This window comes from Rissa tridactyla, chromosome Z (assembly GCF_028500815.1).
Source record: "Rissa tridactyla isolate bRisTri1 chromosome Z, bRisTri1.patW.cur.20221130, whole genome shotgun sequence".
NCBI lineage: Eukaryota > Metazoa > Chordata > Aves > Charadriiformes > Laridae > Rissa > Rissa tridactyla.
This window is the reverse complement of record NC_071497.1, coordinates 20,701,346-20,835,437: the sequence shown is the minus strand read 5'-3', so window position 1 is coordinate 20,835,437 and position 134,092 is coordinate 20,701,346. Positions and strand designations below refer to the sequence as shown.

General features: G+C 40.2%; 1 protein-coding gene across 5 annotated transcripts; it reads right to left on the bottom strand.

Annotated features, from left to right (window-relative positions):
* Positions 1-35,394: 35,394 nt before the first annotated feature.
* Positions 35,395-125,696, bottom strand: SNCAIP (synuclein alpha interacting protein). 5 transcript variants are annotated; one of them, XM_054186164.1, is made up of 14 exons: positions 125,347-125,484; positions 108,065-108,190; positions 92,395-92,476; positions 88,827-88,929; positions 79,317-79,389; positions 66,292-67,154; positions 64,453-64,632; positions 61,272-61,385; positions 56,107-56,232; positions 51,974-52,143; positions 45,788-45,880; positions 42,217-43,279; positions 40,333-40,403; positions 35,395-35,958 (listed from the first exon to the last, which is right to left on the bottom strand). In XM_054186164.1, exons 4-14 carry the CDS (start codon positions 88,881-88,883, stop codon positions 35,874-35,876), a joined length of 2,895 nt encoding a protein of 964 aa, XP_054042139.1. In that variant the 5' UTR covers positions 88,884-88,929; positions 92,395-92,476; positions 108,065-108,190; positions 125,347-125,484; the 3' UTR covers positions 35,395-35,873. The 5 variants fall into 5 exon arrangements, with proteins under 5 accessions (XP_054042139.1, XP_054042137.1, XP_054042140.1 ...); XM_054186162.1 differs by lacking the exon at positions 92,395-92,476; XM_054186165.1 differs by lacking the exons at positions 92,395-92,476; positions 108,065-108,190; positions 125,347-125,484 and adding an exon at positions 125,617-125,696.
* Between the last annotated feature and the right edge of the window lie 8,396 nt (positions 125,697-134,092).

Sequence of the window (134,092 nt, the reverse complement as noted above, 5' to 3'; positions counted from 1 at the left end):
GTTTCACCCTCACTGCAAAATCAATTACCCAAGAATGGTATCAAATTTTGGGATAGTAAGTTGCTTGGATCACTTGTTTTCTCTTAGCTATAAACTGCTAATTATGAACCTGTAAAGTTGATTGTGCTATCACAGTTTTCTTATAAACTCTTACTGCCTGACTTGCGAACTTTTATGCCAGAGCTTTTACAGTTGTCGGACAGAGATTTTTTGCTCCGTTTTAAACTCACATTTAACTCAAAGAGTTAAAAATGTAACAAAGTAACAAAGAAGTTAAATGTAAATTTGAGTTTTACTTCTATCTTAGATGTGATCCTCTCATTCAATGTCCCTTTGTACTGTGTCAATACTTCCACTCTAAATTTTGTTCTTATGAATAAGGAGGAATAATAAGAAAACCCAAGATCCTCTTCAGCTTTATTGCGCAGCAGTTTCCTGCGTAAAGTGGAATGCAACTGCCAAAAGAGGTTATCTCTGCAGAGGGAAATATGACCCTCAGGTATCTAAAACAGGCAAATGTAGCGCTTTCAGTACGAAGGCAGTGATAGAACAGATTCTAGATTTAGTTACAGGCAAGCGTGGCAATATTAAGCCCCATGTGGTGATTGCAGTTTTAAAAATAAGGTTCACACTCAGTGATTACAAACCTGTGATTACTGTGCCCATTTCTGGGATTAACAGGATAGGTAGAAATGTTCTGTAGGTATAGAGGCAATCGTAGGTATTGCTTCTATAAGTATTTGTGGAACTGTAAATAACCCGTGCTGTTGCTCCAGTTAATGGTTCAAGAGAAGAAACCCTAAAAGTTAAGACAATTTAAAAAGAATGCAGAAATAACCCCAATAAAGGAAAAAGAAAAAGCCCAAACCTAGATTTATCTCAAATTTACTTGTACTGAGCCTGAACCAGACACAGCTTCCAATTATTCAGTGAGCAGCTGAGGTGGTGTTATTTACATGAAAGGTGGGTAATAGAGCTTATACCCATGCTGCCCGTGTAAAACTACAACAAAACGCAGCCGTATAGTGTCCACTCTGAAATCTAGTCTGGGAAGGCAAACCCTAGAAAACCTAAACATAATAAAGTTAAATAGCCAGTTACTTGTACAGCATAAACAAATATTTACAGGAAGAGGAGTATTCGGCTACAATATTAATGATGGATTAAAAAAAAAAAAGATATTCAGAAGCATCTATGTACAGTGAAGTACTTTTTCATCCCTCGCCTCTCTTAATCCTAAATGGGCAGCTGACTAACTTCCTACTGCTTCCTGATGAACTTTTCTTGCCCAGGAAAGCCTTCGCAGGCAGGTGTAGCTCTTCCTTGAGCTCAGGGAGAGAAATGACGCTAGCACGTAACAGCAAACAGTGCAAAGTTTTTATACGAAAAACATGACTCACAGAAGCAAAAAGCAATGACATGCAGAAAGACAACTTCAGTTATTTCTTTTTTTTTTTCCTTTTTTTTTCTCATCTGCCCACTGTCTATTCAAGTCTTGTCCAGAGCCCATTTCACTTTGCTGAGACTGTGGTTAAACCTATAATGGTGCCCAGGCAAGGTTACCTCTGCTCAGAGCAGGAGCAGGGCAAGGAAACCTCCTCTGTGTGACTGGAGAAGAGGCAGAGTGCCAGCAATGGCAAGGTAAGAAGTAGACATCTTGGGGATGGATTAAAACAACTCATAGACTCCAGGTAGTAGCAAAAGCCACCATAGCAGTGAACTTCTGGGAGAGGTTTGAAAGGGCTTCCTGGTACTAACAGTGACACAGCCAGAGTGGGAGTGGTTTACTTGAAACCTTTTCATGGTTTCAATGCACCTTTCAAAAAACAATTATAATATTAAAGAATTTAATGGTATTAAGACATTTTTGTTTCTGATTAATCATAGTCAAATGGTGTATTGCTTTAACAAAGCTGTGCAAGAGTGTTCTCAGCTTGGATGATACTTGCAAGAATTCCTGTATTCCTAACACGTGCAAAGTGTGATTTTTTAAACTTAAATCAGCACAATAATCATAAGTTTTTATACACCTGTCACTCTCAGCTTAAGGCTGTTAGCACATGAGGACTTCCCCAAATTACGTGACCCTTCTGACCTGCTTCCACAACACATCTTCTCCTCACTTATGTCCTACCCTCCTTTTCCTCCAGCACGCTACAGAAGTCCCATTTGACTGTTCTCAGAGGTAAGAGAGCACTTTTTTCCCAATTAGCCCCATATTCTATTACCAGCTCTGCTTCTGGCAACCCTGTCTGTACATTCTGCACCCACCATTGTTATGTGTCTACTGGCGTGGCCCCCGTCCTGCTGGTAATATCAAGAAAGCCGTTGGAAATGACCTTTTTTTTTTTTAATAAATGCCTACATACCAGTCGTGCTGTGGACTATTGCCCTCTGGAGTTCAAAGCTGGGATGAGCGTTTTCTCAACATAAAATGTCTTTCCTGCTCAGGCAGAAGGCTTGGCACTATTTTTCTCTTTTCCCTCCCTTCAGTGAGTTTACAACTAAGCAGGAATTTTCCTGGCTTTTGCTCAGTCTGTCTTACCTGTATATAGAGAGCACTGAGGTATTTGCTCCTTGCCATCGCATCTTTTGCTTTAGGGCCAAGTCAGCAGTGGAGCTAATCACGGTTCATTACATCACTAATGCTTATCTTGACTTTAGAACTATTTCAAAGAAGTTTAGAAGTCTATGGCATTTTTGAACACCAGTGGTTTCTTGTTCCCACACGTTGCCGTTAATTATGGAAATCAGTGGTCCGGCCCTAATAACCAGTCCCAGCTATCATGGGGAGTGGGGGCAGGGAAAGAAACTCACCTAACCTTTTGCAGCATGCTTTTTAAGGAAAAGTATAGGAAATCAAGTTGAAAACCAAAGTAACAACCCCTGAGGTTCTGTTGTATTCTGCGAGAATTTGACTGTTCAGAGCCACTGGTTCTTTGTGTTTGAAGCTGCTCATACAACTTAATTGGTAAAAACTCTGCTCTAGAAATAAAAATTCAAGAGTTAGATTTCAGTTACTGATACTTGCCAGTGAAAGAGAGGAAAAAAAAAGCCCAAAGTGGAAGGAAAGTAAAATACAGGTAGGAAAGTTTATTCCAGTGCTTGTGCACAACCCCATAGGCTTCTTCTGTGGTTTGCAGGAAATACAAGGGATCACTATCGGGCAAAGGATGAACTGCCACCCACAGTGGATGTGCCAGCAGATTCAATGGAACATCAAGTCCTGTACACATTTCTCAGCGAGGTAGGCATGTCTGCACTGTGTGCATTGTGTTAAGCAGCAGTGAAGTAATGAAATGGCACTATTTCCTGCCGTATTTTCATTGTGTGGAATTTAGTGTAAATTAAGTAGAGTACAGACACAGAAGACTGATAAGGGAAATATTTATCAAAGCAAGCTAGGTTTCTGAAAACCCTAAAGCTTTCTGCTTAAAAATACTGGCTGATGGATCCTGGTTTATCAGATTTTCCTATGGCTTACGGAATCATGCTCTGCATGTATGCATAATGTTTATCTGTGTATTCCTTTATAACAGCATTTGAACCCTTGATTACATACAGTTATGGGACATGCAGGGAGAGTGGACTGAAAGACAGTTCAACTCTTTAAGGTTTCATGAAAACAGCTGCCAAGGCAGGGCACAGAGACCTATAAATAACCTGACAGAGGAAATGCCTGCGCTAGACACTCTCTTTCTTGGTCTACTAAGTAAATCAAACAGGAGACACAAATCCCTAGGAAATCAGACTTCTGAACTTCCTGTCATCCTCAAATTACCTATTTTTAAGTAAGGGTTTTGTAGGAAAGTGCCACCTGTAGCCCCGGTTTAGGAATACGCTCAGAATATTCACAATATGCTTAACCAGAGTTAGCTGCAGGCTGCCCTCCCAGACCTGGAGACTCATTCCCTCCCCTCCCTTTCATTGAATATAGCTATCCGAACCAACCTTCATGTGTTTTTAGCTTTGGTAGAGTTGCCTGGCAGTGAAATTAGGCAACACGCAGCCTGTGCCATAAAGGGTCTGTGGGAGTGTGGGCATGAGGGAGGCAAAATATCTCATGGCGTTCCTTTGAGGGAACAATTTAGGCAGCGATCCTGCTGCCATTGGCATATACAAGAAGCTCCACTCAACTAAATGAGACCATTCACAAATAGGCAAGTCAGCGGGACGTAGATGTCTAAATGGCATTGGAAAATCCGTCCCTAAAAGTCACTGTTAAGGAATATTTCACTTGAAAAGAGCAACATAATATAATCCTTGTTTTACCGTGGCATCTGAATAAAATTGCAGGCGTCCAGTGTTGTTAGTACAGTTCCTAATGAAGATATACAGAGCTCTATTTTTGGACAGTCTATAACAGGCCTAGTGACAGCCCATAGAGATTTATACCGCAGGATGTCCTCAGATATCTACTGGTTTCCCTTCCACAACGGTATTCCACGGTCCCACAGACTTCGTTCTGATGCATCTCAGGAGAGAAGGCTGCTTATTAACTGGCCTACTGTGAAGTACTAACTGATGGCCTTGCATTATGTTTTGTCATGCATTAAGCTTTATACAGTCACTTAAAAAATCAAATCTGTGCCCATTTATTCTGAATTCTTAATAGTTATTTTAGCAATAGTAACAGGAACATTTCTTGGCTTAACGCCAAAAAAATCAGATTTTAAAGAAGCTGAGATACTAATCAATGATTCTTTAGGCTGGCTTGTTTTTTTACTATATTAAAAAAGTTCTGCAAATGCTCGAATCCCCCAAAGTCTGTTGAAAAAAATGAAATCTTCTTCTCCTAGACCACAGTGTGGTGAAATAAATTAGTATAATGATTTATGTTTACGGTTTTAGTCAATTGTGATAGAGATTATAGAGACAAAATGACAAACTGCCTTAGAGGTAAACTTAAATCATGTCAGCCAATCTTTAGTTTTTCCCTACTCTAATTGCTCCTCTTGTTCATTTATCTTCCCAGGCAATCTTTAGAAGAAATACTAGTTCAATCAGTGCATGTGCAAACCACCAGAGATAAAAAGTTTAGCCTAATTTGTCTCACTAAATTGTAATGCCTCTAGTAAACAAATCTTAGTTTGAAAGGAAACCAAGAAAATCTAAATAAACACCCTCCACAAAATGTTTCTCTCGTCTTTGCTACACATACATAGTATTGCTGATGTTTTATGGACTTTGCCCTTTGATGCAAGCAAAACAAAAACATATGCACAATATGCTTTTGCAGTTACCTGGGGTAGTTGTTTTCAACTAATCTTGATAGCTTTTAAGCAAAAGTAATTTCATATTATTATAGAAAAGTAATGCAAATAATTAAATGGCAGGATAAAATACTGTATTATGAAAGTTGTGCAATATGTAACCAAAAGAGATGAATTTTAATTTCTCTTTCTGTGATTTTGAAGCCAATACAGTTTTGCTGCTCACAGCATGCAGAATTTCTTAACCTGGTATAGCTTTATTGCTGTTAATCTTATCTTCCTCTCACTCAAGTGAACAGTTTTGCCACTCACTTTGAGAGAAGTAGGCTCAATCCATTAAGCTCCGCTTCCACAAATGTATATCCCTTTTCAGCGGAAGTGGTCGGCATGAAAAAGCATGAAAGTGTATGAAACTTTGCAGAGTAGAGGCGTAAGACAATGAATAATCACTGGATTGAAAACATCCCTGGTATAAATTAATTCAGACCATTCATTTGATTTCTGGAAAGTTAAGGTCCCTGAATGCAGACTGCATTTTCTAAAAAAAATTCCACAGCTCTAACTCTCCAACAGCATGCAGTGGCTCATTTTTAGAGGACTATTTCAATGGCTACACTTTTGTTGTCTTTCTAAAGCAAGAGTCCTATCAATGGGACAAATCTCATTGAAGGGAATTTTGCCCTTATAAGGCTTTCTGGATGCAGACTTTCTGGGCATCTCAGATTAGAATCTGATCTTGATAGCTAGGTTTTCAAAATACATGTGTATGTCATTACTTGTATAACTAATCCCAGCAACTTGAATCAGACCATATATGTGAGAAAATGAGCATGTATTTTCAAAAGCTTGCCGAATTGGGCCCTAATCCTTCTTTTTTTTGCAAATCATCAGGATCCCATCAGATTTTATGTCTAGCAATTTTTGTTATATATCACTGCATAAAGCTTGGTCCCGTGGCTCATGCTCTACAGGGAGGAGAGACATTTTTAAACAAAAAATTACAGCAGTATCTATAATAAGGTCATTGGCTGAGATACCTTGTTATTAGGCAGCATGCTTGCCAAATACATGTGCACTGGGTGGAAAATATGCTTTCTTTCTAATTAAGAAATTAGAGAGTAAAGATAAAAGTAGAGCATCTCCATTTCTGGACAACAGAGACATAACTCATGTCAGATGCTGCAATTCTTATCACTTTCTCATTATGCACATTTATCATGGTCATTCATCTACTTATCAGGTCTGCATGATGGTACAAACATCAAAAAAGCACAAACAGCCATAAGACCTCTAAAGGATCACAACTTTGGGCCTGACCTTTGAAAATGTATCAAAAATACATCATGTTCTGTCTCGTAGACAGCAAAAGATTAAAACTTTAAAGACAAGTCTGCGGTACATATAAAAAGACCTCTATTATCAACATGTTTTTAATGGTCTATGTCTCTCTTTGGCTGTCCTACATTTCTCATTGCTCTGCCTGGGGAGCCAGTCTCTGAAATGTTTTAAATTGCCACAGTTCCCTACTAAAGCTGCTTGCAGCCGTGCCAGTTTACACAAACAGAGGCTCGAGCCCATGCTCGTTTCTGAAAAAGAGTTGCTCTGGTCTGCATCCCGTTGTTTCAGGGCTTTAAAAGGGCTCTTATGTATTGTCTCTGCACCTCTGGGAACACCACAACTACACCTGGGACAAATGAGAAGCAGGTCCTCCACTCCACCTCAACACTAAGTGAAAGCACAACAAGCTTTTTTTTCTGTGTCTTGTAGAGTCTCTACACAGAGGCTCGTAGCCTGACTACATGGATGACCTGATAAAAATAAAGGTTTCTCTCTGTTAACTTTGCCAAGTGATCAGCAGGTTCAATAAATCAGAACAATATCCTCTAAGGAAACCTAACTCCACTCCCAGAGCATGTTGACAGGCTGATTTTTATAGCTCTTGTTTGTAAGGATGGCTGTCAGAAGAGCAATACATAGAGTGTAATCAGGAAATACCACTCTGAGACCTGTTGGTTTCTGCCACTGGTAGCAAGTGGTTGAGTTCCAGCAAGCTGGCATCCTTGCATCCCTCTCATACATCCTTTGACCAGCCCCCGGGGCAAATTAAAGGTGAGTGAGGGCAGCCTGCCTCCTTTCCCCATAAGGTACAGGGAAGATAGCACTGCATTGTAGAAATGACTGTAGCAGATAACTGCCCACTACTGGATGGTGGTGTTTGTGGTCCTAAAAGTAACAATGCCAGATAGGAAGAATGTGACTGGGAGCTCCAGCCTAGATTTGTGCCATTTTGATGGGGTCGCCTGAAGACGCAATGTGACACCAAACATAGAGCTGTTCTCAGCAGTTCCCTAGTACCCTCCAGTGAGGGCCATTAAAAGATATGGGATGCCTGACCCATGATGGAGAGACAAGGATGGAACAATAAATGTGAAGAAAAAAAGATGGCAGAGCTGGAGTCTTGGAAATCACCGAGGAAGGGTAGAGAAAGCCCTTTCCCATTGACCCGAGATTCACAGGATGGGACTTGTCAACATCTCCAGTCTAACAATGCTGCCCTGCAGGAACTGCCTTTATGAGAAAGGCCATATTCCACTTCTAGAGATATTAAAATGTAGGGTTTTTTTTTTCCTGAGAATGACAGCAAGTCTAAATAACAATGATCATACTTTTGCTATGGAGATGTTTGACTATTACAACCAGGACGTGACTATAATGACACGTAAAATAGGCCACCAAAGACCTACCCTAGATAAGACTATCCACGGTGAGAGAAGGCACATCACAAAAAACCTGTGTGAAAGAAAATCTGTGTTTCTTTTACTGACCCCTTGAGCTCACACAGCCCACTGTTCCTGTTTTCAGTGAACTCTTGCTGGGGCTCTACAAGGATTTACAACTTCAGCACAGGATAATCAATTTAAATACTGAAGCACAGCTCTGAAACTATCCAAACAAAACCAAACTGACAGTCACAAAGAGATAAAGTGTGTGTTTGAAAGCCATACACTGAAGTTGCCAGAGCTAGATAAAGTAGTGGCATTGTATCACCAGACAGAGTTAAAATGCATGGGCAGAAGACAGATGACTAATGCACACAGCAGAAGCAGATTAAAACTGAAAGATGACAGGCTAACCATCACTGTTCTACAGACTGAAGGCTGGGCAGATGGTTAAAGACACTGATCCTGTTATTCTGCTCCACACGTGCGTATGAAGAGCTCAAAGCCTAGCGGGGGAAAAGAAAACAGTCCTACATGGCTGAAATTATAACAGCAATAAGTTTTTCTGTTTGCCCATGTTTGTTGGGTTTTGATTATATTGCCAGAGCATATCACACTCAATCTATTGCATTTTACAGAAAACACCAAACAGCTTAACCTAAAGGTCCAATAAATTATACACAGTGTATTCTGAGGAGGTTTAATGAAGAAAAGTATGCTTTAAAGTTTAATTCACAGCAGTTTTTTAAAGCAAGACTTATGGTCCCAAATGCCTTTAAGTGGATCTTTCAAGCCCCAGAATGGAAAATGCAATGCAATATAATTGCATAATCTGACTTCAGTGTCGGTATTAAGAAGACCTGCTGGTATTAAATATGAAACCTTTTGTGAATCTCAAATCCAATTTTTGGGGATTCATTTACTACTGTATTTGCACTGCTGTAAGGCATAGGCTGCATTTCTTAGTTTTCTGCTCCTAAAAGATTTACCTGTCTGGAAGGTTAGTGCTCAGGATAACCTAACTTGTAAGTAAGAAGATAGTCTTATAAGTAATAAATTTGAAAATGAAGGAAGTGAAAACTGGCTTGTGACAGACCTGTTTCATAGATATGCAAAACAGAACAATTGAAACAAATAAACTAATTGTTCCTGCAGCTTTGCCTAGTGATTGAACTAATTGTAGAAGATGCACATGCTGAGAGAAGATTCACAATTGTTCTAGGAAGATCATTGGCAACCCTTAATCAACCAGAACAAGATCTGTTTGAGTATGAAATCTTAAACACATAGAATTAACACCCAGAGATCACTACAGGAATATACAAAACATAGAATTTAAAAATAAATGCTATCTTGGTCGGTGACAGAAGCCCTCAGTTGTTGCGGGCTGTGAAATAGCATAAGCAGTATAGACAAAGCATGATGGGGCAATAGATCACAGTAATAACATTTGCAATAAACAATAACAGAACAAGGCAGACATCTATAAAATTCCCATGAGGAATTTGCCTTATCCATAATTTTTCTTTACATTTGAGAAACTGTGTCAGGAAAGACCATTACAGCCAATGGCACCAATTAATTTCTGCAACTTTTAATGACATCTTTCTGGGTAAAAACCTCAGATAATACCCCAGGCTCATGATTGATAGAAGCCTGTGTTTGATTTGTACCAGACTCTTGATTTTTTTAGTATTTTTAAAGAGTCCCAGAGCAGCCAATCAAGCAATCAACATGAAATACTCAGATCTTCTCTTGTAAAGTACAAGAAAACAGAAAGACGATGGGACTTTCTTTGTAGTGTTGACAGAGTATCGGTGATTTTATTTCAGTAGCTCTCCAGATGACGGATTACACAAATTTTTATTCCAGAAGAAAATGATAGCCAAAAAGAAGTCTTTGATTCTCATGTCATTCTGGATATTATTTTGCTCTTAAAAGGACTGCTGAAATGCAGAAAAGATAAAAATAATTGATTCTGAGGGGTGAAACATAAGAATAAAGTGATTTCATGTTTGGTTTTCTCGTGTTCAGTTAACCAAGAGGTTTCAAGCATATGATAAAATCCAGACTGGGGTGTCTCATAGATAAATATTTGGAGAATTTGGAAAATGCAAACACAATTGTCTGTTTTTTCCAGAAGAGTTTAGCAGCTCTATTCTCTTATACTTTGAGAACAACTGTAGAATTAAACAGTACCTGAAAACAGAAGTAGTTAGCTCTTTGCTGCCTAAGTGAGCTTCCTACACTCATCAGAATAAATGTTCCTATGCACATCAGAATAAATCCTCATGTGCCCACGTCTGTAGCAGTTGAGACATATAGAACGACTGTGATATTAAAATAAATAAATGAATTCAATCTCTCAATAAAACCAGGAAAAATCAAGTATTTGTGGATTCATTCTGCAGTTTGGCTGAGCATGCGGGAACGGCGCTCACACAGGTGTCTCCCTCTGTCTGCGTGAGCGCTGGGGGGTGATGCCCGGCTATCACAGCTTTTTAGCAGGAACAAAAACACAGCGGGAGAAGTGACAGGGGGTGGTTTGCTTAGCTACCTGCTTAGTTAGCATGTGAGCGCCGTAATCGCCTTGAGCCCTTCTCATGGATAGCCAGCCAGGCCTACAAGCAGCAAAATGATACGGCGGACATTCCTGTGAACTCCGGTTTATTGCCCTGGTATAAACCGTGTCAGCCTGGTAAAGGGGCACGGGGAGAAGAAAGTCACGCAGCTGCAGATGCCATGCGCCTGTAAGGGTGCCTGTAGAAATTAGACTCCCAATGTCCGAGGCTTGGATGTGTGTCCTGCACAACTGCTCCGTCACTTTCCAGAGGGTGACCTGTCCGTATCTGTTGGTGCCTGCCTCCACATGCCTTGTTAATTGCTGTCCTCATGGAGGCTGCACCACAGGGTGATTTCTCTGAGGCTTAGCTCTCAGGACAGCCCAACAATAACTTTTCTAGTTATCAACTCAAACTAATTTCTGACATCTGTGGCTTTGACTTTTTATGATTGTTAACTGTATGTAAATAAGCAACATACACAAAACTACCTTGAAGGGTTCCAATAACATACATTTGATTGATTTATTTGGAATATTTTCTGAATGCTAGAAAGTTTTGAAATACCATAAATAAGAAGACATGTACCATCTACATTTGATCTTCTAATGAGCAGCAAAAAGCAGATCCCAGTAATGATCCTTGCTGTGTTGTATTTCTCAAGATTAATACTGTTACCTTGTGAGGTAATAGTTATTTTATTCCCCTCTCGCTGCTGATTAAGAACCTAAACTGCTGGTGCAAATGGTAATAAGCTGTTTAGCTAAGTGCTCTCACCTGGGCTGCCAGCAAGAATCGTACCAGCTCATGGAAATGGGCTAATCCTAGCCAATTTAGTGGGTAGTTCGAAACTGTAAATCCTATGAAGACAATACATCTCATTCCCACCAAGCTCTGTATACACAGTATTAAAAGTATTCCTTTCTAGAAGATCTCTATGTTACATTATACTGATTTTAATCAGTACTCAAAAGCTCTTGCAAATGAAAATACCTAATTTTATTTTACTGGGCTAGTTCATAGAGAAATCTTGTCTATCAGTCCCTCCCTGCCTTAAAAAAAAAAGTTACAGGCATCCCTCCACAAGCAAGCAAATATTTCCATATTTCCCTTGGACAAAATGATTTTCCATGACAGTTTTATAGTTAATACTTGTTTCATTACAGGAAATCTTTGTTATATTATAGGGGTCATATCTGCTATCATTCCTTACCATATAGCTATCATATAGCTATGATTGCAATAGAGGTTAAAATTTGACTCTCATAATATGCATTCTGCAAGAATCTTCAAGTTCTTCTTATCCCAGGCACTGCCCCTCTCAATTCCTTAGTGCCAACTCTTTGAAGAATAATTATCTACCATAGAAAAATAGTATCTGCTCTCGTGTATATCAGATATGACAAATTCAAAAACTAGGAGTATTAACAAATAATTACATTTACTTTTATTGGCAGACCTACTTGAAAGAATAGCTCAGTAACTGCAGTGCAGATATTAATTGCTGTGTAATGACCAGGAAAGAGATTTTGAAAAAAAAGGCCACTGGATTTTGGATACAAGCGTCCTATTTTTCTCTCCTGATGCCTTTGTGAGCTACTGGGAATACTCAAACTAAAAAGTGAAATATGCCATGGATGACTCAAGTAAGCATGCGTTTGTTTTGTGAAAAGACGTGTGTTTCATCCCAGAGCCTAATTCAGTAGATTTATCTGCTACAATTACAGCGCTTTGATCACTCCAGAATAGGTGGTGTAGTGCGGGGTGTAGCTGTCCTTTTCCAATTCACTCTCCTTATCAGGATACATGTCTGTTGATTTGTGGGAAGCTGGCTGTTTTTCGTTCCTGACAAACTCCAGTGATTAAAATGTAGTGGCTTGCTCTTGTTCCCCTGATAAAGGTGACAGCTGCAGAGTTTCCAGTGTTAGTGGATATGGTCCATGCAGATTGCTTTTTAATGAAAGCAATATATTATCTTACCTAGAGACCCTGCAGCCTTACCTTGTTAATGTATTCTGGCTTGGCACCACATTCATCTATAAATTAGTTGTATTAAACATGCTTCTTACTATTTATCCAGTCTCTAAAGAGTTAGGGTGATTTTTTAGTTTATTTTGTTTGTAACGTTGCTTCATACCTCCTCCAGCAGCAGCATCATACATACATTGAACAGCGGCGTAGATTTTTCATAAAAATATTTAGCATTAAATAATATAGTCACAGACACCTCCATACTCGATGACTTGATAATCCTTCACATTTAGCCATTAAAATATGCACTAAAGGATGTGGAATCAACAACAGTTGATTATACAACTCATATCTGCAAAGGTTTTCCCCTTCACTGCAATTTTAAAATCAAAATGATAGAAGTAATTTATAAAATAAAACAAAACCCAAGATTAAGCTAAACAAAGTTGTGCTGCAATTTTGTAGCCGTGTCTCTTTCAAATTGTCTGAAATAAGGCAGATGATTGAAAATTCCAGTTGCATTGTATCCTTTAACAAAATCTTGCAGGTCTCTGGAACACTCAAATGACAAATTTATTATCACCATGAATGGTCTGTTCTTCAGATATAAGCAGTGCCTTCACTGTCAATAATTTATATTTTTTCCAGCAGCCTTCCTCTTGGACTAAATTTCAGAAAAGGACTGGAATTTCACTTAGGGACCAACTTCTGTTCTTCTACTAGAAATATTTTTCTAGCAAAAGATAAATATTTTAACGCAATTTCTCTCATAAAATAGACATAAAAATATAGATGTTTAATTACATTCCCTTTATTTATTCCTAAATTATAATGAGAATTTAGTACATTGGTACCATTCAAAGGTGATCATTACATTATCTTTAAAAATCTCCCATATCTATCATAATAAAAAAAAAAGAAATGTTTCAATAATCCAGAAATATGTGTGTGAGAAGTGCGAGCTACTAGCTACTGTGAAAATGTTTTAGAAATCTTAAAAATTAAATGTGCTATGGTCGGTACAAAGACTTTTTCAGTGGAGGGTATTCTGCATTTTGTACTTGAAGTATCGGAATTTAACTCCTTTAGAGTGCCTGCGTGTCTCTGCTCCATTTGTATCTTTGTTAACAATGCATGTACAGTAGGAGAGATAAGTAAGGGATTAGTAAAGGATTAAAGGAAAGCCTTTGGTTTATATACTCTCTGAACACTGCCTCCGCAGTTAATTTTTTGAATTTTTACATTTTGTCAGAAAGATAACAAAATACCATACCTGTTTACTTCCTCCATCTAAACCCGTACCCTGCTTGTCTTCTCATTTTCTTTAAAAATGCTCTTTTATTGCCTAGGTTTTTTATAAAAATAAGGATACTTTTGAATTTCTCTTAGCAACAACTTTGATGCACAAGAATTTTGTTACTTTCTTTTCTGTCTTGCTTTTGTTTGTGCCGGAAATTTTAAAGTCACCTGGACCTCTGAGGTTTTCTTGTTTCAAGGGAATAGATTGTCATCTTTTGGTTAAATACCTAGCATCCATTGAGCTTGTGAAAGCAGAGATAAAGATGGAGAAAGAAAGAAAACATGTAAACCTGTAATTCTGACCAGGGCCATCCAGCCTTCTGGTCGCTTAACCCGGAAATACCAATTCGCAGCTCATGTGGGAACTGCACTTTCTCATGCTCCCTTTTCCCCAGCAAAGTTTGCTTCTAAAAATAGATTCACGTTTTCTCCCTGACAAATATGGGAGATGTATTAGAGGTATAAGCACACCTCATGCAGTATTGTGCTAAGTGTTTTAAATTCCCTCCAAAGCTCTTTGAAAGGCTCCAGCTTCCTAAGTTATTTCAGGCACATGTATTTTTGTTTTCTTTCTTTTCCTTATAACCAACTGAAGTCCTGATTATATCACGCTGACATCTGAATCCTATGTAGAGTAAACAAATGAGTTCACAATCAGTGATTTCATGCTTTAGCTGATAAATTAATATCATGGGTGAATTTGAGCCCCTGCAGAAGCCAATTTGATTTTTGCTATTGCCAGAGATGGGACCATGAATTCATACAGGCACAAAACTGAACAGCACCAATTTAACACTGTATTTATGCCCTCTGTAGTGATCGAAGAAGGCTGCCTGCATGTATTATACATCATCATTCAACTGCTTGGGACTCAAGTTGATTATCGGGTGCCTGTCTTAGCAGAATTGGTTCTAATAAAATGGAAAACACATGATATGAAATTTTCTTTTAAGCATTGGGTACTCTTTCAAGATCGTTCTCTCTACTGTGTACAATAGTATTGGCATTGCTGTCATTGCATTGCCATATTTTGTGGAGAGTTCATAGTAAACCATGTGTTGCATAGGTCTAAACTGTATTTTATTTCATGTCAGTAAATTCTTGCTTTTTGGTGGTTTTCATAAATAAAAAATTCAGTAAGTTATCAGTGAAAGAGCTCGTAATATTGTGTATTATGAAATACAAAATTTGATACTTATGTAGCAAGAGATCAAATGAAGCAACTGCATTCTCATCTTACTAAGAGATATCAAGGACCATAAGGAAATTATTTTTCTACATCTTGCCTTTGAAATGCATTCCAAGCCCTTTAAACACACAGCCTTGAATACTTCAGGGGTATTCTGTCCCTTTTTCTTTCATCAGCTGCGACTCAGGGGCAACAAAGCCACCAAATCAGACAAACACCTCTGAACCTCCCCAGCCTGCAGCAGTAGCAGGGAAAGGCAATAGCCAGGCCCTGAGCTGTGTCTGTGCTTGGTCCCAGATAAGGCTAGAGAGGTGAGGAGGAAATGTGATGCAGCAAAGACAGAGGAGATGACTCCACCATCAGGAGAGAGAGGGGAAAAATACAAAGGCTCAAAAGTAAAAAAGGAATTTTCATTTTGTCCTCATTAATCATTTAGACGACTGTAGAGATCCACAAAATATATGCAAGCGAACCCACAGAGTGCTGATTGCAGCGTTTGTTCTTTACATATAATCAACTGTTGCTTTGCAAATTGGTTCCTCCGATATATTTCCCTATAAATAATCTCTTTAAAGCAAACATTAGATACACTCTAAGGGTTGTTCTCCACTATCTTTTTTGTATATCACTGTTGCACAAAGAGATTTTGATTGACAAAATAACATGCTGGTATAAACAAGCAGAAATGCCATCTCATAAATCACAACAGAAAGAAAAGAGATTATCAAACAACTAAATAATGCAACCCACAGCAAAACATACCAGTAAATCATACAAACCAGCGTAAATTAGATAACACTGTCCATATACAATTACACTGGTTGGCTCCCACGACAGCCTTTAAATGTGACATGTTATTTGACACGTATGCAATTAGGGCTTAAAATCAATTTTTTTCTATTCCATTTAAAATAAAAAATGTACTGTTTCCAAATCAAATGCTACCTTTTTAGTTAAGATGGACAAGAAGCAGGATCAGGTTAGCAGCAGCATCTCAGCAGCATAATGCAAGCCAGTAAAGGATGGTTTTCCTGGATTCTGTGAAAGACCAGATCCCAGGTCATTACTGCACACTATTTATGCTCATGTATTATTCCAACCTTTTTTTCACAGGCACCTATTGTAAAACCACCATCCACTGAAAAGCAAAAACTCTAATGCACAATTATATTGATGACACCGTAAGTATCAGAGTGGATTTAGCTCTTTCCAGGTGGATAAGCACTGTAACAGAATGGTAGCATCTCTAGCATGCAGTCCCATGGGAAAGTGACCCTGGTACAACACTGAGCACAGAGCTGGGAGGAGGGACACTGCTGATGTGATGTTCCAAGGCTATGAGAGTCACATACCTACTCTGCCACTGTCCTTTCATCAGGAAACTCAGAGCAGCGGTGCTTCCTTACCCAACTCAGAGAAGCATTAGAAGCTTTGATTGGTTTCAGTGAAAGTTTGAGCACTAAGGTCGCTAGACATGTGATCAGTGTTACAGCATCGCTGGGTGATAATTGCCAGCCCAACTCCCAGCCTCCTTGTGCTTTTTGGCTACTCCCTGAAATGTGATCACATCAAATGGTTCCATGGCACTAAGCTGACAATGGGGTGACTTGAAGTAGCCGAAACGTCACAGAGCCACATGGGTGCAAACAAATGATCTAGATTTGTGGCTTCTCCTTACTTCCACCTGTTGTCTCTCTCCAGTCCTTCTCGCTGCCCCCAGGTTTCACAGCCTTTGGGTGCATGGCCCTCCCAAACGCACTCCTTTCCCTCTCCATGAGCTGCTCCTCCTCCTTGTGACTCTACTTCTGCTACAAGTGCCCAGACACTCTCTGCTTTGGGAGAGGATGGCAGACAAACACGCTTACAGAAGAAGGGAGCTGACAGTAGCTTGGGCAGATGAGAAACATGCAAAACCCAGGCACCTGCAAAGGCTCCTGAGCTGCAAGGGGCCACAAACCCAGTTTCAGCTCTTAATCTCTGTTTAGTTTTATGTTCCTTGTTGTGGAATTACATGAGGGCTACGCACAGCGTATATCCACACTGCCATGTGTCGCAGTAGACTGATGCTCCAGCTCGTTCTAAGCAAGTTCAGCTTGATGCCATTTTGTTGATGCCTTCCCAGAGATGGACTTGCCACACAATTCTGGAGAAGATAGGCAGCTTTCATCTCAAATTCTCGGGTGGTGAGACACTGGGACAGGTTGCCCAGAGTAGTGGTGGAGGCCCCATCCCTGGAGACATTCAAGGCCAGGCTCAATGAGGCTCTGAGCAACCTGATCTAATTAAAGATGTCCTGCTTACTGCAGGGGGCTTGGACTAGATGACCGTTAAAGGTCCCTTCCAACTCAACACATTCTGTGATTCTATGATTTGTCTTCTGTTTCACACACTTTTTCCTCCCTTTTCCTCCCTAGCAGTTATTATAAGCCAGTATTTTCCTGCTGGCTTCTCACCATTTTCCAAAGCAGGTTGTCCTGACAGAACAGACAGTGCTAACAGTTTGAGGACTCAATCTGAACCATGATTGCACACGCAACATCATTCTCTCTCCTCCATGTGTTTGGCAAAGAAACAAAACCTTGCCCCAAAAGAGTAAGATGACAAAATTAATCACAAAAGTTTTCTTAAAGAAATGTACAGATATTTCCCTTATACTTAAAAAGTAATACTTCATGAAGATCGACTGTGCAGTAACTTTGACATTTCTTGTGAATTTTCCTGTAAAGAAAAAATTGGTCAGAAATTCATGCTAATCATACCTTTTAAATAGTCAGATGACTACTTAAAAACTATGAAAAAGAAAATTCAGATTTCCTTTATGCATAAAACTCCTAAACTGGTATTAAAATAGGATTATGTAGCCTGGTGCTTTTATCCCTTCTTTCTCCTCACAGTCTATCTGTTGCTTTAAAAAAGTAATAAGGAAGTACTTTACAGTTTCTGCACCAATTATTTTCCAGGTTGTCATGAAAATTTTGGCTCATTTGAGGAATCAAACATAATGTATGACACCGCACCTGAAGACAGAACGTCCCAAGAAGTGAGACAGTTGTACAAGGTAGAATCCCAGGGAGAGGATAAACATCACAAGTAAACAAAAATAGCCATTCACTGTTCCTTTCCTTTCTGTTCCTGTCTTGTCTCTGAATTGTAGTCTGTTACATCAGGGATTGTTTGCCTTTTATGCTAAGGTATGTAGTTTTTTACTTAACAAGCACAAACAGAATAAGTGTGAATTATACATGACAACTCTTCACTCTTTTATTCTTGTAGAGAACATGAAATGTCAGGAAATAATAATTACTGAAACTCTTCTGCAGTGATAGCTGTAATCATGATTGTACTTTATGACAGGGTCTTAACAACGAGGTTTCCTCTTGAAGACCTCTGTACGCTATCCCGTGGGCATTAATGCTGTGCTGTTGAATCAGGCCCAGAGATAAGACGAGTTCTGGTGATGAGTGCTAAATCAATTCTTCACTACCTATCCTTTAACTCTATGTGTGATTTAAAAAATGCTGCCTCGTTAGTGAAAACTCATTCTGTAGTTTTTATCAGTTTAATCCAATACACTTGATATGCAAAGGACAAATATTCTGGGAGACTCTCACTTCATGTTCTTGATTCATGATGGGTGTGCTGTTCTAAATGACTTTCCTGGAAAATCAGACAGGATTGGGAGCATGACACCTTTTGTGGCTGATTTTCCTGAATATAGAGGGAGCAATTCGATCTCACTGGATTTCTCTTTTTTTGAGACCTGCCCAATTCCAAAAACATGCAAGACCAAACTGTGCCTTGGTAAAGGGAGCAAAAACATCAGATGTGCCTGCACTAGTCGCCGGGGCGGGATGGGGAAGAGCGTTTTCTCAGATTGTCCATTACAGGGAATGGGCAAAGGACACAGCAGCCCACAGCAACGCTTCTCCTGGGCTGCTAACTTTAATTTTAGTTTTGCCAGAGGCAGCACGGACAGGAGCCAGGCGAGCGCGACCTTCCGGGTCACAGAAACGTTTCAGCGGACCCTTTAACTCGGGAGCAGCGCTTGGCAAACTGGATTTCCTGCCGCCGCGTCCCTCCCTGCCCGCCGGCGGACGCCGAGACAAGGCGGAGAGCGGGGAGGACGCGGGGCCGGAGCGGGACATCGCTCTCCGCCGACGTCCGGGAGCGGGGGGCGGCAGGGTTTACACCTCCTCCTGCCCCCTCCTGCGCCTCAGGGGCCTCCGACCCCTTCCCAGCGGCCGGAGACATCTCCGCCAGCCGCCTGCCTGGGCCGGTCCCCGCCGCGCGTCGGCGGAGGAAGGGAGGAGGCAGGGGGCGGCCGTCCGCTGCCTCATGGCGGGGCAAGAGCCCCCTCTACTGCCTTCCTCGAGGAAACGAGTTTCTAGAGAAAATAAAGCTTCTTCGGTCGGCGCCGGCGCTGTTGGACACGGCGGTGTTGCGTTAGGGCGAGTTTTAAAGCCCAGCATCTCTCCTGCTGGAGGGATGCCGAAAGGAAGGTTTGGTATCTCTTCTTTCCAGCAAGGCTGTGTGGGAGGAAAGAGGTGATTAGGTCACTTCACAAGCTTTTTTCTCCAGCTGTGCCCGTTGCTACGGGCCCATGCCATGGTCTCATGTTATGTCACATGAGATAACTAGTCATTTTTCTCCCCCTTGCTGCTGCTACCAATGTTTGGATGGGTAAACGTGGTAGGGCACTCATCCCTTGTCGGCAGTCCCTTGTCTTAGCCAGTGCTGTGAAAAAGTGGGCAGATTTACAGCCTTTATTTATGATGTTAGCAGTAAGCCAATATACCATACAATCAATACACAATCAATTTTCATATCTGGAGGCAGACAGAAGGGCAAAACTCAGCAGTTGTCTTCCCAGCCCTACAGAGAAAAATGACTGTGTGGCAATTCTGCTTATAAAACACTCCTGGTGGCTCACGTAAAAGATCAGGTCATCTACTTCATGCATGAAAAGGGGCACTCATCTTACTACAGCAAGGCAATTCTTGGAAAGTCTGCCTCCTCTGTTGTGATTGCTGTTGTATTTACTTACTGGGTAACACAGCTCCTTACGGAATCTCCCTGCATTGCTGTTGTCCTCTGACAATTTTATCTACTTCCAGTCTCTGTCTGGGCATCTCGTTGCTCATCGCTCCAGTCAAGAAACCCAAAGAAAACAGTGTAAGAGCTCAGATAAGCTCTTACCATGTATTGGAAATACATCCACTTCTCACTTTTACTCTTTGATTTTACCAGCCTGATGGGTAGCTGCAGACAGCCTCTGTTGTAGGAAGGCCTGGGCTCAGAGACTGACAGGAAGCAGAGGTCTGTAATACCAAATAGCAGAAGACCAAAACCAGAGAAAATTCAAACTTGGATAAAGTGCAAATCACCACCTTACAGATTACCCTCACCTTCCTGCCTCCCCAAACCTAATTGAAATGTTCTCTGGCTTTTTGCATGTGTTTCATTTAAGCTGGATGCATTCATAAAACTACAGTAAGTGTAACCAGAGGGACAGCCTCATCTGAATAAAGGTGAGTCAAACAGGCTTGTGAAGGCTTGCAGTCAGCACAGAAGCAGTAGCAGAGCTGAAGAGCTGTTGTGAGAGAAGTTGTTACTATTCCTGTGTCTTCTTTAGTTAGCAAAGATATTTTAGATCAGATCAGCTGTAGTAAATGCTTGGGTTATCATGTGCTAATGTAAAAACCAGACTTAAGGATACCATGCTCCTCCAAGCTGATTCCTCTATCTAACAAGTAGACATGCACTGATTGTTCTGTTTAGCAGAAGAAAACAAACCAGGACAACACCTTTTGCTCTGACTGTCTAAAAAAGCCACAGTGCTGCCTGAGAGGGGAATGGTCATTTCCAAAGAGCAGGTTTTCTCTCTCTTAGGCAATAAAAACAATCTGCTCCTGCTGAGATCCTTTGTGGCTGTCATTTTGTAACAGATTTCAGTCTATATTTTAAAGTGCTCTGATAAAGGTGGCAAATTTGGATGGCGTTTGTCCCTGAAAAAGACTGAAAGCAGAAAAGCAAGTGCATTTCCAGTGGAGGCCAGTGGATATTTCAAAGTAAAACAATTTCTCAAAGCGTGTGCCAAATGCTATTTCAGAAACTTGTTTCTAGAAGCACTCTCAGCACTCACTCGCACCAGGCACAGGTATTCACATGTGGTACCCCCCCTCGGGGCCCTGTCGTTCATCATTTCCACAGGCCTCTCTGCTGATTTGTTTCTTTTCCTGCAGTTCTGCTTTGCGCTTTCTTTTCTGACACTGAGTTTTGTATTTGTCAGTGCATAAATACAACCAGGACTGTAAAAATATTCTGCTTGGCAGCCGGGCTTGGCAGTTCCAATCAATTAGGACCATTAGTCATGATGGGATGGAGAAGGCAGCCCAAGCCCAGGGCATATAAATGTTCTCAGGGCCTAAAAATTCTCTTGGCAGCTCAAGCCCCAAGCGATTCAGTCTGCTTAAACTACCGTGTTTTCCATTGTGCCTGTGCTGGTCTAGTGTGGTTTGCCTCATACTTCTGGGGTAAGTGAGACCTCAAGAATCATTTCTGTGATGCTGACAAGGCATCTACTTACCTTGGTTCCTGAGGTTGAGCAGCACAGATAGAGGAGGTTGAGAGGTCTCTGGTGAACCGTCCCTGTGGATGTGGACGGGCAGCCTGAGGCGTGTGACAGGAGAGAAGCTGCAGAAGGGCCCAGCTCCCTGCACCCAGGCTGTGGCTATGGTCAGTCTTCACGGCAGTAATGAAGGTGGCACTTCTAGCTCAGCTTCATCTGCAACCCTGCTCAGCTTCTACAGTGAAGTATGGTCCAGCCCAGTTAAGCCGTGGATGAAAGGCCCCATAGGAAATACATTAAAACAAAGAAACACTGGTGGTGGTCCAACCAACAGCTCACCCCTTCCCTTTGAATAATCACTGAACAATTCCTAGAGCTTATTTTAGGGGCGTGTAGTGTGCCAGTGCAACGCATGGTAAATTTATATTAGCTGTTCCTCAGAGTTGTGCTGACACCTACCTCACAAATGAATTACAAATCAAGCTAACTTACCTACTGTTTAGTTACATGCCTTCTACAGATTCAGCCACAAGGAGAAAAGTTGTTTTGAACAGCTATCTGTCTAACCACAGCTGGGGCAGCACGTACATGCATTGCAGCAGCGTGTTGTTAGTTCATCTCAGCTGTTACACAGAGCGCACGGAGAGATGAGGGACCAAAAATAACTACATTACCACTGTAGCTATGGATTCTGTGGTTTCACTTGGCAGCAGATGCACTTTGTGAAACATAGGTTCAATTTCTCCCACATGGGCTGCCTGACCTGATATCAGCTCTAGCACCCAGGTGTCAGAAATAGTTCTGGGTACAGCAGGCTGTGGTAGTGATTGAGGCAAGGACAGAAGAGCTCAAATTCATCAGCTGGCTCAGCACAGGGTATAGTTTCGAATTTAACATGGTCTATGGTCAACAAGAAAAAGAAAGCATTCTTTGTCCCAGCTCTGCCTGTACTGCAGTCAGTGGGTACCCGCGTGCAGCGCAGACTGTACGCTGTACACACAGGGCTGTGTGTGTTATATACACATGGTAATAGCTGATCTTTTCTATCACGTCTTAAAATGTTAGTTTAGGAAAACCATTCTGCTGGAAACGGTGCTCTGGTTCCAGCAGCAGTTGTATTTTGCTGAATTGATGATCCAGATGCTGTTCTTGTGGGCAGATTAGTCTCAAGCTGTGAGGACAGCCAGACAGGACCATATCCTGATCTGGTCATTTTAGGTGTCCCTTCTACAGTTCTCAATACTGTTCCTAGAGTTTCCATGTCCTACCAAGCCCAAAACCAAAATTATAATCACAAGATCCAGGCAACAGATTCAGATCATGTCTCAGATTAACCTAAATGGGGATCCATCCTCTTGGTTGCTATCAGCAGGCTACCTTATAAGCATCTTCAGTTAAAATTCCTAACAGACTTATTCACTGGAGTGAGGTATTTTCCCAGTTTTGGTTCTTGCCCCAGAAAAGCATGCTTTAAATGAACATTTTTTCCCTCTGGCACTGTAAGACCTATTTGTCCTAGTCTTACCTCTTTCATCCTGTCAAGGAATTCTACTTTGTGTTCCTGTACTATAAGTATTCATGTTCTTTGCTAGCCCCTGCTTAAGCTTCGCTAAACCCTGGATTGCTTACTTGCCCAACAAATGTATGGGTCTCATTTACCTTTTACAGTAACCAAAACTGAAATTATTGATTACCTGTTTCCTTCAGGACGTGTTGTTAAACTGCTTCACTTCCAAACCAGAGAAACTGCACAGAGCAGAAAATCCCCCTGAAAATGTAAAAAGGTCAATGGTGCATTTGATGACATGAGTGCTTATGAAGCCACATAATTCATCATTTGTTACTACAGAACTTGGTCCTAGGGGGATTAGCATTTGCCAATAAATATACCATATGCTGGATTCTGTATGGAGATTTTTTTAGCTACCTTACTAAGTCATTAAGGATCTCCCATGACAACTATGACTAAAATGGGCCAAACCCACCAGGGTTCCCTAGACCAGAGAAGCATGCGGGTTAAAGGATGAAGTCATGTCTCACTCGTGTACCAATTCTTCAGTGAGACATTTACAATTAAATAGTTTACTTGTGACTTGTCTTTTGCAAAGAACTATTACTCCTCTGTGAGGACATGGATTTAACCCTTCCTTCCCTCCAGAAGGAGAGGAAGGGAGAAAGAACACAAGTGAAGGTAAAGAAGAATCTGAGCAGCAATTAGTGGCCGATGCGGTTTAGATTCCAAGAAGAACCATGGAAACCGAAGAAGGGTTATTAGCAGTTTCCTATTACTATCTAACTGTAACTTATTTTTTAAATCAAAAGACCAAATGAGAGGAATAAAGCTAATTTTTGGAAGCTGGCCTCCCATAGGAAGGGCTCATGTGTTCCACTTTCATGCTGTCATTGTCTTTCTTTTGCAAAGTTGCCTGAAACTGCAGAGAGAGAAAATGGGCTTTCCAGCGACTGCAGCAGGAAGCTCTGCGAGACAGACACAGGCATGAGCTCACTCACGGGCTGTAGCAGCCTATACCAGCCAGCGGAGAAAATCTTTTTGCAGATGGTGAGAAAGCATCGAATCGCTGCTTTGGATCTCAGCTATCTTCCTGACTCCCAGGCCAAAATACTTAATATCTCTGTTGCCTCCCGACAGCCTCTCCTGTGTTACGCTCTGCTGGTAAATGAAACAATGGCTCTTTAAAACACACAACCTGTCTTTGTGCGTGTACAGACACAAGTGCTCACACAAAACCATGTCTGCTTTTGATATAAAACCATCATATATACACACTCAACACTGCGTGCGCTGAACTAAAACCTAAATCCCGTCACTGGAGACAAATTCTTTGAAGAACTAAGGATGACTGGCGGCAGGTCCGCAGCGTGTGAGAAACATGGAGGATCTCTGGAGCTGCAAGACACTACTTAATTGTAAACATAGGGAAAAATTCCCAGTATAGCTGAAAATTAATGACAAAATTCCCAAGGGATTTCATTAGAAGGAATATTTGTCTCACATGACAAAGTACAGATGGCTAAATTCTATCAAGATGAATACAGTGTAAATGACTAAATAAAAGAGGAAACAAAATGATGAAATAAAAACAAGAGTAGTGTGTATTTTCTAAAGTGATGTTATAATGGATGCCCAAAATAAATATGTTAGGCTTTGCCTTCTTGAAGTTTTTTTTTGGTCCTGTTTAAGTTTCTGTCTGCACTAAGAGACATTTCCTGAAGCAAACCATGTACACCAGCACAATAACTTCCGTATTGAGATGGACACGTGTACTACCTGTAAAAATACGTATGGCTTCTTTTCTTTATCCACTATGTACAATTAATGTGAGAACTAGCAGAAACTTGACAAATCTGAGAGGAAACAGGATAAGAGAAGAACAGTATGTGCCTGCTTACCTGTTTAAGCTTATTCTTAAATGTGAAAAACTGTCAATAAAGCCAAATCCAAAAAATTAACAAGCAGGTAATCCTGTCCTGGTTTGATTGACCTGACCGATCCAGAAACGGCATTATTTCAGTGCTACAAAAGACACAGTTCATAAAACTGGCATATGGGACACTTTTTCCAAACTAAATTTAAAACAGTTGCAATAGCCAAAATCAACGAAGGCCAGAGCCGTACATGAAGGTACTATTCTGAGCAGAACCAAATGAGCTTTCTGAGTAACACAATTTCTTTGCCTTTCCATGCTGTGGAAGCTACTGTGTCTTTCTTTTTTCTCTCCTATACTTTAAATAACTCTTCATGTCACTGTATTTGAATAGATGAAAGTTGTGGTATACCTGGTAATTTAAAATGAGTGGATTTAAAATGAGTGTAAGCAATCTGTTTCTCTTGCGGTTATGGGTGGTACACAGAAGAAGTGATAGATTTTCTGCGTGTGTTTTGGAATACAGAGTACTTGAGAGTCCACATTATCGTGACCATTACTGTGTGGTTCTGCTCTGAGACACATCAGGGAAATGACACTGAAAGGGCTTTCAGTGAAAAACGGTGTCTGACAGCCCAACTACTTGCAAATCATTAAGTTGCCAATTTTTTCTTTCCTATCAATAAGGTAAGACAGAAAGCAGAATGGAGACATTTAGTCAGTTAGATAGGCAGTTAGCAAATCCAACTTCTGGAGAGCAGAGGATGTTGATTAGCTGTGGTAGCTGTGAGAAGTCATCTCATCCAGGTAATTATGATGCCTCTGAGATCTCCAGGTCTATTGCCTGGAGCAGTACCGTGATTTTTGGCTGCCAGATTTTTTTTCCAGCAGTCATTGCTACAGCCACTGTGGACTTCTAAATCATTATTTTGGCTGGTGAAAAAAGGGAAGGCTTGAGTTCATTATCCACGGGCTGTGATCTCACTGCTCTGCAGGTGTCAGGCCCTGGCGCCCAGGCAAAGATGATCTCTGCTGTCTTTTCGGCCATGTTGTAACACAGACTAATTACAAGCAAGGCAATTATAAAAGAGCATGCACTCTCCCCCCAGTATTCTGGCCACTGAAAGGTACATTATTATTAACAACTTTTGAAACAATTAAGTATCAGTGTAGACATACCCTTTTTAACAACAACAGGTTTCCTATGATTTGAAGACGAGGCCTCAAGCAACCTTTTAGTTACCTCTCAACAAGTTTGCACACCAACAAAGCACATACGCACGCAGTTCTGTGTTGATTTGGTCAAACCATTCATGTTTGCTTAAGCATTGCATTATCTTAGAATTAAAAAAAAAAAAAAAAAAAAAAAAAGATTACTAATGAGTCCGCCTTTAGCCAGGAATATTATGTCCTCAGCTGATATGAAGTTACTCCTCTCTCTCATCGCATGCACCCCCACCTTAAGGCAAACAGAGCAAAGCAGCGAACTCTGATTATTGTGAGTGTCTATGGTTTGGATGGTTTTGCGCTCTCTTTACCCTGAGCGCTGCTTGCCGCTTTCAGAGCTACCCTGAAATGTTCCACGCTCTGTCTCCCTCTGGTGACCAACGAGGCCACACGGCAGCGAGCATCCCCGCGCTGCCGTGGTTTCCCTCTCGCCGTACCTTTCCGGCGCCCGTCTTCTACATGCAGGACACTGTTCATTTTCCACTTAAGCCCCAAATTGATTGCATGCATAAAACGCCTGCATTCTTCCCCGCAAACTTTATTTTTTAACAGGTTGGTCCCTGCAATAATCATCTTGTCAACAGTTTGCTGAAATACGTTCCTGTAATACTTTCATGCCAAAAGCTGGAGACCACATTAAAGAGCTGTGGTTTAAAACCTGGACCATGCTGGACTTGAAGTGGCACCAAAAAAAAAAAAAAGCATCTGGAACACAGAAACTAATACTCTAATGGTAGTTGCAAATTGGATGATCCCACCACTGACATGAATTTGTAGTTGCTGGGTTTCAAATATAACTTCAATGCACACAGTTTGAACTTAACTTCTAAAAAGTTTGTATGTAAAATCTTTCCAAACTTTGGTTGAATCAAGTTCTAAATATAACATTAGGAAAATTTTGGCTCTTAAAAAGGCTTTTATCTATCTGAAATATTTCTTAAACAGCCCCCTGATGCCTCACACAGCAGCTTTCACTGCTTTAAAGTTACTGTTATTCTGAACAAGCAGCGTTTGACTGACATATGTTCCGCTACATAAACGTATATGAGGAGCACAAAATGCTAGAGAAAACCTGTTAGTTTAACAGGTGGCTGCCAAGTTTTATCTTACACCTAAGTGACATCTTAAATTCTTCTGATATATATAAACATTTACATATACATGTAAAAGAATATCTATCTGTTCATCCATCCATCCATCTAGAGGACAAGGGTAGAAGTGAAAAATTGTTCTCTGCTAGAAATGGATTTCTCCTGTTTCTGGACCCCTGTCTACTCTTCGCTTTCAGAATAAATTCATTCCGTTGCAGTATCTGACTTCACAGTCCAAGAGATGGTGACTTCCAACAGCTTCACAAGGTGCAGTTACAGGAAAGGCATGAAGTGGCCTCTTGACTGCCAAGCACTTCTCTGAGAGACAGCAATGGAGATCTCCAAGTGGCTTACTTTCTTTGGTTTTAATCAACACCAAACTCTCTTCCCCTTAGTCTCTGCTGGATATGGCCTGGTCCTTGTTTTAAAGGCTATTCAGAGCAGATAACAGACTTGTTAAACACACCCAGGTTCTGGCCTAAAAAATTTATGTTGAAATACAAATGTCTCCTCTCTTTCTATTGAAAAAGGCTGGAAAGGGATGAATAACACATTCTTAAAGGTGCTTACGATTTTTCATGTGGCAAATTTCTTTACCCAAGGAAACCAGAAATTCAAGACGAGTGAGCGTCACTACTTTTCCAGTAGTGGACTTTTACAAATAAATCCTCAAAATAAATTGGAACGTACATAAGCATTTGATTGCCAGATGGATGTTTTGTCTATTTAGCACTGCCTAATGAAATATGTGCATACTTTATGTTTGTTGTAGAAGTATAATAAAAGCAAAGGAGGGGAATGCCTGGGTTTTTTTATTGCTACAGCATAAAAAGAATTTTCTCCCTGTTTCTTTAACTGTGGACTCTGCTGCAGCATTTTCTTAGCTTGTTTATACAAAGAAAGCAAGAGGTTTCAGTGTGGATAGCTACACTGGAATTTCTTTGTAAGTATTCTTTTCACTCAGTGTCTCGTAATGCTTTGAAGTACTCTTTAAAGCACTACCCTTCAGCATGGTCAGGTTTGTGAAGGCACAGCACAATTCTACTGAAAAACTGGTAAAATTTATCTCCAGCGCGGTCACTGGACACTGGATGTCATTGGATGGCAATTTTCCATCACAGAATTTGAGGTGCCCATGAGTATGGTTCACTGTTTTCTAACTACTTCATAGTAGGGAGGGAAAATAGCTTCAGAAAAGCAGCTTAGGGGAGGATGCCTGGGAACATATCAGGCAGACACTTTCCAGCCAGTGAGACATCCAAGTGACTTTTAGGTGACAACAGTCAGCACTTTGCATGCAGGACTGCTTGCATGTTGTTTAAAAGCAATGCATTTGAAGTCCTTTCTTGCAAATGGATTCCCAGGAAAAAGAAGGGATCCTGAAATTTTAGGCTATAGATTTTGAAGATATTTCTTTCTCCTGTTAAGATTTTATGAAGTCACAGTACAATTGTGAACTGTAACATCATCTATAACGGGTATTCTCATTATCAAGTGCCTCAGAAAATAATTCATGCAAATGCAGCTGCCTCAGCCACTGTTTTGGTGTGTAAATACTCACTCTAAAATAAAGTTATTGTCTCCTCTGGGAGAGCTGTCAGGCATCATGCTCCAAAAGAACTTGGCTGATTTATTTACCTAGTTGTGCCCAGATAAATAAAGAACCTAGAGGGATAGTGATGTAACCAGCATCCTACAGTGTATTACTGAATAAGACCTTCTTGAGCAACATCAGTGAACCAGCCCCGGACACCAGCAGTAAGCGGTGAGCAGTGCAGCAGGCGAGGGCTCTGCAGAGCAAGGTGCTCAAGAAAGCTAGCAGCACCTGTAGCAGATTTGCCCAATGGCACCTTACAAACATTTCCCTCTGAAAAACAGGAAAAGGCTCACCAACAGCCTGTTTTACGCATGTGTGGCTCCTATTTTTTGCACAGGCCTTGCCCCCCTTGCTGGTAAAGCAGGCAGTTGTGAGGGGACCAGCACTGCTGACCCTTTGCAGGTGTCAGGGCAATGGAAACGGTAGCGGCGACTGCTGAGTGAGAGGTGGGAGTACTTTCAGCAGCAGCTGTTGTTGAAGACAAAACTCTCCTGTCCTCTTTTCCTCCCAGAACCTGGCAGCAGCAGCAAATCTGGCTTTCAAGAGCCCTTTGCCAGTGCACCCTTCTCATGCCAAGAACTCAAGCCTTTATCACTGGAACGACGAAAGTGACTTTTTCCTGTGCTGCTGGGAGAAGCCTCATTTATCTTGTTGATATCTCTAGGGTGCTTTTTTATGCATATAACCCACAAGGAAAAGCCAGAATCCATGTTTGAGCAGCAGGGAAGGGAACTGAGGGCTAAGTACAAGACCAGCATCTCTCCCAGGATTGCCACTGTCTCAACACACGCTTGCTCTGCTGGCTTACTTGGGCAGTGGCAGCTTCTCTTCACCCAAAATGGGCACCTTAAGCTGCTGCTGAAGGCTCTTCCTTTTCAATAAACCTGGACTGATCACTGACCCTCAGTAAGTGATCTTACAGTGAAATCTGAGTCTTCTGTAAAAGAACCTTTTCCTACAGCTCAGAAACCTGGCGCCTAGTGAAAAGTGACTGGTCTTGCACTGAGCAAAAGTATTTTGTCTGGTCTCTTATTGGACCAGAAACATATTCTAGAAGCTGCCACCATTCGGGCAGACATTTCAAGGAAGCCTAAAGTTATGCCACCTATTTGATTCGTTAGCAAACCTCTATGTGGATATTGTTTGATCAACACCCTCAGATAATAAATGCCATATCATAGACCTCTGGTAGAACTGTTGTTTGTCTTGATGGTGCTATAAAAGCCCTGTGTTGTAAAGACCTCAATAGTTTCCTCTCTTAAGCTCATTCTGCCACAATTGAATCACGGACCCATTAAAAGAGAGCAGGCTGAAAGGGATCTCAGGAGGTCATCCAAGTTCAACCGCCTGCCCCATGGCATTTCTGACGATTGCTGCTGGCATGTCATTTCTGACAGTTGTTTCTCCCACCTGTTCTAAAAATCCTCCAATTACGACTCTTTCACATCTTCCTGCAGGCTATTGATTCCAGTGCTATCATTACTTGTGGAAAGTTTTGCTAACACATAACCTCCATCCCCTTTGCTACAGTTCTATATTCACTGCTTCTTGTTCTACCCAAAGTAGACAATGTGCAGAGCAACAAGGAGAGGCATTTATTCCCATCCTCCTTTTTAGTTGTGTACTGGAAGACAGTTGTCTTTGTCACTTGCCTTTTCTTTTTTCTTTTTTTTTGTTTCTTTTTTTTGGTAAGTAATTCCTTTTCACTGTTTCCTTATGGCTTTGCACTTGTGCATTTTCATGTTTCATTGTTTACTAGATTTCCAGGTTTGCTGTCCATATCCACAGCTGAGAAGAAGAATGTAAAGATTCTCTTTTACTGCACATCCATACAGATATCTGCACACATACGCAGACACATATGTGTATGGCTGGGCCACAGACTTTTGCACTGCAAAACCCCTGAATTGGTCCCTATTCTGCAGTTTTTCAAGGTTCTATAGATATCTGTACACCACCTACATGTAAGTTTATGTCTATACAGGAAGGAGGGTAAACTCCTTCCAGGCCTCTTCCCTTACAGACCCACATGATTTTGTCTTTTCTTAGAGCAGTATTGCTGACTGACAAGAGAGATAGATAGGTAAAAGCTAGCCTCTGTGCTCAAACAGCCTCAGGATTTCTTATCAGTTTCCCAAATATACCCAAAATAATTATTTTCCTTCCTCCTGTACACTGCTTGCCAGTAAGCACACTGGCAAACTACCTAGCAGTTAGAGTGGGAAAGGAAGTGGCTGTGCAGACGTCAGAGAGTAATGTTTTCTTCAGGAAACAGATGGCTTGAGCTAGTATTTATAGCTGTCCGTCTATGTTAGACAAGAGCAGTCCATATTACAAAATCTGGAGTACCCAGAAAACTGATGATGCATTATTAAATGTGTGCAAGGAGGACGGATGGTGGAAGCTGTGTAAGTAGCACCCCTTCTTTATCTGCAAGAGGTTGTGCGGCATATTAAGAACCTACCTGATTTCTCCTGGCTGCAGTCTCTGATACTAGGGTCAAAGTTACATATTCACTGGTCAATATAATGAAGAAAAGATGGGTACAAATAGTGGGCGGTATGTCTGTTGTGTGCAAGAAGGTGATACGGCACTGATATTGTGCAGAGGCAGAGGATGAACAGCAGGTTATTCAGCACTTGGGCTTTTTCACTTGGGCAATTTACAGACACACGTTTTGGTTACAAGGCGTGTGCTACACTTCTCATGCACAATTGTGTACTTACTTGCAACCTCAAAATGCATTTATAAACAGAGAAAAAAGGTTATACTGAAGCTAATTATGTACAGGCTATACTTGGGTACAGTTGATATACAGAAAGATGTTTCTGAACTTAAATAGGAAATGCGATATAATTTGAGAAATTACTCCTATTATGTCATTGAGAAACCATGCCGTGACAGACAATTAAGCCTTGCAGTTTGATGCTACAAATGCAAGGACTAAATTTTTTACAGATCTGTTAAATTTTCATCAAGTAGTTTTTTAAAAGGCCAAGAAATATTTAAGCGTACTAGGAGCTGAATCTTAGTCTAAATGCAGACAAAAGTTGTCTCACCATGAGATCCATTCACTAACCCATTAATTCATATCTAGCATATGATGTGCTAACATTTTTACTTTACTTTTGACCATGTTGCATGGCCATATTCTGACATTGCTGTAATGGTACGTGATGAAACATGCAACAAATCAGGTCTCGGAGAACACGTTTCTGAGACAGCTACCATTTTGTTATAAATAAGTGAATGCTAGAGTATTTTTTTACTGTTATGTTGTCAATCGTGTTTTGTTATGCCATTGATCTTATGTCAGCTTGATGTTACAAAAAGGTTTCTGAATGACAGTTACAGTGAAATGAATATTAAATCTAAACTGTTTGTCTAACTTGTCTCTTTCATCTCCTTCATATATCAACTATGCTATCATTATTTTATTCATTAGTAACCTAGTAAACAAATATATTTGCCCTCTAATATGAAGACTGAAAGGCAAATAAATAAAATATTACTAAAATGCGGCTCTGCTAGTGCAGGACAAAGCATATCCCACCATCCTGATGATGAAATAAAGTACCATACTTGCAGTCTTGATACTGCATGTATCCATATGCTGCTCATCTCAAATACCTGAAACAAACACATGGATCAGCCAACCATAAAAAAACAAGGCTCCTAGCAAATGGTCTTCATTCCTCAAAAGAGGAGAGCCAGAGATTACATGAAATTGGGAATTCACTCCCGCTCTCCAACACCCTATTGATCACTTTTGGTACAGAACTACAGGACAAACACAGAGGCCTTACTCTGACATCTTTGGGGGTGTCAGAATGTGAAAAGCCATTCTTTGTACCTGTGGTGTCCACAGATACGGTTTTACCAGGACACACATAGGTTCACTAGATAATTACTTCACCACCTTCTTTTGATCAGAAATTTCTGAGTGGACAGGGGAGGATCTTTTCTGCCAAGGGCTATAATCAAAAGGGGTTTGTGCTCCCGTTAAAAGCTTTGGCTAACTGATATCTTCTGAAGATGTTTGCTGGAAAATCCCTGATCAGCTCTTCTGCCTCTGGGAAACGCTTATGCTTTGCTGACAGAAGCCTGACTTAGATTCATGCCAGGAAGGATCCGCCTGGAGAATTATAAACCAAACAGAAGGAGTTATGGCACCTGGATTCTATAGCTACTAAGGACACAAATATGCAGAGCACACGCTTCAGCCAGCTGAAGATCACAGAATCAGCATTTCTCTAATAGGCATGACATCAGAATGTACCACATGTAGTTTTTGGGGCCCTAGGTAGGAAAGAAACTACACATTAGGAACAATAAAATCAGCAGTTTATACAACATGAGTTCACCTTCTCCAGAGATAAAACCCTCCGGACACTACTTTTCATACTTACATCAAGTTGGCCTCTCTTTTGCACTAGCTAGCCCTGAAACTGCATTCTGCCCCAACGTGCTCAGGAACGGTGGATAGCCAGATGAAGACCACGTGTAGCTCTCACTTGAAACACCCAGCCCTCCCCAGCTGTATTCAATTATCTGATTATCTGGGATGGGAGTCTTCGACACAACATCAATTACCTAACAGATATCTTTAACCACAGACCCTGAACATCTTCTGGCATCCCAATCCTATCTCATTTAGTAATCTCTATTGCCCTACAATACTTGCATAATTTGATTTACCGTGTGCTGCATGAGAACGTACTCTGTAGAAATTGCTACCTGCAGAGACCAGGTGACTTTTAAATCTTCAGTCTCCAGGATAGGCAATTTCTTTCTTCCAGGATTTGATAATACTTACACCTGGTCTGTTTCAAATCCTTTAACAGAAGTTCAGTCTTATCCCCTGCTTCAGCTAGATACTACAGATAACTATGGCAGACTTTACACATCTCCGGTCGACAAGATCACTCAGCAGGATTGCTGCTTCTGCCGTTCACATCACCATAGTCAACACTCTTCACACTCTCAAAAATGCAAATTGCCAATTTGTTTTAAGCCCATCTACCAGACACAGGATCTCTCCTTCTTATGCTCTCTTTCAGCACTCTGGCAATTGCAGCACATGTGTCTCTTCTCACTTTGCATTCAGGTTTTTCATATGCACACAGACGACAGGAGGCCCAGTTAGAGGTATTGCTGTTCCTGGCTGACAGATATTTTTGGAGGTTTGGTTGTTTCTTTAAACAACACAGCTCAGGTCAACTAGAGTGCTAGGTTTATTACTTTAGCTCAAAAATCAAAGTGTTGCCAAGTGACAGATAAGAACTGTGGAAAGAAACTCAGAATTTCATTTCTGTAAGTGTACACTTTTACTATTTCTATTTGTGGTTTTTTTTGCTGATCTTTCAATTGGCTCCATTTTATCCAGTAGTACTCTGTGCTTATCCAAAACCTATAAGCAGGGTGCCTGGGGCATTCAGTCATCTTGGTACATGGTGGCTGTATGGCCAAACATGACATCACTCTGAAAAGTGACCCAAAGAAATACATTTATCACACTTAATTAAAGGCATCCAAATACTAAGTAACTCTCCCAAGAGCTCTACTACTTCAGCTTCCCCTGCGGTAAGTAGGAAGGGACAGGTACTCCTGTAAATGAGATGTCTGTAACAGGTAGGATGAATCACATTCAGGAAGTCCCTCTCTGTTCTCACTGACCAGAAAGGAAGCCCCAGTGATCAAGACAAACTCAGCAAAAAACAGGCAAGAGAAACTGCACAGCAAGCAACTCCATTGTACTTAAATCCTCTTGAGTGTCCACGTTATTTACTTACTAGTTCTGCAATTGCAAGAATGTAATTTGCATAATCTCATATTTTTTTATGTCCCTGCCCACTGCAGGGAGGCTGGAACTAGATGATCTTTAAAGGTCCCTTCCAACCCAAACCACTCTATGATTCTATAATTGTCTTTGTGACAAAAAATTTCTTTGGCAAACTTCCTATGACTTCCCTCTGTTCTACTAGAACAGTCAGTAAAATAAATCCTCATGAATTTGGATCTTTGTCAGCAAACCGTAACAGTCTTCAAGTGGAAACAGATCAATATAATCAAAGTAAAGCAAATATATACATACATAAATGTATCAAGTAAAGATTGCCTAGTAGTCTGGGTTTGGATGTTGTACTGTACGACACATTTGCAGAATGTACACATAGTTTACCAGAAATAAAGTGAATTCAGTAAGAGATTGCATTTTCTCTGAAAGGTTCAAAGAACTTTCAGAAAAAAGGATCATGACAGCTTTGAAAGAATGTGGACTAGGTCTTAGCAGATTATTTGGTAACGTGAACAGAGCTGAGCATGTTGCCAGTGTTTGGCAAGTGACAATACATGGCAATTTAAAATTGCATTTATGCTTTCTTTTTATTTCTACACATTTTAAGCTGAAAAGGGAGCACTAAACATTAAAGCAATTCTTGACTCAACTGAGGGACTGAACTGAAATCCTGGTACTGGACATTGTCTCATTATGAACGCCAAAAAGGTGAATAAAACACTTAAAGCTCAAAAGATGAAACGGTGGAGTATAAGAAGGATCTGCACTCAGTGTGTCCTATTAACGCCATCTTTATTTCCTTTTTACAAAAAATAGAAATAACAACAGACAAAACATACTCAAAAAAATCAATGCTTTTGCCTTGGTCTCACTGAGGAGCCGAGCAGGCAGAGTCCTGGATGAAATTTTGACAGTATATGCCATTGACAAAGGGAAATAAAGATATATGACAATATATCCATGCAAGACACAAAGTACAAAATGTGTTCTGTGGCCCAACAAACATTTTGGAGGTTGCCTGTGTCATAACAATTTTCAGATTGTTACTTTTGCTCACTCATGCCTTTACACAGCACAGCTTACAAACAAGTTACATATACACATATATCGTAAAAAAGTTTTGTATATGGTCTAACTGCTACAAATTAAGGCATCCTAACAGCTGCTGTTTTGCTGGTGAGGGATATGTCTCATACTAGTGTTTCAAAAGGATATAGTTCACGTATTTCAAAGTGAGACATCATGAGATGTGGTTTAGAGGAAGAATTCCTGCAGCTCTGTCTCTTCGGTACTCTTTTCACTGTCAGATTTCTGGCTTTTCCTATTGATGTCATCATGCCTGGAGAGAAAAAGAAGAAAATCACTCATGGTACCACTATCAATATAGAAGGATTATCTTGAGTTTGTTTACCCTGTTTTATTCCGTTTGCAAGTATTGAACTCTGAATTAATCTTTCTCTCTGGGCTTACTTCTCTAGACATGTACTACATAAAATACTATTTAATACTGTGGGTTCTTACTGACTTTCTCATAGCTCCTATTCTGAAATCAAACTGGAAGCCAATGGGATGATGAGGAGCTTTTTAAGTCACGGCTTTAATTAGTAAACTGTCACAATGGTCTGGTAATAATGGACAGAACGTCCAAAAATTCCTCGTCCTTTAGGGAAAAGTACCATAGTGATAAAAAGATACACTACAACAAAAATTAGACGTATCCTGTTTGTTTCTGACTCTACCTGTAAGGCAATCATCTAGTTCTCATTAATAATCATCAGAGGGAAATTAAAATTTTCAGAAGGTGATTCACTGGACTGACTTTCTATGCCCACTTAAGTAGAAGATGGTGGTGATGGCCATAGGAAAAAAGGCAAACAGTAATTCTCTTTCTGACACAGGGGACGTATCTCTTTTAACATTGTAATTTAGGTAAAATCTCATTTCAAAGCATTAAGATTTTATTAGATAGACCAATAAGGATAATTTCTCTATAGCATGTCTTCACTTCCACGCTAGGTAAACTTCAATTAAAAAAAAAAAAACGAACAACTAAAAAATCTAACTATTTTGCATAAGACTCAAATGATAGCTTGCCAATTAAAATAGAAAAATTAAGCACTAAATGTTTGTAACACTCAGTTTCTTCACTTCCTCTCATATGTCCTTGCTCTGAATGCCCAGAATGTTCCTCCTCTTCAATTAACCTTCCAGCTGAAGGACTTCTGACTAAGCACCCAGGCCACAGAAATCTTCGAACGCGTTAAAAGGCTTATTTTTAGTTACTACTGCTGAAGAATTGAACTCCTACAATACAATCGTGCCTAGCTGGTTTGTTGCGGCAAAGGACAGATACTAGTGGTAGGTTAAAAAACCCACAGCAATGGGCAAGAGTATGAGTATATGAGGTTTGCCTCAAACTCACATATGTGTGAGCCTGATTCTTGAGAACTAGAATAGCTTTATTCCAGTCTACAATCACCACAAAGAACTAAAAATCCCGAGAGACTGATACTTAGGATGCTTAGATAACCTTGTGGTTACTTCAGAAGCTGACTTTCTCAGGGACCACAGTTTTGGATCCTGGTAAGAGGGCATGAGGGATTATTTTGAAATCCCCTTCATTCATCTGAATTATTGTTGCCACATACCCCGGGTAAAAGCAAAAAGATGTAGAATTGAGCTAGAGGAAGTAGAATTTGTAGGTCTGAGTTTGAGGAGATAAAAGAAGAGCACTTGACTTTTTGTCCTAATGTCTTTGGCACTTATCATCCATTGCTGTTATCAACAGCGTGTTTAGCGTTAACCATGGAGCTTTACTAAAGGATGCTTTCTAAGACTAAGATAATTTGCATCCATTAACTACTGCGTTTGCTTAGACTTGCAGTGCTGAAAGACCCTGTGGGTGAGTCCCCCAGGTAGAGGCTCACTTTTCACTCCAAAGACCCCATCTTGCAGCAATACAGTTGCACTGTGACCTTGAAGAGGATGATTTTTAGCTATTGCAGATATCACTAGGTGACAATGCTGAACAGACATGCCTTTTACAACTGTGCCTGATGACCCAAAGGAAACGTATTACCAATATTACTAATTACTTCCCAAATTCCTAATATCTCCTGGTGCCTCTGTCACCACAGAAATACTAAGCATCCCCTCATGCAACAGGCACTGATGCACAATCATAACAGTTCACAACAGAATGATTGCAAATTGTCTGGGACAAGGCCTAAATTACTTTCATATTGATTTTTTACTGTACTAGTTTGAATCGTAACTATTTTATTAGACAGACAGATAAGCATCCTTTTTCTAGAGTATATATTTGAAATTTTAATTTATCCAGCACTACGTCTGGCAGTGGGGTATCTGTTACGTTAGATCCACTTACTATTTTAGAAGCATGCCCAGTTTACTATCTGACACAAACCTGATGGTAGATTCGGCTGATCGCCCCTGACGTATGAAGCAATTTTTGCTGTTGATAGCTGCAGCTAATACAGGGTTTTGAATTGATATGGTGAGTTAGTGCTTACTTTAATGTCCTGCAGATCTCAGATGATTTAAAGTGTGGGAAAGAACCGTTCACTGGCATACATGTAAGAAGGAAAAAACTACAAGCATTCGCTTGGAGTTGTAATATGCAAGAAACTAGCCAATCCTTCCAAAAGGGGAAAAAATATCCCAACCCATCCTGCACATCCGAAATCTACTCTAGGGCCTTAAGAAAAATAGCGTGCATCAAATTTTAAAAGGACACTGGAAAATTGAATACAATCATCTACTATTAAGCTGCAACCAATTTGAAAAAGTAAACTGCAAAGTCTTGTTGTACTTGGGTATTTTGAGTGAAAAAATAAAACAAATGAACAGAAGCTGGAGAAAAAGAAGCTAGAAACTGGTGGACAGGAATGTCATCTGACTGAAGGTAGATTTTCTACAGTTACTTCAGATTTCAGAAGATGCTAATAAAATCCCCTATATAAGGGTCTAGAGGTAAAATAGGGTTGGGACTGTGTCCAGAAATATACCCTCCAATATAACAATATACAAAGGTTTAAAACACAAAAGCTGCACTGTTTTCCAGAAAGGTTCTTTTCAAAATAGCTTTGAAACGGCAATTACAGAATCTTCCCAGACCATCCAGGGAAAATTCAGACAGTGTCCAGGGGCTTGTAGTGCCCATGACAGTGATATTGAATTATTTAAATTTCAAAGGTGACAGTGCAGGATGCAAGGGACTAACTACAGGCACCCATTTTGCCATTCAAAAATCACAACACACGCTAAAAGGCATCATGATGGCTGGCTTAGAAGCTCTGAGAGCCTTCAGGTCTGCATTCTGATTTCTGAAAAGCTCAATACATCTTCCATTCTTACATGATTTTAGGAAATCTCATGCCACAGACTCTGGCACACAATTTGCCCAATTCTGTCCTAATCTGTGGGAATAACAACACCTTCCTCAAGCTGTGCCTTGCCAGGGATTTCTCACACAAGAGCATTTACACGAGGCAATACTGAATTACAACAACTGGCTACAGCTGGGAGATGGCTCCAACATAAGGATGAGATTAATGGTTTTGTATTACTCCACGGTCTGGACAGGCAGCTGGGTGTTTTGACTGGAGCCTGCCCATTGATGCTCCCTCAAACTGCTGCTGTGCAGTTAGTTTTCTGCACTGGAATTTCCCTCTGTTTTTCAGGAGAGAATGAAACCTCTTGGAAACCTTACAGTTCTGTCTCTGATTTCACATAACAGTGTGCCAATGACTTCAGAACAAGGCTCCCATTTCCATTACAGAAATAGAGTTTTTAAGGATGGGAAGGTCTAATTGATTAGACATTTAGAAAAGACTAACTTGACAGCAATTTAGGATTCCGAACTGAAGAATGACTAGTTTATAATTTTCCCAAAAATATCTTCAAATGTATAGTTTTGGTGTAAAGAGCAATCATTTCCAGGCCTAATGAAAGGATTTATATCTCAGTTTAACAGAAATAAATTATCTTCACAAGAATCTGTGAGTGTTAAGAGTTGAATAAAAATGACAGCTAATTTTTACAAAGCGTTGGTTATAAAATAAACACACATTTTGTCAAATGGTGTTTTTCCCAATATATCTTCATGGACCTTGAAGGGCTGGTCTCTATCTGCCTGAATAGTCCTGATGAAACACATCTAAATTAAGGAGTTTGAACACAGCCAAAGTTATCAGACTTTTAAAAAACAAATTTAACTTCCAAGTCTACGGGGGAGTACAAAAATGTGTGAAAATAGAAGAGCACTAAACTTAAAGTACAGCATTCTGCCTCATGTTCTCTGTACTCTCCATTTAGAGATGAACTGTGGTCTTTTTGCGTTCCTCATGAGAGGAAATTTGATTTCCATTCTCATCTGGTGCTTGACTTTCATTCAACAGACACTGAATACTCAGCCAAAGTGCGCTATACTCCCTTGTGGATTTATGAGTATGAATACTTTCTATACTTGCTTGGAACTGAAATACTGTAGCCAGTTCAATGGTGACATCAGCAGAAATCCATCATAAATTTCTGCTTTTCTAGGAATTTATATGTTCATCTGTTCATCTATTTCCCTTCTTGTGCATCAATCAATTCCAGTATTTCAGTTATCAACAATGTTAGCAAACACATGCAATTTGAGAAAACAAAGCAACAGAGATGCTAAACATCACCATGCATAAGCACATACCAAGCATAATTACACAGAAGTTCTTCATTCAACGTGCTAGAGGAAAGACTGGTGTAGCTGAAGTAAGGACCCTAAGGAAGTACAACAGCATATCAGTTAAAAACATGCACTGAGCTTAAAACATGCAAACATGGAAACCTGTAAAACATGCAGTCAAATAGCCACAATAACATTTTAAGGGACTTCTTTTTGAGTTAGTAAATGTGGCTGAGTCTGTTACCTCTTTGAGATGTGTGTTGTGGGCCTCTGGGTTGGTACGAAAATGTACTCTTTCTACAAATTCATGTTGGCAACAATGACATGCAGACATGGCCTTTTCACAGACAACGTGCGTCTTACAGTGCAAACGTCAATACTGTTAGAATTACCTCATCCAACTCTTCAAATTTCTTAGGGAACTATGAAAACTGCTCATGACCTCATAATCTATGAGAACATCTTTGAAGACAAAATGTCTTTTCCTCTGTCATAAAATTTGAATACTCTTTTGAAAAAAATTGCCATTGTGTTATGAAAATACTTCTGTGTTAAATCATCTGTTTGACTAGATGGTGCTTATCTTTAAAGGCTCAAATCAGTAGTTCATACTGTGATTCTGAGTAAATCTTAATAAATGCAGTCCCACTTCAATTTAGCCTATTAGGTCTCCTTTGAATTTTTAATTTCGTTCCACATTCTGCTACAGCACTACTCTTCTAGCAGTACCCACTAATACGGACTGCTCACTGCTTCCCAGTTCTCTCTTTCCACTGTTTCTTTTCCATACTCATTTTGCCTCCTCTATGTCTAATATTTTCCTGTGTTTTTCTCCCATTACCTTGTCATACTTTTTACAGTATATAATTCACTCCTCCTCCTCCTCCTCTTGGCCTGCTGTGTGTTCTTTTTTTTCATCTTGAAAGTATTCTTTTGCCTCATGTCTTTCCATCCAGCCCTTCGCTCCCACCCTGTTTTTCATAAAGGATTAAATCATCTGCCATTCCCTCTCACTCAACTCTTTTTTTGTGTCTCCACATGCTCGCACTCCTCTCTGCTCCACAAACACACTGCGCTAACAGTATTTCCTTTCATTCAGTACCTTTTCCTTTCTCTTGGAAGGTACATTTGTTCAAAGTATTCTCTCCTTTCTTCTGAACAAGAGAGCCAGCCTCCTAAATGAAGACACCCCTCTTGCTGTTGGGATCCCAGAAAGGGCACTCAGTTGGCTGCAGAGAGGGGATGGCCTGTATCCAGTACGTTTTGCTACAGACCAACCATATGCTCTGACACGAGCAGACTGTGCGCTGCCATAGAATGGTCCGGGTTAGAAGGGACCTTAAAGATCATCTAGCTCCAATTCCCCTGCCAGGCTGGGCAAAGAAGGCTGGGTACTGACAGCTTCACTACCTAGGGGATGGCTGTAGCTCCTGCAGAAGCAGGAAGGACCATTTCTGCTATTCTTCCTCTTTATACTCTAACACTTACTTTTACCCTGTTGGCCTCATCACTCTTGGCTATAGGAACGGACAGGGTTAGTCGTTCAGTTATTTACTCCCCAGAAATCCCATGGATTCGAGCGTGACATTCTCATTGTATGAGCTGCCACTCAGAGCAACATCAAAGATCATTTCCAGGTGAATCACATCTCTGTGGAAAGCTTTCAACACAGAGATGTGGACCATGTGCACTAAGAGCACGGACTCCATACACAAGCAATACCTGCCACTCCTTGGAAAAGCCTTCCAAAATTAAAACAGTGGGTGGGTTTTCTACAGGTCAAACACACTGAAGTATTTATGTGCATCCTTTTGCTATACAAGGGCAGGAAGAAGAAGCTGTCAAACTTATTCATTACTTAAAGAGATAAGACAAAAAAAAGGCCCTTCCTCCTTTCAGTGCACTCACTGGCTTGTTTCTTCCTTTTGTGAGAGCTGCTGGATTTCCTTTGCTGTCTGCCGTCTTCCTTCCTAATGAGGTAAAAGGCAGCGTCGATGAGGTTTTGATCAGGTTTGCTGTTTGACAGTTGTTGTTGTTATTTTGGTTGCCACTCAGCGTCTCCATTATGGACCGAAAGGTTCCAAAAGGCCTTTTCAGCTGGTCCCCTGCTGGTTCCCCAGAGCCGGGTGGAGCCCGAATGAGTCCTTTGCCCCGGTCTTTATCCTTTTCCTCGCTTAGTTCTGACTCTGCTAGCTCCACCTGCACCACAGGCTCCTCAAAAGTTACTCGGAGTTTCAAATTTTGGGAGGTTCTGCGCTTTGAAGAGGGAGACTTGAGAGCACTCTTAGGGCTGGTGGCAACCTTCTGAGCAGTGGCACTGTCCGTGCTGGACGGAGAGTTGTCTCCACAAAACTGGCTCTGAGGTACAGGACCAGACTGATACGGGGCTTCATTATCTGGATCGCTGCTCTCTGAAGTAGGGGAAGGACTGTGGCCATCCACAGACTTAGAGGCCCTGATACCAAAAGGGAAGCGGCGGCCTGCTGCAGAAGCGTGTTTCTTAATCATCAGGTGCAGACTCTCTGTGCTCTCTACACTCTCCACTATGGGCTGAGGCCTTGGTTTGTCAGTTCTTTTCACAGGGGTGTTCTTGTGGTCCTCACAATTAGCTGAGTCTGTGTCAGACTCGCTCAGTGATCTCTGCATCAGTTGCCTCAGTCTGGCTAACTTCAGCTCCCTTTTCTCTGGCAAAATCTTCTTCACGTTCTTGGAGGATGCATGAGCATCCTGAAATTCCAAAGTCAGCTTTTCCTGCATGCAGACATTTTCAGAGATTTCCTTCCCCAACAACTGGCGCAAGATTTTATCTGAGTCCTCATCTTTTATCTTGGCTCGAGCGCGACTAGAAGTTCCCAAGCTGCCAAGAATCTGAATCCCATCTTGGGTGTTGAATTTATTTTTTGGTGGAGACAATTCATCTGCTTCGGATGGTTTCCACTGGGGTTTGCCAGAAGCAGGAGATGATGGCGAGCTTAAAGAAAAAAAGAGGAGGAAATACCACAGCCAAATTAATGCACATATAAAATATGAAACCGCCATTTCCAGTGTACGTGTCTGTCTCCACTTACTGTTACTTATCCTCTTCATCGCTACTCACATGGATTTCATTACTATGATGCCACAGTGAAGATTACAGAGAAGGATGTAACCCTGCTTCCACTCCTAATTAGGATTTGAGTTTCTTCACTTTCTCTTACAAAGAAAACTTCTTAAAATGAAAACTTAGAATGGTTATTTCAGTGCCAAAGATGACTTTCTGAGGAAAACTTCAGAGAAACTACTGTTTCCTATTTGTAGGAGTTGACATGTTTTAAAAGGCGAAAAAACCCTGCAAAGCCAAATGCCTACTATCTAAGTCACATCATAATACAAATGTAGCTTATTATAAATACTGCGAAAGTACCAGCTCTCTGCATAGCAACGATTTCATAAATCTAGACTTCATCTGGTATTAATAATAGCCATATAAGACCTCATAAAAAGTCAGGGCCATTTGCACTCAAAACCTTTTCCAATATGAAATATTGAAAAGCATGAGAAAGGTGACATGAATTTAGTTCAGTACTATTAGAATAATAAACTAATTGTAGAACTCCAAATGTTACATAGTGAGGAAACAGCAATCTCAAGCAAGTCTGATTTTCAAAGAACCTAAATGAGAGACCATTTCTCTCTCTCTGACATATGCCAGAGCTCATAATACTCCACATTCTTATTTTAAACCACTTTTTCTCAGACCAAAGGTGAGATGACAAAATTAAGGTTAGTCTGAGACAGTGACTTAATAAATTTAATTTTTTTTTTCACAAGCATCTTCTACTCTGATGAATCCGTAGTTCTCACAGTGTACAAAATTCACGTGCCTGTAGTAGCCATCTCATCTTCAATTCATTTTGTGCTTTTTCTCCTGTGGCAAACCAAAAAAGACACTGAAGAATATTCATGTATCTACAGTGACATTCCTAGTAAAAGGGACAGTTCTCTTAGATCTGCTACTGGCTCCTTGGATGATGATAATATCCACAAGTGAGTTCTAGCTGGAAGGAAAAGCAGTAGCCAACTATGAAATAAAGCTTTAAATAACAGAGTATCATTTTCAGACTTGCTTACTTAACCAAAAAGATATTGAAACCTACCCTTCTACATGAATAACAAATGATGAGAGGTCTGCTCTCACCTGATCTTATCTGAAACTGAAAGTAAATCAGTCCTGGTTCTCACCATTACTCAGATGTGAGACCGCTTGGAAAGACCAGTCAGCAAAAATGACAGAAACCAAATGAGCTGGAAGACAGTGTTTGGTCCCATTGTCCCTGTTGAGCTTGCAGACAGGAAAGACAAAGACCATGATTCTACAAAAAAAAGGACAAATCAAGGCTTTCCAGTGTGGTTTTCTACTTCATCAGGAGTTTAGAGTTTACAGTCCTTTCCTAGATGGAGTTCCTTTACACAAATGCATCTTCGACCTCAATGTCTTTGTTATGTACTTCCGTAACAATTCGTACTTGTCTGAAACACTGACACATGAAATTCAGGGACATGGAACACTTTTTTGGAAAAGTGCTTAAGATTCTGTAAGAATGTAAAAAAAGCAGTCACTGATCCTACGAGTTCACACCTGATGACCCAAAGCTCTGACCATCAATGCCTGCAGAAGATTTTAGGCTGGCTTTATACTTTAACACATATGTAGTTCCCTAACAACTCTGAAACAAGGAGAAGCACTGTATATGTCTTCCAGACAGAAAACTGAATTAGAAGGTAATGATAAACCAAGTCCTATTTGCATGTGAGTTACTTAATTCATTTCAAAGTCTTCTTCAGATTGCTATCAGAGAGAAGTCATATGCTTCCTTGACTTCCATGCATCTATGCAGAAATCAGAAAGATGTGTTAGCAGACGCCAACAGACTCCAGATCCAGTCCTCTGCCTTTACTTTCCTCCTCTTTAATGTTACTCAGTTTGTTTCTATTTCTGGGACTTCTGACAGGATATGTAAACAATACATAAAATTTCTGGAGTTTTGACTTTCTATACAAGCTACTGCAGGCAAAAGATTTAATGAGTGTAAGGAGTCTTATTACTCTGAAAGCAGGTTTTTTTGGTAACTGGCTTTATGAATTACTGCTGGCAGTAATGTACGGTAGACCACCACAAGGTCAAACTTCACAACTTTCCGAGGGGTTTCTAGGATCCTCTGCTATTCATCTAATACAAAATATATTCCATTCCACTGTAAATCTGATTTTCACTGTTGGGAAACAGGGATATTAATTTTGTACTCAAAATTTCCAGTATTTATACAACATTACACACTGTCAAATTCTAGAAGCTCAGCTTCAAGCCCACGAGGTATAAAAAAACACATTTACGTTAGAGAACACATCTACTATTTAGACAGGTCACAGCTTCTCCTGATAACCGATGTACCATGAAATTGTGCAAATCCAGGCTGCAGTACAATTCCAGTCACCTTACCTTGGGGACGTGGGTAGTGCCTTGCCCTCTGACCGCTGGGCTTCTAAAAGCTGCTGGAGTTGGTTCTGTAATGTCACACGTTCCACTGTCTGCCTGCAAGAAAATGTAGGGCTGTTTACCTTGCATTGTAAAACTGTCAGCTTTAGTAAGCTACAGGATAACTGATACTACCTGTTCTACTTTGTATACAAAAAAGTCCTCATCACCTACACTTTACACAGTAAATAAAAAGAGAAATGATAAATAATAGCATAAACAGAGTTTGCACTTGTCTCTGAATCCTTGTGGACATTTTGTGATCACTGTACAAGACCAGCAAGACCAATGCTTACTTGTCAGAGAATATTTGTTATATTTCATATAAGGACAAGAGTGGGATCATAAGCAGAAGTTCAGTGGAACCAACTCACAGAAAATAATACTCCAGAAACAAAGATACAGCAGAGCAAACTTAGGGCCGCTTGGTTCTTTCTTGTTTGTGTAATGGAGGAGGAAAGGGACAGATTAAGAAGCCACTTCCTACTTTTGGTGGATGGCTTTTACTCAGCTAGATGATAGCTCAGACAACTTCTCTCTCCTTTTCTATCTGCAAATGAACTCAGAGAGGACCCTTTGCCCACTAGGAAGGGCTGGTCCAATCTTCTTCAGCCGCAGCGTGGAGCTAAGTATGTCTTCTGTGTATTCAGAGGAGTAGGAAAAAATACATCTGCTTGCTGTCCAACCTTACCAAAGGTCCTACCTGTGCTCTGCACCCACCTTATACTCAGTAGTGCTGACCTACTGCAGTCTACTGCTTTCAATGTGGTGTTGTGATCTACACTGCTTTGTAAATAGCTTTAGAGACCAATGTTTAAAAAATTTTAATAGTAGATGTAAATCATTAGTAATATGAAAGTGACAGCCATACTAGAAACTCCTTTACCATAGAACTGTAATCAACAGTCTCTGTTGTTGTCTTGCCACATACTTATTTCCATAGGAAGGATGCAGCCGAACAAGATAACCTGTAGACCTTCAAGGAAGGAAAAGATCAATTTGCCACAAAAAGTTCTTCTCCCTCTCCCTGTTCCCATCAAATTTAGACCTTCAAAACACCCCTGTAGCTTGTTGGCCACCACAGATAACATCCAATCTTGTTTTGTGACCTGTAAGTTCCAGTGCCTCTGAGCACTGCAGAGACAGAAACAAGAGACTTACAGCTTTTTGTTACTGTACATATGCTATCTTTCACCTGGAATACAATTGCTACATTTGGTTTTATTCCCTTCTCCTGGTCAAATGACCATGTGAAAATGACTTTTTATCTGCTTCTCCCAGGCTCTGCTTATGTTGCTGTAGAAGTAATATGTTTTTAGTACTTTTATGCTTATTGGATCTGCAGAACTAATACAGTTCTCTGCCAGCAAGCTGGACTCTTTCCTAGCTCGCATGCCATCAGCAGAAGGGTTAGCTGAGTTCCAAATGCAGACTTTATAACCGGCAATGTCAAAGCCAGAAAGAATCCAGATGACTTTTTAGACTAGGGGTTGTACTTGCAGGGCTGGCAGAAAACAAACGTTTTACTTTCAACGTACCACAGTGGATCTGAAAAGTGCTACAGAAATAAAGGTGGGATCTTGACACGCTGCCTTGCCATCACATTTTACAATACAACCATGCTTCATGTAGATCCTTTCTTCCTTTAATTTTCCATCATCCTTCCTCTTGCCTACACACTTCCTTAGACTATTTTAAAATTACTCCTACCATCTGTCAACATTGGCTTATATTGCAACTCCCCAGACACTCTTTTTTAAGAACCAGGGAAATTTTCATTTGAGATTAGATTGTCATGCAATTTTTCTGTTTTATTTGTCTTTTATGCTTCCTTCAATTTCTATTTCTAAATATCTAAATAATGTAGCTAACAGCTTCTTATGCTTTTAGCTTTAATGGAAATCTCTGACACTTCTTCTGTTGAGTTAATGTTCTCATTCCACTTAAACCTTTTATTGTGCTAAAAGAATTAAAGTTTCCTCCATTTTCACAGCTTAACTAGTTAGTAAGTAGCTCACAGAAACCCACGCATCTTGCCAGCACTATCCCTAAACACATACAACATACACATATAAATCTAAGATAACATTGAAAAGAAGAGATCACAACTTCTTGGAATAGCAATATTTCTACATATTAAAATCAGACTGATTTAGGAGACAATATTACTGTAGCTTCATGGGTAAGAGGGTCTACTTACTTTATGATATTTAATACCCATATTCTGAGGGTCTTAGCTTAGGCAATGTTCCCAGTAAGTAATATGTAAGGACCCTTCTGTGTCTGCTTTATTGTGGACCCCAGCTACCTCCTAATTAAATCAGGGAGCTCAGCAACTGAACAGGGAACCGGCTGAGGCACTAGGCTCTACTGGAGTATCTTTCATAGTATGATGCCCTTACTTTCCCCATTTTGTTTCAAATAAAACAAGAATGACCGCTCTACAAAGCAGAAAATAAAACAGCTTAACTAAGTAAAAAAGAGATGAACATTATTCTTAGTATACATCCATGTAACACTTACTACCCCCCAAAAAACCCCAAACAAACCATCAACTTGCACGTGGCTTACCATACCACTAAAAAATTTTTTTATTCAGCTACTTATTTACAGCTACTTCTATGAAGTTTCAGGAAAATAATGGATTTTGTTTACAGAACACAGAAAAGTGGTGGCAACAGAGGATATTCAACCACTTTGTCACCTTCACCTTTTCACTTACGGTTTGCTTTGATCTTTGCCTTGCCAGAGATGTTGGCTGATAGTATATCAAAAAGATCAACAAGTGTCTTATTCATTAATTGCTTTGGACATCCAGGTCCATAAACACAGGACAGTGCAACCCTTTGGGAATGCAGATAGAACAGTTTGTCATCAAGCGGAAATGTAAAAGAGGTCTAGGGAAGCATTAATTTTATGTCATTAGTTCTGACTTTTGGTCTCTTCAGGCCAGGAAAGCCCAAACAATACAAGCCATTACTGCTAATGTCATTAGTGCATGTATTTGTGCAGGTAGGAATTTTCTACACCAACAACTAAGGTTTTTTTAGGCAGATGAAATTAGTGAGGGAGTAACTAAGATTGTAAGACCTACGGATACCTCAGGAAGTAAAATGAAAGCCAGTATTTTGTATAGACTTTGTGAGAAACTTTTTTGACTGTCCTAAGCATTTTGCATAGTTCAGAAAGTCCTACTGGATTGACCAAGTTTTTTTAATAAGCAAGAGATGTAAACCAAAGCTTTTGGTTTGAAGCCAGTATCAGCTGTTTTTGTGAGCCACTTTCCTTTTTACCTATGGAAAGAATTGCCTGCTTCCTTCCCTTTTGGGGAAAAGTCTCAGTTAATCCTCTTGTGAAGATTTAATGGAACTTTTGTAGTTAGCACTTATGTCCTTCTTACTAATATAAAGATTTTTTTTTTTTTTTCCTGTATGGACACTTAGACCCAACTCAAAAGGATTTGCTATGCTCCTCTGTATTTGTCATCTGAGCTGCTTTGGATCAGAGAGATGAAAGATGTGCAGACTCTGTCAAAATGTGATTTTATTGTTTTGGTTTTGTGCCTTCTTTTCAGGTATGGCTCCAAAGAGTGTGACAGATTGGGATAACTTCTCTCTAGAACTGCTCTGTGTTGCCTTGATGACTGGAAGAGCTCATAAAAAGAGAATGAAAGATAGTATTTCCTTCTTTGATTTAGGACCTTTGAAGATAGGTCTTGCTATGTGTTGGTCTAAGACAGTTTCTGTGCTGCTGTTCTTCTTGCACAATACCAACCATTCCAGTCTTCCTGTGGTTGGGCACATACAGTGTTATCAGAGGGAGGCTCCCATCCCTGGCGAATAAGGCACCCAGAATAAAAGAAGATTGCTACAACAGCTGAGGGACGGCTGGGAAGCACATAAGGGCTTTCCGCGTTGATATTGACCATTCAAGTAATCCATCATGATACAATCATAAATCCTCTATTTCTAGAACGATGTCCATTAACACCAGCAGAAGTAGGTGGAGAAAATACAGGAAAGCCAGCTCAGCTGCTCAAGTTGGAGCTATTCCTATGTAACAGCAGTTTGAAGTGACTTAGACTGTAAACTGGACTTCCCTCTGTTGCCATCTGATGCTTTTAGGATCTTCAGGGGTGCTGTAGCCAATGAATTCTCCTGCTATGCTAGAGGTAAGGCCCTTTGAGAAGCTGCCCCAGGCACTTTGTACCATCCTTGAATTTTTGTGCAGGATAGGGCTGAAAAACAGGGCAAGAGTCATCTTCCATCATCCCCTCTGGCTCCTAAGCATGGGGCTCCGAACACTGCTTCTATCAGAGCCACTCGTGGCCCGAGGCTTGCAGCCCAAATAGCCATGCAGAAGCTGTTCCTTCAAGCAGAAAATAGAATATTCCACTGCCTCAGTAAACTGCAACAAGAGACTCACATCTCTCTGTAGAAGGGGACGAAAAGGCTGGTGCTGCACTTACTAGAGCTAAATCTGAAGCCTGAAAAAATAGGCTGCTGAAGGGAAGCAGATTTAGCTCCAGCTGAGACAAGCAAAGGAACCCACCAGGAGCTAGATAAGAATCATTTAAATGACTACCTATGCATGCAGTCTGCGAGATGACAGGGGGAGACTTGGAAAAGTGTTAACACTTTTGTCAGGAAAGTCGGAATTAGACTATTTCCATGGCACTAAACAGTCTGCTGACTGATATAACAAGAATTTCTTTTCCATATGAGAGGTAACACTTATATCAAGCACTGGGTGAGCACTGAAGAGAACTGAAACATGGAGAACCTGTCGTTGCCATTTCTACTTCCTGGTGTGTGCGGCTTTTTTTCTGCTGATTTATGGTGAAAATAAATTTCATTATATATTGAGATGAGTTAGATGCTAATGCAGGCTACTCAGAAAATACCCTGTGTTCTGGGTTTTTTTTTTCCTTTATATCAGCTGATTTGTACATTTTAGTATTTCTCAGCAAATGAACCAACTGCAAAACACCTGGTACTTTGAAATGTCCTGTAAACTGTGCCAGACTGTAAAATTATGAAAACTGTAAAAATTATAATAATCCTTAGTTCACTGTTTGTATATATGGGAGTATAAATGTAATAGAAGACTGAAGATATCACGAAGAGAAAATACCTTTATAATATAGAACTTAGAGGTACAAACACAACAATAAGCATACTTCAAATGCAAGAAGGTATTCTGTAATGACAGAGAGGACGGCTACTGTCAGAAACAGACAGAGAGGAATGGGTCAGTTGCGGAACCACTTGTGTCAGGCAAAGGGCAGACCCTCCCCTGTTCTCATAGAAGCCACCCCTGCAGCTCCCCTGCTAATGGAGTCTTGTAATTTATACCCAGTACAATTACCCACATGCTGCTTGCATAAAATGATATGGTCTCCTCTAAACATGGGATTGTCAGAAGACATTTTATGGCTTGTGGTAGCTGACAAGCTCTTGGTCATGCATCTAAGTTGGAACAATGTTAGGTTAGTGCTGACAGTTTCTAAGAGTCTTAGGACCCAACTGACATGCTAAGTCACAGCAACTGCACCTACAATAAAATGCAAGCAATTGCATAAATTTGTGTTTCAAAATAACAGGCTCTTTACAGAACGTTTCTTAAAAAACATACTAAAATATTAAAACCAGCTCCAATGAAGAAAAAACAGAACATAAGATATTTCCTGAGTAGCCACTGCAGGCTTTGGTGACCTTCCAAGTCCAAAAAAACCCCTCCACCACTATTTCCATTATTCTTCCCAACATCAACACCCAGCACTGTAACTGGGAAGAGCCATTCACTGTATATTAAAGCCTGCTATGCAAACAGAAATTATGATCAGCAATGATGTGATCCCAAGGTATGCAAAGGGAAAAAGGACCAGATTGCTTCATACATACCCTTCTCCACTCCCACTCCCTTCATCTATGTTCAAAGCAAACTGCCACAAGGAGAACAGCTGCGAAGCTGAGCTGCTAAAGGTGAAGGGGCAAATGCTTGGGAGCAGGAAAGCGTGGAGAAAGACGGTAGAAATAGAACTTGAAAATATCATATGTAAGAAGCAGAAAACAGATACTGCTAATAAACTGAAGAGAAAGTAGGGTATTGTTTTAAGAACGATCCCTCTGCTAACAATGAAACACTTACTCCTTCAGCTGCTTAGTTAGCTTGACAACCTGAGAGGCCAATGACATACATGTCTCCACAACTACTAAGTAGCGGGAACACATGGTGTGCCCGTGTCGCTCAGCACTTTGTGAGGGTTTCTCTCCCACATGGTTTTGCATGGTGACATTTGCTCCATATTCAACCAATGTCTGTGAAAACACAAAAAGAAACATTGACACCTGTAAGTGTAAGTCTCTCCTGCAACTTCTGGTCAACCACAAGAACAGCTGGATGCAAAGCACTCCTGAATAAAATGCTTGAAAATGTTGGTCTAAGCCAATAATTTTTAAAAATCAGTCACTAACAAGTCTGTATGCAGCCTGAACTCAAAACACATACCACTAAAATCTATCACTTAGATGTAAGCATATCATGCAACTGTGAGCTATGGTTCAGAAGAACTATAAAGACTATATTCTTCCTTCCTCTTCCCTTGCAGTTCTACTCAATTAATTTGTTTTCTGTTCATTTGTCTGTACAGTATAGCATGACTTCTAGCATTCATACAGTGAGTGGGATCACCAAATGAAAACAGAGAACTTACATATAGGCACCTATTGATTCTCTGCTGAGCCACAGAAATAAACTTTTTCAGATGTCTCTGTACACACACTACTGAGCATTGTGCTAACTTTGCACATGGTAGACCTAGAAAAGAAGACACAGGCGAGTGCAATTCAAAGGACATCTGTGCTAGATAACATCAGGGTCCAGGGCAGCGTGAACACATTGCTAGCCAGTTTTACAGAGGGTGGTGATGAGCTGCAATGGCTCACCAGATATCGTACCTCTGTTCTTGAGATCTCCGCACTGCAAGGCATTGCAGCACACCCTTAGAATTTCATTTTAGGAATGTCTTTGCTACAATATGTGCTGACTCCTTTTGTGGTTTAGCTCTCAATTTCCTACCACAGCAGAATCCCTGAATTTAAAACACTCAATGCCTCAATGTCCTGATTCCTTAGCCAAGTGATGTTTGGATACGAAAGGTATGGCAGATACTTTCCAACAACTCCTTTAAGTCAGACAGGCACAAATTTCTTTTTGCAGAAAGAAATCTGTACAATGCCTTTTTCAATCTGGTTGGGGTTTTTTGGTTGTTTGGTTTTTTTTTTTTAATACTGAAAGAAGTCTCATTGCTTTGCACTTGCTTGGTTACTCCCCATTTTCTTTTAAAGAGATAATCAAATATGTGTTAGCTTTTAATCTTTAAGAAAAATAATGGCTTATACTCTGATGTACAACCCTATGTTACACTACTAGCAGAGAACCCTAGCTTGTTGCTGGAGAGTTGTCCAGGTTGTGAGCACAACATTTGAGTTACCCCTGGGACTTGAATTCAGAGCGCTGTAAAGGCAAAATAACATCTGTCAGGTTGACCTCAGGACACCCAATAACTGAAGCATGAATTGAGGCCAACCCTTGAGTCTTTCTGATCTGTTTGTAATAATCAGTGTTATGCACTATTCGCTTTAACGGAGAGCCTAGAACAGGACCTAAATGTTCTCAGCAATGTTCAGGCACACATTGCTCATAGCACGTTGGAAAAAATTCTGAAAAAATCATAATGCATCCAAAAACTATGGCATCATTAACATTACACATACACATGCCGAAGAGGAATTGTGTAGCTGGGCTCTTGGTTGACTTATGCAAGCAGAGCTGGTAAACCAATGAGCACTGGAGTAGCCCTGTTGATGCAGAACAGCAGGCACAGAGACCTCTATGTCCACTGACTGAAAAGAGGAACGGTGGTCTGCCTGGCCTGCTAAATCTATTCAGAAAGGAAACTTAACAAACAGTCTTGCACTGCATCTCATGTCAATAAATTTGGTTTAATTTGCCAATAAAGAAAATGAAGAAGGGAGAGTTATGGCCCTGCAGAAAGCAATCTTATCGATTGGAACATGATAGGAGTGTCAGCTGCTCACAAATGCAGTGAATGAGCGAGCCAGGGAATCACTGACAGCCTGTGACCCTCCATCTTTTGTACTGCTACTCATAATCTCCCTGCCTCCTGTACAGCTTCTTTCTTTTTACCAGATCACTCACTGTACATTGTTTTAAATTAGACTATAAGCTCACTGGGCAGAGGGTTTTTTTTATTTCACAACACAACAAAATGTCAATGACATTTAAGACTGTGAGGTGTTAATGAAGTGACATTACTAATTTTGTATATTTTTGTTGTCATTAGGTATTTTCATGATTTCTTTCTCATGGCTTGACTTTAACACAAAACACTTGTTGATTTGTATATATATATCAAAACCAAAATAATCTTGAGAATTCTAAGTCATTTATTAAGTTCATTCTTCATGGGGAAAGCAGGGATCTTCTCTTTTCACTTTAGTTTTATCCATGAAAACAGCCTGCAGATGTCACCACTCTGTTCAAAATCATCTACTCTCATTTCTCCTTCAAATGCATTGTACATCTTGATAAAGCACTGTTGAGTTAGGAACCCTAAGCACACACCCTACCACAACAGTGCTTCCCACTAGTAAATCATAAACATTTTTTCTGTCCACTTTTTTCCAACTGATCATAGCAATTGTCTACAATATGGTAATAAAACCACTAGATTTAGCACAGATGTGATGATTTGTTTATTTTATTCTGATAAGAGTTTGTACAGGATCCATTCCTGACATCCTAAAAAGAAAGACATGTCTGATCAATGACAAAATGCAGAGATGGTCATGTCCTTCAAATCTATTTGACTGTGTTCTTTTCAAGTCCATTCATTCATCTCAACCATTACCTGTTGTTTTTATTTTTTTTTATTGTGTGAGAGTCTCAAACTGGCTTTTATAGAGTTATGTCTTCTCTGTGTCCAGATTGCTATAATAATAACAAGCAGTTATGCATCTGTAGATTCAACATAACAATGTGCACAAATATATTTACCTCTCTGAAGAGGTTAGCTAATGAGAATTCACTAGCTGTTATTTCTTTTACAGTTGAACTAATACAAACCTTCTGTATTTGCAGTGGTCCAGGAGGCGCTGTGGATCAGTTCACGTGTGGTAACATGTTTACTGATACATACCTGAGTCCTTAGACTCTGAGAATTACTCCTTCTTCTTAGACGTGTTTTTCTCTCCTACTTGACTTGATCACTTTGATTTCTAAATCTTGCCTTCCTGCCATTTGGTTATGCATTCTTCTATCTATTCTTTTCCTATGACTAATTTGTTTCTCAATTTTTTTTCTGCAATCTCCAGGAATAATTTTATTATTATGTCTTCTCCAAACAGCTTTCACTCAAAGTGCCGACAACACCAAATACTGATATGCACTCCTGGAACTAATGGCTCTAGTAACTTTGATGGACAGAGGGTATACCTGCAATTCAACGCAAAACTGAGATGCTTCACCTAGCCATCCAGTTCAACCCTACGGCTTTTTTGGTATGTCTCCATTGAACACTGGTACTGTACAGAGTTATCCAAACTGGTTTATTCAGATCTGGCTCCCAAAAATACTGTAGCTGTGTAAGCCCTCTCAGCAGGACAAATTACCCTTTTCAGCACCTGTGTACAAGAGACCTGTATTGGTTTCAGTAGCCAAGCTGATTCTTTGAGAATTAGTTAGAAATTATCATCATGCTGCATTGTTTAGCATAGATACATTCAAAGATTACAAGGCTGGAATGGGTGATTTACTCAAGGTGTAAATCCTTCAACATAGAAGAAACTTATCTGCTAGACTTCCCCTAAGCCAGAACTATTCATTGCTACAACTATTCATTGAAAAAAGAAACAGAAGGAAAATACCAGAACAGTAAGAAGAGTATGCATATCTACACTGGCTGCCCTTTTGTAACGTAAAAACATACACATTAGCTGTTTATGTATAAACAACATAATCATGCGTTCTTGCAATACAACAGTTACTTTAGGCTAACAATAGCATAATTGAGAAGAGAATCCAAAATCCACAGTTTTTTGGTATCTCAGTCTGAGTCCTGCGGGTTTAAACTTCTTCCTTCTAGTATATTTTAATGTATCAATAATTATTCCCACTTTTAAGATCTCCTATAACCATTTGAATGGTTGCTGTCATTCAACTTTGATGCAAAGAGGTTTCTGATATAGCTATCACTCTACCTGTATGCATCCTAGATAGCCATGTTGAGCTGCTATGTGAACAGCAGTATTTCCATCCTGGTCGACTTCATCCAGCGAAATCCCTTGTTCTTGCATAAACTGAAGAAGCCATAGAAGGATTTTCTCCTAGCAGGAGAGGAAAGAGATGTCACAAAAGATAATAAACAATAAAAAGATAAATGTACTACAGGAATACTGGTACTGTAATCTGTTTTAGGTCTCAACTTCGTAGGACTTAGTGTACCATGGCTCTTCCTCTGTTTTGTGGGGTTTTTTTTGGTTTTTTTGTTTGTTTGTTTGTTTGTTTGTTTTTTGTTTTCCCCAAGGAAATAAGACAAAATGCTTTACGTATTTTATAAAAAGAAATAATAGGGAAAATATGACTACTCTAACACTTTCTGAGTTTTCTCCTTTATGTTGGAGAGGAGACCAGAGGCAGAACAGCCTGTGGTGCAAGTGGAAGTCTGGAAGCTAAAACTGAGGTGCCAACTGAATTCTTTTTAACATTTTTTTGTGTGTGTGCAGGTGTAATACACACTTATTGGGTGTTCTTTCCTAAAAATGGAGAGTTTATATATATGTGCTAAGCTTATTTTATTTCTTATTTTCCCCAGCAAGTTTATTTGGAAAAAAGCTTCTTCTCTTTAGGAACCTACCATGCCTCTCCAGATTAAATTTCATAATGCCCTGCTGAATGTGACACATATTGAAAATCTAGAATAAATCTATGGATTACATAAAAAAGTGATGTCTGTTAAAGGAAGGCTGACTACAGCTGTACTCCCAGTTTTTGCATCTGAATACCTGAGAAGAATAAATTACTTGCTAGCATAAAACTTGTTTATTTAAACCTGAATTTTTTTTTTTATCTTTCATTGATATCTATCATGTGTTATACTGGCTAGGAGTTCTAGTTCAAAGGGGCTTTTTAGATTCTAGTGTTGGTGAGGCAAACACCAATGCACAGACTTAAAACTGCAGCACTTCAGTAGCTTCAGTGATACATGAGTACATAATCGTGCACAGTTAGATATGTGGGCCTGTACAAGTGAAGTTTACCAACATAAAACAGTACTCAAAGCACGTCTAGGACTCTGAGCAGTAATCAGGTAGGAAAGAGAAAGATTAAAAATGAGGAAAGGAAATTATAGCTAGGAACCTTGGGTATAAACCTCTTTTTTTTGTATAAAAGAACCGCACAAATTTTAATGTCAAAGAAAAGGAGATGGACCCTCAGACTTCTATGTCTCTTCCAAACAATTTTGCCCATTCAAGCACCTGGATCTCTGCTTACTGCTTCAGAGGGCTAGTCTGTCTGGAACTTAACTTCATATTTCCACTTCAACAGCAGTTTTGTTTTTATTACAGAGTGAAGGGATAGGTATTTTTACTTCTCCTTGGCTGAATGCCCAATGCTGCTGACAGCCAGCACGGAGAGATGACTTCAGATCACATATCCCTTTTAAAATAATTTTGAGCAATTTCTCGAGATGCCTGTGGTGTTGGCCAGCAGTGAAGAAGGATTACACTACTCCTATGAATTGCCCTTATGTTTTAATAATTAAAAGAAAAATATTTTAGCAAAGCTCCTCTGCAGAATTGGAAGACAACTATAGCTTTGAAATTATATATTTCTTTGGAACATAATAGGGACCAGAATGTTAAGCATGTTCTGCAATTTTATGATTACAATCAGCGTAGAGCAAATGATGCTTTCTAGTCATTTATCTTATCAACATGGAAACCAAGTGCCTGGATGGCTAAATGCAATCATCTGTACTTAGGACTGCTTGTGCATCAACTGTTCACAGGCTCAAAGTCAGAGGCATACTCAAGCAGTTTGTGTTTCTCTCAGATGACTTCGGTTTTTAACAAATGTATCCTTGACAAGAAAAAAAAAAGAAAGAAAAAAGAAAAAAGAAAACAACTAGTCTCTTCACTTACATCTAGGAAAAATGAAAACATCATATATCAAAATATATATCGCTTTAGTGGCACTCACATTACATATTTGGAAGAAAAGTATTCTTAGGAATAGGTTTATAGTCGTTAATTCAATTTATTCAGACAAAATGAAGGTTAATAAAATTAATGAGATTAAGATAATGGAAAATAACCACATATTTGTTATGTAACAGGAACTGATAAATACTGATGAATTATTCAGTATATCTGATAATTTTAAGACCTACAATGTTCTTACGTTGTAGCAGTGGTTAACAACCCTCTGGCATACTCTAGGCCTACAATAATTCAAATCTCCCTAAAAAAAGATTCTGGGGAAAATGTCACAATACGTAATTTCTGTTTTGGGACAGGCTGCAGACTTTGGCTCCATCAGCTGGCTTTTGGAGCAGAAAGAACAACTAACAAAGATCATCTAAATCATTAAATGGACTACAAATGGAAGGATAAGCAAGATGAGGCATACTGACTCTACAGCTAATCCTAGCCCCATTACACGATATTAATTAAATAAGCTGCCCTCCTCAGTATCCCTTCACAGTAGAAAAGCAGGAGTGAGTGAAAACAACACATTATCCTTGCAAAAATTACGTTAGACAGGAAGGCAAACATCCTGAGGTGCAAAAAAGGTCTGTTGTTAGGCATTTGTGTATCTGAATGTCACACACTCCTCCCCACTGTGCTCTCCAGCACTACACCACAGCCAAGTGGTGCACAGAACCTCTTCCAGGTCCTCAGTCATCCTGTAGCTCTAGTTCCCCAAAGGTCCCCTAGACTGTCTGGAGCTTCAGAGGCAACAAACCTTTGGCATTCCCCACCCTCTGCCTCTTACCTGTGCAGCTCATGTTGGAAAGAAATTACAGCCCTGTGAAGCTCTTAGTCAGGACCTACTATGTGCACCTAGGACTGCACCACCATCTCCTTCCTGACACATGGTGACCGTGCCAGACACAGCTGCTACACCATCTGCCAGGTACCCATGGCTTATGCCTGGCATGGAGAGGCCTGCCAACAACCATGGCTGCTTCTTGCATAATCTCATGTTTAAAGAAGCCCTTGCTAGGAGGTATGCTGACCAGGCTACAGGTTGACTTTCAGCTCTTCCCCTCTTCCATCAGATGAACTTATATCATCCCTCTCTCATTGGACAAATATAATATTGCTGAGATGTCTTTGGAGTCAGGCCATGACTGTGGCTCGATGACCTTTAACATAAGAGCTTTGCGATGAACTCCCTTTTGCTGCCCATTCTAAAGGATATTTATTGAAGAAAAATACGGTGAGCATGCCTAATGCCTGAGGAAACAATGGATGGACTGACTCTTTGGGAAAATGATTCAATAACAGGTCTTCCTTGTAAAAATATTACTCTTGTAATTCTGCCAAAACCAGTGTTTATATGGATTATCTCTCATGTAAGTAATGGTAAAATAAATTAAAGCTTCGAGGATAGTGCCAACTACACATTTGAATTTCTCAAAGTTTTTTTCTTTTTAACACAGTTCGGTAAGATAGTCTGGCATCCCTTCAGCCTCAACATTCCCTCATGTTTGCAAGATGTTTATAGATTATAAAAAAAAAAAAGATAATTGAGATTACATGTGAACTTTCTTTGGCATTCAGACTAAGAAAATTTATACGTCACCTTTTTAAATTTCACGGGTGGCTGACTGTAGCTGGTATTTCTTAACTGGTAGAGCTTCTGTCCTGCTCTGAAAAGAATCTAGATAAAGTGTGCCAGATCTGTTCCTGGCAGTAGACAGCACAGCTCACTAAAAAAACCCAAAGCTTCACTGGATTTAGTTTGTATAACTGTCTTTAGAGATGAGGACAAAATTAGGCTAATCAACTGAAGATATGTATGTAAGTTCACATGAAACTTTTTCATCCAAACTTTTTCTTCCCAGGAGCAAACAAGTCTTCCTCAAATCCAGTTCTAATCTGGCTCCCAGCCTCCCTATATTCAGTGCTAAGTTTAGGGGCCAAACTTGCTACGGAAAGCAGGATGCAATCAATCAGTGTATCCAGCAGAATCCTAACTTGCACCAGCAACATCTGCTTAGTAGGTGAGTGGAGAAAAGGCAATGGAGGTCTTTGCAGAGCATGAAAACAAGGGTACCTGTGTGCCTATGGGAACAGCAGGGGAAAGGGTAGACTTCCAGCTCCATAGCCTTCTAAACCTGCTCCCTTCTCTCCCTCCCCCTCCAGTAAATTCGTGCTTGGATAGGGTCACTTAACAGCAGAAACATGCCACAATAATTGTATGGCATTGATGAGATAAGCCCGCTTGTACAGGAAAGAAAAAGATAATTTTATTAGTGGTTACATTTTGCTTGTTCTCTCTTAACAAGTAAGGGAAAAAAAGCATTAGCAAAAAAAATAGTGGGTTTTCTGCATTTATCCTCAATGTCTGTTGAAGAAACTGGGTGATAAAGTGGCCCATCTGCCAAAGAGATTAGACAAGAATAACCGATCACTGTCCCTTGTGTAGTAGATCCTGGAGAAGGTTCTTTGAAGAGGGGTTATTGCAAGGTCTACTTAGGAAAAACAGACTTTGTGGGAAGAGAATGTGGTGTGATTAAGTGGTATATATTTCCCCAGACATTAGCAAAGCACTGAAATGCTGTACTTCTGTGGTTTCTCATCATTAGATTTATAGATAAGTTAGGTGTGGAATAGGATTGGTTTACAACGTATTTTTATGTGTAATTCTCAACAAAACTGGCTAGAGCTAGCCAGATTATGTTCAAGTTTCACCACACTTCACTTCACTGCCAACATACTGAATTCCTAAATTGTCACAATTTGCCAAAATTTTTTGAGATTAGTGTCCCCTAGAAAGAGAATGTGAACTATCCCAAAATGTTTGATGATTTTCTGATGTGTCCTGAAAGTCCTCAAGGGATCATGACAGTTAATCTCCCTAGATGTTCTTGGGATTGATAGGTTGGCCAGCTAATCTTCTCCTAGCTATTACTTAAAACTTAAAAAAAAAAAAAAAAAGAAAAAGAAAAAGACTTAAAAGACTTAACAGGGAAAATACTGAAAAAAATACACAGATTAAGTGGTAAAAGATTTTGCTATATTCGAATTAAGAACATGGGTAATTAAAAAGACACAAAATGATAAACATGTTTTAAATTGTAATTGTTGTATGAGCATCTAAATAATATATTTTAAAAAGTAAATAAAAGTCATACCTGGCCATAGCAACCTGCATAATGAATAAGGCTTGGGTGGTCTTTTGAGCAACTTAATTCTGCAATAGCTTCTGTTTCGCTCACCATCCATCGAACACACTCCAGCTGACCATTCTAAACAAATTAAAAAAAAAATATTCAATTCCAGCTGTTTCAGTTCTAAACATATGTACTAAACAGGGAAAAGCTTATCAGAATTGTTAAAATGTTACCAAATTCCAGTTTGCTTGAAAAATGTGTTCTTTTATCTACTCTCATGTACTGGACTTGTTTATCTTGCTGTACTGGATCAATTATAGTTTGGCTATTGATTATAGTGGAAGTGGCAATGTAAGAGTGGCAGTCAAATAGTATTGCATACACAATCTGGTCCCTACTCTCAGATTGTTCAGAGCAGAACCATAGTTCCATTTCCATCACTTGTACAGCAAGGCTCAATGACTAAATAAGATCATTTGCTGGAGCAGAGTGAACAGCCTCCCTACAAACTCAAGTCTTCATTTATCGCTAATTAAAGGAATCCTTCCTAAATTTTTCTTCTGTATGTAGTATCTGAACATCTAATCCTCATGGATTATACCTATCTGTAACAGATATTGCACAAACACAAGGAGATGGTTCTTGCTCTGAACACCTTTTACAGCCTAGTCTCAAGATTCTCAAGCTTCTGTGCACACTTGTAGTAGTTCACAATTTACTATGAGATGGAATGTAGATGCTGGGGCAAGAGATAGAACATTTTCTCAGAGCATGCTTGTGGCCCAGTATAAAGGCAAGAGTTTTAGCAGCTTCTCTTGCTGCAGCCCCTTTTCGGCAATGGTACCTTGCTAAATGCGGTTTGGCATGACCTACATTCCAGCCTGCTCTTACTTAATTTTTCAACTTTCATGTTCATAAACGCTATTATATTCTTTATAGCTGAAAAAAATATTTTAATTGCTCAGTCAAGACTCACAGAGGTCAAAATACATAACATAAAAAGCTGTTTGTGTGCATAAAATGGAAAAAGCTATCACGAGAAGGAAAGAAATATTCATTTCAAGTTCCAGTTTTATTTTTATAAAAATAAGGAGAAGAATGTAATAAATATTAAGCCATTTAAAACTATATGGGAGAAAGAAAAACTGGAATAAAATTAATTTGATATTTGTCTTATTCCTTCCATATGTAGTGTATGTATATGAACACAAAAAAGCACATAATTATACTTTACTTACTTTCCTTTATTTCTCTCAATTTCAGTAATGATATAAAACAATGTAAAACTACTTGTGTTCTTTTTATTATGCTAGAAAAATCCTCCTCATCATATCTGGCTTCAAATATTAGTAAGCTTGGCTAATAATTTCATTTTTTGTTTTCCTTTGTATCTAAGTAAGTAAAATACTTTTGTATATTTAAAATTAAAGAATTAATAAAATTAAGTACCTGCTAAGTAAGATAACTTTGCTAATGTGGAAAGGATTTGTTCACAGCTATTTTGACAGTGCGACTTGCCATAACATAATGCTCCATTTTCACTCTCTAGCCCATAGCTCAAGGTCAGAAAGAGGTCTTGAATCAAAAGAATTAGTGTTAATTGATTCATTCCTTACTGGGAAATGTTATGCATCATCAATAAACTGCTGAAATTCTCTTCCGTGGAATTTTATGTTCCTGCATACAAGTTTTCTTCCCTTCTGATAGTCGCCATTCTTGCAGAACATAGGAGCATGCCCCACGTGGTATAACATTATGGGAGTTACAATAGTGTAAAGTAAGAGAAAGAAGAATAAAGTCCATTCTATCGGTGTGCAAAACCACTTAGGGAGTAAGGATCAAGAGCTACAAAGTTTAGTTATGCAAAATTACTTGAAGGTTCTCAAAATCTTTGCAATGATCTAGGACAACTCCAGCCATGCAGTCCATCATTAGAAACACTTGGGCCTGGGCACCCTCGCTTAGATGAAGTCCATAAATTTACACACTTTTCTTTGAATGTCAAAGCATGCTCAAGTATTACAGAAACTAAAGGAACCAATTATTAAAAAAGCAAACCAATCTTTCTGGAGAAAAAGATTAAAGGTTTTATTGGCTTATAAACACATTATATATGTAGGTTGAAAAAAAGCAAGACGGAAAACAATTTCAAACTAAAATTGTAAGACTTTAAACTGGCAGACCGTAACTATTCAGTCTGGACATGGGCCAAGGTTTCGAAGCCAAATACCTAAGTTTTACAATAGCATTTCATTAGCACAAGTAGATATCAGTTTAATTTTATATTCATATGGATTGTCCCAGAAAAATTAAAAAAAAACCCAACCCTAAAACCTGCACCAGGGCCCTAAGTCATTGAAATGATGTCTCAAAGTTGCAAACCTGCAGATTGGAATCCAACAGTCCTCTGTTGGTTTCTAAAGTTTTCCCAAGAAGCAAATAGCAATAAAACCCTGGATGAAACAGAAACTCTTGTATTACGTTTCACCCCTTTCCCTGTTTCTTCTTAAGGTAGTCAGTGGCTAAAAGGAATGGCATTCAACCATGCAACCCCACTTACTAAAGAACCAGAATCAGTATGGTTAAACTATCAGCCTTCCTGTAGTCCACTATGTTTTATTTTAGTAAAGATACAGCAATAATATTCACATTTCCCTACATAATAGGTTTTCCTGTAAGCTTTGACATTAATTTTTGCAGTTTCTGACAGGCTGTTCTGTAACATGTACATTTTAATTTTGATGCGATTGTTCTAGACAACCAAGAAGTTTCACCTCCAGATGTGGACCAGTGGTTTTTTATGCTTTGTAAACATGTTCTTACACTTGTCTTACAAGATTAGACCTGTATTTGTAAAAAACCAAGAAACTGTAAGGCTCTCTAAAGAAACAACTGAGTCTGAGTTAAATGAAAGTTCCTTAAAATAAAACAATTTTTTTTTAGAGTCTTTTAACTGTTTTTAAAATGACTGCGTATGCATTGACAACAACATATAAAATGTCAATGTTATACTGCTGATATTGTATCCTGCATAATAACCCATTTTTATTTGCATATGTGGTACCAGCCAAGAGTTCTTTCTGCTCTCACTTGAGAAAATGCTTGAAAAATAACATCCTGCTAGATGTACACTTACTGCCATCACAGAAAGGAACTAAATGACCTTTACACCACATTACAGTAGAGACAGAGACTAAATTACCTTTATTGCTAATCCAGCTGGAGTTAGCTGCTCTATGTTTCGTTCGTTCAAACAGTCTTCACCCATCAAAGACGTGAGATGCTGCAGGCATTCTGCATGTCCCTTTGATGCTGCTACATGCAACAGATTGTTGTCACATTCATCATGGATCTTATCCAGATTATCTGCTGCTAAATGTGGCTGGTAAAAAAAGCTTTATGTTAGTTGTAACTAAGGATAAAGAGATATGCAGAACTTTAAGCCTCACAAGCCAAATACAAAGATGTTTCCCCACACGCATGTTTTTTTTGTTACTCAAAACCGGGAGCTTTTCACTTCACTATACACAACCTGATTACTATTAGCAAAAGTACAAAGGTTGTATTCTCACTGGCTTGATTCACTGCAATGTTTCTCTCCTTCTTGTCCAATTGTCACACAACAGGGCAAGATCTTGAGTATTTTCAAGTCTTTGTACCAGTTTGATAGATGAAGTAGCTGCAAAAATACCTACATTTTTATAATTTCTGTCTATTTTGTGTTTGGTTTCTCTCCTTTTTCTTTTTTCTTTTTTTTTGCCATTTTATTGATGGGAAATTGATCAGAAAACATCCATGACTCCTAAAAAAATTTCCTGATTAATTTTGCTCATCACAAAAGTGGCAGCTTGTGTTAAGCACAATCTAAAATGTAGTTAAAACCCATGACAGAAGACTTTTACCTGATAGCTTGTTTCCATGAAAAAATTTGTTGGAATATTTACCTGAAGTACTACACAACCGTGACCATTATTTCTTACCAAATCTAATTTTGAGACAAAACAATTGGATTGAGAAACTCCAGAAGCAAAATGGAAGAGGAAGACAGAGTTAAGCAGTAGCAATGATAAGTTCCTAGATTAGTGTAGACTTGCCAGAGTACTCCTCGATGAGTCTATTTCATTCAGAGGTTTTGGTCTGTTTGGAGAAAGCATGCATTTTCTTTCCATCTACATATCTATGATGACCTCCTTTTCCCCTCTCAATTCCTATTTCAGGGTGAATTTAATTTGCTTTTATTTCTTATTGATCAGTGTAATATTCTCTTCTGCCTCTGTCTAGTCTTTGAATACCTGGCATTGTTCTTGCTGCTATGTTAATAGTGTGCCTTTGTGCTTGAGCTAGACTGGTAAACAGAGAAGATAAACAAAAATCTAACAAAAACAGTTTTTATCCATACACTGTCTCTCCACCAGTCGTTCTGAGTGATCACATGCTCTGCATCATTGTGTTAACTTGCATCTAGTTACTTTGGCAACCATCCTTGATAGTGCATGATCAGAGTGCTAGAATTTACTAAAAAACTTTCATATGGGTCAGAGGCCAATGAGGCTTTAGAAAAAGCTCCTGCCTAAGAATGCTGCTGCAACGAGACAGCATAAACACTCTTGAATAATAATCAGCATACAACAGAAGCCCCTCTGTTCCCATCATCAGCCTCCAAATAACAACTGAGGTAAACCAGCAATAACTGAACAAAGCAACCCACAAATGTTGTGAAAGGCAAAACTCAATTAAGATTTAAATTTCATATTTAAGTGATCTCGATAGTTAAAAGTCCTGCCTTCTATATGATTTCAGTGTACTGCATAAACTAGCAATCTTGGCCACGTTTACATAAAACCAGTGTCTTTGTTTTGCTACGTATTTGATGTAAAGACTAAAACTTTACATTTGGAAGCCCATATGCTCAATTTCTAAGGAGCGTACAAGATAAAAAGGGCAGCGGCTCCAAGTGCGGACTTAATCAGCTTTGCTGTCTTATTAAACCACATCACAGATTGCCCTTATTCTATGTGTTCATGAAAAAGATGATACTTACCAGTAAAGATATTTGGCCTTCCTTTACAATGTTTAAGATGCTCTTAATTTTTTTCACCTCTTCGCTCTTCTCTTCTGGGGCCCCTGCAGTGCTCCAGTTCATACTCAGTTCCTCTAGCTGCTTGCTTTCTGACACTGCCGTCTGCAGGTGGAAAGTCCTCAGGTGGCAGTTTGGCATAGTCTTCTCAGTTTTGTGAGCATGAGGATCAACAAATGTCCTGCTGAGGAAGCCCTTGCCCTGGGCTTCAGGTTCATGGACTGAGCTACACTTAACTAAAGGCTGGGAAAGCTCTAATTCTTCTGTTAAATGCTTGTGCTGATCAAGGACAATAGGCTGCGTTTTTCTCAGCTGAGAGCCTTTCACAGGAGACAGCACACAGAACTGCGTCCCGCCAGCAGGCGAGCTCTCTGTGCTCCCTGCAGAGCAGGTCTTGACGCTAAGACCATTCACTGTTGAACATACACCCAAAAGTTTTTTCTCAGGAGCTACCTTTGTAAAAGGAACAAGTTGCTGGCTTGATTTAATATAAGGCACATCCAAAATTTCATCCATATCCAGGTCATAGTGCTCCAGCTCCCCAAGTAGAACAGTGGGCTCAATGTTTTTGCTTTTAAGGCTCTCTCCTTCCCCTGGACTCTGGTCATCATTTGGAGGTGCAGACTGAGAATCGTTGCCTTTCTGGTATTCTCCCTTCTGGTTCTTCTGGTCATCACTTTCATTGTTCTCAGAGCTTTCTGGCTGGTGCTTTAATGGGGAAACCCTCTTCACTGGTCTGAATTTATTGCACACATCTGCAATTCCTGTTGGTTTCTGTGCATTTCCGATAAGAGTTGAGACTCCGCAGTTCCAGCTGCTGCTGGAAACTAAAGAAATAGAGGAATGTGATTTAGAAGGAACTACTATCAGACTTGTGACATGATATAGCATGCTTTAAAGATATACCTAGCCAAACACTGCAAACAAGAATTAAATTATAACGTGCCACATATCTAAACAGAATTAACATCTCTATCAAAACAGCTGAAGAATTTGACACTCCAGAAAAGCAACTTCCTTCAAACAGGCCATACATTGTAATCAATTACAAATAAAGTAGTTTTAATCAAGTAACAGACATTGATAAGAGCCAAGTGGTGTTTATAGTGGCCCTGTCCAACTATGCTAGTTTTCACTCCGCTTTTTTTTATTGCACGGAGATACATCTTTAAGAGTAGGATGATTTTCTGGGAGGTGAAAAAAAGGGTTAGTCAAAAATTTTTAGTGGATTTGTTTTAACAACAGTCACAACAATTGAATTTTTGAGGCCTGTTATCTCCGGGAGATGCGTTTTTCATAAAAGAACTGGAAATTCATATGAGCAGTGACTGAGAGCTGGGACTACTCAGCCTGGAGAAGAGAAGGGTCAGGAGGAATCTCTTCCTTGTGTATAATCACATGATGTGAAGCAATGAAGAAGAGGGTGCAAGGCTCTTCATGATGCCCACTGACAGGACAAGAGGCAGGGGCCACAAAGTGAAACACGTGAAATTCCATCTGAACACAAGAAAACACTTTTTTACTGTGAGGCTGGTCAAACACTGGTACAGGTTGCCCAGAGACATTGTGGAGTGTCCATCTGTGGAGATAGTCAGAATCTAACTGGACACAGTCCTGGACTTAACCTGCTCTAGCTGACCCTGCATGAGCAGAGCTGTTGGACCAGATATCTCAAGTGGTCCCTGCCAAACTAAATGATTTTGTGATTCTCTGATCTCAAAATTAAGCCTACACAAACACACACACACACACACAGAGCTCCGGACCTTTGAGACCATTATTTTAGTGCACTACAAGATAGGGAGTTTGACCAGTGAATCTGATTTGCAGAGAAGAAAGGGAGCTCAAGGCACCTGAACTCTTAATCCTACTGAACTTGCACTCTTTCACACAGTCCCAGCTGGTCATATTTATGATCTCATACATCTTGGTTTAGCCCCAGCTGGCAAGAACCACGTGGTCTTTCACTCACTCCCTCCCCTAGCAGCAGGATGGAGGGAGAATCAGAAAAGAAAGGCAAATCTTGTGGGCTGAGATAAAGGCAGTTTGACACCACAGCAAAGGAAAGAGGAAAACAACACCACTACTGACAGAGGAATATACAAACATGATTAATACACAGGATCACTGACCAGAACCTGAAGCCCAGCCTGCTCCCAAGTGGTGATTCCTGTCCCCCCAACCCCCGCCAGCTCCCCCAGATCTATACTGAGCAAGATGTCACATGGTAGCGAATACCCCTTTGTCTAGTCTGGGTCAGGCAACCCAGCTGTGTCCTGTCCCAGCTCTTGTGAAAATTAACCCTACCTCTGTCAGAACCAGGACACCATAATCATTGGAACTCTGGCAAAGAGTTTTCCTTATTTTGTTATTTTCAGCTGAGGGACAGTGCTAAAACCACTAAAGCCTTTAGGCAGTTTCTATGCCCCTTTCAATGTACACTAAGAGTTAACACGTTCTGAAAGTCAAGAATACTGTTTAAACAAAGCAGATTTATTACACGTGCTAACTGCATATCAGTGGGATCTAATTTGTGGTCAAAACACACAATTTGCCATGAACACCTTCCTAAGGAAACAGATATATACACTTTCAGTGCGGCATTAATGTCTGAAGTGAAAGATTAGTATGGCTTAGTAGTTACGGATGTCTGAAAATTACCTTAATACTTTTGGAAGTGCTTAAGAATACATTTCCGAAGAAGAAATAAAAATAATAATAATCAAAAGGCATGTAACTTAGTGGGCCAATACAAAGAACGCACTGTACTGACTTATTTATGTATTGTATAAGATTCTAGGTTCAAAGGCCTACACTTTTATGTTGGTTTTATTTACATGTGAAATTTTTTCCAAGTGATACAGGGAAATGGATACCATATGTTTCCCAGCTGTTTTGTTCTGACAGGAACTATTAAGCACTCAGTATGGAAATGAATTCTGTCTGAGTTTTATGAAAACACTGCTTTCAACACAGGGGCCTAGACAGAGGAAAAGGCATCAACATTTTGTTTGTCGTCACTTTATTTAAGCTTACATTTATTTTGTTGCTTGGCTTTCTCCATTTCTAACCTTAAAAACACACATTTACATAATCCACTAATGACAAAATTGTAAAATTGGACACTGCAAAGAAGCTATGACCTTTGTTACAAATCTGTCTCAGGTCATTGTAAAGTCATGTATTTCTCTTTTCTTTCATTACAGTTAGAGTAAGGTACTTGCATTTTTTTCATTGTTTTTCTTCTAAGTATCTCTTTACAAACACTGCTTTTCCAGAAAACAAACTGGAACAATGAGAACAGTTAGCAGTATTTTTGCAGACTTACAAACATATTCCTCACTTAACTGGGATGATGAATTTACACTGTATTTAATAAAGGATTAGAATATAGCATTTAACCACATAGCAGTAGGGAAGCAAGCAAGTCAGACTGGTAGACACAATCCTTCTTTGTGCTATTTTCTACTTGGGTGCCGTACAGGCTGCACCGGTGCTTAGGCAGTTACAGCATGGTTTCCCCCTACACAACACTGAAACCACAGGCCAGAGCTGACCAGGGCATAGCTTGAATCTCTTCTGTTCTGTTTTCAGATGTTTGTTCCCTGAAGAAGCAAAAGCAAGTGCTGCCTATGTCCTCCAAAGCACCAGCACGGCAGGAGTTATGTGAGTAGTCTTCAACAGCTGCTCCAGGGGAGAAGCCTCTTGCTCATCTGTCCATACTTATGAACTCGGGCAGGGGCCATTAAAAGTCTGGGTCAAATAAATACTGTTTGATTCTTTTATAAACAACAGTAAAGGATGGTCTGAGGCATCCTTAAGGCAGGGGACTAGAATGTGGAACAGCTAGGTTGATTCCAGAATCTGACAAATAATTCTAGTATCATCTTGGACAAGCCATATCTCTTCTGTGCACCACTACCTCAAATATGAAAAAGCGATGACAAATTTTTTCCAACTATGCTGTCAAAATTATTTCTTTAACTTTTATTCATTAATATGAGAGAGTTGGATGATCCTGTTGTTGTGTTGCTGAAGTACAAAAAGAGAGGAATGCAAAAGCTGGGGAGAATTCATTCACATCAGTAAGGAAGCGTTGTGCTGCCTAATAGACCTAAGGAGCCAAAGCATTTCCTTGGCAAGGGTCAAATTTGAAAAAGTAGTTCTTCACCATATACTGTGCTCTATGTCCTTCTTGAGGAAGAGAAAATGAAAAATGTGAATAAAGAGGCCTGTAGGCTTATGTAGTTTCACTTATTTATTTATCTGTTTGTTTATAGATGTCCTAGCACTACTGGGGGCCAATAATCAGAAAAGAGGACAATTAATTAGGAAGCAAATTCTCTTGCAATTTAATCACTTAATCAGATTTTATTTTAGTAATCAAAATTTACCTTGAACTTTCTAAAAAGAAATCCTTATATCATGTTTCGAATTGGAAGCATCTGTTGACTTCAGAGCATTTTTCGACATCATCTCTGTATCTAGGGCATGGGGAGGTGAAAGGGGGAGTTTTATCTGGCATACAAGCATCTGTAGAATTATAGGGTAACTGTATGAGTTTTGTCCAACCATCAAGACTACCTCATGCACGGATGAAACTTTACCCTTGTGAGAGGCAGTTTCTGTGATTCTTACAATCTAATGCCAAACATCAGAATACTTTTAAATTGTCCTGAGTATAATGAAAATAACAAAGAACTTAGCTTTTACTTTATAAGGAAGCTACTACTGAAATTCATCGCTGGTGTGTGTGTAAGAGCCTGTATCCCTGGCATATGGGTACAGTAACATTCTTTAAACGATGACGATGGCTTCATGAAGTCTACAGCACCGGTGACAAACAGGAGGTGCCAAAATGCTGTATATCACACATTAGTGCCATTACAAAATGAACTGAACACATTGCAAAGCGGTATTTGTACATGTTGCTATGCCAAATCTTCACGAACCCAGAATGACTCACACTCAAAGAGCACTGACTGACTGAGGAACTGGTCAAACTCCTAACAGCGTGTTTCTGTCACTATCACCACCAACTTGTTTAGGTTTACACTTTGACCAATGTTCTGGAGTCATGAATGCTGCTGTTGAACAGTCTGGACATACAACAGGCAGTGGTGCAGCAAAGCAGGAAAATGGATGTAAAAATCTGAGTCATTTGCAGATGAGCTGGCAACTGAGTCCATGTTGCTCTGCTAAGTCACTTGACACCTACACACGGGTTTAACAGAAATGAAAAAGAATATCAGTTCACTCCTGCTCTTCTGTAGGTGGCAACCAGTGATCCCCATTACTATGCCACATCCTTGAATGAAATCCTTGAGCCCTTTTAGCTTGTTATCTCTATTCCTTCTCAGGATGGAGAGCAATATGTTACAGTTAACTGCACTGAACACTGTCCAGGAGAAAAAATGGATGACTTCCCTTTATCCAAAAAGTTATCAGTCAACCATGCCATTAATGCTTCCACCTAATGACATGATCTGCATCCAGACTGTGCTAACTCTAAATTCTCTGTATTTCAACCTTTGTTTTCTATGAATTCCATGCCTGTGCAGTCACAAATCACAGTAAAACTCTGAATAAAGGAGAACAATACAGTTCTTGGGCCCTGGACCTGAGAGTCCTGGACTATTGTAAGACTATCTGCTGATTTTATCATGCCTAATAGACCTTTCAAAGGTCTATGAACCTCTGAGGTTGAATCACAGTTATTTATTGTTGACAAAGAGGTGGAAGCACTACGATTGCTTCCCTAATAACATTTCCCCAAAGCAACTTGGTTGCAAAGTTCTTTATGCAGCATTCACTTGGAATATAGTCCTTGAGCAGTCTGGTGTAACTGGAACTGCTCTGAGCACAAGGAGGTGGACAAGATGGCCTTCAGAGGTGCCCTCTGACTTAAGTTATGCTGTGATGAAGATGTAACCACCCTGGAAGAATGCTGCCTGCTTGCGGGTAGTAGCAAGACTGGAAACAAATTGTAAAACTGACAGACAAGAGAAGACACTGTTTGGGGGCTTTTACATCAAGATCTTGTTGACGTGTACTTGGAAACTCCCAGTACGCAATACTGGGAGGTATTCTCTACCCTTGCTGACAACACAAGAAGCTTATTTACCATGTTGATTCAACTGTTGACCCTCTAAAAAAGGTAAAGAGGAGGACCTTGGGAACTGCTGACCAGTCAGCCTCACCTCTTTGCCTGGGAAGGTCGTGGAACAGATCCTCCTGGAACGTATGTGAAGGCATATGGATGACAGAGAGGTGAGTAGAGACCGCCAACGAGGCTTTACCAAGCGAAAATCACGCCTGACTAATCTTAGTGGCCTTCTACAATGGAGTGACTGCATCAGTGGACAAGGGAAGAGCTACTGATGTCATCTACCTCAGCTTCTGGAAGGCCTTTGACACGGTCCACCCCCAACATTCTTGGCCCTAATTTGGAGAGAGAGGTTTGATGGATGGACTACTTGGTGCAAAAGGAATTGTCTGGATGTCCACATCCAAAAAGTTGCAGTGAACAGCTCAATGTCCAAATGGAGATTAGTAACAAGTGGTGTTCCTTGGGGATTTGTACTGGAACTGGCACTGTTTAATTAATCTTTATTAAAGACATAAACAGCGGGATTGAGTGCACCCTCAGCAAATTTGCAGATGACACCAAGTTGAGTGGTACAGTTGGCTTGCTTGAGGGAAAGGGATGCCATCCAGAGGCACTTTGACTGGGCTTGAGGACTGGGCCTATGTGAACCTCATGAGGTTCAACAAGGCCAAATGCAAGGTCTTGCACGCTTATGATGAGGGTGGTGAGACACTGGGACAAGGTGCCCAGAGCTGTGAATGCCCCATCCCTGGAACTGTTTAAAGGTCAAGCTGGATGGGGCTTTGAGCAACTTGATCTAGTGAAAGACATCCCTGCCCAAGAAAGGAGGGTTGAACTAGATAATCTTTGAAGGTCCGTTACAGCCCAAACAATTCAATGATTCTATAAATAAGAACAAGCTCTGTTAGGTTGATTCCATTGCTACCGAAGGATGAGTGCATTCAAATTACTTTCTTTTACCTGAAACTCTTTCTCCTTGCTTTAAAAATCAATTTACTGTGGAGTTTACTTCACTTTCCATCATCATCATGTAGGAAGCCTGGGATTAGCATTTGACAACTGCTCATACCTATTAAATATTTTTTAAAATGCAGTATTTCACCATATTGCTCATGTACTACATAATCATTTTGGGGCTTGCAGTACATTTCACATTTGGAGTTTTACTGTCCTCTGAAAGAAATGCCTGAGCTTCTTCCTTGTGATATGACTCTGGCAGAGACTCTTGAATCAATTAAGACTTGTACTCATTCCAGGTCCATTTAGAGCACTGTGATTCTCACTTTGTAGACAGACACTGAGGTGTTGTCTACACCAGGGAAACTTTCAGAAAATTCCTCAGAGTTGTTAAAACCAATTTATCTCCAACACTGGCAGCAATATTGGGGACCCAAGAGTTGGAGGAAGGGATGTCCCTGATGTATCGATGGATAATCAAAACCAGTTCTGAATATCTATTTACTGTTTTATTAATATCACTGAAATAATATTTAACAATTTTAACTGAAGGTGGCACTGTTTTACAGTTTTAATGTATTAATAACTTCCAGGAGTACATTTTAGGGTTCATTAACGTAAGCTCTATAGCATGGGAACCTGAATTAAAGAACAACCCTGCACAGATAAGAACAGAGGAGTTTGTTCCCATTTAAGTGGAATTTGAAGCTACTCTAAAGAAGAAAGAAAGGGTAAACCGGGTAAATAATAATTCATCCTTGTAAATAACAATGTAACTTTTCTAGTTAATTCAAACATAAATATGAGCCTTGGTGAATGAATAATTTTTCTTAACTTGGCATGAGGAAAAACACTACAAAACTGGCATTTCTTAAGTAGAGAATATAGAAGAGGCAAAGAAAATTTCAAAATTAACAAATGGGGTTTACCCTTGTCCAGTCTGATATAAGCATGTAAAAGGGAGGTAGCAAGTAAAGTTCTACTAAAAAAACAGAAGTCATTCTGGTAAAAAATGTGTAAAATAGGAAGAGGGATGATGTGAAAACAAGGTAGGAAAGGAGTTTATATACAGCTATCACAAGTGTCACTGCATACTAATTATTGTTTTTTTTCTGAGAAAATTCTTCAGTATTCTACCAAGGAATTATCCAATCAATTTTGTATTGTTGCAGACATATTTACTTGGTTGGTATTTGGAGCACAACAGACTCTGTGAAATTAATGACATACAACACTGCCTCCAAATCAAATTTTACTTTAATTTCTCTTATAGCTAACAAACCGCCAAGAGCTTGAGACAGAACTTGTGTGCAAGCTTATATTCACAGATTTATTTCTTTTTCTCAAATAGGAAACTAATCTTCTGAATAATTTTGTGAATTACAGTTACTTTGGGAATGAATAAAGCAGTGCAGAAGGATAACTGCTGGAAATTAAAGATGAACTTGTTTTTATCAACCTGTGAAAAAAGGTCTAGAGTAGGATATTGTCCTCATTTGAGACATACATTTAATGACAACCAAAAGACATCATAGTTGACAGAATATACTTCAACAATGATATGGCTCAATGAAGCTTGTTGAACACAGATGTCTTGAGCCATTTGCTCAAGTGGCCTTAGAAAACCCGCCCAGAAAGAAAGCAACCAATTTCACGCCTAATAACAAAAGAATAAAGGACTGATTTCTGTTTCAGTTCATCATTTTACGTTAGACAATGACGGAAATCAATGGGCTAACACTTCATTTCAGAAAAATAAGTTAGCTAGAACTATTTTTAAACTATACTCTTTAATTTTCTATCTTTGAAGAAGAACAGTGCCCATCTTAGTGGTTATTATGCTCGCTACAAAGATCATTCCCTTGAAGCATGGTGGTAGAGAAAACAATTACCCTTAGTCACACTTTATTGTGGATAAGCCAGGATTTGCCCTACACCTTTTCTCCAATCTCATATGTCCGTAATATGGGGGTATTGACACACATACTTTGTCTCCAAGGATCCCTTGGAATTTTCCTGAGTCTGAATTCCATAAATCCAGAGCAGTCAGGACTGAGATTGCACCGAATGCATGACTTTTATGCACATCTGGCAAAAGGGTGAGGAAGGAACCACAGGACCTTCCCACCAGTACAGATCACTGGCCAGTGCTGTCCAATAAAGGGAAGCAACAGTGGAAATTCAGGGAGGAAAAACTACACGTCGGGAACTCCTTTCCCAGACTTTCTAATCTCTCCTTGTCCAAAAGAAAAAGCAATCTAAGCAAAAGTTAGAGTTATTTGACCAAAAGAAATAGTTAAAAAAACCCCAACAAAATATGTTGAAAGGTCTATGTGAAACGCTTGAGAAAGCACACTGACTGGTAAACACTGGTATGTTTGCCTAGGACTAAAAGTGCTTAGAGTAATTTGAAAACAATGTAACCAAACACTTTCATATGTTACCAACATATTATTGAATGTTTACATGAAACGGGGAAAGAAAACCGGATTTAAAGGGCTACTTACTAAACTTATCTGTGTACAATTAATAGTAAGACTTTCATAATATCAGCCATATAATTAAAAAATGTAATTCCACAAAGAGGAACTGTCTGGTTTAGAACTGTTCTAACAATCTTGTTGGCGAAAATGGTTGTCTCCATATTTATAGGTATTTTTAAGTATAAAGTTGAATCTTTCTCTATAATTTTTTCTTAACTTAGTGAACTAAATATTTTTCTGAGACAAAGCTGACAGAGAATTATTTTTTAGATTATTAGGGTACTGACTTATCTAATCCTATAACTAACCTATGCTTAACTTCTTTTAAAAAAAAAATTCTTGAATAGTTCTATTTCCACATTCTTCTCTGTTTCAAAGAAGAAATGCAACCTCTAACTAAGCAGGAGTCAGTATGAGGTAGAAAGCTGGATCAGCTCTTTTAAACTCTGAGTTTTCCTGTGTGCAACTACTTAAATTGCCAACGGAATACAGATATAAAATAGTATAAATGTTAGGCACACTAAAGATTTAAGATACAATCTATCTTCATCAAAAATAGCACATCGCAACAAGAATTTGGGAAACTTGTTTTTAATGGTCTACAATATGAGGAAGACAAGAGACTGCATCAAAAGCAACTATGAAAATTCAACAGATGGAGCCTTACACAACGTTGACTGATGCAGCTCTGTTGATATTTCAAGGTACTTCAGACATTAAAGTCTGTACAGATATAAAGTGATACCCTCCTGTTCAGCACTATATGTTTACTCAGTGATTAAGCAGAGTAAAAATAAAATAGATTTTAGTACTATTTCCAATTCACCAAAACTCTTAAGTGGTAAGTAGAGAGAAAAAATAGATTTAGTACTCTTTCCAGATTGCCAATATTGTTATCAATGCTAAAGACCTCTTTTTTGACTCAAGACTTAAACAAAGCTGCGAATTAACTTCCACTGGCAGACTCCCCAGTGCTACTACTGTCTTCCAGCAATGCCTGTACTTGCTTCTGTCAACCCCTTTTCAAGGCAATAGATGAGTGCAGATGTAATTAAATCATTGAAAAATGTCCAATTGCAGAGGCAACCATGAAACAACAGAGCTACACATTAAGTTGTCAATATTGCATGGTCTTAAGGCAGAGCTTATAACCAGTGCTTCATCCTTACTGTTGGTCTGCATTTCACTTTAAGGCTAGTATCTGAATTTTAAAAATAACATACTCTTCTTTGTGAAAACAGATATTGACGCTGCTGCTGTGGCTGAGCAGGGTACATGCAGTAAAATATGTCTTAAGGGCTATTCCTGCTCTTCTTCTTCGGTTCACCTTGCTCAGTGCAGCTGAATGACTGCGTGGCTTTATCTCCTTTTATGATAAGACAAGATAATGCCCTGCCACCACATGATCAGCTGCTAACACTGATAGACAGAGATAAGGAGGAAATGGCAGTAGGGAGAAAATGGGGGAGAGGGAAAAGTGGAAGACATGAGGGAGGGGGGTACTGGGTGGTGAGTGGAGAGGGACACAATGAGGGGCAATAAATGCTGGGGAGGAGAATGGTGAGAAGAATGGGAGGGAGAAGGGCCTAGAAGAATGATGGGAAGAATATTGGGAAACACTGGGGGGAAAGACTGCGGGGAAAACTGAGGTGAAAAGCAGGGGAAAGACTCACGAGGAAGAATGGTGGGAAAGCCTGGGGAGGGAAGAATGTGGGGGAAGAAAAGGGAAGCTGTAGGGAAATGGGGAGGAAGAATGGTGGGGTGAACACTGGGGAGAATGGTGATGAAGAAGGGTGGGGAGGAATGGTAGGGAGAATGGTTAGGAAAACAGTGGGGACAATGGCAGAGAGAATGGTGGGGAGAACAGGGAAAGAAGAATGGGAAGAGGAACGGGGAAGAATGGTGGGAGGAATGTGGGGAGGTATGAGGGGATAAATGGTAAGGAGGATGGCAAGGAAGAATGCGGAGTAGAAGGGGGGAAGAAGAGGGGAAGAAAGAGAGAAAGACAAGGGAAGGAAGGAGGAGGAATGAGGGAAGAATGGGGGAAGAACGGAGGGAGAGAAATGGTGTGAGAATGGGAGAAGGGGAAAGAGTGGGGAGAACGGGGGTAAGAGCAGGTAAGAAGTAGGGAAGGAGAGGGGACAAAAGGAGAAGAAGGGAGGAAGAAAGGAATAAGGAAAGGGGGAAGAAGGAGGAAGAAAGTAGAAAGAAGAGAGAAGAAAAGGGATGGGGTGAGGTAGGGCAAGGACAGAAGGGTGTAATGGGGGAGGATAGGTGAATATGGAGGGAAGGATTGCAGAGGATGGGGGAGGACAGAGGGAAGGCTGGGGTAGAATGAGATAGGGCAAATTGAGGGGGGTGAATCAGGGATCTGCTCCATTTCCACTTCTTCCCTGCCTCTGCTTGCAGCAGATAATAGTGTGTACTCAATCACTGCTGTGCCCTGGGTGGGCAGCACCATGGCAAGCAGGTATGGTAAGGAGAGCTTTGTTTCCCTTTATTGCCAAGGCCAGTGGCATACGGCTGTGATGACCTGACCTTTAATGACCATGGTAGAAGAAGCAACTCTCAGAAAGTTTCAACTTAGTACGCACCTCAGAAATTTACAACTCTCTGAAAGGAAACATAGAAATAAAAGTTGCCAAAGTACAGCACAGTTCTTAAAGCCTTCTATCATCCCACAAATTCCAGGTCTCCCATTTCTGTTACAAAAGTATTTGATGAAATAACATTAACGAAAGTTCAATTAAAACATTAGAAAGCACAGTAAACTTTTCATAGCTCAACAAAAATGCTCCTCTCACCAATTCATTTCTCTTCCATCAGGAAGAGAAAAACAAAGGCAGATTAATCTGATTTACAGAGTGAAAAACAACACTGAATGCACTTTTTGTCAGGGGGCAGGGGGAAGGTCTCCAGCTGGTTCTCATCTGTATGCCATGATTCTTCATTTAGTTTACACTATTAAACTAAAAAACTCAGCTTTAATCTTAACTATTACAGTATGCCTTAGAGTAGATTCTATCATGTAGCATCCTTGATACAGTTTCAGACTCTGGCAAAACATCATCCCTCAAACTGGTCGTGGCCATATGGGTAGTAAATGTATCCAACATTTTTTCATTGGCGCCTACATTATTACGTCTTGTCACCAATGGTTTCTCGGGTTTTCAAGTAAATTGTTGCATATACTGTGGTTTGGAGCTGCTGAGATGAAGCCCTACATTTATCTGTATACAGCCAAATCCTTTTTTGGAACTTTTTTTCCTTCTAATGAACTAACATCTGTTGAAAAAAAAAAAAAGTCATGTTTCCAGAAAGCTGTACAAAAATGAGAGAAAACACAACAGCAGAACACTGCCAAGAAGCTATTGTTGCCAAGTTGTACATGATAAAAAGCAGCCTCGAAAATGATGGGTGGACAGAAGTGGGCATCATACCTGATCTGTCTTCATTTTGTGAATCACACCTTCTACATAATTCTGGGATGGTCTTGAGGGAAGTTACAGAATACTGTAAAAAAGGAAAAAATGCGTATGAAGTAATTAATTTAAAAGGATAAAAAGTAAGGCTTTCAAGAGGTCATGTCATGGGCACAGCCTAAGCCTGCCAACCCAAGGGTACTTCCAGTAGTCTGATGGTCTTCTCAGGTTGCATGAGAAAAGTAAATGGCATCTGCTGTTGTGTCCCACTTTGAGGGATATCAAACAGACCTTCAAAGCTACAACAAAGTGTCTCCCCACCTCAGATTTCTCCTCCTGCATATCACGATTATTCAAGCCACGAATACATTTTATATATCCATCCTTTCCGTGGGAGGCAAGATGCATCAAAGGTGAGAATAGATCTAAGCTTCACAGTAAACGTTGAGGGTCTCACTTTGCCCACCTAGGCATCTGTTATGGTGATTATACTGCAAGATACTTCATGCTTAAAAATTAGAATTCAAGCTTTCACAAACCAATATGTATAAGTAATGCAGAAATATTTGCACCATAGAGATCTAATTTCACAGAGGGTTGCATGTACACACACATATCAGACAACAGGCTCATTTAGCTAACCCAGGATTTATTAAAGAAAACTTGTATTATTACTTTGATGTGACAGGATATGCCTGATATTAATCAATATGTTATTCTCTGAATTCAGCATTAAAAAGGAAAAAAACAGAGATGACATATGTATCTTACTAAACAGAAATCTTTTTCTTGTAAACTTGTGGAATACCCCTGGTAAGACACATGATCCAGTGTCATAAAACTACACATTCTGACATACAGAAATTAAGTTACTTAATAACAAGCCTTCCTTAACCAAATGCTTAAATGTTACAGGAATCTTCACTTAAACAAATGAAAATCATTATGTCTGTGAAAGATCAATGCCTTTGCTCATATAAAAAAAGCCTATTAAAAACAGTATATTGGAAACTAAACCAGAAAAAAAGCATTTAGGATTAGCACAACTGAAAATTTTTAAAGAATATATAAACACCATATGTTTTCAAAGAAACAGATTTTTTTAGCTGGTGTGCTATTGACCAATGAAGCAAAACAACTACATATAAAACCACATGAGCTTTCCACACAAAAAACATTGTACTGTTTTTTGCTGATAGTTCGTCATTCAAAGTCTGATGTGCTTCTAATGCACTGCTGGAAATCTACTTCAAAATAATCTAAAGTCAACCTCACGTGACCAACTGCAGAAGTAATTTACTTCTCTGGTGGAAGTTTAAGACTGTTGCTCAATTGATTGTAGTTACTTTATTAAGCCTCAAAAACCTCCCACGCCTTACTTTTTCCCTTGCTGACCTGATTCAGGGATGTATTGAGAAACCTCAACCACAGCAATAACCTCTCAAAAGTATTCCCAGGATCAACACTGAACTTATTAATTAAAATGTGTAGCAGCACTCCACAGAACTACCCAGTGACTCCAATCCCCATTAAACAAGGCTATGTCTATAAGGCTGTGACTCCTCCAGGATGTGATAGCCGAAAGCAACAAAGAGCAGAACAGAGACAGGGAGAAAGACGCTACTAGATACAAATTAATACGAGTTAAACACACACATGCACAAACACCATGTGCTGTGCTTCACTCTAGTTATTGTTTAATAAAGATCGAGCTGTTAAGCTATACATCTTGCTATTTCAGCACAAAGACTCAGAAGGCAATGTTGAACTGGTCTAGTAAGATTCTTAAGAGAATCCAAGGAACATGTCTCCAAGGAATATGGTAGCTTCATAAGACCAGCTGGTGCAGTTTAAGCTATTACACAGTTTGTAATTCAATTAGAATGAGGCCTTTTGTATTCCATTGCTATGTGTTTTGTCAGACAACCTCAAAAACAGAAAGACATTTTTCTTTTAGTCTTTTTTCCTGTTCTTTCCTGGAAGAATAGATTTTCTTTCTGTTTCAACATTGCACTAAAATGTATTCAGTTACCATCTCCCACCACCAAAAATGTATTAAATGTTATATATTTGATTATGCATTTTAATCATATTGGTTTGATTTCATTAACAGATTTCCTCCCACTCACCTCTGTCCTCAAAAAGACTTCTGCACATTTACATTTCTGCCATCTGTATTTTGTGGTCAAGATGTGGAGAACTGGCTTTTGGTCCAGGAAGCAACTAAAATTACTCTTTGAAGTGGAACTTTCCCAACCATAAGCACAATCCGTTGCCAGGTCTTTTCTCTAGAACTACCTTCTCTCATACTCTAGCTCCAGCTCTGATCATCAGTAATGTTTGTTAGCTTTTCTTCAATCAAAAATTTCAAGGTATCAAGTGGTATCACAGAGGGACAGCAAAAGATGTTGAGATTGCAACCCCTCTCTGGAACAGAATTTTAGACTTAATGCTTATTCAATGGCATTAAAATTAATTATTTTCCATTTTTCGTTCAATAAGTTTAAATTGTTCTACATACAAAATTAAACACCATTTCTCCCATTTCCCCATTAGAGTAACCAAAGTCAACCAGACTTGAGGGCCATGCCCAAAGGCATAAGTGACAATGTGAGAGCTAAGGACATCAGGTCGCTTCATTAGACAATGCTCACTGTGATCTTTGGTATTTAATCAAAGTGGGTTGCGGTTGATGGTGAAATTCAGTAACAAAACTAAGGGCTTCTTCCCGGGATAATGTATGTAATAGCATTTTTGATTGCTGTTTGAGGTGTGGGTTCTTTTTCTGCATTTAAGGCATGCCTATGTCCAACCTGAAATAGTGAATTTCAGTAAACCCTTCAAAAACTTTGTAAGATGGAAGAACAGTATCAACAGCTAACAAGAGACAAGAAGCAGTAACAAGTATTTCATGCAAATGCAAGATATTCCCAATTTTCTTCAACTATTCAACAATAGACACTATTAATTCAGGGGAAAACAGAACCTCCCTTATCAAACAAAACATTTGTTCATTGTCTGAAACTGCACTACAGAATATGAATTAATGCAAATGTTAACCTTTTAAATTTCACATGGTTCTCAAATTTTAATGCAATAAATTTTAAACCCAACACATAAGAAAAAATCCTTCAATCTCTAGTAACGCTGTTCTGTGCTGTGCCACTTGCAGACTTGCTTATGTCTGAGAAGTATCAGAATGAAGAAATACTGGATCATGAGTGGTAGCATAGAAATGTACATACAAAATAGTAAAAAAAAAAGTAAATTCAAAAGCAAAAGTTATTTTTTAACATTCTTTGTGGAGAACACCTTTAATGTCTCCTGAAATGGAGTCAAAGGGCAAAGTTGGACACAAAGGGTGACTCTCAGACCATGACACCCACAAAACACTAAGGATCATGTCCTGCTCCAGCTGGAATCAGTATCAAAACTCAACAATTTTACCTCCACTGGATCAAGACACCAGTGACTGTGTCCTGCTCTTAAATGCATAGCTCCTTGTTTTCATTTAGATAGAGAAAACAGACACTTTCCTTCATTATAGCTAATTTGTTTCCAGGTTTTATTATTACTGTAAGCCATTGAACAGTCTCATTTCAGTTTATTTGCTATAGTGGAAAATAAACTGTTTTGTTGATATTCAAATCCCATTACATTAATACCTTTATATTACATTGGCTAAATCATTTAGAACTGTACAATACCACCCTTTTCCCTAGACATTTATTTGGGAGTAGCAAGCTACACTGAGAACAAGTAAAGCAACAATACTTGGCCTGAGGCTGCAGGAAGATTTTTCTCAATAGTAGTGTCAATTTAAGCAGCTCCAGAGTAAGAAAGTGGGGGAATGAGATTAGGAATGAGATTTCTCACAGTCCGTGTGAGAAATAACAGCTCCCGAAATAAACTTTTTACTTAATGTCTGTGATCAGCATCTTTGGAGTATTGGTTAGGTTATTTGTGCTATGTATTGTTTATAGCATCATATATAGACACTTCATATATTATTCTTCCCTTTAACTTTAAAGGAGACCTATATAGACATTAACGCTGTTAAAGGTACAAAATGTCTTTCTATGAGCCTTTTAGTGTCCTTCTGCATTTTGTTTCATTCTGAGAAGGGAGAGGGGAAAAAAAATAAGAGAACTATCAATGAGTTGATCGGCTGGGTGGGAAATAATGCTGCAGTTAGTGACTATGCCTACACAGCTATGTAGGACCCCCCTCATTTGCTGAAGTCCTGGTTGCTCAGTAGGCAAAGCCTGGCTGTGCGTTGCCTGTACACCTGTATGAGCTTGAGAGGGGACCCAGATCTTTCCATGGCCGAGGACGGGTGATAGCAGGCTCAGGAGGTGCCCCATGATGAGTAAATAGGAGGCCAGGGGATTGGCCATACTCCTGACCATACATAGTTTACATCTGCCCTGCCAGGTGAGGATTGACATGAAGAAGTTTTTCAAGCTGTTTCAAAATACCTGACAATTCAACGTCTGGTTAATCACACTTTAGTTGACTTACTGCATTCACATTTCACGAAGTTTCAAATCAGGCCCCGTCCTGCACTGGCACCAGTGAGCCAGGCTTTTATTCATACAGAGCTATTTGAATATGATATATGATCGGAGCAATAATCTATACACTCAACGCCAAATAGTTTACAAATATCTATCACCAGGAGCTCTGTTTATGACTAGGTAATTTGTTATTATTTCTGTAAACCAAGAAATAAAATCATTTCAGTTTGCACAGTTTGCCAGTGCAATATAAATCCTGTATTTTAGTTAAAGGATTAGGAAACCTTCAGTTGTATGATAACGATAGCATACAACATACAAGCAGGAATAAATTTATGGGTAAAAATGAAGAATACTAAGGGGAAGAAGGGGAAAGTTTAAAACATACTTTTAATAGTGTATCTCTCATTTAATGCAACCTAAAGGTCGTAAATTTTTTTACTTCCTTTCTGTGAGTAGTTATTAATGAAGAAATAAATGAAAATATTCAGCTTGGTTGCTTAACGTCATTGCAGACAGAATATTATTTTTGTTTAATGTAAACAAGAGTCCCAGAAACCTATTCTGCTGTCTAAACTGCACTCAAATATACTCTGCCAGATGTACCTGGAATAGTACCATCTTAGTTTGCAAAATAAGCATCATATTTGCATTCCAGGGCTTGAGGGAATTGGTAGATGTGGTTGCTAAGCCACTCTCAATCATATTTGAAAAGTCACGTCAGTCAGGTCAAGTCTCCAGTGACTGAAGAAAAGTGAATATCACATCCATTTTTAACAAGGGTAAAAAGGAGGACCCTGGGACCTAGTAAGCAGTCAGCCTCACCTCAGTGCCCAGTAAGACAATGGAATAGATCCTCCTGGAAGCTATGTTGAAACATATGGATGACAGAGATAATTTGAGACAACCAACATAGCTTCACAAAGGGCAAATCATGCCTGATAATCTAGTGGCCTTCTATGGTGGAGTGACAAGAGCTACAGATGTCATCTACCTCAACTTCTGTAAGGCCTTTGGCACAGTCCTATACAACATTCTTGCCCCTAATTTGGAGAGATATGGGTTTGATGGGTAGATGGCTAGATGGAAAAGGAATTGGCCGTGTCCAACAAGTTACAGTCAACAGCTCAATCTCCAAGTGGAAACCAATAATGAGTGGTGTCCCTCAAGGTTGCATACCAGAACCAATACTATTTAATATCTTCACCAATGACATAAGACAGTGGGATTGAGTGCACCCTCAGAAAGTTTCACATGACACCAAGTTGAGTGGTGCAGTTGATTCACTTGAGGGAAGTGATGCCATCCAGAGGGACTCTGACAGGCTTGAGGACTGGGCCCATGCAAACATCATGAAGTTCAACAAGGCCAAGGTCCTGCACTTGGGTGAGGGCAACCACCAGTATCCAGACAGACTGAGGGATTTAGAGCACCCCTGCAGAGGAGGACTTCGGGATACAGGTAGATAAAAAATTGGACATAAGCTGGCAACATGCACTTGCAGAGCACAAAGACAATTGTATCCTGGTGCGCACAAAAAAAAGTATGGCCAGTAGGGTGAGGGAGGTGATCCTCCCCCTTGACTCTGCTCTCAGAAGACCCCACCTGCATCCAGCTCTGGAGGCCCCAGTACAAGAAAAAAAAAGGACCTGTTGAGTGGGTTCAGAGGAGGCTCACAAAAATTATTAGAGGGCTGGTACACCTCACCTATGAAGAAAGGCTGAGAGAGTTGGGGTTGTTCATCCTGGAGGAAAGAAAGCTGCAGGCAGACCTTCTTATGGCCTTTCAATATATAAAGGGGGCTTATAAGAAAAAAAGAGAAAGACTATTTACCATGGTCTATAGTGACAGGACAAGGGAGAACTGAAAGAAGTCCAATTGAGATGGAATATAAGGAAGAAACTTCTTACGATGAGGGTGGTGAGACGCTGGAACAGATTGTCCAGAGAAGTGGTAGGTACCTGTCATTGATGATTGTATTTGGTTTACATGTCAAACTGGCAGGGGAGGCTGCAGAGGTGGCTTCTGTGAGAAGATACCAGGGGCTGACTCCATGTGGGACAGAGCCAGTTCCAGCTGACTCCAAGATGGACCCACTGCTGGCCAAAGCTGAGCTCATCAGTGATGCTGGTAGAACCTCTGAGATAACATATTTAAGAAAGGGTAAAAAAAACTTCACAAAGGCAGCTGGTAGAGAGGAGTGAGAAAATGTGAGAGAAACAACTCTGCAGACAGCAAGGTCAGTGAAGAAGGAGGGAGAGGAGACGCTCCAGGCATTGGAGTAGCGACTCCCCTGCAGCCCATGGAGAAGACCATGCTGGAGCAGATATCCACCTTGCAGCCCAAAGAGGCCCTCATGCTGGAGCAGGTGGATGTGCTCTAGAGGAACCTGCAGCCTGTGGAGATGCCATGATGGAGCAGTTTCCTGGCAGGAACTGTGGCCTGCGGAGAGGAGCCCATGCAGAAGCAAGTTTGCTGGCAGGACCTGTGACCCTGTGGGGGACCCACACTGGAGCAGTCTGTCCTGAATATTACACCTCATGGAAAAGACCCACACTGGAGCAGTTCATGAAGAACCGCAGCCCATGAGAAGGACCCACATTGGAGAAGTTAATGGAGGACTGTCTGCCATACGAGGGACCCCATGCAGGAGTAGAAGAAGAGCGTGAGGAGAAAGGATTGGCAGAGACAACACGTGATGAACTGAATGAAACTCCTGTTCCTCTGGCCCCCTGCGCTTAGCGAGGTGGGGAGGTAGAGAAGTCAGGAGTGAAGTTGAGCCTGGGAAGGGCCTGGGAGGGGAGAGGTGGGGGGAAGGTGTTTTTAGATTTGTTCTCATGATCCTATGCTGTTTCACTGGCAATAAATTTAATATTCCCAAATTGAGTCTTTTTTTGACCATGACAGTAACTGGTGAGTGATCTCCCTGTCTTTATCTTGACCCATGAGCTTTTTGTTGTATTTTTCTCCCCATCATGTTTATTAAGTGGGAGTGATAGAGCAGCTTGGTGGGCACCTGGTGGCCAGGCAAGGTCAACCCATCACACAATGGGGTTTTGAGCAACCTGATCTAGTGAAAGATGTACCTGCCCAGGGCAGGAGGGTTGGAACTAAATGACCTTTAAAGATCCCTTTCCAACCAAACCCATTCTATGAGTCTATGCTGTTGGAGAAATGTACAGTTCCATTTTCTTACGTGCAAATGCAACACAAATTGAAAAAATGAAATAAAAACTTACATATCTTTTTGCCTTTTAAAACAAATTCCTGTCTATTTTTTAGGCCTATTACATTTTGGTTGTTTTGGCTGAAATGGTCTACAAGGGTCTGGACTAAACACAGTGGCTTTCTAACTGAGGTACATTTATAAGTGCATCATTTTAACAGCCTTCCTGCTGCCATTATTTTTAGTCAGTACTTTTCTGCACTGGATTAGAACCAGAGGGCTAACAGGAACAATATAAATTGCTAACACTGATGCTGTGCAGCTGCTCCTTACACAGCAGGCTAATGGTAAAATGTGAAGGTCAGGTATCTCTAAATTGTATACGGTGAGATATCAGTAAAGCACTAGAATAGACATGAATTCTCTTGTTAATCTGGATTCTGGCAACAAATCCTTTGTTCTCTTACCTGTTAAAGCAGAGAGTAAAACTGCTACTTCTATAATTTGTGCTGATTTTTTATTCAAGATTCAGCATCCAATGAAAGAACAGCCTATTAAAACAGGCAGCCGGAGCTGTTCAGTGGAAAAGTGAGTAACCTAACCCACCAGTATGCAGCAACAGCCACAATGGGAGACACACGGAGAGGTTACATCTATTATGTTTTACAGTTTTACAAAACTGAGTATAGAAACAGATACCAGGACATGATCTAGCATATAACAGTAATAAAAAGAAAGTTGCCCAGAATAAGGTATTCGCTCAAGATTGGTTCATCGTCTTGTAATATTTTGGGCATTTGCCATATTCCTCCTTAATAAAAATTCAACATTACAATAGGTAAAAAAAAATCCTCTCCAGAAGGAATCTGTCTGCAAATAAAGCATCTGGAATGTTTTAAAATGAATCAAGAGTCCCAAATGCTAAGGAGAAAACCATGTCCTTTGTAAAAAAAAAACAAAAAACCCAAAAAAACCCACCCCAAAACCAGAAATAAAACTATAGAATTATGAAAAGCATGGAAGGAGACAGTGGCACACTTTCTTTGATCTGAAAATTGAATTAAAAGGCTTTTTTATAGTGGATTTAATTTATGTATTTGAGTCTATTGTTAATCAGACATTCAGCAAACTAGCAACTCTGTTACACAAAAAGCAGAAACACTGGCAGTAGGAGTATTATTATGAGTAATAGAATATACTGTATCACTGCTTCCTGTAAGAACCACTAACAATGTAGATGAACAGCATTTTTATTTGCAATTACAGCTGCAGTTGGCTTAGTTGTGACAATAAGGATCAGTGATGTCTATGAACCCCTGGAATTCTTTCTGCCTCTTTCTGTACTCCACCTTATCACAGGTAGCTGCATCGCACCTACTGATAAAATCTGTGTTTGGAGAGGGATACCGGTGGGAAGGGCAGAGCAACTACTTACATGAAAAAGGAGAAATTCAGAGGTGAGAGGCAGGACTTTTTTTACAACTGAAATACATTCAATTAAAAAACCCCTAAACTTATTTTGATGTTTAAGGCTAGCATTAGAGCGCATAAAACTCATTCAAGACAACAGAGTAGATAAGCAATCCAGAAATAAAACATATTTATTAATTTGATTTGCAAGTCATTTTTACTAGCTGAAGGAGAGGAATCAATTTTTCCTTCTGAGCTTACTAGAGTCTTCCCTTATAAACCACCTTATTTTATTCTAGATTCAACCTATTTAAACATTTCTATATATAAAGTAAACAGGAGCATGGCTTCTAACAGTAGTGTTGTTTGCTATATAAAGATTGAGATACCTCAGATTGTCTCAACTTGAACAAATAAAATAAGACTCGTACTTACCGATATATCATCACTAAAATCTATTTCATCCAAATCAAGGTATTCAGGGGCTTCCATTATTCTCCTATGGACATTTTGGGTGAGTCAGCGCAGTAATAAAGACCTAATTAAGAAAAGAAAAAAGGATTGTCTACTACAGAGTCAAAACCATGCAGAAATGGTTTAATATAGTTGCTAGATTACTGAAAACATTTGCCTTGTACAGTAAAGTCTTTCATAACTTAATCCTAGAAGCTAAATATGATTTGCCATCTCTACATATCATGAAGAAGCCATTTCAATTTTTAGGGAGGATAGGTAAGCGGTACTTGAACTGGAAGTCAAAATTACCTGATTCAGCATCACTCAGACCTTTCAGAAGTTCAAAATAGGTGTAAAGACCTAAGCTGTTGAGCACCCTCATGACCCTTCAACCAAAGCTATGTTAATGACATATCTTCTCTTAAGGATGCTATTACTCTACTGGCCTGAACACAGCAACTTGTGTTACTATAGTTTTCCTCAGCTCAAGAAGGCAGAAAAGAACTGAGAATCATGCTGTGCACAGAAAACAAAATCCTATCACACCTTATCTCCACTTACACACAGACTAACACACAATTGCAGTCAGTGCTTTATAGACAGATGATTTATCTCTGCTCAGCCTGCAGAAACAGTAACCAAGACAAAACCAGAATTATATCAATGCACATTGATTATCAGGGCCCCTAACCATTTCCTCACAACAAAGTAAAAAGAAGAGAAAACTCACTTGCAAAGCAAGAAATTTGGCTGGGAAAGTCAATATGTAATTCTGAATAAATTAGAGCTTAAACAATCAAATGAATAAAGACAATAAAATCCTCTTACTTTCTTAATCCTAACTAGAATGAAGGTATGCATTATCACTACAGACAAGTACAACAGAAGTAGGAGTGGAGAAATAAGCTATTTTAAAGGAAGATGAAAAAGTGTAACGCATTTTTAATAATGTGAGGCACTACATAAGCGTTAAGTATTATTATGGAAGGAAACTAAATCCTTCTAGTATTTGTACATAACAAAAGGAAATGCCTGAAGAAAAAAAAATAATACAACCCCAATTTATTCACATGATAACTGCCAAGAAATATGTTTATGAATAATGAAGTCAGCTGTGTAGGTCTAAATAAAATCGTTGTGTGAAACATTCATATGCAGTTAAGTATCTCCTAGGATAAGGGGTTTTGAAGAAAATGCTTTTCTGCAGGTGTTATACTTATTGGCAAACAAAAGTCTCAGTCGTTAGCCTCCTTCATAACAACCCACCTAAGCACAAAGCTAATCTTAAGACACCTGTTTGTGAAAAGTTATTAGCAGAAGAACCAAGAGGCAAATCTACAGTTTTACGCTGAAAAATCAAATTTTTATTTCTCACCAAGTTACTGAAGGTAAAGGACTATTCAGCATCATTTTATCTTTAAATGAAAAAGCAAAAAAAAAAGAGAAAAAAAAAAAGCATGGGTTTCCTTTAATGTATTAGGATATTTCTGCTCCTTGCAATATGAGAAGGAACTCCTGGGGAGGAAGGCAGTGTGTAAGAACAACCTCAGCTACCTATTGTTTGCTCTTACCGTGTCTGTTAGATGTGAGTGAAGCAGTGGGAAAGGAGATGGCTACAAAAAGGCAAAAAGGTGTAAAGCCCTCAGTCCAACTTGATATGAGGAAAGAGGAGTGGCTATAATGTAAAACTAATGAGAAGCTGTTAATTTTGCACAATTCCCAAATGCTAAGTTTATTCTTAGAGGGAACCACTAAAATCAGACAAAATCCTTGCAATGAAAGTAACCAGCTGTTGTGAAAAGGCGTGACACATTCAAGTCTCCAGATTGTTTTCCACATTTGAGATTTTGCTTTCTTAACAGAAACATAGAATTTCAGTATACTTTTTAAGGTTTATGCTTTAACATTGCATTTGCGTAACATTACAGGTTACTTGCATAAAAGTGCACTGTCCCTGCATTGGGTTTACATGGCAAGGTTTTGGTAGCGAGGAGGAATTACAGGGGTGGCTTCTGTGAGAAGATGCCAGAAGCTTCCCCCATGTCCAACAGAGCCAATGCCAGCCAGCTCCAAGACAGACCTGCTGCTGGCCAAGGCCAAGCCCATCAGCGATGGTGGTAGTGCCTCTGGGGCATATTTAAGAAGGGGGAAAAACTACTATGCAACAGCAGCAGAGAGGCAGGAGGGATAATATGTGAGAGAAATAACTCTACAGATATCAAGGTTGGTGAAGAAGGAGGGGGAGGAGGTGCTTCAGGTACCGGAGCAGAGATTCCCCTGCAGTCCATGTTGAAGACCATGGTGAGGCAGGCTGACCCCTGCAGTCCATGGGGGTCCACAGTGGAACAGACCTCCACCAGCAGCCCATGGAGGACCCCACACCAGAGTAGGTGGGTGCCCAAAGAAGGCTGTGACCACATGCGAAGCCCATGCTGGAGCAGGTTCCTGGCAAGACTTGTGGCCCCATGAAGAGAAGAGCCCACGCTGGAGCAGGTTTGCTGGTAGGACTAGTGACACCGTGGGGGACCCACACTGCAGCAGTCTGTTCCTGAAGGACTGCACTCCATGGAAAAGACCCACACCGGAGCAGGGGAAGAGTGTGAGGAGGAAGGAACAGCAGAGACAATGTGTGATGAACCGAACACAACCCCTCTTCCCTGTCCCCCTGCAACGCTCAGGGAGGAAGATGTAGAGGAACAAAGGAATGAACTTGAACCTGGGAAGCGAGGGGCGGGGTCAAAGTGTTTTAGGTTTTGTGTTTGTTTCTCACTATCCTACTCTATTTTGAATTGGCAATAAATTAAATTAATTTTCCCCAAGCTGAGTCTGGTCTGCCTGCGACAGTAACTAATGAGCAACCTCCCTGTCCTGATCTCAGCCCCTGAACTTTTTAATCTTATTTTCTCCCCTTGTCATGTTCAGGAGGGGGAATGACAGAGCAGCTGGTGGGCATCTGACAGCCAGCCAAGGTCAACCCCTCACAGTGTCCCTTGACAGAGGTAAAGACTAGCTGTCAGTTTATCACTGTGACTATTGATACCAGCTCAAACCAAATTATGATGTCAGTTTTAGAGGCAAGATAAATGCCAACTGTATATGTACTGTCCTACACAAATTACAGGATTGTAGAATCCACCCAGTATCATTCCATAAGGTAATATATGTATGAAGTAAGAATGATAATTAAAACAGAAAACTTTAAAGGTTAAAGACATATATGGACTGTATCACATACAAATAGTCTAAAAACAAAGCAAAGCTTCACTGAGTTTCAGTTCTTCACTGGAATTAAATGGATTTAAAAAAAAACCCACTCAGTGTGTTTAAAAAACAACAGGAGAGATAAATAAAGCTACTCTAAACATGCCACATAATTAGCCAGAATTGAGAAGTGATCTAAATTTTTTATTTTGCAATTAAAAATTACTTATTCAGGGAAGAAAAAAAACCAAACCACCTCCATAGCTTTAATAAAAGAACTACTATTCCTGGTTACCACACAATGTCAAGATTTTAGATCAAAAATATCTTAACCTTTCAAACTTACTTTTTAGTTCTGAGTTGCAAGACGCCATTGAGGCAAAAAAATGCTGCATCCATCCATGGCTGATGAAAAGACTAAATTTCACCTAGAGATGTACAAAACTCGTCATGCCAGTCCACAGTCTTGCAACATTACTTCCCCAAAATGTTATCTGCTGTCTTTCCAAAACATAAAGACTAGGAAAAACACAAAGGCTGAAGAGAAAGCTGGTAACCAAAACAAACACATTTTCTCTATAGAAAACTTATCTTTCTGGAGATAGTGTTCAGTTATACGTAGAGAAAGGGCAAGAGACCCATGCATTCTTAGCTGTAATATTTTAATTTTTTTCTTGATGAGGTAAAACTGGACAGCAAATACTATGACCAAATAAGATTTCCCATGGCTATACTTGGAGTCTTATTCAAGACAGACACTTTTTTTACACAATTTAACCTAGTAGCACTACACCATGTATAATGTAAACCATATGGTAAGGATAGTACTCCGACTATTTTGAGACCTTTGCAATGGCTGAATCCAGCATATCACCAGAAGTATAAACAATCTGAATGGCATTCACAAGCAAATCATAAGCACAACTGGTCAAATTCAAGGTAAAAATAATTGCAAACAAAACTGCAACTGCCAGCAATGAATGACATGAGATGAATAATGTATTTCCAGCATCACCAAAGCAATAGAGATGACTGTCTCTTGCCTGCCAGCAGAAATGTCTGATATTCATCCAATCAGCTTTCCTAACTGTATTTTGGAAGCTAGTCATTAAATATTCCACAAAATTTTAACCCAAAATAGGACATTTCTTGTCTGGCAATTTGGCTTGCAGAGAGACACTTGCACACACATATACATTTTATACAGGTAAAAGAAATCCTGTCTGCTCTCAGAATTCACAGCTAACAGAAGAAAACCACATAAAAATCACTCATATGTACTCAAGAAAAAGTGTTTTTTATAGTTTCATGAAACAGTTCCACGAGGAGAAATCATTCAGCTAAAAATTACCACACAGAAATGTGGTAATAGTAGTACTGGTAAAATAACATATCGCCTATGTTGCACTGCAACAGATACTAATCAGTGATTAGGTTGTAAAATCAAGAAAAAAAAATCATCTTTCTTCTTTTCAAAAAACAGCAACAATCATTATTTTTCTAAAACATAGATCTCTTCTGCTGTTGTCCTTCTCAGTTAAAACTAGTTGTCTGAACTCAAATCCTTTTACTGAGAAACATTCAATACAATTCCGTGAATAAGAAAAAAAAGGGGTAAAAGAGCAATTCCCAGTAAAGTAATAATAAAAAAAGCAACAAAGTATTAGATACAGGGAACAAATCCATCAATTTCTGCAAACACTAGAACTCCACTCTAGACTGATGGCATGCATTATCTGCAGGTGAAATGCTTACACAGTTCACAGATTTCTTTTTTAAGGTACATCAAGCCTTGGATTTGTCTCACCAGAGCCCCAAAAAAGAGTCACAGCAACAACAATCCCTAGGGGCTCATGGGCCTTTTGAGGATGATGAAGACTCGATGTGGGAATGGTGGGAATACTTTAAAAGCCAGTCTGGCCGCGGACTTTGTATTGTGAAGCCAATGGCCATTGCCTCATCCATAGTAATGCAGGTCAGGCAAGAACAAGGCCATACAGGTGAGCATTTGCTGTCTGTCAGCTAACTCAGTGAATGAAGGGACTGGTACGGCAGGCAGAAAGTAAGCAAGCATCTGGTTTGGTTTCTTGTTCTCTTTGCTCAATGCAAAACTATGGAATAAAAAAGCATAACTGATTTGTAGTGACCCCTTTGCAACAAGGTTATAGTGAATTCGGTAGCTTCAAAAGGAATCTGACCCAGTACCTCAGCTAAAACCTCAGCTAAAAAATCCATCCTCAGTGCTGGATGTGAAAGACTAAATCCAAGAGGGAGCACAGGGGAAATGTCCTTTATTGAGCCAAAACAAAACAACTAGTTGAGAATGCATCATTTTAATTATTTATGGATACATAAATAACAAGAACAAATAACAATAAAAAGATCTGCTGTCAATTAAACATCTACTTCAGTTGTAACTCTAAGAAATCCTGCTAAATGCCACATGGGATTGTATTTTCCACATCTCAGAACTACTATACCAAAATATTTGGGGATTTACTTAAACTTTCAATCAAATATAAAGTAAATCAGATGTAAATACTTCTACAGTGGTTGGCAAAAGGCTGCTTCCCTAAGTAGAGTTAATATTAAAGATTTAGGCTTTAAATGTCAGAATGCCTTGATGGTTGCTTTTTAATTAGGGGATAAAGTTACATTTTACAATTACAGGTCTAAGACAACAAAATAAACATATTGCCCTCTCCTAAGCATCAGAGGCTATAGTAGCTCACGATGAAGGAGATTCATGGGCAGAAAGGAAAGACTTTACATCTTTAATTTAAGCACACAGTATGTGTTTCAAGTACTGCTTGAAAGCTGGTAAGCGTCTAAATTTTATTCCCTAACATTAAGAAATACCATAAGCATAAACCCAAGTTTCTTCACTTTCAAACAAACAGAATGTTACATTATGTTAAATCTATTTAGCCTGCAGTGAAAAGTCCAGCACCCGATTAAAATCCACAGTTCAGGAAGGCACATCATCTGTCAGGAAATATCCAGAACTTTGAATTCAGTTTCTCCATCCTCACAGTCTACTGTAACCGTGAAATTCTACACAAAATTAATTTGACCTTGTAACCCTATTTACTACAGAGTGTAAGGAAAGTAGTATAGTATGTTCAGGAGCACTGCCATAATTAGGACTACAGCATGAAGGCAAGAAACCTTGGCCACTGTGTCCTAGCAAAGCTAGTCTGGGCTAACACCACCACCCCTTCAGCTATCACACCTCTTATTGCTTCTTATGCTCCCTGGTGCCTAGCTGTGTGTTGTCTCAAATTAAAGACTATGTGCTCTTTGAGACGGGTATTGTGTAGTGACTCTACATTTGTCTGGCTTTTTGCATAGCCTGTGTCCTTGTCTATTAACAGAGCTCCATGGTACAAAAGTAATCCAATTAAATAAAAGACATGATGTGAATATACTACAACGGACTCTGGAAGAGGTCATATTTGAAGCTTTGCAGGAGATCCCCAGGACAACTGAAAATCTTTATTCACCAAATACAGATGACACCTCCGCAGGTGATAAATGCAGAACAAAAGGAGAAAGCATGAAAGAGTCTGAAAGCTTGCAGATTCATCTTTTTAAGGAGATCAGGGGAGGGGAGGGGAGGGGAGGGGAGGGGAGGGGAGGAGAGGAGGACATTATATTTTGATTGGAAGGGACCTACAATGATCATCTAGTCGTGAGCAATACTTTAAATTCAATACTATACATGCCTGCGCTCTTAGAAGACCCCAGCTTCTCATCCATATTTACATTCTCTTCATTATCTCTAAGGTGGAGATTACTTGGATATAATCAATAAATATTCAAGCACATGACTGCGAGAATGTAAGGTGCGACACTGCAGTTCAAATGGAGGTACATTTGCTTTTCAAGCATACCACTTCAGCCTCTTGCATTCAAATAAAATGAAAACCTGACATATGGTTGGACTATGTTGACAGTTTTTAGTCATATAAGGGTTTGTGATATTATAATGCAGTCTGAAGTGCGCTGTACAACCAATTTTTGTTACCTTCTAGGGCTCCCAAAGTGTTTTTTCTAATTACATGAAATAACATTTTTTTTCTATTACTTGTCATGCTCAGTGTCTGGATCATCTATTACTTACTGAGCACCTCTCTTGTACTAGTTTGTAGTAAGCCAAGAAAAATATGTCATGCAAAGGAAATTATCTGTCCAGTCAAATTTAAAATATAAAAATATAAAGGGAAGGCTCAATAGGAGTAGGGGAAATTTTAAACAGTAAAGATGAATTTTAAATAACAATTTATTATAAAAAAAAAGAAGAGAGGTTAACAGTGAGGCTGAAAAATTATGTGATTTATTTCAGTGAAGGAATGAATTCTGAGACCAGGATTACCTTATCCCTTATCGTATTTATTCAGAAGTTTTCCTGAGTTTAAAAGTTCACAGCAGCAATTCATAATAGTATGATACTTCTAAAGCAAGTCAAAATAAAAGCACTGCTTTTAATCACCACGCAAGTACCATCAACGCACAAGCTACATTGATAGGACAGGAAGAAGGAATGCAGCAAAACACAATGATTTTCCAAGACCAAAAAATGATATTTTTAAAATCTAACTTCAGAAAAACTCTGCATTCGAGACATGCAGAAACAATCCACCCACAATCGTGAAGAGGCACAAATACTAAGCCCAGTTCCGTTCCTAATGAAGCCAATGTACATTCAGCACTATTTTTAGACAAGAATAAATGTATTTGTTTCTGGCCAAACTAATCGAACTTCTCCTAGTCACGTATCTAGACCTCAAGATCACATATTCATCCCTATTGCTTGGATAGAAAGTAATCCTATGGAGTCTTAAGGGAGATGAGCTGACAATGTGTGCTCACAGCCCCAAAGGCCAACCATACCCTGGGCTGCACCAAAAGAAGCGCGGCCAGCAGGTCAGGGGAGGTGATTCTGCCCCCCTACTCTGCTCTGGTGAGATCCCACCCGGAGTACTGCGTACAGCTCTGGAGTCCTCAGCACAGGAATGACATGGACCTGCTGGAGCACGCCCAGAGGAGGGCCCAAAGATGATCAGAGGGATGGAGCACCTCTCCTATGAGAACAGGCTGGGACAGTTGGGGTTGTTCGGGCTGGAGAAGGCTCTGGGGAGACTTTATTGAAGCCTTTCAATACTTAAAGTGGGCTGATAAGAAATATGGGGACAGGCTTTTTAGTAGCACCTGTTGTGACAGGACAAGGGGTAGGGTTTTAAACTAAAGGAGGGTAGATTTAGACTAGATATAAGGAAGACATTTCTTACGATGAGTGTGGTGAAACACTGGGACAGGCTGCCCAGAGAGGAGGTAGATGCGCCATCCCTGGAAAGACTCAGAGTCAGGCTGGATGGGTCTCTGAGCAACCTAATCGAGTTGAAGGTGTCCCTGCTCACTGGAGGGGGGCTGGACTAGAGACCTTTAAAGGTTCCTTCCAACCCAAACTATTCTACGATTCTATGATTTCAAAGAAGCACGTGGAGGTAGGTAATACCCTATGGTGTACTCTATCTTCTGCCCCCGTCAGTTGCATAGAAAATTTGTCACAACTGGAGGCATTTTAACATCAAGTATTTTTAACAATTACAATGACTGACACTATGTAGTCTGTTAGTAGTACTGGTGAGGCCACACCTGGAATACTGTGTTCAGTTTTGTGCCCCTCACTACAAGAAAGACATTGAGGTGCTGGAACATGTCCAGACGACAATGAAGCTGGTGAGGGGTCTAGAGCAGAAGTCCTATGAGGAGCGGCTGAGGGAACTGGGGTTGTTTAGTCTGGAGAAAAGGAGGCTGAGATGTAGAGACCTTATCCCTCTCTACAACTACCTGAAAGGAGGTTGTACCAACCTGGGGGTTGGTCTCTTCTGTCAAGTAACAAGTGATAGGACAAGAGGAAACAGGCTCAAGTTAGGCCAGGGGAGGTTTAGATTGGATATTAGGAAAAATTTCTTAACTGAAATGGTTCCCAAGCATTGAGAACAGACTGCCCAGGGAAGTGGTTGAGCCACTATCCCTGGAGGTATATAAAAGATGTGCAGATGTGGTGCTGAGGGACATGGTTTAGTGATGGACTTGGCAGTGCTACGTTAACGGTTGGACTCAGTGGTCTCAAGGGTCTTTTCTAACCCAAACGATTCTATGATTCTATGATGTATGTCAGGATGCACAGAATGAAGATGAAGTATGCTTATTAAGACACAGTTCCCCATGCTTGTTGGGTTTTATTCTTTTTAGCACACCGAATAGTACTTCACATAACTTAGCATCACAGAATCATAGAATCACTTACATAGTATCACTTCCCTCACTGCAAAAGGGAAGTGTTACTCCAAGGTTGACATCCGAGCTCCAGCAAAGTACAAGCAAGCTTTGCCGTTAATATCTGTGTGACTAAGATGTAACCCACTTTGAGGTAAGGAGTGTCTATTTGGCTGTTAGGAAGTACTTCCTTCTTGCTTTTCTAAATACTACTCCATTTAGTGCTCCCATGAATAACCATTACATTTAATATTAAAAGAGAGGGATTCTACTACTTCATTCCCAAAAGAAAACAGCAACCTAAGAAAAAGAAATCAATATTCAGGCTACTGAGTCATCTGACTAACTGTTTTTAATGTAACACAACTTGAAAGACATCTGGTCACTGCAAACCACCCCAGATTTCTCATAATAAAACCATCCTTTCCACCCCACGGTTTTATAATTCCTTCAAGATTCAAGCATAAAGAAAACTGGACTGCAAGCATTCAGCCAGAATATATGCACTTGAGCATTCTGGAATGAGGCCTAGAAAAATAAACTTGTTTGTCTGAATCAGCCTTGAAGGAGAAATCTTTGGAGTTGGAATTAATAGCTGCTATTTTAGAAGTGAAACAGCATACATGATTCAAGCACTGTACAAAAGCTAATGCATTGACTGCTTAACTTTAATGACAGGATCAAAACAAATAAAAGCTCAATTGATCTGTTGAAAAAGAGATATTTCATTGGCTGTATTTGATTAATTTATGGTTTTATTCCCTTTGAACTACTACAAGGCTATTTGCTCTTTACTTGAAATACCCTACAGTCATGCAAAATTAATATGCTTACTCCATTGTACTCTAGCTTATATGGCAACTGTTTCAGTTATTTCACACCAGTTGACTCTTTCTACGGGCTTTAAGACTCACCAACATGCAGATCAAAACCAGATCAAACAACTCCTCTGTAAATGACATATGTACGTAGATGCGTAAATGGCAGGAAAGGCCAGACAGAAACCTCACTAGAACACACAGCAAGAATACATGGTGTTCCCATACCACAACCTACTTCTGTAATGCCACTGTTTGTAATGATCTAGTGACAACAGAGGCCAGAGTAGAATCGTAGCTGTACCATACGCTCTGTGCACACTTGGAGCGGAACATACAGTTGCTGCCTTGGATGCAATCCGCAGCCACACTGTAAGAAAAGCAGGTGGTGGGATCTACTCCAACTTCTAACATCTTAACTTTTGCATTTGAAGTGGAACCTGGTCTGGCTCTGCCACTTATCCACTTGCCAACTTGTGCTAGTAAGAAACGCAGGGCTTTAACTGAGGTAACGCACACAGAGGTACAGTATCTAGTGACTGAATGCACTGCAGCAGCATCGTTTCCTCTCCACTGTGACATGTTGTCATACTTCTTGCACACAGGGACCACAAAGTAACTTTAACCATTAATTTCAATAAGCTCATTCCTTATTTAGTAATTTTCCATATAAAAAAGAGATTTTACCTCTAGGGAAGATAAAATGAAACAATGCACTGTTCATTCCTCTCAGCCATTTTTTGTTAAAGGGCATTAAACTAGTCAAGTGTGGAAAATATCCTGTAGTTCTACTTATTTCCACTGCTACTTTCATCCCACTTACCTAAGCTGTGGTGTAGAACTTCCTGCCAGCTGCTGACCCTATTTGGGCATGACGGCTGCTCCCTTCACTTGTTTAAAAAGGGTCTTTAAATGGTAACGGGCTTCTGCTTCTTCCTTTAAACTCTTCTATGAATATGTATTTAACTTCATGTTATTTTCAGTTACGCCTCATTCTCAAAATGAATTTGTTCAGTCTTCTCACTAAACATTTTGTGACAGTGTGACTCTAAAATGACAAAGGGTTTCTGCTTAATGTAGAGAGCAATAGTTCTCCAATCTCTGCTACAGGAGAAGCTCTAATGTCTATTTAAAATTATCTACTTGGAAATTTTAAAAACCAGTGATCTAGTGGTACATGAAATAGCCACAAAATAAGCAAGCTACTTAAAGTGTGATATTCTTATCATTCAGGTATGAAAGGGACACTTTTTCCACTCACAAAAAAGATCAGCATCTTCCACAAAAAATATACTTGATTTTCTCATATGAAATGTTCCACTGTTTTCAAAAAAATGGACGCTTGAGGCAAACAGTGCACTTACAAGCCGAAATTCCAACAGCAAAAAATGAATTTAAAAAATATTTTTCCATCAACAAAAATCAGTTATTTTTTTTTCCTCAATCAAAAATCAAACAAAAATTCATTTTCTCAAAGGAAACCCCATTTTCTCAAAGGAAAAATCAAAAAAAATGAACACGGACATTTTTAGCATCTTTATATATCCAAAGAAATAACTCGTAGAGGTTAAAGCACAGAATGTCTTAGGCTGAGATCATTTAGTCCAACAGCCCTGCTCATGAAGGGTGAACTAGAGCAGGTTTAGCCCAGGACTGTGTCGAGTTGGATTCTGACTATCTCCAAAGATGGAGACTCCACAATATCTCTGGGCAACCTGTACCAGTGTTTGACCAGCCTCACAGTAAAAAAGTGATTTCTTGTATTCAGATATATTTCGCTTTGTGCCCACTGCTCTTGTCTTGTCACTGGGCATCATGGAGATGAGCCTTGTTCCCTCTTCTTCATTGCTTCACATCAGGTATTTATACAGATGAGTAAGATTCTCCTGAAGCTTCTCTTCTCCAGGCTCAACAATCCTAGCTCTCTCAGCCTCTGTTCATATGAAAGAGGCTCACATCCCGTAATGATCTTTGCATCTTTGCTCTGGACTTGCTCCAGTAAGTCTTGTGCTGGGGAGCCTAGAACTGGACCCAGTACTCCAGGTGTGGCCTCATCAGGGCTGAAGAGAGAGGAAGAATCACTTCCCTTGACTTGCTGGCAAGACTCTGCCTAAAACAGCCCAGAAGGCTGTTGGCTGTCTTTGACACAGGGCCATATTTCTGGCTCATGGTCAGCTTGGTGTCCACAAGGACACCCAGGTCCTTCTCTGCAGAGCTCGTTTCCAACCAGTTGGCCCCCAGCATGTACTGGTCCATGGGGTTATTTGTCTGCAGATGCAGGACTTTGCATTTCCCTTAGTTCAACTTTGTGTGATTCCTCTCTGCCCGGTCCATCAGCCTGTTCAGGTCCCTTGAATGGCATCACAACTCCTCCCAGTCTTGTATCTGCAAACTTAATGATACTGCACTCTGTCCCACTGTTCAGGTCTGTTTAACTGCTAACATGAAGATTTTAAGTAGTACTGGCACCAGTACTGACCACTGGGGTAGGCAATGAGTGACTCACCACCAACTAGACCTTGTGTTGCTGATTAAAACCCTCTGAGCCCAGCCAATCAGATAGTTTTGAATCCACCTCCCTGTCCACTTATTTCACCCAACCTTTGTCAGCTTGTCTATAAGGATGTTATGGGACACAGTGTCAAAGTCTCAGTAAAAAACATTCATTGCTCTCCCATCATCCACCAAGCTAGTTACCTAATTGTAGAACACTGTCAGGTTAGTTATGCGGTGTTTCCCCTTCATAAATCAATGCTGACTACTCTCGCTTGCGTTCTTGCCCTTCATGTGTTTGGAAGTGCCTCACAGGAAGATTCCCTCCATCACCTTACTAGAGATTGAGGTGAGGCTGATCAGTGTGTTTTTTCCCAGGTTTTCCTTCTTGTCCTTCTTGAAGACAGGAGTGATATTTGGTCTCCTCTGGCCTTCAATCACCGTGACCTTTCAAAGATAATTGAGAGCGGTCACACAGTGACATTAGCCATCTCACTCAGCACTCACGGGTGCAGCCTATCAGGCCCCATGGACTTATGTGTGTCCAGATTAAGTGCTCCCTAACCTTCTCCACCACCTCGTCCTCCTCCTCCCTTGATCCAGACCATCCCTCTGATCTCAGGTGCCTAGGATTCCTGTAGCCTGTCATACCTGTAAAGACTGACACAGGACTTTGAGTACATTGGCCTTTCCTGTGTCCTTTGTCACCAGTTCCCCTGCCCCATTCAGCAGCAGGTTCATGTTTTCCCTAGTTTTCCTTTCACTGTTTATGTACTTGTAGAAGCATTTCCTGTTACCCTATCCTTTGTCAGACTCCACTCCAGGTCAGCCTTGGCTTTCTTAACCCTATCCATGCAAGATTAGACAACAATTCTATACTGCTCCTGGGTCACCTGACCCTTTTTCCACTTCTTGTGCATTTCATGTCTGAGTTCAGTCAGGAGCTCCTGGCTCATCCATGCACCAAGCAGGACTGGCTCCTGACACCTTTGTTTGATTTCGTGCTTGTTGGGATGGACTTTTCTTGAGCTCAGAGGTGATCCTTGTATATCAACAAGTGCTTTCAGACTCCTCTCCTTTCCAGGGCTGTAACCCGTGGGATTCTTCCAAGCAGATCTCTGAAGAGATGTATGGACCGGTATTGGTCGCTGTTACGCTAACAATGACTTCTTTCTCTATGCATTTATTTTCTATTATTTTGCTAGCTTACAAATTTGTGTGAAACTAAATAAAAGGAAGTTTACATTTCAATCATTGGCTATCCTAGTGCTAGTGACATCGGATATCCAACATTGAAAACGAAACGCAAGGCAGAGATGAAGACTAATTTTGCATTTTATATACAGGTTGGCATGGTTTCAATGCTTTTTCATTTTAGTGTCCTTCTTATATATTGAAGTATTTAACAGAGAAAAGAACAAAAAGAGACAAAACTGCTTAAAGACTTTTTAGGGTGTGTAGAAACAGAAATACCTATCAAAATAATTGTTTGCATAATCATGATATAAACAAGCTGCAATTAGGATGTAGTTATCATTTCATTATGCTGCTCATTATGACCAAGATATCCTGTTTGTTCTGCCTGTTCAAACAGAAAAAAACCCCAACCTATTAATGAAAGCAATTCTTTACAGTGTTTCAAAAGGAAGCTGGAGCTGGTAAACACATGTTCTTATGGGAAATTGCCATAATCCTGACTATATCCCAGCAGGGTCTGAAAATATTTCTCACAAAGTCTCTTCTATAAAATCTAGAACATATGTATGACAGACTATGTTTCACGTCCTTTTAAGGAACTTACTAGCTTAATGAAGAGGACATTAATTTTGCATTTTCTTTCAAATGTCTGCCTTTTGATACAGGTAGTCTGCAATATTTGTTTTCCCTCCTGTTTTCATGATTTCTGCACTTTCATCAATCTGTCAAAGAGACCATGAAAGTTTACATCTAGACGCCGCACTGGCAGCATCTTTCTGTAGGCTTCTAATGCAGTATATCCAACACATAAGTCTATTGATAAATGCATTTCATTACGTTCATACTATTATGCTCCCACCATTCTTCCAGGACAATTTTCAGAAAAATCAATGCAGTTGTTATTTTTTATGTGGCTGCTAAGAGGTTTTGAAATTGATCTTACAGGTTTTTTATTACTATTGACTGATACGTCAAAAAGAACACAAACAGATCAACACAGCTCCCCTACTAATTGTTATTCAGCTAAATATCTATAAGCCATTAGGGACATATAAAAGTCACAAATTTCTGGATTAGGAACACTATCAGTGATGAAAATTTTAAAAACTTCACGGCTTGAAAAATGTACATCACTCTTTACAATCTAAAACGGACAGCATGATTCCCTCAGCTATTTTTTCTTCACTACTTCTTTTCTGAGTTTTCATCCTCTTGGATCAAACAAGGCAATGCAGTTAAAGAAAACGAGATCACACTAGACATGGAAACACTTTGAATGCAACCAGAGACAAATGGAAAAAATATCTTGAACTTTATATTCTAAATACAGTTCTTTCATATTCCAAATCAGACACCTAGCAATTAGTCCTCCTGAAGAGCTCTTTAATGCAGTGTCACCTACTGTAATTATCTATTTTTACCAAAACCAGAACCAGTAGCAGTCAGAACTCAGCCAGAACTACTGTATATGTTGTCTCTGAAAGCATGCATCATCTCCTCTCTCAACTGCTATTTTTTCCAGAATTGTTTACCAGACAGATGAATAGGCATGCCTCATTGTCTTCCACTCACTGGAGCAATACTGACTTTTACAATCTCTGCAAGTTTAAATTATGTGTTTAAAAGACAGCACGGATAAGGAAAGGGAGGTGGGTGCACTTCTGCCCTGTATAATTTACTACATTTGTAAAAAGCAAATTCAGAACTCCTCCATTCTGACTCACCAGTATTTTACTCTCACATTTACTTCGGTATTGGTAGAAACAGCTGCAGAAAATGCAGGAGAAAGGAAAGAAATTAGACCTTTAATGAACATACAGAAATTTGTAACCAATGCCCTCCATGTTGAAGTATCACAGATGGTAAGATTAGTTTTTAAACCACTGTGCCTTCCTTTACCACATGCATAAATACTGCACCAGTATTTTTAACTTTTTGGATGTCAGTTGGCCACAATGACTTGCTACTGCCGTTGGAAACTAGACCACAGATGTCCTACCGCTAAAGTTTAAATCTATCTCTTGGGTTTGACTCCACACTATAAATTACTAAAACAAACAGAAAACTTTTCATTTGCACTTCTGTTACTTTCCATCCAGGACTCTACTCTCCAGACAACTATTCAGTCTCCCCTGCTCCATTATATGTGACTCTCTTAAAGCCCAAGATTTTAAGTGCTCTGCCTAAAGGACTCTAGCTACTTCTGTGGGTGTCACTGTTAATTAAGGACACATGGAAAGGAAATGAAGGAGCCAAAAAGCAGCCTTGCTGTCTGGAAAAAGACCAGAATACATGGACACGGGTGACAACAGTAGGAAAAATCAGAGCTGGATAACAGGAAACGTTTGCAGCTGAGAGAAACAGTCTAGTGCCTCGTGTTCAAGCACATGAAGAAACTGAATGACTCAAAAATCAGCCTCAAATGAGTGAAAAATTGGGGCAATGATGTCAAAGTTTCAAAGGTAATGGAAAAACAAAAATATTAACAAGGATGAGCCTCTCGAGACTATTAGGAACACAGTTTATTTCCTTTTTATATATTCCACTCAAACTTCACTGAACAAGAAGTCATTCATAAAGCTATCAAACCATGTCATGAGCTAGACAGTGAGAACTAATAAGTTTAATAGCTAAGATGATCAGATAGGGCCTGGTGATAAACCAGAATGGGACAAGACAGATAGGCTTATGTATGGACTGATTTGTAACTAAGTTTTTTACTCAGCAGTAGCTTCATTTTTGCTCCACACCAACTACATTTCTGTTCAAGGCAACAAGAAAGCATGCCAAAACAGATGGTTCTGGTCTCTGGTAACTATTAACTAATATCCAATTCTGACTCCCAGCCGCTAGCCTTCACAAGTGAAATTATGCAACCATATCTCTTAGGATGACCTCTGAAAGGGACTGTAATTTAAGATACAGAAACTGTATGCCTGAGCTGCTTATCATACAAAGAGAAGGACTGCTCTCACCATTGAGCTATCATCTTCATTTCTAGTCCCCCCAACTCCTCCAGCTCCACCGAGATAGCCCGTACTGCACTCTTGAACTCTCCTCTTGTAATGACTATTGGGCCCTCCAGGAACAGCTGCTACATTTAGTAAAATCTGTTGACAGGGATTATTGAAAGAATGTATGGCCAAATACCACAATCTCTGGGTTTTTTCACTAAAAATTATAACAACCAACATTTCTACTCCTAGTTCTAAGAGGGTGTAAAAGAATAAAATTAGAAACTGGGAATACATCTATTTACTGAGGAAAAAAAAAACCTGAGAACATTTGGCAGACAGCAGCTTAGCTTCACAAGCAAATATTTAGTTATCCGCAACTGACAAGTAAGCAGAAACACTGATTGGCTAGATTTGGTTTAAAATCTGTGCAAGTAATTTAGCATCAATGTTATAATGTTTAGTTTTGAAGTAAACAATATTGTCATAGGAAAGCTTGTGCTTGTGGATAGTAGCACTATAATTTGTAGTTTTATTAACATAATTTTCTGCATCTATAAAGCACATCATCAGTCTTGGCATGTGACCAAGGTACAAGTGTAGTCACTTTACTGGGAATAAATGCAGTTGGCTAGGCAGTGTTTTAAGACTGTTATTCCATTTTTCCAACAAAGGAATATTTCTTTTACTGCCTCTTTTTCCCACACGCATGCATACTGAAACAAGCAACAACACTCCAGGTAGGATCTGCCCCAGTTCCAGGAAGAGAAGACAGCTTTAATACTCCTCAGAACAAATCAGTGCCAGTTGCAACTGTTTAAGAGATTATTCCTTTTAAACGAGCTCCAGTCTTTTCCATTCACTTGTTGCAAGGTAAAGGGGCATTACATCTGGTGAGCAGGGAGGAACAAGGATTTCCTGGTTCATATATCCTACTACACAGAAGAAAGCATTGCCAATCCCAGAATTTGCATTGTGGAGTACTGTCAAAGTTGGGAACCTTATGTGGTCCAGGATGTTCATATGGTGTTTCAATTACACAGATGATTCACTGATCTTTATCATAGCTGTATAGTCTGAAAAGGAACTCTGGATTGCAACGTCAGTTCAGCACTTAGCTGCTACTGATGAATATGATCTTAGGTTGCTTGTTATCTAACAAATCCATCTTCCACACAGTATATTCCTGCTACTCAAAAGTCAGTTGTAACTCTCACAAATACTCTTAGGAGATGAGAAATGATGTCTTACAAGTGCAGAAGAACCCTGGCTGGGCAAAGAGAAGAACGCACTGTCTGCAGCTGTCAGAGCCCTCTGTGAACTGGTGATTCAGGCTCACGTAAAATATGAGCGTCCCTTATGTCATCACCATCAGTTCTTCTCTGTGAGCAGTTGCACTATCATAGTAAAACCTTATGTGAACTACAGTACAGATACTGCACTGAACAGACATATAACAGGCATATATTCAGACATATAAATTTTGCAACCTTACTGCCTTAAGAACGATACTGAGCTTAGAGAAGGCAGACTAACAGGGGCAAGTGAATTCTGAATCTGCCTGAAAGCCTAGATCCAACAGAGTCTCCAACCCTCACAGCTGCGTTCTCAAAGTTCTGACCATTTATGAAAAATTTCACCTACTTCAGCTGTTCAAACATTCAAAGATCCAACACAGCCACAAGCGCAGATAAGCAACTGAGTTTTGTAGCAGTACCGTTCTTTGTGGATTTACAGAAACGCATGCAGAGCCATAAGAAGTGCTGGAAAGTCACACAAAGAAACTACTAAGTGGCTTATGGGAGAGTTTAGACAAGAGATTAGGCACATCTGTAGAACCATAAGTGGCAAAGACAACAATCTCTCCTCTGACTGACTGATGGACTCAAAGAGCCCATCCACAAAATACTTACGAAGCCACATTCTTCCCTGCAAGATAACTCAACTTTCCATTTGCCTGCAAGTTAGTTAAGGCTTGTACGAATTCTCTAAAAATGTAGCAGGGCCTTTTAAGCAGTTATTTCCATGCTAAGGAAAGTGGATCTAAGTCAGATCTAAGTAAGATCTTTCAGAATCAGCTGGCAGTCTCACTAGAACAGAAAACACACTGTTATGTACTTGTGTATACATGGAAACCAACAGTGCATATAACAAACAATTCTACAGAATATGACATTCTGGCTAATACACTGCAGAACCTAAAATTCACATTTACACTGAACAACCAGACACGATTTGCTGTTAAGGTAACTGTGATTCACATACCCACCTGAAAACCAGAGCTGCCAAATCAGCCAGTCTCCAAAACTGAACTCCGGGGAAGATACTTTAGCCCCCCGATGTCATGACATATGCGCACTTTCCAGTTCAGAAATGTGAAAAGCTCCTTTTCAGTCTAGAAAAGAGCAAGCACTGATTATTCTCCTGCTTTCACTAATGAATGACCTAACGGTTCTGGCATCAGCTGTGCTGGCTCCAAACCACCACCTCTCTCAGCCAGGACAGGGCTCCTTCGAGTACTCCACGGGGTGTGAGTAGGGGATGCAAAGAAAAAAAAAGATTACTCTCTCTTTCTTAATGTGCACTAAATTTAGTTTTCAAAGCAAGAAAGAGAATCACTTCCTTCACTCTGCAGAATTACGGTGATGTAAACACAGCACTGTTGATTTTTTCACTTTCTTAATTTTATGGAACCAATCTCCCTCAAAGCAGGTTATTTATTATGTTGCCACCCTGGATGGAGGCCCATGTCTAAAAAAATTGTAATCTGCAAATATTTTTTAACGATTTTGTAAGTGCTGTAATTTTTCAAGCAACCTGATTGGTTTAAACCACTGCATTTACAGGAAAATATTTTTTGTGTCTGTTGGTCCTGGTGAAACTTGCATTTTTCATGTTGCAGTTGGAGATCTAAAATACACTGAGGGAACATTATGTTACACTATACCTGTAGTTAAAACATCATTTTCACTTTCTCCCTCATCACAGCAATCAATCCTAACATGTTTTTAAAATTAAAAAAAAAAAGAAAAAAAAAATGTTTTTCTTAATCTGGATTCCAATCTGTTCCAAGAGCCAAAATTACAGCAATGGATTGATAGTGCAGTATTTTCTTATGCAGGTTCTAATAAGATTGAATTTACGATTAATCACACTGTGCTATCCCCATAACCAAAACAACCTCTGAAATTGCAAGATCTCAGCAATATGTAAAAAGCAGCTCTGTTAACAAGATCTACAAAAGGGCTTTTTCCTTTACGTTTTGAAATTGTGAAAAATATAAAGGATATAATATCAATGAATGGACTAAAACAAAACAAAAAATAACTGAACATATCCTATCAAGCTATGAAGAAGATTAAATTAGACCAGAAGCACAATCTGGAACAATGGGAAATAAAACAGCACATGCACAGCAGTGGGAAATCTGCCATTGATATATTTTGGAGCAATGAATGTACAAAGGCTCAAGTTTAAATTGCACAGCTAGTAACTAGTTCATTGTACCCCCTCTGTGCTTTAAAAATATTTTCCTAAGCAGAGCTACCCAAAGAAGTCTTCAGATACATTTGTTTTGAATGTCTGTAATTTAACGCTATCACCAAACCCAGGTTAAAATAATATATTCCCATACAGATCAGGAGATTGTGTATGACATAGCTTTCCACGGAAAATTATGATTGAGCAGAAACATCGGGAATTAACAATTCTGTTCTTTACTCATTTTAGAAACATGAAATCTGACCAGAAAAACTTGCTTAATAAAGTAAGCTTAAAAGATACTGATCTTTTTTTTCCTCTACTTCCTGCAAAATTTTAGGAAAAAAGCCACTTCTACTCCGAAGTGTGACTCCTTGGAGAAAACACACATACAATATTTGCAATTACTAGGGAAAGCCCATTGCAAATTGAATTTATGACTTTACAAGTGAAAATACAGCAGCTGAACTAACAAAATCAGGCTGTGTTGATTTTGATTTTTTTTATAACTACCTCATATCAGTAAATTCTATGGCAGAAATAAATTTTATTTCATGTTACCTATCTGTTCTACTTTAAATACCAATGGCAATGCAGGAAGTTCATAAATGCGAATCCTCAGGAGGCTTACACGCATCACTGAGAACAGTAAAAAGAATGGTTACACATCTGCAGTCTGAACTTTGAGATGAATACAAGTAAATTGTGAATGCGCATTTTTCAAATGATTGCGCCCATTATTTTCCACTGACTCATGATTGTTGGCAGAAATGAATAATACATTTTAATATAGTCTAGAGATTCAGCAATCACAGATACACAGAGTATGTATGGGTATATATCCATCTTCTATGCATACATAATACTAAAGCTATAGGTTGTCATCTGTTTTTAATACTAAAACACCAAATAATTTATAATGCAGAACTGTAAAATATATATAGAACACTGCATCAATCATGTAAGAATACTAGTGCTGTTCAACATTTCTGTAAATCCTCCATTAAACTTAGATTTGAGACTGAATCAAAGACTTATATGGATCAAGTCATGGTTGCTTGGAACATTGAAAGAGAGACATAAAATGCTGTGCTATTTCATGTCAAGATTATTTGCAGTTCACTTCATTATTTCAAAGAATACAAGCGACTGAAATACAGTGCACTCAACATTAAAGCCAGTGCTTATTCGTTCTCTTTAATTCAGGAGGCAACTACTAAATGACAATTGGGAGATCAGCTGACAGGACTCCTAAATTATTTGACACAATCAGTACACTGCTAATGTAAGCAAAGAAAGAGCAGAGCCTTGTGCAGCTATTCAGTGACATTGTCAAATAAGAAGGAATTAACTATTTGAATACTAACGATGTCGTGCTTTGCATTTCTACATTCCTTATCAAGCTTCATAATGTACCATAAGTCATTAGTCAAGATAACAACCATGACTTGTTCTGTATGGAAAACACACAGAAAAACGAAAATTCAACCATTCTGTCCTACACGGTGCCTGAAAGTATAAAGTCCATGTGTCACCTAAAACCACTCTGTAGCAAAGTAAAACTTTACCAAACTAAAGAAACACCACGTGAGAAAGTGTGTGTGAGTGTACACACTGTCCTTCTCTTTACTCGTGCAAGACTTGTGAGACATGCATTTTTAGGAGAATTGAACATAACATTCAGGAAATTAACGGTTACGTATGATTCCAAATCAACTTCAGAAGGAAGTGATCCATACAAACCTGCACAATACTTTGCTTTAACAACAGTTTACTCCAGGTACAATTTGAAAAGTACTGTGCCGTAAAAGCATTCACAACTTCCAAAGTCTTTTGGCAAAGGCAATGAATATTCAACATCTGCAGGGACTGTTGCAAGTTCATGAACTACAGAAATAAAAAAGATACCTTCTTTTGGTAGCCTAGTTCTTGTGTAAAAATCCAAAAATAATACACCCTAGTAACAGCATCTACAAAGAACCAGATACTTGGCCCTGGAGTAAGACAAAGCAGCAAAGGGCTTATGGCAACTACGACTGCTAATGCAGGCTCCAGCACTTATATTAGGATGAAATCAAGCATAGCAGAACTCAGCCTTTCCAAACCACGCATTGGTTTGGGGGGAGGTGGGGAATTCTGTGTCAACATCTTTAATAAAGCAGATGTGACTCATTGCACTCTCATTTAAAATCAGAAACCGAGGTCTCTCCTTTTTCCACTGAATCAATGGCAGCAGCACTGGGGCAATGATCTTTCATAAATTTCTGCTCTCTGTACAATCACTTCATTTAAATTGTAGTATCTGACAGTGCAGTTTTGGGACGCAGTGCTCAAATCCTGGCTTTAGTTTGTCTCCTTAATGCCATGCAACACCCTTATTCACCTTCTGCAGTGGCACTGATCAAGAAAAATGTTGAATTAATTTAATCAGTATACCATCCCCATAAATCTTCCTAAGCTGCTTTTTTTCATTGAAGAACACATTTCATTTATAACTGTTGTTTCAATAAACCAAGTAATATGAGGTATCTTTGCTCAATATATTCTGAATGCTGAAAGCATCTGTTAGGTCACATTGGGTTTTGGGGTTTTTTAATTATTATTTTTAGGATGAGAAAAAGGCGTTTTTCAAGCACTTCCCTGCATCTTTCATTTTCTCATTTAAGTTCCTCAATCCAAATTCAATAATCATCCATTAGAATTTCAACACCTTGTAGTCCTATAGTGGTCTGTTCAATTACTTTCAGAAATATCCTGGAAAGAACTAATGCCAAACAGTATTCTCTTAAGTTTGTAACATTCAAATACTGCATTTGAAGTTAGAAATTTAGAACTTGCCTCATTTACATTTGCCTGCCAAAATATATATCCTGCATTTTGTCCCATGATGATTTTTTGCTTCATGTGAGCTTTAATTGGAAATTCAAGGGAAAACTCCTCTGTAAGTAACATTCCCTGCAAGGGTCACAGTATGTCAAGTGTATCCACCATTTGTGTGAAGTCTACACACTGCCCTGCTCACATGTGGGAGGCCTGTTTTCTCTGCAACGAGGGTCAAACCACTTTCCTATTCTGTCCTCCACCTGCACCCTTTTTTTTCCCCCTCTTTTTTACCTTTTGGACAACCAACTCTACTGTCCCATCCTCTGCGCACTGAAATTCACTAGGACATTCAGTGGCTAAACTCTTAACAAACTGTAATACTCCAGATTTCAAAGTGAAACTTCCCGTTGATGCAAAGTGGGTTTTGCTCACGGTCAGGAACTGGGGCACCAGCGGGTAACCAGCACTACAATTCCATGTGGGAGATGAGTCAGCCTTAGGCAGAGCATATATCTGCACATATTGTGGCCATGGGCCAAAACCCCAAACCTTGGACTCAAAAACTCACTCACGAGAACTCAATCTCCTTGTCACTCAGACCAGCCCACTTTCATTTAAGACTACTTGATGATTCACACAAATTTGACTGTATACATATATTTATGCATCCAGTCAAATGTAGGCAGGTATTTACTTTTAAAGCAAACAAATACTATTAAAAAGCACTTAAAAATTTTACTGCAAATATTAACTTCTCTCATAATTAGCAATGACACTTGACCATTAACATCTATGCAAATATATTTTGATAAAGCTAAAATGAAGAAAGGACAAAAACTTGACAATTTTTCATACTTTATTCCCTAGACATAGCCTATGATGTTATTTGTAAAAATTCTTTGAAGTAGTGTAAACTACTGTAAATTTAAGCAGTGTCAAACAACAACCTTTTATTTCAGTTACAGTTTGGTGGAAACTGGAAGATTTAGTGAAGAACAGCTAAATTATTCTCCAGAAACATCCATGCCCCTGTGATCAGAATGTAGTCTTCTGAAACTGTCATTATTTTTCCATTTGAGAAATCAGAAATAGACTGCAACTGCACTTCCACCGCTACCTACAATACTGCTATCCAATACTACTTGTTTTAAATGACACAGGCAGTGGATACGACCCAGTATTAGTGCTCAGTTGTGCAGATATTAGTGCTCTAACAAACGCGTGGGATGAGATGATGGCAGGAGTGCCAACTATTGAAGTGGTAATATTATTTTACACTGTAACATTGTTGGTGGCTTCTTTCAGAGATTCCTAAAACCCCTTACAAACACTGAATTACGTTTTTGAAACTACGTTAAAAAATAAACCTCACTACATCAAAACCCACAATGTTACAAAACTGATGCATGGGACATTCATTTGCTTGTACTGATTTTGATACACTAATGTTTTACAAAAGGATATCTACCTCACGCAGGGCAAAACCAGAACTTCTCAGAAATATCATGTGGCTATTCCCCTTTCTTCTTTTCCCCCATCCAGCATTTAGCTAGTATTGTTTACTTTAGTCTGTCCAAGCCCTGTAGTGAATGGAAGATCCTTTGTACCTTTACTGCTTTTTCAAGGATGCCCATCAGTATTGTCCAAGTGTTTCACAAACATTCATTAATTCGTTCACAATCCCCATTACAAGATGAGAGCGCATTATTATCCCCGTTCAGAAATTGGAAACAGAGACAAAGGGACTTATGGGAAGCCACAGAATAACACACCAGAAGGGCCAGGATCAGAAACAGCACATGGAAGTACCCGCCTACCTGTCCCTATCTCCAGACTGTGCTGATCGCTGCCAGAAGCGGGAGACAGCTCTTACTCCAGTTCATTTCTTCTACATATCAGACGCTGAAAGGCTCAATGTAGACAACCTAAATGTGAAAGCATACAGCTTTCATGGGTACCTGCTATATAATGATTTGGGTTTCATACTTAGTACCATGCAAAGCCACCGTCACAGAAGCAGAGACACAGGCTAGTCAGTGTTGCCTTGTCTGTATTAATTATAATGTCTCCTCGCAGCGTTTCACAGAAATACACAGAACAGTTGAGGCTGGAAGGGACCTCTGAAGGTCATCTGGTCCAACCTGCATGCTCAAGTAGCACCAGCTAAAGCCAGTTGCTCAGGACCATGTTCAGATGTTTTTTGAATATCTCCAAGGATGGAGACTGCACCACCTCCTTGGGCAAGCTGTGCCAGTCCTTGGTCCCCCTCACAGTGAAAAAGTGTTTCCAGATGTTCAGAAGGAATCTCCTGTGTTCTAGTGTGTGCCTGTTGCTCCTTTTTCTGTTGCTGGGCACCGCTGGAAAGAGCCTGGCTCCAACCTCCTTGCACCCTCCCTGCAGGTATTTATATTATTGATGAGGTCTCACCCTGAGCCTTCCTCCTCCAGGCTGAACAGTCCTAGATCTCTCAGTTTTTTCTCATGTGAAATGCTCCAACCTCATAGTCATTTTTGCGGCCCTTTGTTGGACTCTGTCCAGCATGTCCACGTCTCTCTCATAGTGGGAACCCCAGTGTTGAGTAGCGGGGAAGGATCACTCACTCACTGTTGACTCACTGCTGGACGTACTCTGTCCAGTGCAGCCCAGGATACCATTGGCCTTTGCCAAAAGGGCACACTGGTCTCCTGTGTTCAAAGTGGTATCCACCAGGATGACCAGCTCCTTTTCTGACAAGCTGCTTTCCAGCTGGGTGGCCCACAGCATATATTGGTGTGGGGGGTTGTTCCTCCCCAGGTACAGGGCTCTGCACTACTCCGCCCACTTCTCCAGCCTGTTGAGATCCCTCTGGTTGGCAGCATGACCCTCTGGCATATCAGCCACTCCAACCAGTTTTGTGTCACCTGCAAACTTGCTGAGGGTGCACTTCATCTCATCATCCAGCTCATTAATGATGATGTTAAACAGGACTTGACCCCTGGGATACACTGCTAGTCACTGGTCTCCAATTAGACTTTGTTCCACTGGTCATGACCCTCTAGACATGTCCATACCGCCAGTTGTTGACCTATGTCACTGACTGCTCATCCAGCCAGTACACAAACGGCTTCCCTGTGAAGATCTTATGGGAGACAGTGTCAAAGGCCTCGCTGAAGCCTAGGTAGACACTAACCACTGCTCTCCCCTCATCTACCAGGCTAGATATTTCATCATAGAAGTCTATTGAGTTGGTCAAGGCTGACTTCCCCACCATGCTGACTACTACTGATGATTTTCTTGTCCTTCATGTGCCTGGAAATGGTTTTCAGGATCAGCTGCTTGAGCATCTTCCCAGGAACTGAGGTGAGGCTGACCCGCCTGTAGTTCCCTGGGTCCTCCTTCTTGCCCTTCTTGAAGATGGGGGTGACATTTGCTGTCCTCCAGTCTTCAGGTACTTATCCCTGTCACCATGACTGATCAAAGACTATTGAGAGTGGCCTCACAATGACATTTGCCAGGTCCCTCAGGACCCATGGGCGCACATCATCAGGGTCCATGGATTTACGTATGTTCAGTTAGCTGAAGTATTCCTTGTCCTGATCCTCTTCCACCAAGGGTACATCTTCTTTGCTCCAACCTCCCCTCATTGAAGGCCAGTCTTGTGAGTAAACACTGAGGCAAAGAAGGTATTCAGTACTTCAGCCTTTTCCATGTTCTGTGTAACCAGGTCCCCCATACCATTTTTTTACCCTGTTATCTATGTTCCTTCCAGCTCCATTAACAAATGAGCCAAGGCTATCAGCTAAACATCCCTGACCACCATGCAATCTGCCAAAAAGGGGAAAAGTGAAGACACCACAAAATGGCTCTCCCATTTTTTAATTTAAAAGCACCTGACTTCGTGACAACCACAAATCTTTTAACTATTCATGTAATTTCCAGTGATGGCTTTTTTCTTTGAAGGAGTTTCAATCAAAAGAAGACACCAAGTTCTCCACTTCTGGCACATGATGAGCTATCTGTGCAGTGCACAGTCCTGTGGGAGGGCTCCCCTAGCATTACACAGGACCACTGAGGGGACTAAGGAAGACTAAGTACACCACGGGAGATACATTCAGCCTCTAGCACCTTCAAACTGTGAAAGTGCTGGAGCTGTCCAGGAAAAGGATGAATCTTTTTCATAATGAAAAACGTTAGGCATTGTTAGATCTCCGTATTACAAAAAGATGTTGGTATTGACAATTCTGCTACTGCAATTCCCTAATATATTTTCTGCTCATTTTATAGGTGGATAAGTGAAAAGAATTAGATAATTTATTCAAGACCACATGGTGCTAGAACCAGGTTTAGCTGGTATGTGCTTGCATACTTATGCTCCATCCGGTGAGCCAAGGCTGTTCTTTTTCCTCAGAAAGGTGTCAAGGACAGGCATAAGAAATACTTTTTTTAAACAGCTGTTTAAGGAAAGATGAGGGAATATTTTATTTATTTCAGTTCAACCATTTATCTAGAAACAAAACATTTCCTTGGCAGATAAGTAATCTGCAACATTCCACCAGGCTGAAAAGCTCAGCTTCACCTTACTCCTCTACAGTGTGTCTCATGTCACAGAAATATATGCCTTTGTAGAGTCTATTTTGTATTCCTCTTTGTTTGACAATACTCGCTTTTATGTGAAATATTTCTGTCATGAAAAAAATTTGCACGAATTCATCTTTTTGTGTCCTAACTTCAATTTTCAAGCCATGTTTTCTCCCTTGTCTTTGTTAAATAGCATGAAAATTGCACAGTAAAAGAATTGGAGACTCAACAGATCTTTTTACATTATATCCTTAGATACATATCAGTTTTGCTGTTTCATGCAGTCTTGTTTGGTTGGTTGCTTGGTTTTCAATGAGGAAATAAAAGTCTATTTCTGAATAAAAAATACTAAAATCTGATGTGCAAGTATACTTGCTTTTGTCAAACTTTACTCTTAAAACATGGTACCTTAATTAGAAGCACACTTCATTGACAAGACTGCGGACTAACTTAACAATTAATCTCACTGACAAAGTAAAAACAACCCTTTTACACCCATTAAAACCCAAACCAAAACAAAAAACCCCAAAACAAAACAACAAGAAACTCTCAGTAGTGCAGGGCTCTTCCTTGCAATGTTCAAAACCCATAAACATTAATACTCTTAAAAATATATTCAGATCCTTTTAATAAAGTTGGAGCGTATTTTATATATGATAACCAACTTACAGTCATTGCTGATATTTTTCATACAAATTCACTTTTTTTTTTCACATAACCGTGCTCTAGATTCAATGCTTTCATAAAGAACATTTTAAAACAACAACTTTCTAACGTTGCTCCGTCAACCTGGTTTCTCATCTGGATTTTAACACTTGCAAAAAACGTGTAGCCTAGATCTGGAGGTTCTTTAAGGCTGAGCTTAACAATCAGACTTGGAATAGAGACTATAAAATGAATTTTTGGAGTGGAAAATTGCCAGTCTCTCCTACACTCTGTTGCTCTTTCTATAATTCCTTACAGAGAGGAATTAAATTGTGAAATGAACAACTAAACTCAGTGGAAAAGAGAACTAGACTGTCTCAGTACAAAGAATAAGGGACACACACCCAGATGAAGAGCATCCACCGACAACACTGTAGGGAAGCAGTGGGCATGCAGTTGTGGATTTATGTCAGCATGTGTAGGAGTATCCATGGTAGTGTTAATCTAGATAGCACGGTTAAAAATAGCAGTGAAGACAGATGAAAGCAGACTTCAGCATGGCTTAACAATCTGTCCAGAAGGCCTGGACAGCCCTCTCTTAAGTCTAGGCTGGCATGTCTTCACATCACATACAGATCAAAGCTAGTACAGATCTGTCTGCATGTCCTGCAATCGCACTACTCGATTGCAGTGTAGACACATCCAGAAATAGTGCTACTGTAGATACTTTCATCTAAAAACTGCATTTGCAAAAAGCAAAGCCTGGGAACATACCGTAAAGCATATGGGACCTGATGAGGAACACATGCTGGAGAGAGTGTCCATTTTGCTAAATTGTATTAGCAGGGCTAATTCCTCCCCCTACACAACCTGCTTCCCTTGTACTCCTGGAGGACACAGTAACATGTGCTGGTCAGCCCTTCCTGTGGGGATTCACCGAGTTGGGCCAGATTAACCTCATCCTTGAGGCACAGCGACTCACCCAGCTTTACTGTCTAATGAAGAGACACTGTTAGACTCCACAGGCAGCTGTGTCACCTGTAAATGGCGCTCATTCCTCTTCATAAAGTACTAACGCCAGACGTCGGAGCTCTAACCATTAGTTATCTGTTTCAAGGTCAGTCCTTTGAGAAGAACATCAAGATACTAACAATGCCTTCATCCACTACTGCTGCTACCAGGGGCAGAAGCTACGGTGATGCAGAAACCCAGGAGATGATAAAGTCCTTCAAACTCAGGACCGCCTCCCCTCAAACAGTGGTGTGCTGTACAGCTGCAACACTACGTCCTCTACAAACTACTACAGACACTACACCCTCTCAGGGAGGGCTAACTACCATTTGTCCAGCAAGTGACCAAGCGGATTTACGCACATTCTTAAACTGACTGCGTAAGGAATGATTCACTCCAGGGAGATTCTGTGTGCATTTTGCTAAATCACATCCAGAAGACAAGTTAAGAAGGAATGCAGTTCTTCAGCACGCTTAGCTGCCTTATGAGGAGAGTATAAAGACACACAAGCTGGTGTTGACTCAGACAGTTAAAGTTCTGGTCAGAATCAGATCACAGCAGCGGGGATTACATATGGGCTAATCTACCACGGGAAGAAGCGAGCTAGTGAAATACAGAAAATTCTGGGCGCAGGGATAAAAATCCCATGCTGCTGCCTGTCTCTCTGTGGAAACCTTGAGCACGGGCACAGTCGTGCTCTGCTTCGCCGCCTGGCCCTGGGCATCTCGGCACTCAATCACAGCTAAACCTCCCATCATCGGGCAGGGCTGTTCCAGCCATTTCATCTCAGATCCGATTCATGAAGCGCTTCACTAGGAAGGGCAGGGAGGCAACAGTTAACTCCTCCGCATAGGGACCATCACATTAAAGAGCAGAAACACAGTTTCCATTACACTGTTTGCCAATGTGCTTCATCTATGACCTTCAAGAACAACTGTAAAGAAGTGGGTGAAAGTTTAATTGCTGTCTGTTCAGTCTCAGAGAACGATAGCTAAAGTTGCCAAGCATGGTGTGAAACACCTACCCATTAGACTGACATTATCAATGCTTTTGAAAGCACTACCCAGCAGCTGAGATGATTGCTAAATCTGTGTCATATACAGCAGTAGCAGATTCATAATGCTGAAAAATAAGTAATGATTTTATACTAATCTCTCAGATACTGGTTCTCACAAAACTCTATTCCAAGAAACGTTGTATTGAGCTATTTGTAAACAGAGGCTTCCTGAATCTAGAATTAAGAGTCAACTTATCACCAAAAGCAGTATCATTACTATTTATCAAAAATACAACATGGGACACTAACACAAAGGAACATGTTGAACTAAATGCAAAACCTCCAACCATTAATTTCTGGAACTGCACCATGTGCTCTGTAACACCGTCTTACAAATGTAGTTCTCTTTTAAGATGCAACTAATTGCTTTGACAGCATTTTTTCCAAGATCTGGCCTGTTCAATCATAAAAGCAACTACTCTTAGCATTATCAGACTTTAAAAGGTAGTTCTCTTTTACCTACGGAAAAGATAAAATGCCATATGCAGATAACTAATACAAAGACGTATACAGAGGAATACAAACAAACTCCTAAAATTTATGCTATCAAATTGCTTTAAGCAAGCATCACACCAAGACGTTGTAGAAGGTGTCATATTCAAAAGGACAGTGAAAAGCCGAGTCCTCCTTTTTCTAACCTGTTGTTTGTTCCATGGGTACACTGCCTCACTCCATTCACACCTACCACAAGGATGACCATTAACTTAAACATGAACAATGTTTGTCAAGGGGCCCAGGTAACTATGATTCTGCAGATACGAAGTGAAAAGCATTGGCAGAGTTCAAGATGACGGTATTTATTCAAAGTTCCTTACATTTAGCTGCCATAAATTCCTTCACCTCTAATTCAAAATCTGGTTTAGGTTAATGAAAAGCAAATAATTAATGATGTAAGTATAACTCAATTTCCTGGTGATTCCATTCTGTAACTCAACGTAAGTTTTTGCCCACATCCTAGCAACAAGCACAAATATTGTGCTTTATCCAGTTCTCAACATATGAGTTTGCAAAATCATAATATCCCAGTATTTAACATAATTAGGACACATACCTTAAGACTCTCTGAATGCGCAGGAGGAGAAATGAGCACAAAACTTAGGCTGATCACATCAGAAGTGTGGGTCAGGGAATGTGGCATGCAGCTTATTTACCTTGCTAGCACTCCTGTTTCTGTGTGCAGTATATTTACTGGTTTTATTTTGCTTTATTTTGTTTGGGGTTTTGTTGTTTTGGTTTTTTGTTGTTGTTTTGGTTTTAAAAACATCTTGGACACAGCATTTACAAATATTCAAATAAATCTCTCAACATGCTGACAACTTCAATATTTAAAATCTTGAGCCAATTCAAAAGCAATTCTTAGGCTCTTCATAAATTTACTACTGTGACTCAACTGGAACTGACAGCGCAGCACACGAAAGGCAGAATATTTACAGTTGTATTTTAGCAAAGGAGAACACGAGATACCTATGTGCATGTATAAACATACTTGCAGTTATACATTGTTAAGTCTGGACAGTTAAACGTACTTCCTATTTCTTAAGAAAAAATGCCAGCCAGTGTGGCCAGACCCAGCAGAAGAGCTACATGGATGAATAACCAGCAGAGCAGTATCGCTTCAAATCATAATCATGTGCACACCCTTGTTGCGCACATGTGAGAAAGCTATGCAGCACAGCCTGATTTTTACTCACAGATGTAAACAAGTTTGCTAAAATGGGGGGGCTGAAGGGAAGTGTTAAGTTCCTGATTAGAATTTAATTTTGAATGGTAAGTTCCAGATTGATACAGTAACAATAAAACAGACCGGGGGGAGAGGGGGGAGGGTTTATACACAAGGAGAGGTCATGTAACACACTGTATTGAGTTTAAAAGATAAGTGAGACAATGCCTTTTTCTCCAGTATAAACAAAGAAAAATAATGCCAGCAGTTTGACTGCAAACAAGAACTGGGGAGGAAACGGAACTGAAAAGGAAACGCTTACAGCAAACCTTCCAAACCTAATGCTATGATTTAACCAGGAAAAAAAACACATTTTCAAGCATTATTCAGTAATTCTTTATAAACTGCAAATCAACCACATTCATATTCAAAATAAGCCTTAACATACAGGAAAATATATCTAGTGAAGGGTTGCCCCAACTGCCAAACTATGACAGCGGAATTGTACTTCTCTTTGATACCTCTATGATCTTCAGATCTCTGAATCACTTGGAATTTTACCTTAGAAGATGAAATTACAGTTCCACCTTAGACAGGTAAGCAGCAGGTCATATTTTTACCACAATAATTAATTAATTACTTTTCTCCCCTTCAGTTGCAAACTCTCTTGAGACCTTAAATCAATAAGGTATCTGATGCACATGTTCTATTTTCTTGTTTCCAATGGTTCTACTGCGCATATAAATCCATTCTATAACCACATTTGCATTTAAAGAGAAATTCCCCTGTGTTTACTATGCACCTGCTCCATGTAAGCCTATCTTCTCAGCCTCCTTTGAGAAACAGACAAATCTGCCAGAAAAAGAGCACAGACACAACACTCCTCCAAGTCCTCTTGCCAATTGTCTAAGCATTATTTCCTTTAGTTTAGTTATGGTCTTATTCTGACAACAGCTGAAAAGAACAACTACTCACCCTTCCAAAATCTAATACTTCTCAACTTTTTTTAACATATTTTTCATCTTGACAATGAACATATGTATTTCAACTGGACAAAATCACTGTGTTTTCTAAGCAATACACAGTAAAGCATTGGCAAACGGGTTCCTTACAAAGACTTTCACCTGGAAAATATGAACTTCATTTCACTTAGCATTAATTAACACGGCTGAATAAGGAAGGATGAGAATATTCTCCTTCTGGCATTTTACCTTCAACTGTAACCTGAAATAGATGTAGGCCTATCTAATAAAACTGAAATAAAAATGGCAATTGTTCCCTTCTCTTTCCCTCCTCGCTCCCGTAAACATGCTTGTGATTCATGGGTTGCTTCTGGAGCTCTGTGCATGTAATCAGAGACAGACAGGGGTGGAAATAAAGCTCTGCTGTACATCCCATCTAGTCAGCTGAAACATTAAAAAAAAAGGGTGAGGAGAGATAACATGCTGCACCCCACAAAGGCCACTGGAACTACTGGTCCTTGTGCTTGTGAGGTGCAGCATCACCACTCCACGCATACATGACATTAAATGATGCCAGGACCACGAGTACCATCATCCCTGCACTACTGCCAACGTGACTTTTGTGCTCCTGTTGAGTCACCCCACCAGCCTTGCCCCTGGCTGTGCTCCCCTTTCTTGCTGGCATCTCACACAGTGTGGAGGCAGCACTTCCCACGTGTCTCCATTTCAGAGGATAGAAACTAGAGCGGCCGCAGCAGGGCTGTCACGCTTTCCCCTTCCTGGTTCTAATCAGGCAAGTGTCCAAGCAGGATGGGTCTGCTGCAGGTGTAGAGACAACAGGGGCCTGGGACATCCTGGAAGAGGACTGTGTAAGAAGGAGAGCTGTACCAGTGCAGGCAAGTGGTATCCCACCTCAGGTACGTGTTGGAAGAATTATTCTTGGACCTATGGAGTTCGCATGGGGACAGGTTTCAGATCCCAGCAAGACCAGACAATTGGGAAGCAGAGGGGCAGTAAGAAACACTTCCAAGCTTCTTGAAGCTCTGCGGATGCCTTGTCAAAAAGTGGTCACAAAATTTGTAGATATTTGGGATTATGGTTTTCCAGACATGAAAAAAATAAATGCAAAGTGACCTATCGCTCACTCACAGTATTCAGGGGAGGGACTGCATCTCCAAAGGTACCACTCAGTCACCTTCTCCAACCAGTCTACCTTTTACACACAGCTCTTTGTAAACTCAGAAGCTGCCCCCGAAGAAATCACACCATACTTACTTACCACGTTGCTGTCTTGACAGATTCTAGCTAATATAATTGACTATCTTCTATAGGACTTCCTTACCTGAAAGACTGTCCATCTCCTTATGCCAAAATGCCACTTAAAGTATTTTGAGTAGCCCACACTGGATTACACACTCAAACAAGGAGGTTTTTTAACAGGCTGGTCTCTTACAGGCTCCTTGGATTTGGAGATAACTCTTCAATGAACCCTTCTTCTGATATAATTCTATTTTACCCACTTTTTCAACAAGCTACAAGCCACATTTGCTTTGTACAGCACATTGAGTCAATGACACAGATCAGAAACCACAAAGATCTGAAAAATGAATGAACTGCTGGTTTAAGATACCATTAGTGACTGAGTGAAGTGGAACAGTCAGTTTGCATAAGTCAGTCTTTGACACGGGAAAACACGGAAAAATGAAATATACCACACCTTACAAAGGGAGCCTTTTCACACCAGGCATGGGCACTATGCCTATGTGTTAACTGAAGGAATACCTAAAGGAAAAGCTACTATACCATTTTGGAACTATAGTGGTGAGGCAAGTCTCTTCTTGACAACTGGACAGGTCAAATTCTAATTGTTTTATTCACATGAAAACCCCTTCTCACTGTGTTTTAACTCCCTCCTGAGCGACCCCTCAAACCTGCTCTCAAGACCAGGTTTCCAGCTTAGGTGCGAAATATGGGTGAGAAAAACCCAAAATATGGTGACAGTATGGCACCAGGCATACTCACAGGCTTAGCAGTACAAAGAGAGAAGTGGCAGCCCATGAGCTAGTCGCAGAGGATTTTAGGGTGAAGAAGCTCATGTTTACGGGTGGTAGTAAGGCAATGGGTCTTATTATTTATGGCTCGTTAGGTGTACATCCAGTACATACATACATCAAATTCAGTAAGGGCAGGACACTATCAAAGTCTGCTACAGCACACAGACTTAAATACATGCACATCATTCAACATAATTCCTGACTGCAGGATCAGAGTTATTTGCACAAGACAGAAAGTAATTTGGGTCTTCCTATGCTACAATTGTATCCCTTTCTTCAGCCATTTAAATTTCACAAAAACATCCAACAATCAAGTGATTTCCTCCAGAATAATTTTTTTTTAAACTTTTTAAGCTACCTTTTGCATTTGGATCACTGAGGTGTACAATGAGGCCATGCTTCCAAGATTTTCTATGGAACCATAGGCACTAGCAGTTTTTTGGTGGGTTCTGGGGTAGGGGAGCTTTTCGAGAAGCAGTTATGACTGATTAATATCTCTTTCTAAGAGCTGTGGCTTTAAGCCAACCATTGAAAGTGCCATGAGGTGGTAACACTGACAATGAAGACTGAGACCATTTAGGAGCTCGTTTGTATCCAGCACCATCAGGACCTGATCCTCGAGCTTATCTTCATACGAATTGCATTTGCTCGCATAAAAGCGCTCACTGATACGGGTACGAAAACGGCTTGATCCCTGGTGCTGCAAAAACACGATCTTGGGCTGACCCAAGCGTAAGCCGAGGCACAGTTTTTCTACCAGACAACTTTGCCGCCCCACAGTTACGAACATGCAACTCCTACTTGATTTCCTTCCAGACGTCGGTGGGGCAGGAGGGTGCTGAAGGCTGTGTCCCCCCCGCCGGGGTGGCGGGGCTCCGAGCGGAGCGGAGGCGGATTTTGCTCCGGCTGCGGGTGTCAGCGGCTCTCGCTGCGCTACGCGGGGGTTTCGCGGCGGCACTCCGCGGAGCTGACATCACGTATGTGCTCAGCCCCAGCAAAACCCCCCGCGCTCAGCCCTGATTTCATGCGGAAAGCACTTCCCCGGGGCGGGATGGCAGGGGCCGGGGCTCGCTCCCCGCTCCCGCCCCCCTCCCCGGCCGCCTCTCCCCCCGCTCCCGCACCCCCCGGGGACGGCCCGCAGCGGCACCGGGCGCCTCCAGCGCTACCCGCATCCCCCGCGGGGGACCCCGGGCCCGGCTCCGCGCCCCCCCCCCCGCCCCGCGCCGCCCCCGGGGGGACGGCGTTATCGTCGGCAACAAAGCCCCCCTCCCGCTCCTCTACTCTCCGCTCCCCTCGCCTCACCTCACCCCTCCGCTCCGCTCGGCCGCGGCCGTTTCACGGCAGCCGCGGGGTGATGGAGACGGGGGAAGGACCCAGGTGCCGCCTCTCGGCTGCCGCCCCCCGCCACTCCCCGCCGGTGCAGGCAGCGGCCCGGCTCCCGCCGCCCCGCCCTCCGCCCCTGCCCTTCCACCGGCCAGCGGCCGGCAGGGACGGGAGGGGGCTGGCCCCGCCGCACGCTGGGCTCCTCGCCCGGCCCGGCCCGGCGGGCGCGCTCCCGGGGGCGGCACTCACCCGCCCCGCCGCGCCCGCGCCTCCTCGCGCCGCCGCCGCGACGGAGGCCTGCTGCGTCACAATGCCGGTCTCGGGGCGCGGGGGGCGCTGCCACGTGACCGGCGGCGGAGGGGGGAGTGGGGGGGGGGGGCGGGCGGTACGGGAGGCACCCCCCACCCCCCGGTGCGGGGGGGAGAGGAGTCCGCGGGGGCCCTGGTGGCCGCCGGGGGTAGCCCTGCGCCGCCGGGAGCCCCCGGGCGAGCGGTCGCCCCGCGGTTGCCGGCGGTGGGTGCCTTCTTCCGCCCCCGCGGGTTTTACGCACGTGTCAAGCGCTGCCCCGTCGTGGTCAAACCCTGAGCGCCTGGCACTAAAAATACCTGAAAATACGGCGTTCAATCCGCTCACATCTGTTTAAAATAAAAACTTGGTCGATTTGGGGGTGGGTTGTTAGGGTTTGGGGTTTTTTTAATTTTTTTTTTTTTTTTTGGTCTGCTATAAAACCTGGAAAGCGTCGGTGCTTCCCGCCCGTTCACGCCGACAGAGACGGTGGCACCCTGGAACACCTTCCCCCTGAGCGGGTCTCGTCTGCCTTGGCGAGAAACCCCCGTTCCCTCCTCCGGTGCGGAGGGTCCGCGGAGGTGCAGAGGGTGGTCCTGCACCAGCCGCCCTGAGCGCCCGCTGAGGTGGCCAGAAACTGTCCGGATGCTCCTCAGGGGCTGCCTGGGAAAAGTCCTCCTCCTGACGGGTCGTCCCGAGTGACACCCTGCCACCGGGGCATCTGATGGACACGGGAGAAGAGCAGAAAAGCGAACCTTCGGCTGGTTTTCTTCTTTGTGATTTAGCCTGTTCTGTGCTGTACTTTGACAGTATTAGCAGGGATTTTTTTTTTTTCCCCCCTTGTTCATAGGCTCGTTTTCCGTCCTGTCTCTTAAATGTATCCCTTTACATACCTTTCCATCTCCCCCTGCTTTTATGCGCTTTTTACATTTCAAGCACAGAACTTCTTAGATTTCATTTTCTCTGATGAGCAAACACAGCAAAAGCCCTAAAGGTGCATGTAGGAAATTAAAGTGAATTTATGCTAGTTTGGCATTTTTGGAAAACTATTGCCCGCAGAACACATAGAGCACACTCAGCAGTACCACAACTATGCCCACATCAGTCAGAATGTAGCACTGCTCCGGACGAGTATCTCTGGAAACAGGGAAAACAGTTCAGTCTCCAGCACAGCGAGTCTGTCCTTCCTATAGGGATTTCTAGTGAAAGTGCTAATCAAATCGTGGCTACTGAACATAAAAAAAAATAACTCATTCCATTTAATCCTGAGACACAGTCATCAGACAGTAATAACCTTGAAAAGCTTTTCATCTGAACCCAGCGACTTGGAGATGAAAGGGAATATAGCTCTCTGTGATATGTTCCTTGAGATATCTAGGTGCTGCAGTGTCAGGCATTTTCAAATATTTTGCAGCTCATTTGACATACTTGCCCAGAAGTGGAAAGCTGTTATATTTCTTTCTTCTTAAATTGCATTTTTAAGATGTGTAGAAAACAAGCTCCAATATGAATGACAGTGAATTCTAATCTTCCTGTGCAAGGTCAACTACATGGAGCAATGACATCTTAACCACCTTAAAAATGACTGTGCTGATTGAGGGTGAGGGGGGGAAGGTTTACTTTGGAAACGTCTTTTGCTTTTATGTCATTCGCTTTTATGAAAGGGCATATTTGGACACTGCACGTTTCACACTTGTACATATATGGAGATTAAGTAACCATTTGGGGTATTTGTAATGCATTTGATTAGGTGGTTTTATACAGGAATGTTGGTCAGCTGTGTGTGATTAAATGGTTTGAAAGGAATGCAGGTCAGCTCCAGAACACAGTGTCATATAGGAGTGTGGCCTGCTTGATGAACAACGTTGATGAAAAACCAAAACCAAAAAAATCTTATTTTAATTTAAAGGCTATAAATACCATCCATGTGCAAATACAACTTGTAAGATAAAAGCTTGCCAAGTGTCTTTGTATGTGTTATGTATGATAGTATCTCAATTAGAGCCGATAACCCTGTTTATATATCTACTTCTGAACTCATTGCTGGAAATATTGTTTGAATAAGAAGTGCTGATTAGGCTATATGGCTGTACAAAAACTAAATTGTGATATACAACTTCAGTTCTTGTAGGAATTTTGGGATGAATTTTTACTGCCAGTTACACAGCACCATCATTATTTTTGGTCTAAAATAAAATTGCAGAACGCTAACTCTCTTCTTGCTGTGCGCAGAAACAAAATTTTGCTGAAATGGAAACAACTTCTCATTGGTAATTGTATTCCCAATGGAGGAATGTGGTTCGAAAATGTGTTGCACACTGTTTTTCTAGTACGTTTCTCCAGGATCATTTAATGGTTTGTTTGAACCTTGGTATTCCTACTTGATGAAGCCGAGGCTGGTATTTGCATCAGAATGGCACAGCGTATGGTTGGATGCACATGAGAAAAGACAGACCTTCTGTGGGCCAGCAGCACTCGTAAAACTGAATTCTGTGGCCCCCTCAAGGGCGCATGGCAGCCAGCAGCAATCACAGCATCCATCAGCGATCACATGCATTGATGTTAATGAATATGAGAGAAAACCCTCCTTTACTTTTGAAACTCCTCTAAGAGATGACTTTGAGACAGACTTAAAAGTGTGGTGCTTGATAATATTGCTCATGAAGACATGACCACAATTTAGTTAAGGCACAAAGCCCATGGAGATATTGTCCTGCAGGAGGCTTTCTATACCTGTGCAGCACCAACGCTGGTGCCTCTATAGTTGTTGGAAAACGGGAACAGTCCTGCGATGGAAAAGCTGGGCAGGAATAGAAAGGAAGCAGCAGGACCCTGGAAGTGATGAATCCAGTATGTTGGCATTTTTTCAGAGCAGCAAGCATATATAAAGGCAGCCTGTGGACTTCCAGATAGTGACCTAGGACTGCTGACGTGTGGGATCTTCACCAAGGAACACCACGAACAGTATCATACTAAGCAAAACCTAGCAATTACAGAGTAAGTGTATCTCCTGAAACAACAAAGAGGAAGCTTTAACTCAGTCATGTGATGCTCCATGATGATTCACAATCGTTCAAAGCAGTCAGCGGGGTGCTTAGATGTTCTCTTTAAAAAAAAAAAAAAATCCCATTCAACTTTGAGGACCGGTAGGAGCAACTAACAGAATTTATGTACTCATTTTAAGAGTTAATCCAAACCAGGACCGTTGTTCCTCTCTTCACCTTCAGATTCTGACTGGAGATAAATGGGACACAGAAGAAGCCAACTTGCATCTAACTTCCAAAAAACATTGCTCTGAGTTTTTACCACCTTCAGTTTGCCCTACAACATATCAAATATTTTGGTCAATTTGGAAAAACTTCTTCATTTTGAATATGGCCAATATAGGTACAGGCATAATTCTGTTAGTCTGAGAGAATGATGACAAAATTGCATAGACTGTTAGAAGTAGTGACTTACTGTTTCTCTTTGATTATAACAAATAGTACAACACGCATGCTGACGAATAACTTAGACTAGATTCTGACTAGATCAATTCATGAAATTGTTACATCTGAAGGAACCGTGAGACTGTGTCCCTGGGACTGCAAAAAAAATGAATTGTTTTTCTGCTGTGTTTTTGGACTCTTTTCAGTGTTCATAATATCTGAACCTGATCTGTTAGCCCACAATGGGACAATCTGCTGTCAATAAATTTCAGAAAGCAAGGAGTTGCTTTGAAAAGAATGCAGATCGGATCCTCATCCATAAGAAGAGACAGGATGACGAAAACTTGAACAATTAGTTCAAAAACATCTTTCAGTGCATACAGCTGTGCGTCTGGGATATGCAGGAAGGTATTTTCTGCCATTTTCTTGGCACCTAGCATGAGGGGAGAGGAGTCTCAAGCCTGGGCTTTATTAAATGCTTATTGACTTGATCTATTCTGTTGGGTGAATCACACAGAGAATTTCACAATGTGGCATGAGCACAACTATGCAGAAGAACTGAACATAATATGTATGTTTGGAAAGCTAGTACATGGCATTACTGGATCAAAAGATCAGGGGCAATTAGCATAATAAGCTACTCTAGTTTCTGGCGTAAAGCCTCGTAATTCCTGGTTGAACTAGAGAATGTTTTTCAGAAAGTGATCTAATTCTGATCACTGCTAACAACACTGTTGTAATAGACAATTAGCTTCACTGCTAAATTATGTATGCTTGGTCCAGCTTCTCATTCAGCTATTTGAGAGTTAAAATTCTGACACTGGCTTTAGTTTTGCCTTTGCCTGCTGTAAATAAGAAGCTCCCCGTTCTCATAGATTTTCTTACCAATCATTTGTTTCCAGTATATTTTCAAGCCTCCTTTCAAAAACCTTTTTGGATAGATTATAAAGGATTTATTTGAATCCTCTGAGATTTTGACAAGCCCACAACTTTGAATTTGTGAACATTTGATGTCACAGATTTTCATTCTGAAAATTAATATTGGCAAATTGGAAAGCTTTTAAGTGTGGTCCTCAAAACAAATTACAGATGGCAATACATCACCTTTTTTTCTGTCTCTTATTCCTGTGCTATATGTACAAAGATCACCTTTGGATTATGGCCACATAATCAAGTTGCCACAAGGTTAAGATGAACTTTGAGGTAGCAGATTACATCCTCTGCTCCATAACTGACCTGGTGTAGCTCCTTCTCCCTCCCGTGCTGAAGTCAGATCACTTGCTAAGAGAATGTGCTTTTGTTAAGGGGCAAGTGAGGTTGCACCCATCGGCAGGCGAGAGGATGCACAGAACCAGATCCCACAAAGTGGCTGAACCCCACCAGTCCCTGTGTTAATTTAAGGCATTATAGCATCCTTGTGGGATTACTCAGCTACTGTTTTACATTGGCCATACGCGTGTAGTTGTCGGTCCAGAATGAACACTCCACTTCTCTCCCATCCTGTATGTGTGACCTGCATTCTTTTTTGTGACCTCATTAGACAAGAAAAACAAGAGAAAAAAGAAAAGTTGCGGTTTTCTACATGATTAGAATATAAAGATGTTGTATGGTACCAATTTAGAGATAAGATAAGAAATCATAAGTCTTGGATTTTAAGTTCAACGTCTACATACACATATCCTTTTCAATTCAGTAGGGGTATGAGTGAGTCATTCAAGGAAATCCTGACCGGGCAACACATTAAATTGGATTAAGACCAAATGTTATGTTTCACTTGAGCCTTAAGCAAAATCTGTACCACCATAAACTTATTGTAAGAGCTAAAAGTGAATTACATTCACAGCAACCCTACGAATTAATGAAAAATTTCACAGCTATAAGCAATACATCGCTACTAATTCAACAGTTTTGAAGATGTCCCGATTGAAAACATGGTTCTGAGAAATTTTAAATCCATGATCACTGTCAATCTCTTGGCAGAAGGCTCCATCTCCTGAATTAGGTCAAAGCAAGACATTTCAAACAATCTTTAAGTAATTGTTATAATAATTATATGAAAAAAAACAGTCTGGAGAAATCTCTGGAAACTAGCTGACTGTGTAATAAAGGCCTAAAAGGAAGGGAAAGTAAGACTTACAGACTACTTTGTAATAAATCTCTGGATGAGAAAGGAGGACTATTTCTCATCAAAAAGTTAGGGCGGAAAAGCTTCAACTTTGGGAACTGACCAAATGCCTATATTGGGGCCTGGTACTTCTCTGCTGAAATGAAGAGTTCTGCAACAATTCTCAGTGGACGCAACCTGGGGGCCACAGAGACAAGAAGAGGAGTTTCTAAGCAGTTAGAGAAGTGGCCATTTTCTGGTTTTGTGTCCCATTGGATCTCAGAGAGCGCATGCAGACACACTGATGCACACAGACACACACATCTAACCGCATGTCTATCTATATGAAAGGAACTTATCACAGTGATAGCTAGAACTAGCCCTGAAAATCAGTCTTGGAAGAAAACACCAATTCTTTATCCCTCTTAATTCCCTGTGAATCACTTAGAAGACAGGATTTGTCAGTTGGGTTAGCACAACAAATAAGAGTATATACAATGGTCTGCCTTGCTTCTTATAAAAGTAAGGGTGCTAACAGTGGCCACACTACACAGTTACAGACCATTCTCATTGTGATGCCTTCTTAAACAACCTCTCAAAATACTCGTGTTAAGATCAAAGGCACTACTTTGGGTAAAAATAATAACAGAGTTTCCCTATATTGAGACAGCTGATAGCAAATGAACGTGGCAGTTGCGTAGCAGTTGAGTACATGCATTTTGTGGATGAGTGTTGAGAGGAGGCTGCGTCCACGTTCAATAAAGGTGCTGCTTTGTCCTGGAAAACAGCCAGTTCACTTGGAGCATCAGAGAAAAGGGAGTCTGATTTCTGTGATCAGGTGTTGAGGGTTTTCACCTCTTCAGCGGCTGGCCAGATGCTTATGAACATTAGAGTTCACATTGAGAAGACAAATTCCCATTCACATGACTTCTTATCTAGCAAATCTGTGTTCACCGGAGCTTGCTAAAATCACCCCCCTGCCTGAACTTCTGCGTACAAGATCTGAAATAGTAATGTGAACGAAGAAAAGCGCAGGAGAATTGTGCTTTTATTTACCATAATTAACATTTTGAATTAAAGATTTTTCCACAGTATTATACATTCCTAGTGGATAAGTGAATTGTTTTGTGAATATTCAAACTGACTTAACCTGACTGCTTGATGATGGTATGGGGAAAGGCTGTTTTTCTTATTCTTGTACAGTTACAAACAAGCTTATTTCAGGCAGCATTTTCCTTTAGCTGTGCTATGTTGTATTTCAATGTTGTTTTCTTTCATTGTGGTAATTATTTATCTGTTTGCCATCTCTGATGTCTAGCACATAGCTATTTAAAGTGCTTGTGAAATAAAGAACAATTTATGCTCTGTTTTTCTACAACTCTGCTGTTGCTACTAAGTAATATGTACTCCTATTTGTCTGCAATAAATCATTTGTAAAAAAATCACAGTTATAAAGATGTGGTGGATTATGCTACTCTTTGTAAATATCCTTGACAAGCAGATAAGGACTGTGGACAAAATAGACCAAAACCTAATTAAGAAACAACATGTTGTTCTCCATAAGGAAGAAAGCATATTTTCAAAGCAAAAGCTGAACTGAAGTCTAAACTAACTCGCTCCGAACTCAGAATACCAGTTCTCCTGACATGGTCAATGACACAGAATTTAATTTCTCCTTCTCCCAATACTCAAACAGGCAATTAGGAACCAGCAACAACACAGTTTGGTAATTATCATTTGAAGTCATCATTTAGTTGTTCTGATACCAAATAGGGTTTCTGCCAAAGAAAACTTTGTTAGTTATTCAAATAGCATTGCATTAAGCATTCAAAAGACTTCGAAAACTCGAAACAGCAGACACGTCCTATGGGATTCACAGCTCATATTGTCAATCCATCCTCTGTCCCATGATCATCTCTGTGATTTACAAAAATAAAACCAGAAAAAAACCTAAAAAACAATATGGGCCAAATAACAGCTGTTCTAAATTGTCATAGCTTTTTGCAGTCAAGGAAGAATGATGCTGATTTACACCCGTGGAGATTCCAGCTCAGATCTTTCATTTTCTTCCTTACAATATGTCAATAAGGATCATAATAGTAGCCAATGATAATAGATCTTAGGTAGTATTCATATTTTCTTTGTATTTAGTACAAAGTCCTCTTAGTATTTTGCACTACACTCAAGTTATTTTTCTCTTTTCTCCAGACATTTTCTTTTCTCCTCCTCTTTCTTTTGTGTCTTTTCCCTTGAGATGTTATTGTTATTTGAACTGGCAAAGAAACAGGTTCCAATTTTTTTCTCCAGAAGAAAGCAGATTTGTTTGAATCTCTCTTGGCAGCACATTCCCCACCCATGGGCCACCATGGAAGTACCAGCCTCTGCGCTTAGTGACAACTCGATTGTTCTAGATATTTGTTGTTATTGTAACGTGCCTGCATAATGAGCACAACTCCAGAATACTTAGCCTGTTGAGAGCTTGGAAAAAGAAGATGCGAAATTTTATCTTCTCTCCTTCTTCTAGTCTCTTTGCCATATGAGAGGATTACAAAGAGGCTTGAAACTTGTCAGCTGCCAGAACAGAAATTCCTGATTTCCAAGCAAGCTTATGTTAACATCTAGCTGGTCTCTTACGTACAATTTGTCCTCCCAGTGCAAGAACTGGAAGCTGCATAATCAAGGCATGACTGCACTGGGATGTGCTAACCTGGCAGATGGTTCCTCTGGAACTACTAGCAGCTGGTGTAGTTTAGAAATGCCTTTTGGTTGCTTTAAACTGTTTGGGAGCTGGCATTGGACTAACACGAGGATCAAGCTATTCAGTCCTCTTTCCCCCACACCCCTTTATGTGATTGCCAAGTCCAAATTGAATGCCTCAGAGAATCTGCATCAAGAATTTGGAGCTTAA

Bases quoted from the DNA above. Each gene is read 5' to 3' on its own strand.
- SNCAIP (XM_054186165.1), bottom strand. From the start codon at position 88,883: ATGGAAGCCCCTGAATACCTTGATTTGGATGAAATAGATTTTAGTGAT. The intron at 67,155-79,316 runs GTATGATGCCCA...CTATTTCTTTAG, and splicing joins ACAAAATGAAGACAGATCAG to TTTCCAGCAGCAGCTGGAAC. The intron at 52,144-56,106 runs GTAGAGTGATAG...GTGTTTTCACAG, and splicing joins GCTATCTAGGATGCATACAG to ACATTGGTTGAATATGGAGC.